We start from the raw sequence: 139,643 nt of genomic DNA, 5'->3' as shown, positions 1-139,643 counted from the left end.
ACAGCCAGATCCGCACTGCGCCCTGCCTGCCCGTCTCCCGTGGGTGAGTGGACACAGCCAGATCCGCACTGCCCCCTGCCTGCCCGTCTCCCGTGGGTGAGTGGACACAGCCAGATCCGCACTGCGCCTTGCCTGCCCGTCTCCCGTGGGTTAGTGGACACAGCCAGATCCGCACTGCGCCCTGCCTGATCGCCTGCCGTGGGTGAGTGGACACAGCCAGATCCTCACTGCGCCCTGCCTGACCGCCTGCCGTGGGTGAGTGGACACAGCCAGATCCGTACTGGGCCCTGCCTGTCCGTCTGCCGTGGGTCAGTGGACATAGCCAGATCCACACAGCACCGTCTCTGCCCGTCTCCCGTGGGTGAGTGTTCACAGCCAGATCCGCACTGCGCCTTGCCTGCCCGTCTCCCGTGGGTGAGTGGACACAACCAGATCCGAACTGCGCCCTGCCTGCCCGTCTGCCGTGGGTGAGTGGACACAGCCAGATCCGCACTGCGCTCTGACTGCCCGTCTCCCGTGGGTGAGTAGACACAGCCAGATCCACACTGCGCCCTGCCTGACCGCCTCCCGTGGGTGAGTGGACACAGCCAGATCCGTACTGCGCCCTGCCTGCCCGTCTGCCGTGGGTCAGTGGACATAGCCAGATCCACACAGCACCCTCTCTGCCCATCTCCCGTGGGTGAGTGGACACAGCCAGATCCGCACTGCGCCCTGCCTGCCCGTCTCCCGTGGGTGAGTGGACACAGCCAGATCCACACTGGCCCTGCCTGCCCGTCCTCCGTGGATGAGTGGACACAGCCAGATCCGCACTGTGCCCTGCCTGACCGTCTGCCGTGGGTCAGTGGACATAGCCATATCCACACAGCACCGTCTCTGCCCGTCTCCCGTGGGTGAGTGGACACAGCCAGATCCGCACTGTGCCTCGCCTGCCCGTCTGCCGTGGGTCAGTGGATAGCCAGTTCCACACAGCACCCTCTCTGCCCGTCTCCCGTGGGTGAGTGGACACAGCCAGATCCACACTGCGCCTTGCCTGCCCGTCTCCCCTGGGTGAGTGGACACAGCCAGATCCGCACTGCGCCCTGCCTGCCCGTCTCCCGTGGGTGAGTGGACACAGCCAGATCCGCACTGCGCCATGCCTGCCCGTCTCCCGTGGGTGAGTGGACACAGACAGATCCGCACTGCGCCCTGCATGATCGCCTGCCGTGGGTGAGTGGAAACAGCCAGATCCTCACTGCGCCCTGCATGACCGCCTGCCATGGGTGAGTGGACACAGCCAGATCCGTACTGCGCCCTGCCTGCCCGTCTGCCGTGGGTCAGTGGACATAGCCAGATCCACACAGCACCGTCTCTGCCCGTCTCCCGTGGGTGAGAGGACACAGCCAGATCCACACTGCGCCTTGCCTGCCCGTCTCCCCTGGGTGAGTGGACACAGCCAGATCCGCAGTGCGCCCTGCCTGCCCGTCTCCCATGGGTGTGTGGACACAGCCTGATCCGCACTGCACCCTGCCTGCCAGTCTCCCGTTGGTGAGTGGACACAGCCAGATTTGCACTGCGCCTTGCCTGCCCGTCTCCCGTGGGTGAGTAGACACAGCCAGATCCGCACCGCACCCTGCCTGCCCGTCTGCCGTGGGTGAGTGGACACAGCCAGATCCGCACTGCGCCCTGCCTCCCCGTCTGCCGTGGGTGAGTGGACACAGCCAGATCCGCAATGCGCCCTGCCTGCCCGTCTGCCGTTCTTGAATGGACACAGCCAGATCCGCACTGCGCCCTGCCTGCTCGTCTGCAGTGGGACAGTGGACATAGCCAGATCCACACATCACCCTCTCTGCCCATCTCCGTGGGTGAGTGGACACAGCCAGATCACACTGCGCCTTGCCTACGCTTCTCCCGTGGGTGAGTGGACACAGCCAGATCCGCACTGCGCCCTGCCTGCCCGTCTGCCGTGGGTCAGTGGATAGCTGATCCAAACAGCACCCTCTCTGCCCGTCTCCCGTGGGGGACAGGACACAGCCAGATCCACAATGCGCCCTGCCTGCCCGTCTCCCGTGGGTGATTGGACACAGCCAGATCCGCACTGCGCCCTGCCTGCCCGTCTCACGTGGGTAAGTGGACACAGCCAGATCCGCACTGCGCCCTGCCTGCCCGTCTGCCGTGAGTGAGTGGACACAGCCAGATCCGCACTGCGCCCTGCCTGCCCGTCTGCCGAGCGTCAGTGGACAATAGGCAGACCCACACAGCACCCTCTCTGCCAGTCTCCCGTGGGTTAGTGGACACAGCCTGATCCACACTGCGCCCTGCCTGCCCGTCTCCCGTGGGTGAGTGGACACAGCCAGATCCGCACTGCGCTCTGCCTGCCCGCCTCTCGTGGGTGAGTGGACACAGCCAGATCCGCACTGGGCCCTGCCTGCCCGTCTGCCGTGGGTCAGTGTACATAGCCAGATCCACACAGCACCGTCTCTGCCCGTCTCCCGTGAGTGAGTGGACACAGCCAGATCCGCACTGCGCCCGGCCTGCCCGTCTCCCGAGGGTGAGTGGACACAGCCAGATCCGCACTGCGCCCTGCCTGACCTCCTGCCGTGGGTGAGTGGACACAGCCAGATCCGTACTGCGCCCTGCTTCCCGTCTGCCGTGGGTCAGTGGATATAGCCAGATCCACACAGCACCGTCTCTGCGCGTCTCCCGTGGGTGAGTGGACACAGCCAGATCCACACAGCACCCTCTCTGCCCGTCCCCCGTGGGTGAGTGGACACAGCCGGATCCGCACTGCGCCCTGCCTGCCCGTCTGCTGTGGGTCAGTGGACATAGCCAGATCCACACAGCACCCTCTCTGCCCGTCTCCCGTGGGTGAGTGGACATAGCCAGATCCACACTGCGCCTTGCCTGCCCGTCTCCCCTGGGTGAGTGGACACAGCCAGATCCGCACTGCGCCCTGCCTGCCCGTCTCCCATGGGTGAGTGGACACAGCCAGATCCGCACTGCGCCCTGCCTGCCTGTCTCCCGTGGGTGAGTGGACACAGCCAGATCTGCACTGCGCTCTGCCTGATCGCCTGCCGTGGGTGAGTGGACACAGCCAGATCCTCACTGCGCCCTGCCTGATCGCCTGCCGTGGGTGAGTGGACACAGCCAGATCCGCACTGCGCCCTGCCTGATCGCCTGCCGTGGGTGAGTGGACACAGCCAGATCCTCACTGCGCCCTGCCTGACCGCCTGCCGTGGGTGAGTGGACACAGCCAGATCCGCACTGCGCCCTGCCTGCCCGTCTGCCGTGGGTGAGTGGACAAAGCCAGATCCGCACAGCGCCCTGCCTGCCCGTCTCCCGTGGGTGAGTGGACACAGCCAGATCCGCACTGCTCCTTGCCTGCCCGTCTCCCGTGGGTGAGTGGACACAGCCAGATCCGCACTTTGCCGTCTCTGCCCGTCTGCCGTGGGTCAGTGGACAATAACCAGATCCACACAGTACCCTCTCTGCCCGTCTCACGTGGGTGAGTGGACACAGCCAGATCCACACTGCGCCTTGCCTGCCCGTCTCCCCTGGGTGAGTGGACACAGCCAGATCCGCACTGCGCCCTGCCTGCCCGTCTCCCATTGGTGAGTGAACATAGCCAGATCCGCACTGCGACCTGCCTGCCCGTCTCCCGTGGGTGAGTGGACACAGCCAGATCCGCACTGCGCTCTGCCTTCCCGCCTCCCGTGGGTGAGTGGACACAGCCAGATCCGCACTGCGCCCTGCCTGCCCGTCTGCCATGGGTGAGAGGACACAGCCAGATCCGCACTGCGCCCTGCCTGCTCGTGTGCAATTCATGAATGGACACAGCCAGATCCGCACTGCGCCCTGCCTGCCCGTCTGCAGTGGGTCAGTGGACATAGCCAGATCCACACAGCACCCTCTCTGCCCATCTCCCATGGGTGAGTGGACACAGCCAGATCCACACTGCGCCTTGCCTACGCTTCTCCCGTGGGTGAGTGGACACAGCCAGATCCGCACTGCGCCCTGCCTGCCCGTCTGCAGTGGGTCAGTGGACATAGCCAGATCCACACAGCACCTTCTCTGCCAGTCTCCCATGGGTGAGTGGACACAGCCAGATCCACACTGCGCCTTGCCTACCCGTCTCCCGTGGGTGAGTGGTCACAGCCAGATCCACACTGCGCCTTCCCTGCCCGTCTCCACTGGGTGAGTGAACACAGCCAGATCCGCACTGCGCCCTGCCTGCCCGTCTCCCGTGGGTGAGTGGACACAGCCAGATCCGCACTGCGCCTTCCCTGCCCGTCTCCACTGGGTGAGTGAACACAGTCAGATCCGCACTGCGCCCTGCCTGCCCGTCTCCTGTGGGTGAGTGGACACAGCCAGATCCGCACTGTGCCCTGCCTGCCCGTCTCCCGTGGGTGAGTGGACACAGCCAGATCCGCACTGCGCCTTGCCTGCCCGTCACCCGTGGGTTAGTGGACACAGCCAGATCCGCACTGCGCCCTGCCTGATCACCTGCCGTGGGTGAGTGGACACTGCCAGATCCTCACTGCGCCCTGCCTGACCTCCTGCCGTGGGTGAGAGGACACAGCCAGATCCGTACTGCGCCCTGCCTGCCCGTCTGCGGTGGGTCAGTGGACATAGCCAGATCCACACAGCACCGTCTCTGCCCGTCTCCCGTGGGTGAGTGGACACAGCCAGATCCGCACTGCGCCTTGCCTGCCCGTCTCCCGTGGGTGAACGGACACAGCCAGATCCGCACTGCGCCCTGCCTGCCCGTCTGCCGTGGGTGAGTGGACACAGCCAGATCCGCACTGCGCCCTGCCTGCCCGTCTCCCGTGGGTGAGTGGACACAGCCAGATCCACACTGCGCCCTGCCTGCCCGCCTGCCGTGGGTGAGTGGACACAGCCAGATCCGTACTGCGCCCTGCCTGCCCGTCTGCCGTGGGTCAGTGGACATAGCCAGATCCACACAGCACCCTCTCTGCCCATCTCCCGTGGGTGAGTGGACACAGCCAGATCCGCACTGCGCCCTGCCTGCCCGGCTGCCGTGGGTGAGTGAACACAGCCAGATCCGCACTTCGCCCTGCCTGCCCGTCTACGTGGGTGAGTGGACACAGCCAGATCCGCACTGCGCCTTGCCTGCCCGTCTACCGTGTGTGAGTCGATACAGCCAGATCCGCACTGCGCCCTGCCTGCCCGTCTCCCGTGGGTGAGTGGACACAGCCAGATCCACACTGCGCCTTGCCTGCCCGTCTCCCGTGGGTCAGTGGACACAGCCAGATCCGCACTGTGCCCTGCCTGCCCGTCTCCCTTGGGTGAGTGGACACAGCCAGATCCGCACTGCGCCCTGCCTGCCCGTCTGCCGTGGGTCAGTGGATAGCCAGATCCACACAGCACCCTCTCTGCCCGTCTCCCGTGGGTGAGTGGACACAGCCAGAACCACACTGCGCCTTGCCTGCCCATCTCCCCTGGGTGAGTGGACACAGCCAGATCCGAACTGCTCCCTGCCTGCCCGTCTACCGTGTGTGAGTGGACACAGCCAGATCCGCACTGCGCCCTGCCTGCCCATCACCCGTGGGTGAGTGGACACAGCCAGATCCGCACTGTGCCTTGCCTGCCCGTCTCCCGTGGGTGAGTGGACACAGCCAGATCCGCACTGCGCCCTGCCTGCCCGTCTGCCGTGGGTGAGTGGACACAGCCAGATCCACACTGCGCCCTGCCTGCCCGTCTCACGTGGGTTAGTGGACTCAGCCAGATCCGCACTGTGCCTTGCCTGCCCGTCTCCCGTGGGTGAGTGGACACAGCCAGATCCGCACTGCGCCCTGCCTGCCCGCCTCCCGTGGGTGAGTGGACACAGCCAGATCCGCACTGCGCCCTGCCTGCCCGTCTGCCATGGGTGAGAGGACACAGCCAGATCCGCACTGCGCCCTGCCTGCTCGTCTGCCATTCGTGAATGGACACAGCCAGATCCGCACTGCGCCCTGCCTGCCCGTCTGCAGTGGGTCAGTGGACATAGCCAGATCCACACAGCACCCTCTCTGCCCGTCTCCCGTGGGTGAGTGGACACAGCCTGATCCACACTGCGCCTTGCCTACGCTTCTCCCTTGGGTGAGTGGACACAGCCAGATCCGCACTGCGCACTGCCTGCCCGTCTGTAGTGGGTCAGTGGACATAGCCAGATCCACACAGCACCTTCTCTGCCAGTCTCCCATGGGTGAGTGGACACAGCCAGATCCACACAGCGCCTTGCCTACCCGTCTCCCGTGGGTGAGTGGACACAGCCAGATCCACACTACGCCTTCCCTGCCCGTCTCCCCAGGGTGAGTCAACACAGCCAGATCCGCACTGCGCCCTGCCTGCCCGTCTCCCGTGGGTGAGTGGACACAGCCAGATCCGCACTGCCCCCTGCCTGCCCGTCTCCCGTGGGTGAGTGGACACAGCCAGATCCGCACTGCGCCTTGCCTGCCCGTCTCCCGTGGGTTAGTGGACACAGCCAGATCCGCACTGCGCCCTGCCTGATCGCCTGCCGTGGGTGAGTGGACACAGCCAGATCCTCACTGCGCCCTGCCAGACCTCCTGCCGTGGGTGAGTGGACACAGCCAGATCCGTACTGGGCCCTGCCTGCCCGTCTGCCGTCGGTGAGTGGACACAGCCAGATCCGCAATGCGCCATGCCTGCCCGTCTGCCGTTCTTGAATGGACACAGCCAGATCCGCACTGCGCCCTGCCTGCTCGTCTGCAGTGGGTCAGTGGACATAGCCAGATCCACACATCACCCTCTCTGCCCGTCTCCGTGGGTGAGTGGACACAGCCAGATCCACACTGCGCCTTGCCTACGCTTCTCCCGTGGGTGAGTGGACACAGCCAGATCCGCACTGCGCCCTGCCTGCCCGTCTGCCGTGGGTCAGTGGATAGCTGATCCAAACAGCACCCTCTCTGCCCGTCTCCCGTGGGGGACTGGACACAGCCAGATCCACAATGCGCCCTGCCTGCCCGTCTCCCGTGGGTGATTGGACACAGCCAGATCCGCACTGCGCCCTGCCTGCCCGTCTCCCGTGGGTAAGTGGACACAGCCAGATCCGCACTGCGCCCTGCCTGCCCGTCTGCCGTGAGTGAGTGGACACAGCCAGATCCGCACTGCGCCCTGCCTGCCCGTCTGACGAGCGTCAGTGGACAATAGGCAGACCCACACAGCACCCTCTCTGCCAGTCTCCCGTGGGTGAGTGGACACAGCCTGATCCACACTGCGCCCTGCCTTCCCGTCTCCCGTGGGTGAGTGGACACAGCCAGATCCGCACTGCGCTCTGCCTGCCCGCCTCTCGTGGGTGAGTGGACACAGCCAGATCCGCACTGGGCCCTGCCTGCCCGTCTGCCGTGGGTCAGTGTACATAGCCAGATCCACACAGCACCGTCTCTGCCCGTCTCCCGTGAGTGAGTGGACACAGCCAGATCCGCACTGCGCCCTGCCTGCCCGTCTCCCGAGGGTGAGTGGACACAGCCAGATCCGCACTGCGCCCTGCCTGACCTCCTGCCGTGGGTGAGTGGACACAGCCAGATCCGTACTGCGCCCTGCTTCCCGTCTGCCGTGGGTCAGTGGATATAGCCAGATCCACACAGCACCGTCTCTGCGCGTCTCCCGTGGGTGAGTGGACACAGCCAGATCCACACAGCACCCTCTCTGCCCGTCCCCCGTGGGTGAGTGGACACAGCCGGATCCGCACTGCGCCCTGCCTGCCCGTCTGCTGTGGGTCAGTGGACATAGCCAGATCCACACAGCACCCTCTCTGCCCGTCTCCCGTGGGTGAGTGGACATAGCCAGATCCACACTGCGCCTTGCCTGCCCGTCTCCCCTGGGTGAGTGGACACAGCCAGATCCGCACTGCGCCCTGCCTGCCCGTCTCCCATGGGTGAGTGGACACAGCCAGATCCGCACTGCGCCCTGCCTGCCTGTCTCCCGTGGGTGAGTGGACACAGCCAGATCTGCACTGCGCTCTGCCTGATCGCCTGCCGTGGGTGAATGGACACATCCAGATCCTCACTGCACCCTGCCTGATCGCCTGCCATGGGTGAGTGGACACAGCCAGATCCGCACTGCGCTCTGCCTGATCGCCTGCCGTGGGTGAGTGGACACAGCCAGATCCTCACTGCGCCCTGCCTGACCGCCTGCCGTGGGTGAGAGGACACAGCCAGATCCGCACTGCGCCCTGCCTGCCCGTCTGCCGTGGGTGAGTGGACACAGCCAGATCCGCACAGCGCCCTGCCTGCCCGTCTCCCGTGGGTGAGTGGACACAGCCAGATCTGCACTGCTCCTTGCCTGCCCGTCTCCCGTGGGTGAGTGGACACAGCCAGATCCGCACTGCGCCCTCTCTGCCCGTCTGCCGTGGGTCAGTGGACAATAGCCAGATCCACACAGTACCCTCTCTGCCCGTCTCACGTGGGTGAGTGGACACAGCCAGATCCACACTGCGCCTTGCCTGCCCGTCTCCCCTGGGTGAGTGGACACAGCCAGATCCGCACTGCGCCCTGCCTGCCCGTCTCCCATTGGTGAGTGGACATAGCCAGATCCGCACTGCGACCTGCCTGCCCGTCTCCCGTGGGTGAGTGGACACAGCCAGATCCGCACTGCGCTCTGCCTGCCCGCCTCCCGTGGGTGAGTGGACACAGCCAGATCCGCACTGCGCCCTGCCTGCCCGTCTGCCATGGGTGAGAGGACACAGCCAGATCCGCACTGCGCCCTGCCTGCTCGTCTGCAATTCATGAATGGACACAGCCAGATCCGCACTGCGCCCTGCCTGCCCGTCTGCAGTGGGTCAGTGGACATAGCCAGATCCACACAGCACCCTCTCTGCCCATCTCCCATGGGTGAGTGGACACAGCCAGATCCACACTGCGCCTTGCCTACGCTTCTCCCGTGGGTGAGTGGACACAGCCAGATCCGCACTGCGCCCTGCCTGCCCGTCTGCAGTGGGTCAGTGGACATAGCCAGATCCACACAGCACCTTCTCTGCCAGTCTCCCATGGGTGAGTGGACACAGCCAGATCCACACTGCGCCTTGCCTACCCTTCTCCCGTGGGTGAGTGGTCACAGCCAGATCCACACTGCGCCTTCCCTGCCCGTCTCCACTGGGTGAGTGAACACAGCCAGATCCGCACTGCGCCCTGCCTGCCCGTCTCCCGTGGGTGAGTGGACACAGCCAGATCCGCACTGTGCCCTGCCTGCCCGTCTCCCGTGGGTGAGTGGACACAGCCAGATCCGCACTGCGCCTTGCCTGCCCGTCACCCGTGGGTTAGTGGACACAGCCAGATCCGCACTGCGCCCTGCCTGATCGCCTGCCGTGGGTGAGTGGACACAGCCAGATCCTCACTGCGCCCTGCCTGACCTCCTGCCGTGGGTGAGAGGACACAGCCAGATCCGTACTGCGCCCTGCCTGCCCGTCTGCCGTGGGTCAGTGGACATAGCCAGATCCACACAGCACCGTCTCTGCCCGTCTCCCGTGGGTGAGTGGACACAGCCAGATCCGCACTGCGCCTTGCCTGCCCGTCTCCCGTGGGTGAACGGACACAGCCAGATCCGCACTGCGCCCTGCCTGCCCGTCTGCCGTGGGTGAGTGGACACAGCCAGATCCGCACTGCGCCCTGCCTGCCCGTCTCCCGTGGGTGAGTGGACACAGCCAGATCCACACTGCGCCCTGCCTGCCCGCCTGCCGTGGGTGAGTGGACACAGCCAGATCCGTACTGCGCCCTGCCTGCCCGTCTGCCGTGGGTCAGTGGACATAGCCAGATCCACACAGCACCCTCTCTGCCCATCTCCCGTGGGTGAGTGGACACAGCCAGATCCGCACTGCGCCCTGCCTGCCCGTCTGCCGTGGGTGAGTGAACACAGCCAGATCCGCACTTCGCCCTGCCTGCCCGTCTACGTGGGTGAGTGGACACAGCCAGATCCGCACTGCGCCTTGCCTGCCCGTCTACCGTGTGTGAGTCGATACAGCCAGATCCGCACTGCGCCCTGCCTGCCCGTCTCCCGTGGGTGAGTGGACACAGCCAGATCCACACTGCGCCTTGCCTGCCCGTCTCCCGTGGGTCAGTGGACACAGCCAGATCCGCACTGTGCCCTGCCTGCCCGTCTCCCTTGGGTGAGTGGACACAGCCAGATCCGCACTGCGCCCTGCCTGCCCGTCTGCCGTGGGTCAGTGGATAGCCAGATCCACACAGCACCCTCTCTGCCCGTCTCCCGTGGGTGAGTGGACACAGCCAGAACCACACTGCGCCTTGCCTGCCCATCTCCCCTGGGTGAGTGGACACAGCCAGATCCGAACTGCTCCCTGCCTGCCCGTCTACCGTGTGTGAGTGGACACAGCCAGATCCGCACTGCGCCCTGCCTGCCCATCACCCGTGGGTGAGTGGACACAGCCAGATCCGCACTGTGCCTTGCCTGCCCGTCTCCCGTGGGTGAGTGGACACAGCCAGATCCGCACTGCGCCCTGCTTGCTCGTCTGCCATTCGTGAATGGACACAGCCAGATCCGCACTGCGCCCTGCCTGCCCGTCTGCAGTGGGTCAGTGGACATAGCCAGATCCACACAGCACCCTCTCTGCCCGTCTCCCGTGGGTGAGTGGACACAGCCAGATCCACACTGCGCCTTGCCTACGCTTCTCCCGTGGGTGAGTGGACACAGCCAGATCCGCACTGCGCCCTGCCTGCCCGTCTGCAGTGGGTCAGTGGACATAGCCAGATCCACACAGCACCTTCTCTGCCAGTCTCCCATGGGTGAGTCGACACAGCCAGATCCACACAGCGCCTTGCCTACCCGTCTCCCGTGGGTGAGTGGACACAGCCAGATCCACACTACGCCTTCCCTGCCCGTCTCCCCTGGGTGAGTGAACACAGCCAGATCCGCACTGCGCCCTGCCTGCCCGTCTCCCGTGGGTGAGTGGACACAGCCAGATCCGCACTGCCCCCTGCCTGCCCGTCTCCCGTGGGTGAGTGGACACAGCCAGATCCGCACTGCGCCTTGCCTGCCCGTCTCCCGTGGGTTAGTGGACACAGCCAGATCCGCACTGCGCCCTGCCTGATCGCCTGCTGTGGGTGAGTGGACACAGCCAGATCCTCACTGCGCCCTGCCTGACCTCCTGCCGTGGGTGAGTGGACACAGCCAGATCCGTACTGGGCCCTGCCTGCCCGTCTGCCGTGGGTCAGTGGACATAGCCAGATCCACAAAGCACCGTCTCTGCCCGTCTCCCGTGGGTGAGTGTTCACAGCCAGATCCGCACTGCGCCATGCCTGCCCGTCTCCCGTGGGTGAGTGGACACAACCAGATCCGAACTGCGCCCTGCCTGCCCGTTTGCCGTGGGTGAGTGGACACAGCCAGATCCGCACTGCGCTCTGACTGCCCGTCTCCCGTGGGTGAGTGGACACAGCCAGATCCACACTGCGCCCTGCCTGACCGCCTGCCGTGGGTCAGTGGACATAGCCAGATCCACACAGCACCCTCTCTGCCCATCTCCCGTGGGTGAGTGGACACAGCCAGATCCGCACTGCGCCCTGCCTGCCCGTCTCCCGTGGGTGAGTGGACACAGCCAGATCCACACTGGCACTGCCTGCCCGTCCTCCATGGATGAGTGGACACAGCCAGATCCGCACTGTGCCCTGCCTGACCGTCTGCCGTGGGTCAGTGGACATAGCCATATCCACACAGCACCGTCTCTGCCCGTCTCCCGTGGGTGAGTGGACACAGCCAGATCCGCACTGCGCCTCGCCTGCCCGTCTGCCGTGGGTCAGTGGATAGCCAGTTCCACACAGCACCCTCTCTGCCCGTCTCCCGTGGGTGAGTGGACACAGCCAGATCCACACTGCGCCTTGCCTGCCCGTCTCCCCTGGGTGAGTGGACACAGCCAGATCCGCACTGCGCCCTGCCTGCCCGTCTCCCGTGGGTGAGTGGACACAGCCAGATCCGCACTGCGCCATGCCTGCCCGTCTCCCGTGGGTGAGTGGACACAGACAGATCCGCACTGCGCCCTGCATGATCCCCTGCCGTGGGTGAGTGGAAACAGCCAGATCCTCACTGCGCCCTGCATGACCGCCTGCCGTGGGTGAGTGGACACAGCCAGATCCGTACTGCGCCCTGCCTGCCCGTCTGCCGTGGGTCAGTGGACATAGCCAGATCCATACAGCACCGTCTCTGCCCGTCTCCCGTGGGTGAGTGTACACAGCCAGATCCACACTGCGCCTTGCCTGCCCGTCTCCCCTGGGTGAGTGGACACAGCCAGATCCGCAGTGCGCCCTGCCTGCCCGTCTCCAATGGGTGTGTGGACACAGCCTGATCCGCACTGCACCCTGCCTGCCAGTCTCCCGTTGGTGAGTGGACACAGCCAGATTTGCACTGCGCCCTGCCTGCCCGTCTCCCGTGGGTGAGTAGACACAGCCAGATCCGCACCGCGCCCTGCCTGCCCGTCTGCCGTGGGTGATTGGACACAGCCAGATCCGCACTGCGCCCTGCCTTCCCGTCTGCAGTGGGTCAGTGGACATAGCCAGATCCACACAGCACCTTCTCTGCCAGTCTCCCATGGGTGAGTGGACACAGCCAGATCCACACAGCGCCTTGCCTACCCGTCTCCCGTGGGTGAGTGGACACAGCCAGATCCACACTACGCCTTCCCTGCCCGTCTCCCCTGGGTGAGTGAACACAGCCAGATCCGCACTGCGCCCTGCCTGCCCGTCTCCCGTGGGTGAGTGGACACAGCCAGATCCGCACTGCCCCCTGCCTGCCCGTCTCCCGTGGGTGAGTGGACACAGCCAGATCCGCACTGCGCCTTGCCTGCCCGTCTCCCGTGGGTTAGTGGACACAGCCAGATCCGCACTGCGCCCTGCCTGATCGCCTGCCGTGGGTGAGTGGACACAGCCAGATCCTCAATGCGCCCTGCCTGACCTCCTGCCGTGGGTTAGTGGACACAGCCAGATCCGTACTGGGCCCTGCCTGCCCGTCTGCCGTGGGTCAGTGGACATAGCCAGATCCACACAGCACCGTCTCTGCCCGTCTCCCGTGGGTGAGTGTTCACAGCCAGATCCGCACTGCGCCATGCCTGCCCGTCTCCCGTGGGTGAGTGGACACAACCAGATCCGAACTGCGCCCTGCCTGCCCGTTTGCCGTGGGTGAGTGGACACAGCCAGATCCGCACTGCGCTCTGACTGCCCGTCTCCCGTGGGTGAGTGGACACAGCCAGATCCACACTGCGCCCTGCCTGACCGCCTGCCGTGGGTGAGTGGACACAGCCAGATCCGTACTGCGCACTGCCTGCCCGTCTGCCGTGGGTCAGTGGACATAGCCAGATCCACACAGCACCCTCTCTGCCCATCTCCCGTGGGTGAGTGGACACAGCCAGATCCGCACTGCGCCCTGCCTGCCCGACTCCCGTGGGTGAGTGGACACAGCCAGATCCGCACTGCGCCCTGCCTGCCCGTCTCCCGTGGGTAAGTGGACACAGCCAGATCCGCACTGCGCCCTGCCTGCCCGTCTGCCGTGGGTGAGTGGACACAGCCAGATCCGCACTGCGCCCTGCCTGCCCGTCTGCCGAGCGTCAGTGGACAATAGGCAGACCCACACAGCACCCTCTCTGCCCGTCTCCCGTGGGTGAGTGGACACAGCCTGATCCACACTGCGCCCTGCCTGCCCGTCTCCCGTGGGTGAGTGGACACAGCCAGATCCGCACTGCGCTCTGCCTGCCCGCCTCTCGTGGGTGAGTGTACACAGCCAGATCCGCACTGGGCCCTGCCTGCCCGTCTGCCGTGGGTCAGTGTACATAGCCAGATCCACACAGCACCGTCTCTGCCCGTCTCCCGTGAGTGAGTGGACACAGCCAGATCCGCACTGCGCCCGGCCTGCCCGTCTCCCGAGGGTGAGTGGACACAGCCAGATCCGCACTGCGCCCTGCCTGACCTCCTGCCGTGGGTGAGTGGACACAGCCAGATCCGTACTGCGCCCTGCCTTCCCGTCTGCCGTGGGTCAGTGGATATAGCCAGATCCACACTGCGCCTTGCCTGCCCGTCTCCCCTGGGTGAGTGGACACAGCCAGATCCGCACTGCGCCCTGCCTGCCCGTCTCCCGTGGGTGAGTGGACACAGCCAGATCCGCACAGCGCCCTGCCTGACAGTCTGCCGTGGGTGATTGGACACAGCCAGATCCGCACTGCGCCCTGCCTGCCCGTCTGCCGTCGGTAAGTGGACATAGCCATATACACACAGCACCCTCTCTGTCCGTCTCCCGTGGGTGAGTGGACACAGACAGATCCACACTGCTCCTTGCCTGCCCGTCTCCCGTGGGTGAGTGGACACAGCCAATTCTGCCTTGCGCCCTGCCTGCCCGTCTGCCGTGGGTCAGTGGACATGGTCAGATGCACACATCACCCTCTCTACCTGTCTCCCGTGGGTAGTGGACACAGCCAGATCCACACTGCCCCTTGCCTACGCGTCTCCCGTGGGTGAGTGGACACAGCCAGATACGCACTGCGCCCTGCCTGACCGTCTGCCGTGGGTGTGTGGACACAGCCAGATCCGTACTGCGCCCTGCCTCCCCGTCTGCCGTGGGTCAGTGGACATAGCCAGATCCAAACAGCACCCTCTCTGCCCATCTCCCGTGGGTGAGTGGACACAGCCAGATACACACTGCGCCCTGCCTGCCCGCCTCCCGTGTGTGAGTGGACACAGCCAGATCCGCACCGCGCCCTGCCTGCCCATCTCCCATGGGTGAGTGGACACAGCCAGATACGCACTACGCCCTGCATACCCCTCTCCCGTGGGTGAGTGGACATAGTCAGATCTGCACTGCGCAATGCCTGATCGTCTGCCGTGGGTGAGTGGACACAGCCAGATGGGCACTGCGCCCTGCCTGCCCGTCTCCCGTGGATGAGTGGACACAGCCAGATCCACACTGCGCCTTCCCTGCCCGTCTCCCCTGGGTGAGTGGACACAGCCAGATCCGCACTGCGCCCTGCCTGCCCGTCTCCCTTTGGTCAGTGGACATAGCCAGATCCACAGAGCACCGTCTCTGCCCGTCTCCCGTGGGTGAGTGGACACAGCCAGATCCGCACTGCGCCCTGCCTGCCCGTCTCCCTTGGGTGAGTGGACACAGCCAGATCCGCACTGAGCCCTGCCTGCCAGTCTGCCGTGGGTCAGTGGACATAACCAGATCCACAGAGCACCGTCTCTGCCCATCTCCCGTGGGTGAGTGGACACAGCCACATCCGCACTGCGCCCTGCCTGCCCGTCTCCCTTGGGTGAGTGGACACAGCCAGATCCGCACTGCGCCCTGCCTGCCCGTCTGCCGTGTGTCAGTGGATAGCCAGATCCACCCAGCACCCTCTCTGCCCGTCTCCCGTGGGTGAGTGGACACAGCCAGATCCGCACTGCGCCCTGCCTGCCCGTCTCCCGTGGGCGAGTGGACACAGCCAGATCCGCACTGCGCCTTGCCTGCCCGTCTCCTGTGGGTGAGTGGACACAGCCAGATCCGCACTACACCATGCCTGCCCATCTGCCATAGGTGTGTGGACACAGCCAGATCCGCACTGCGCCCTGCCTGCCCGTCTCCCTTGGGTGAGTGGAAACAGCCAGATCCACACTGCGCCCTTACTGCCCGTCTCCCCTGAGTGAGTGGACACAGCCAGATCCACACTGTGCCCTGCCTGCCCATCTCCTGTGGTTAGTGGACATAGCCAGATCCACACTGCGCACTCACTGCCCGTCTCCCGTGGGAGTGTGGACACAGCCAATTCCACACTGTGCCCTGCCTGCCTGTCACCCGTGGATGAGTGGACACAGCCAGATCCACACTGCGCACTCACTGCCCGTCTCCCGTGAATGAGTGGACACAGCCAGATCCACACTGAGCCCTCACTGCCCGTCTCCCGAGAAGGAGTGGACACAGCCTGATCCACACTGAGCTCTCACTGCTCATCTCCCGTGGGTGAGTGGACTCAGAGAGATCCACACTGCGCCCTCACTGATCATCTGCCGTGGGTGAGTGGACACAGCCAGATCCACACTGTGCCCTGCCTGCCCGTCTGCCGTGGGTCAGTGGGCATAGCCAGATCCAAACAGCACCCTCTCTGCCCGTCTCCCATGGGTGAGTGGACGCAGCCAGATCCACACTGCCCCTTGCCTGCCCGTCTCCCGTGGGTGAGTGGACACAGCCAGATCCACACTGCGCCTTGCCGGCCCCTCTCCCATTGGTGAGTGGACACAGCCAGTTTCGCACTGCGAACTGCCTGCCCGTCTGCCGTGGGTCAGTGGACATATCCAGATCCAACAGGACCCTCTCTGCCCGTCTCCCGTGTGTGAGTGGACACAGCCAGATTCACACTGTGCCTTTCCTGCCCGTCTCCCGTGGGTGAGTGGACATAGCCAGATCCGCACTGCGCCTTGCCTGCCCGTCTCCCTTGGGTGAGTGGACACAGCCAGATCCGTACTGCGCCCTGCCTGCCCGTCTGCAGTGGGTCAGTGGACATAGCCAGATCCACACAGCACCGTCTCTGCCCGTCTCCCGTGGGTGAGTGGACACAGCCAGATCCGCACTGCGCCTTGCCTGCCCGTCTCCCGTGGGTGAGTGGACACAGCCAGATCCGCACTGCGCCCTGCCTGCCCGTCTCCCTTGGGTGAGTGGACACAGCCAGATCCGCACTGCGCCTTGCCTGCCCGTCTGCCGTGGGTCAGTGGATAGCCAGATCCACACAGCACCCTCTCTGCCCGTCTCCCGTGGGTGAGTGGACACAGCCAGATCCACACTGCGCCTTGCCTGCCCGTCTCCCCTCGGTGAGTGAACACAGCCAGATCCGCACTGCGCCCTGCAAGAACGTCTGCCGTAAGTCAGTGGACACAGCAAGATCCGCACTGCGCCCTACCTGCCCGTCTGCCGTGGGTCAGTGGACATAGCCAGATCCACACAGCACCCTCTCTGCCCGTCTCCCGTGGGTGAGTGGACACAGCCAGATCCACACTGCGCCTTGCCTGCCCGTCTCCCGTGGGTGAGTGGACACAGCCAGATCTGCACTGTGCCCTGCAAGAACGTCTGCCGTAGGTCAATGGACACAGCAAGATCCGCACTGCGCCCTACCTGCCCGTCTGCCGTGGGTCAGTGGACATAGCCAGATCCACACAGCACCCTCTCTGCCCGTCTCCCGTGGGTGAGTGGACACAGCCAGATCCGCACTGCGCCCTGCCTGCCCGACTGCCGTGGGTCAGTGGACACAGCCAGATCCACACAGCACCGTCTCTGCCCGTCTCCCGTGGGTGAGTGGACACAGCCAGATCCACACTGCGCCTTGCCTGTCCGTCTCCCGTGGGTGAGTGGACACAGCCAGATCCTCACAGCGGCCTGTCTGCCCGTCTGCCGTGGGTGAGTGGACACAGCCAGATCCACACTGCGCCCTCACAGCCCGTCTACCGTGGGAGTGTGGACACAGCCATATCCACACTGTGCCCTGCCTGCCCGCCTCCCGTGGGTGAGTGGACATAGCCAGATCCACACAGCACCCTCGCTGCTCGTCTCCCGTGGGAGTGTGGACACAGCCAGATCCACACGGCGCCCTCACTGTCTGTCTCCCTTGGGTGAGTGGACACAGCCAGATACACACTGCGCCCTCACTGCCCGTCTCCCTTGGGTGAGTGGAAACAGCCAGATCCACACTGCGCCCTTACTGCCCGTCTCCCCTGAGTGAGTGGACACAGCCAGATCCACACTGTGCCCTGCCTGCCCATCTCCTGTGGTTAGTGGACATAGCCAGATCCACACTGCGCACTGACTGCCCGTCTCCCGTGGGAGTGTGGACACAGCCAATTCCACACTGTGCCCCGCCTGCCTGTCACCCGTGGATGAGTGGACACAGCCAGATCCACACTGCGCACTCACTGCCCGTCTCCCGTGAATGAGTGGACACAGCCAGATCCACACTGAGCCCTCACTGCCCGTCTCCCGAGAAGGAGTGGACACAGCCAGATCCACACTGAGCTCTCACTGCTCATCTCCCGTGGGTGAGTGGACTCAGAGAGATCCACACTGCGCCCTCACTGATCATCTGCCGTGGGTGAGTGGACACAGCCAGATCCACACTGTGCCCTGCCTGCCCGTCTGCCGTGGGTCAGTGGGCATAGCCAGATCCAAACAGCACCCTCTCTGCCCGTCTCCCATGGGTGAGTGGACGCAGCCAGATCCACACTGCCCCTTGCCTGCCCGTCTCCCGTGGGTGAGTGGACACAGCCAGATCCACACTGCGCCTTGCCGGCCCCTCTCCCATTGGTGAGTGGACACAGCCAGATCCGCAATGCACCCTGCCTCCCCGTCTGCCGTGGGTGAGTGGACACAGCCAGATTCGCACTGCGAACTGCCTGCCCGTCTGCCGTGGGTCAGTGGACATATCCAGATCCACACAGGACCCTCTCTGCCCGTCTCCCGTGTGTGAGTGGACACAGCCAGATTCACACTGTGCCTTTCCTGCCCGTGTCCCGTGGGTGAGTGGACATAGCCAGATCCGCACTGCGCCCTGCCTTCCCGTCTGCCGTGGGTGAGTGGACACAGCCTGATCCGCACTGCGCCCTGCCTGCCCATCTCCCGTGGGTGAGTGGACATACTCAGATCCACACAGCACCCTCTCGGGCCGTCTCCCGTGGGTGACTGGACTCAGCCAGATCCACACTGCGCCTTGCCTGCCTGTCTCCTGTGGGTGAGTGCACACAGCCAGTTCCGCACAGCACCCTGCCTGCCCGTCTGCCGTTGGTGAGTGGACGCAGCCAGATCCACAAAGCGCCTTGAATGCCCGACTCCCGTTGGTGAGTGGACACAGCCAGATCCACACTGAGCCCTCACTGCCCATCTCCCGTGAGTGAGTGGACACAGCCAGATCCACACTGAGCCCTCACTGCCCGTCTCCCGTGGGTGAGTGGACACAGAGAGATCCACACTGCGCCATGCCTTCCCGTCTCCCGTGGGTGAGTGGACACAGCCAGATCCACACTGCACCCTGCCTGCCCGTCTCTGGTGGTTGAGTGGACACAGCCAGATCCACACAGCACCCTCCCTGCCCATCTCCCGAGGGTGAGTTGTCACAGCATGATCCACACAGCACCCTCACTGCCCGTCTACCGTGGGTGAGTGGACACAGTCAGATCCACACTGCTCCCTGCCTGCACGTCTCCCATGGGTGAGTGGACATTCCCAGATCCACACAGCACCCTCTCTGCCCGTCTCCCGTTGGTGAGTGGACACAGCCCGATCCGCCCTGCGCCCTTCTTGCCCATCTGCCGTGGGTCAGTGGACATAGCCAGATCCACACAGCACCCTCTCTGCCCGTCTCCCGTGGGTGAGTGGACACAGCCAGATCCACACTGCGCCCTGCCTGACCGTCTGCCGTGGGTGAGTGGACACAGCCAGATCCGCACTGCGCCATGCCTGCCCGTCTGCAGTGGATCAGTGGACATAGCCAGATCCACACAACAGCCTCTCTGCCCGTCTCCCGTGGGTGAGTGGACACAGCCAGATCCGCACTGCGCATTGCCTGCCCGTCTCTCGTGGGTGAGTGGACACAGCCAGATCCGCACTGCGCCCTGCCTGACCGCCTGCGGTTGGTGAGTGGACACAGCCAGATCCTCACTGCGCCCTGCCTGCCCGTCTGCCGTGGGTCAGTGGACATAGCCAGATTCACACAGCACCCTCTCTGGCCGTCTCACGTGGGTGAGTGGACACAGCCAGATCCACACTGCGACTTGCCTGCCCGTCTCCCGTGCGTGTGTGGACACAGCCAGATCCGCACTGCATCTTGCCTGCCCGCCTGTCGAGGGTGAGGGGACACAGCCAGATCCGCACTGCGCCCTTCCTGCCCGTCTGCCATGGGTAGGTGGACATAGCCATATCCACACAGCACCCTCTCTGCCCGTCTCCCGTCGGTGAGTGGACACAGCCAGATCCACACTGCGCCTTGCCTACCCGTCTCCCGTGGGTGAGTGGACACAGCCTGATCCGCACTGCGCCCTGCCTGACGGTCTGCCGTGGGTGAGTGGACTCAGCCAGATCCACACTGCGCCCTGCCTGCCAGTCTGCCATGGATCAGTGGACATAGCCAGATCCACACAGCACCCTCTCTGCCCGTCTCCGTGGTGAGTGGACACAGCCAGATCCACACTGCGCCTTGCCTACCCGTCTCCCGTGGTTGAGTGGACACAGCCAGATACGCACTGCGCCTTGCCTGCCCGTGTCCCGTGGGTGTGTGGACACAGCCAGATCCGCACTGCGCCCTGCCTGCCCGTCTCCCGTTGGTGAGTGGACACAGCCAGATACGCACTGCGCCTTGCATGCCCGTCTCCCGTGGGTGAGTGGACACAGTCAGATCCGCACTGCGCAATGCCTGACCGTCTGCCGTGGGAGAGTGGACAGAGCCAGATCCGCACTGCGCCCTGCCTGCCCGTCTGACGTGGGTGAGTGGACACAGCCAGATCTGCACTGCGCCCTGCCTGCCCGTCTGCAGTGGGTCAGTGGACATAGCCAGATCCACAAGCACCGTCTCTGCCCGTCTCCCGTGGGTGAGTGGACACAGCCAGATCCGCACTGCGCCTTGCCTGCCCGTCTCCCGTGGGTGAGTGGACACAGCCAAATCCGCACTGCGCCCTGCCTGCCCGTCTCCCTTGGGTGAGTGGACACAGCCAGATCCGCACTGCGCCTTGCCTGCCCGTCTACCGTGGGTCAGTGGATAGCCAGATCCACACAGCACCCTCTCTGCCCGTCTCCCGTGGGTGAGTGGACACAGCCAGATCCACACTGCGCCTTGCCTGCCCGTCTCCCCTCGGTGAGTGAACACAGCCAGATCCACACTGCGCCCTGCCTGCCCGTCTCCCGTGGGTGAGTGGACACAGCCAGATCCGCACTGCGCCCTGCCTGCCCGTCTCCCATGGGTGAGTGGACACAGCCAGATCCGCACTGCGCCCTGCCTACCCGTCTGCCATGGGTCAGTGGACATAGCCAGATCCACACAGCACCCTCTCTGCCTGTCTCCCGTGGGTGAGTGAACACAGCCAAATCCACACTGCGCCCTGCCTGCCCGTCTCCCGTGGGTGAGTGGACACAGCGTGATCCGCACTGCGCCCTACCTGCCCGTCTCCCGTGGGTGAGTGGACACAGCCAGATCCGTACTGCGCCCTGCCTGCCCGTCTCCCGTGGGTGAGTGGACACAGCCAGATCCGCACAGCGCCCTGCCTGACAGTCTGCCGTGGGTGATTGGACACAGCCAGATCCGCACTGCGCCCTGCCTGCCCGTCTGCCGTGTGTAAGTGGACATAGCCATATCCACACAGCACCCTCTCTGTCCGTCTCCCGTGGGTGAGTGGACACAGACAGATCCACACTGCGCCTTCCTGCCCGTCTCCCGTGGGTGAGTGGACACAGCCAATTCCGCCTTGCGCCCTGCCTGCCCGTCTGCTGTGGGTCAGTGGACATGGCCAGATGCACACATCACCCCCTCTACCCGTCTCCCGTGGGTAGTGGACACAGCCAGATCCACACTGCGCCTTGCCTACCCGTCTCCCGTGGGTGAGTGGACACAGCCAGATACGCACTGCGCCCTGCCTGACCGTCTGCCGTGGGTGTGTGGACACAGCCAGATCCGCACTGCGCCCTGCCTCCCCATCTGCCGTGGGTCAGTGGACATAGCCAGATCCAAACAGCACCCTCTCTGCCCATCTTCCGTGGGTGAGTGGACACAGCCAGATACACACTGCGCCCTGCCTGCCCGCCTCCCGTGTGTGAGTGGACACAGCCAGATCCGCACCGCGCCCTGCCTGCCCATCTCCCATGGGTGAGTGGACACAGCCAGATACGCACTGCGCCCTGCATACCCGTCTCCCGTGGGTGAGTGGACATAGTCAGATCTGCACTGCGCAATGCCTGATCGTCTGCCGTGGGTGAGTGGACACAGCCAGATGCGCACTGCGCCCTGCCTGCCCGTCTCCCGTGGATGAGTGGACACAACCAGATCCACACTGCGCCTTCCCTGCCCGTCTCCCCTGGGTGAGTGGACACAGCCAGATCCGCACTGCGCCCTGCCTGCCCGTCTGCCGTGGGTCAGTGGACATAGCCAGATCCACAGAGCACCGTCTCTGCCCGTCTCCCGTGGGTGAGTGGACACAGCCAGATCCACACTGAGCCCTCACTGCCCATCTCCCGTGAGTGAGTGGACACAGCCAGATCCACACTGAGCCCTCACTGCCCGTCTCCCGTGGGTGAGTGGACACAGAGAGATCCACACTGCGCCATGCCTTCCCGTCTCCCGTGGGTGAGTGGACACAGCCAGATCCACACTGCACCCTGCCTGCCCGTCTCTGGTGGTTGAGTGGACACAGCCAGATCCACACAGCAGCCTCCCTGCCCATCTCCCGAGGGTGAGTTGTCACAGCATGATCCACACAGCACCCTCACTGCCCGTCTACCGTGGGTGAGTGGACACAGTCAGATCCACACTGCTCCCTGCCTGCACGTCTCCCATGGGTGAGTGGACATTCCCAGATCCACACAGCACCCTCTCTGCCCGTCTCCCGTTGGTGAGTGGACACAGCCCGATCCGCCCTGCGCCCTTCCTGCCCATCTGCCGTGGGTCAGTGGACATAGCCAGATCCACACAGCACCCTCTCTGCCCGTCTCCCGTGGGTGAGTGGACACAGCCAGATCCACACTGCGCCTTGCCTATGCATCTCCCGTGGGTGAGTGGACACAGCCAGATCCGCACTGCGCCCTGCCTGACCGTCTGCCGTGGGTGAGTGGACACAGCCAGATCCGCACTGTGCCATGCCTGCCCGTCTGCAGTGGATCAGTGGACATAGCCAGATCCACACAACAGCCTCTCTGCCCGTCTCCCGTGGGTGAGTGGACACAGCCAGATCCGCACTGCGCCTTGCCTGCCCGTCTCTCGTGGGTGAGTGGACACAGCCAGATCCGCACTGCGCCCTGCCTGACCGCCTGCCGTTGGTGAGTGGACACAGCCAGATCCTCACTGCGCCCTGCCTGCCCGTCTGCCGTGGGTCAGTGGACATAGCCAGATTCACACAGCACCCTCTCTGGCCGTCTCACGTGGGTGAGTGGACACAGCCAGATCCACAATGCGACTTGCCTGCCCGTCTCCCGTGCGTGTGTGGACACAGCCAGATCCGCACTGCATCTTGCCTGCCCGCCTGTCGAGGGTGAGGGGACACAGCCAGATCCGCACTGCGCCCTTCCTGCCCGTCTGCCATGGGTAGGTGGACATAGCCATATCCACACAGCACCCTCTCTGCCCGTGTCCCGTCGGTGAGTGGACACAGCCAGATCCAAACTGCGCCTTGCCTACCCGTCTCCCGTGGGTGAGTGGACACAGCCTGATCCGCACTGCGCCCTGCCTGACGGTCTGCCGTGGGTGAGTGGACTCAGCTTGATCCGCACTGGGCCCTGCCTGCCAGTCTGCCATGGGTCAGTGGACATAGCCAGATCCACACAGCACCCTCTCTGCCCGTCTCCGTGGGTGAGTGGACACAGCCAGATCCACACTGCGCCTTGCCTACCCGTCTCCCGTGGTTGAGTGGACACAGCCAGATACGCACTGCGCCTTGCCTGCCCGTGTCCCGTGGGTGTGTGGACACAGCCAGATCCGCACTGCGCCCTGCCTGCCCGTCTCCCGTTGGTGAGTGGACACAGCCAGATACGCACTGCGCCTTGCATGCCCGTCTCCTGTGGGTGAGTGGACACAGTCAGATCCGCACTGCGCAATGCCTGACCGTCTGCCGTGGGAGAGTGGACAGAGCCAGATCCGCACTGCGCCCTGCCTGCCCGTCTGACGTGGGTGAGTGGACACAGCCAGATCTGCACTGCGCCCTGCCTGCCCATCTGCAGTGGGTCAGTGGACATAGCCAGATCCACAAGCACCGTCTCTGCCCGTCTCCCGTGGGTGAGTGGACACAGCCAGATCCGCACTGCGCCTTGCCTGCCCGTCTCCCGTGGGTGAGTGGACACAGCCAAATCCGCACTGCGCCTTGCCTGCCCGTCTGCAGTGGGTCAGTGGACATAGCCAGATCCACACAGCACCGTCTCTGCCCGTCTCCCGTGGGTGAGTGGACACAGCCAGATCCGCACTGCGCCTTGCCTGCCCGTCTCCCGTGGGTGAGTGGACACAGCCAAATCCGCACTGCGCCCTGACTGCCCGTCTCCCTTGGGTGAGTGGACACAGCCAGATCCGCACTGCGCCTTGCCTGCCCGTCTGCCGTGGGTCAGTGGATAGCCAGATCCACACAGCACCCTCTCTGCCCGTCTCCCGTGGGTGAGTGGACACAGCCAGATCCACACTGCGCCTTGCCTGCCCGTCTCCCCTCGGTGAGTGAACACAGCCCAATCCACACTGCGCCCTGCCTGCCCGTCTCCCGTGGGTGAGTGGACACAGCGTGATCCGCACTGCGCCCTACCTGCCCGTCTCCCGTGGGTGAGTGGACACAGCCAGATCCGTACTGCGCCCTGCCTGCCCGTCTCCCGTGGGTGAGTGGACACAGCCAGATCCGCACAGCGCCCTGCCTGACAGTCTGCCGTGGGTGATTGGACACAGCCAGATCCGCACTGCGCCCTGCCTGCCCGTCTGCCGTGGGTAAGTGGACATAGCCATATCCACACAGCACCCTCTCTGTCCGTCTCCCGTGGGTGAGTGGACACAGACAGATCCACACTGCGCCTTGCCTGCCCGTCTCCCGTGGGTGAGTGGACACAGCCAATTCCGCCTTGCGCCCTGCCTGCCCGTCTGCTGTGGGTCAGTGGACATGGCCAGATGCACACATCACCCCCTCTACCCGTCTCCCGTGGGTAGTGGACACAGCCAGATCCACACTGCGCCTTGCCTACCCGTCTCCCGTGGGTGAGTGGACACAGCCAGATACGCACTGCGCCCTGCCTGACCGTCTGCCGTGGGTGTGTGGACACAGCCAGATCCGTACTGCGCCCTGCCTCCCCATCTGCCGTGGGTCAGTGGACATAGCCAGATCCAAACAGCACCCTCTCTGCCCATCTTCCGTGGGTGAGTGGACACAGCCAGATACACACTGCGCCCTGCCTGCCCGCCTCCCGTGTGTGAGTGGACACAGCCAGATCCGCACCGCGCCCTGCCTGCCCATCTCCCATGGGTGAGTGGACACAGCCAGATACGCACTGCGCCCTGCATACCCGTCTCCCGTGGGTGAGTGGACATAGTCAGATCTGCACTGCGCAATGCCTGATCGTCTGCCGTGGGTGAGTGGACACAGCCAGATGCGCACTGCGCCCTGCCTGCCCGTCTCCCGTGGATGAGTGGACACAACCAGATCCACACTGCGCCATCCCTGCCCGTCTCCCCTGGGTGAGTGGACACAGCCAGATCCGCACTACGCCGTGCCTGCCCGTCTGCCGTGGGTCAGTGGACATAGCCAGATCCACAGAGCACCGTCTCTGCCCGTCTCCCGTGGGTGAGTGGACACAGCCAGATCCGCACTGCACCCTGCCTGCCCGTCTCCCTTGGGTGAGTGGACACAGCCAGATCCGCACTGCGCCCTGCCTGCCCGTCTGCCGTGTGTCAGTGGATAGCCAGATCCACCCAGCACCCTCTCTGCCCGTCTCCCGTGGGTGAGTGGACACAGCCAGATCCACACTGCGCCTTGCCTATGCATCTCCCGTGGGTGAGTGGACACAGCCAGATCCGCACTGCGCCCTGCCTGACCGTCTGCCGTGGGTGAGTGGACACAGCCAGATCCGCACTGTGCCATGCCTGCCCGTCTGCAGTGGATCAGTGGACATAGCCAGATCCACACAACAGTCTCTCTGCCCGTCTCCCGTGGGTGAGTGGACACAGCCAGATCGCACTGCGCCTTGCCTGCCCGTCTCTCGTGGGTGAGTGGACACAGCCAGATCCGCACTGCGCCCTGCCTGACCGCCTGCCGTTGGTGAGTGGACACAGCCAGATCCTCACTGCGCCCTGCCTGCCCGTCCGCCGTGGGTCAGTGGACATAGCCAGATTCACACAGCACCCTCTCTGGCCGTCTCACGTGGGTGAGTGGACACAGCCAGATCCACACTGCGACTTGCCTGCCCGTCTCCCGTGCGTGTGTGGACACAGCCAGATCCGCACTGCATCTTGCCTGCCCGCCTGTCGAGGGTGAGGGGACACAGCCAGATCCGCACTGCGCCCTTCCTGCCCGTCTGCCATGGGTAGGTGGACATAGCCATATCCACACAGCACCCTCTCTGCCCGTCTCCCGTCGGTGAGTGGACACAGCCAGATCCAAACTGCGCCTTGCCTACCCGTCTCCCGTGGGTGAGTGGACACAGCCTGATCCGCACTGCGCCCTGCCTGACGGTCTGCCGTGGGTGAGTGGACTCAGCCAGATCCGCACTGCGCCCTGCCTGCCAGTCTGCCATGGGTCAGTGGACATAGCCAGATCCACACAGCACCCTCTCTGCCCGTCTCCGTGGGTGAGTGGACACAGCCAGATCCACACTGCGCCTTGCCTACCCGTCTCCCGTGGTTGAGTGGACACAGCCAGATACGCACTGCGCCTTGCCTGCCCGTGTCCCGTGGGTGTGTGGACACAGCCAGATCCGCACTGCGCCCTGCCTGCCCGTCTCCCGTTGGTGAGTGGACACAGCCAGATACGCACTGCGCCTTGCATGCCCGTCTCCCGTGGGTGAGTGGACACAGTCAGATCCGCACTGCGCAATGCCTGACCGTCTGCCGTGGGAGAGTGGACAGAGCCAGATCCGCACTGCGCCCTGCCTGCCCGTCTGACGTGGGTGAGTGGACACAGCCAGATCTGCACTGCGCCCTGCCTGCCCGTCTGCAGTGGGTCAGTGGACATAGCCAGATCCACAAGCACCGTCTCTGCCCGTCTCCCGTGGGTGAGTGGACACAGCCAGATCCGCACTGCGCCTTGCCTGCCCGTCTCCCGTGGGTGAGTGGACACAGCCAAATCCGCACTGCGCCTTGCCTGCCCGTCTGCAGTGGGTCAGTGGACATAGCCAGATCCACACAGCACCGTCTCTGCCCGTCTCCCGTGGGTGAGTGGACACAGCCAGATCCGCACTGCGCCTTGCCTGCCCGTCTCCCGTGGGTGAGTGGACACAGCCAAATCCGCACTGCGCCCTGCCTGCCCATCTCCCTTGGGTGAGTGGACACAGCCAGATCCGCACTGCGCCTTGCCTGCCCGTCTGCCGTGGGTCAGTGGATAGCCAGATCCACACAGCACCCTCTCTGCCCGTCTCCCGTGGGTGAGTGGACACAGCCAGATCCACACTGCGCCTTGCCTGCCCGTCTCCCCTCGGTGAGTGAACACAGCCAGATCCACACTGCGCCCTGCCTGCCCGTCTCCCGTGGGTGAGTGGACACAGCCAGATCCGCACTGCGCCCTGCCTGCCCGTCTCCCATGGGTGAGTGGACACAGCCAGATCCGCACTGCGCCCTGCCTACCCGTCTGCCGTGGGTCAGTGGACATAGCCAGATCCACACAGCACCCTCTCTGCCTGTCTCCCGTGGGTGAGTGAACACAGCCCAATCCACACTGCGCCCTGCCTGCCCGTCTCCCGTGGGTGAGTGGACACAGCGTGATCCGCACTGCGCCCTACCTGCCCGTCTCCCGTGGGTGAGTGGACACAGCCAGATCCGTACTGCGCCCTGCCTGCCCGTCTCCCGTGGGTGAGTGGACACAGCCAGATCCGCACAGCGCCCTGCCTGACAGTCTGCCGTGGGTGATTGGACACAGCCAGATCCGCACTGCGCCCTGCCTGCCCGTCTGCCGTGGGTAAGTGGACATAGCCATATCCACACAGCACCCTCTCTGTCCGTCTCCCGTGGGTGAGTGGACACAGACAGATCCACACTGCGCCTTGCCTGCCCGTCTCCCGTGGGTGAGTGGACACAGCCAATTCCGCCTTGCGCCCTGCCTGCCCGTCTGCTGTGGGTCAGTGGACATGGCCAGATGCACACATCACCCCCTCTACCCGTCTCCCGTGGGTAGTGGACACAGCCAGATCCACACTGCGCCTTGCCTACCCGTCTCCCGTGGGTGAGTGGACACAGCCAGATATGCACTGCGCCCTGCCTGACCGTCTGCCGTGGGTGTGTGGACACAGCCAGATCCGTACTGCGCCCTGCCTCCCCATCTGCCGTGGGTCAGTGGACATAGCCAGATCCAAACAGCACCCTCTCTGCCCATCTTCCGTGGGTGAGTGGACACAGCCAGATACACACTGCGCCCTGCCTGCCCGCCTCCCGTGTGTGAGTGGACACAGCCAGATCCGCACCGCGCCCTGCCTGCCCATCTCCCATGGGTGAGTGGACACAGCCAGATACGCACTGCGCCCTGCATACCCGTCTCCCGTGGGTGAGTGGACATAGTCAGATCTGCACTGCGCAATGCCTGATCGTCTGCCGTGGGTGAGTGGACACAGCCAGATGCGCACTGCGCCCTGCCTGCCCGTCTCCCGTGGATGAGTGGACACAACCAGATCCACACTGCGCCTTCCCTGTCCGTCTCCCCTGGGTGAGTGGACACAGCCAGATCCGCACTGCGCCCTGCCTGCCCGTCTGCCGTGGGTCAGTGGACATAGCCAGATCCACAGAGCACCGTCTCTGCCCGTCTCCCGTGGGTGAGTGGACACAGCCAGATCCGCACTGCGCCCTGCCTGCCCGTCTCCCTTGGGTGAGTGGACACAGCCAGATCCGCACTGCGCCCTGCCTGCCCGTCTGCCGTGTGTCAGTGGATAGCCAGATCCACCCAGCACCCTCTCTGCCCGTCTCCCGTGGGTGAGGGGACACAGCCAGATCCGCACTGCGCCCTGCCTGCCCGTCTCCCGTGGGTGAGAGGACACAGCCAGATCCGCACTGCGCCTTGCCTGCCCGTCTCCTGTGGGTGAGTGGACACAGCCAGATCCGCACTACGCCATGCCTGCCCATCTGCCATAGGTGTGTGGACACAGCCAGATCCGCACTGCGCCCTGCCTGCCCGTCTCCCGTGGGTGAGTGGACACAGCCCGATCCGCACTGTGCCTTGCCTGCCCGTCTCACGTGGGTGAGTAGACACAGAAAGATCCGCACTGCGCCTTGCCTGCCCGTCTCCCGTGGGTGAGTGGACACAGCCAGATCCGCACTGCGCCCTGCCTGCCCGTCTCCCATGGGTGAGTGGACACAGCCAGATCCGCACTGCGCCTTGCCTCCCCGTCTGCCGTGGGTGAGTGGACACAGCCAGATCCGCACTGTGCCCTGCCTGAACGACTGCCGTGGGTCAGTGGACACAGCAAGATCCGCACTGCGCCCTACCTGCCCGTCTGCCGTGGGTCAGTGGACATAGCCAGATCCACACAGCACCCTCTCTGCCCGTCTCCCGTGGGTGAGTGGACACAGCCAGATCCGCACTGCGCCCTGCCTGCCCGACTGCCGTGGGTCAGTGGACACAGCAAGATCCGCACTGCGCCCTACCTGCCCGTCTGCCGTGGGTCAGTGGACATAGCCAGATCCACACAGCACCCTCTCTGCCCGTCTCCCGTGGGTGAGTGGACACAGCCAGATCCGCACTGCGCCCTGCCTGCCCGACTGCCGTGGGTCAGTGGACACAGCCAGATCCACACAGCACCGTCTCTGCCCGTCTCCCGTGGGTGAGTGGACACAGCCAGATCCACACTGCGCCTTGCCTGCCCGTCTCCCGTGGGTGAGTGGACACAGCCAGATCCTCACAGCGGCCTGCCTGCCGTCTCCCGTGGGTGAGTGGACACAGCCAGATCCACACTGCGCCCTGCCTGCCCGTCTGCCGTGGGTTAGTGGACACAGCCAAATCCGCACTGCGCCCTGCCTGACCGTCTGCCGTGGGTCAGTCGACATAGCCATATCCACACAGCACTGTCTCTGCCCGTCTCCCGTGGGTGAGTGGACACAGCCAGATCCGCACTGCGCCTTGCCTGCCCGTCTCCCGTGGGTGAGTGGACACAGCCAGATCCGCACTGCGCCCTGCCTGCCCGTCTCCCATGGGTGAGTGGACACAGCCAGATCCGCACTGTACCCTGCAAGAACGTCTGCCGTAGGTCAGTGGACACAGCAAGATCCGCACTGCGCCCTACCTGCCCGTCTGCCGTGGGTCAGTGGACATAGCCAGATCCACACAGCACCCTCTCTGCCCGTCTCCCGTGGGTGAGTGGACACAGCCAGATCCGCACTGCGCCCTGCCTGCCCGACTGCCGTGGGTCAGTGGACACAGCCAGATCCACACAGCACCGTCTCTTCCTGTCTCCCGTGGGTGAGTGGACACAGCCAGATCCACACTGCGCCTTGCCTGTCCGTCTCCCGTGGGTGAGTGGACACAGCCAGATCCTCACAGCGGCCTGTCTGCCCGTCTGCCGTGGGTGAGTGGACACAGCCAGATCCACACTGCGCCCTCACAGCCCGTCTCCCGTGGGAGTGTGGACACAGCCATATCCACACTGTGCCCTGCCTGCCCGCCTCCCGTGGGTGAGTGGACATAGCCAGATCCACACAGCACCCTCGCTGCTCGTCTCCCGTGGGAGTGTGGACACAGCCAGATCCACACGGCGCCCTCACTGTCTGTCTCCCTTGGGTGAGTGGACACAGCCAGATACACACTGCGCCCTCACTGCCCGTCTCCCTTGGGTGAGTGGAAACAGCCAGATCCACACTGCGCCCTTACTGCCCGTCTCCCCTGAGTGAGTGGACACAGCCAGATCCACACTGTGCCCTGCCTGCCCATCTCCTGTGGTTAGTGGACATAGCCAGATCCACACTGCGCACTCACTGCCCGTCTCCCGTGGGAGTGTGGACACAGCCAATTCCACACTGTGCCCTGCCTGCCTGTCACCCGTGGATGAGTGGACACAGCCAGATCCACACTGCGCACTCACTGCCCGTCTCCCGTGAATGAGTGGACACAGCCAGATCCACACTGAGCCCTCACTGCCCGTCTCCCGAGAGGGAGTGGACACAGCCAGATCCACACTGAGCTCTCACTGCTCATCTCCCGTGGGTGAGTGGACTCAGACAGATCCACACTGCGCCCTCACTGATCATCTGCCGTGGGTGAGTGGACACAGTCAGATCCACACTGTGCCCTGCCTGCCCGTCTGCCGTGGGTCAGTGGGCATAGCCAGATCCAAACAGCACCCTCTCTGCCCGTCTCCCATGGGTGAGTGGACGCAGCCAGATCCACACTGCCCCTTGCCTGCCCGTCTCCCGTGGGTGAGTGGACACAGCCAGATCCACACTGCGCCTTGCCGGCCCCTCTCCCATTGGTGAGTGGACACAGCCAGATCCGCAATGCGCCCTGCCTCCCCGTCTGCCGTGGGTGAGTGGACACAGCCAGATTCGCACTGCGAACTGCCTGCCCGTCTGCCGTGGGTCAGTGGACATATCCAGATCCACACAGGACCCTCTCTGCCCGTCTCCCGTGTGTGAGTGGACACAGCCAGATTCACACTGTGCCTTTCCTGCCCGTGTCCCGTGGGTGAGTGGACATAGCCAGATCCGCACTGCGCCCTGCCTTCCCGTCTGCCGTGGGTGAGTGGACACAGCCTGATTCGCACTGCGCCCTGCCTGCCCATCTCCCGTGGGTGAGTGGACATACTCAGATCCACACAGCACCCTCTCGGGCCGTCTCCCGTGGGTGACTGGACTCAGCCAGATCCACACTGCGCCTTGCCTGCCTGTCTCCTGTGGGTGAGTGCACACAGCCAGTTCCGCACAGCACCCTGCCTGCCCGTCTGCCGTGGGTGAGTGGACGCAGCCAGATCCACACTGCGCCTTGACTGCCCGACTACCGTTGGTGAGTGGACACAGCCAGATCCACACTGAGCCCTCACTGCCCATCTCCCGTGAGTGAGTGGACACAGCCAGATCCACACTGAGCCCTCACTGCCCGTCTCCCGTGGGTGAGTGGACACAGAGAGATCCACACTGCGCCATGCCTTCCCGTCTCCCGTGGGTGAGTGGACACAGCCAGATCCACACTGCACCCTGCCTGCCCGTCTCTGGTGGTTGAGTGGACACAGCCAGATCCACACAGCACCCTCCCTGCCCATCTCCCGAGGGTGAGTTGTCACAGCATGATCCACACAGCACCCTCACTGCCCGTCTACCGTGGGTGAGTGGACACAGTCAGATCCACACTGCTCCCTGCCTGCACGTCTCCCATGGGTGAGTGGACATTCCCAGATCCACACAGCACCCTCTCTGCCCGTCTCCCGTTGGTGAGTGGACACAGCCCGATCCGCCCTGCGCCCTTCCTGCCCATCTGCCGTGGGTCAGTGGACATAGCCAGATCCACACAGCACCCTCTCTGCCCGTCTCCCCTGGGTGAGTGGACACAGCCAGATCCACACTGCGCCGTGCCTACGCATCTCCCGTGGGTGAGTGGACACAGCCAGATCCGCACTGCGCCCTGCCTGACCGTCTGCCGTGGGTGAGTGGACACAGCCAGATCCGCACTGCGCCATGCCTGCCCGTCTGCAGTGGATCAGGGGACATAGCCAGATCCACACAACAGCCTCTCTGCCCGTCTCCCGTGGGTGAGTGGACACAGCCAGATCCGCACTGCGCCATGCCTGCCCGTCTGCAGTGGATCAGTGGACATAGCCAGATCCACACAACAGCCTCTCTGCCCGTCTCCCGTGGGTGAGTGGACACAGCCAGATCCGCACTGCGCCTTGCCTGCCCGTCTCTCGTGGGTGAGTGGACACAGCCAGATCCGCACTGCGCCCTGCCTGACCGCCTGCCGTTGGTGAGTGGACACAGCCAGATCCTCACTGCGCCCTGCCTGCCCGTCTGCCGTGGGTCAGTGGACATAGCCAGATTCACACAGCACCCTCTCTGGCCGTCTCACGTGGGTGAGTGGACACAGCCAGATCCACAATGCGACTTGCCTGCCCGTCTCCCGTGCGTGTGTGGACACAGCCAGATCCGCACTGCATCTTGCCTGCCCGCCTGTCGAGGGTGAGGGGACACAGCCAGATCCGCACTGCGCCCTTCCTGCCCGTCTGCCATGGGTAGGTGGACATAGCCATATCCACACAGCACCCTCTCTGCCCGTCTCCCGTCGGTGAGTGGACACAGCCAGATCCAAACTGCGCCTTGCCTACCCGTCTCCCGTGGGTGAGTGGACACAGCCTGATCCGCACTGCGCCCTGCCTGACAGTCTGCCGTGGGTGAGTGGACTCAGCTTGATCCGCACTGGGCCCTGCCTGCCAGTCTGCCATGGGTCAGTGGACATAGCCAGATCCACACAGCACCCTCTCTGCCCGTCTCCGTGGGTGAGTGGACACAGCCAGATCCACACTGCGCCTTGCCTACCCGTCTCCCGTGGTTGAGTGGACACAGCCAGATACGCACTGCGCCTTGCCTGCCCGTGTCCCGTGGGTGTGTGGACACAGCCAGATCCGCACTGCGCCCTGCCTGCCCGTCTCCCGTTGGTGAGTGGACACAGCCAGATACGCACTGCGCCTTGCATGCCCGTCTCCTGTGGGTGAGTGGACACAGTCAGATCCGCACTGCGCAATGCCTGACCGTCTGCCGTGGGAGAGTGGACAGAGCCAGATCCGCACTGCGCCCTGCCTGCCCGTCTGACGTGGGTGAGTGGACACAGCCAGATCTGCACTGCGCCCTGCCTGCCCGTCTGCAGTGGGTCAGTGGACATAGCCAGATCCACAAGCACCGTCTCTGCCCGTCTCCCGTGGGTGAGTGGACACAGCCAGATCCGCACTGCGCCTTGCCTGCCCGTCTCCCGTGGGTGAGTGGACACAGCCAAATCCGCACTGCGCCCTGACTGCCCGTCTCCCTTGGGTGAGTGGACACAGCCAGATCCGCACTGCGCCTTGCCTGCCCGTCTGCCGTGGGTCAGTGGATAGCCAGATCCACACAGCACCCTCTCTGCCCGTCTCCCGTGGGTGAGTGGACACAGCCAGATCCACACTGCGCCTTGCCTGCCCGTCTCCCCTCGGTGAGTGAACACAGCCCAATCCACACTGCGCCCTGCCTGCCCGTCTCCCGTGGGTGAGTGGACACAGCGTGATCCGCACTGCGCCCTACCTGCCCGTCTCCCGTGGGTGAGTGGACACAGCCAGATCCGTACTGCGCCCTGCCTGCCCGTCTCCCGTGGGTGAGTGGACACAGCCAGATCCGCACAGCGCCCTGCCTGACAGTCTGCCGTGGGTGATTGGACACAGCCAGATCCGCACTGCGCCCTGCCTGCCCGTCTGCCGTGGGTAAGTGGACATAGCCATATCCACACAGCACCCTCTCTGTCCGTCTCCCGTGGGTGAGTGGACACAGACAGATCCACACTGCGCCTTGCCTGCCCGTCTCCCGTGGGTGAGTGGACACAGCCAATTCCGCCTTGCGCCCTGCCTGCCCGTCTGCTGTGGGTCAGTGGACATGGCCAGATGCACACATCACCCCCTCTACCCGTCTCCCGTGGGTAGTGGACACAGCCAGATCCACACTGCGCCTTGCCTACCCGTCTCCCGTGGGTGAGTGGACACAGCCAGATACGCACTGCGCCCTGCCTGACCGTCTGCCGTGGGTGTGTGGACACAGCCAGATCCGTACTGCGCCCTGCCTCCCCATCTGCCGTGGGTCAGTGGACATAGCCAGATCCAAACAGCACCCTCTCTGCCCATCTTCCGTGGGTGAGTGGACACAGCCAGATACACACTGCGCCCTGCCTGCCCGCCTCCCGTGTGTGAGTGGACACAGCCAGATCCGCACCGCGCCCTGCCTGCCCATCTCCCATGGGTGAGTGGACACAGCCAGATACGCACTGCGCCCTGCATACCCGTCTCCCGTGGGTGAGTGGACATAGTCAGATCTGCACTGCGCAATGCCTGATCGTCTGCCGTGGGTGAGTGGACACAGCCAGATGCGCACTGCGCCCTGCCTGCCCGTCTCCCGTGGATGAGTGGACACAACCAGATCCACACTGCGCCTTCCCTGCCCGTCTCCCCTGGGTGAGTGGACACAGCCAGATCCGCACTACGCCGTGCCTGCCCGTCTGCCGTGGGTCAGTGGACATAGCCAGATCCACAGAGCACCGTCTCTGCCCGTCTCCCGTGGGTGAGTGGACACAGCCAGATCCGCACTGCGCCCTGCCTGCCCGTCTCCCTTGGGTGAGTGGACACAGCCAGATCCGCACTGCGCCCTGCCTGCCCGTCTGCCGTGTGTCAGTGGATAGCCAGATCCACCCAGCACCCTCTCTGCCCGTCTCCCGTGGGTGAGTGGACACAGCCAGATCCACACTGCGCCTTGCCTATGCATCTCCCGTGGGTGAGTGGACACAGCCAGATCCGCACTGCGCCCTGCCTGACCGTCTGCCGTGGGTGAGTGGACACAGCCAGATCCGCACTGTGCCATGCCTGCCCGTCTGCAGTGGATCAGTGGACATAGCCAGATCCACACAACAGTCTCTCTGCCCGTCTCCCGTGGGTGAGTGGACACAGCCAGATCGCACTGCGCCTTGCCTGCCCGTCTCTCGTGGGTGAGTGGACACAGCCAGATCCGCACTGCGCCCTGCCTGACCGCCTGCCGTTGGTGAGTGGACACAGCCAGATCCTCACTGCGCCCTGCCTGCCCGTCCGCCGTGGGTCAGTGGACATAGCCAGATTCACACAGCACCCTCTCTGGCCGTCTCACGTGGGTGAGTGGACACAGCCAGATCCACACTGCGACTTGCCTGCCCGTCTCCCGTGCGTGTGTGGACACAGCCAGATCCGCACTGCATCTTGCCTGCCCGCCTGTCGAGGGTGAGGGGACACAGCCAGATCCGCACTGCGCCCTTCCTGCCCGTCTGCCATGGGTAGGTGGACATAGCCATATCCACACAGCACCCTCTCTGCCCGTCTCCCGTCGGTGAGTGGACACAGCCAGATCCAAACTGCGCCTTGCCTACCCGTCTCCCGTGGGTGAGTGGACACAGCCTGATCCGCACTGCGCCCTGCCTGACGGTCTGCCGTGGGTGAGTGGACTCAGCCAGATCCGCACTGCGCCCTGCCTGCCAGTCTGCCATGGGTCAGTGGACATAGCCAGATCCACACAGCACCCTCTCTGCCCGTCTCCGTGGGTGAGTGGACACAGCCAGATCCACACTGCGCCTTGCCTACCCGTCTCCCGTGGTTGAGTGGACACAGCCAGATACGCACTGCGCCTTGCCTGCCCGTGTCCCGTGGGTGTGTGGACACAGCCAGATCCGCACTGCGCCCTGCCTGCCCGTCTCCCGTTGGTGAGTGGACACAGCCAGATACGCACTGCGCCTTGCATGCCCGTCTCCCGTGGGTGAGTGGACACAGTCAGATCCGCACTGCGCAATGCCTGACCGTCTGCCGTGGGAGAGTGGACAGAGCCAGATCCGCACTGCGCCCTGCCTGCCCGTCTGACGTGGGTGAGTGGACACAGCCAGATCTGCACTGCGCCCTGCCTGCCCGTCTGCAGTGGGTCAGTGGACATAGCCAGATCCACAAGCACCGTCTCTGCCCGTCTCCCGTGGGTGAGTGGACACAGCCAGATCCGCACTGCGCCTTGCCTGCCCGTCTCCCGTGGGTGAGTGGACACAGCCAAATCCGCACTGCGCCTTGCCTGCCCGTCTGCAGTGGGTCAGTGGACATAGCCAGATCCACACAGCACCGTCTCTGCCCGTCTCCCGTGGGTGAGTGGACACAGCCAGATCCGCACTGCGCCTTGCCTGCCCGTCTCCCGTGGGTGAGTGGACACAGCCAAATCCGCACTGCGCCCTGCCTGCCCATCTCCCTTGGGTGAGTGGACACAGCCAGATCCGCACTGCGCCTTGCCTGCCCGTCTGCCGTGGGTCAGTGGATAGCCAGATCCACACAGCACCCTCTCTGCCCGTCTCCCGTGGGTGAGTGGACACAGCCAGATCCACACTGCGCCTTGCCTGCCCGTCTCCCCTCGGTGAGTGAACACAGCCAGATCCACACTGCGCCCTGCCTGCCCGTCTCCCGTGGGTGAGTGGACACAGCCAGATCCGCACTGCGCCCTGCCTGCCCGTCTCCCATGGGTGAGTGGACACAGCCAGATCCGCACTGCGCCCTGCCTACCCGTCTGCCGTGGGTCAGTGGACATAGCCAGATCCACACAGCACCCTCTCTGCCTGTCTCCCGTGGGTGAGTGAACACAGCCCAATCCACACTGCGCCCTGCCTGCCCGTCTCCCGTGGGTGAGTGGACACAGCGTGATCCGCACTGCGCCCTACCTGCCCGTCTCCCGTGGGTGAGTGGACACAGCCAGATCCGTACTGCGCCCTGCCTGCCCGTCTCCCGTGGGTGAGTGGACACAGCCAGATCCGCACAGCGCCCTGCCTGACAGTCTGCCGTGGGTGATTGGACACAGCCAGATCCGCACTGCGCCCTGCCTGCCCGTCTGCCGTGGGTAAGTGGACATAGCCATATCCACACAGCACCCTCTCTGTCCGTCTCCCGTGGGTGAGTGGACACAGACAGATCCACACTGCGCCTTGCCTGCCCGTCTCCCGTGGGTGAGTGGACACAGCCAATTCCGCCTTGCGCCCTGCCTGCCCGTCTGCTGTGGGTCAGTGGACATGGCCAGATGCACACATCACCCCCTCTACCCGTCTCCCGTGGGTAGTGGACACAGCCAGATCCACACTGCGCCTTGCCTACCCGTCTCCCGTGGGTGAGTGGACACAGCCAGATATGCACTGCGCCCTGCCTGACCGTCTGCCGTGGGTGTGTGGACACAGCCAGATCCGTACTGCGCCCTGCCTCCCCATCTGCCGTGGGTCAGTGGACATAGCCAGATCCAAACAGCACCCTCTCTGCCCATCTTCCGTGGGTGAGTGGTCACAGCCAGATACACACTGCGCCCTGCCTGCCCGCCTCCCGTGTGTGAGTGGACACAGCCAGATCCGCACCGCGCCCTGCCTGCCCATCTCCCATGGGTGAGTGGACACAGCCAGATACGCACTGCGCCCTGCATACCCGTCTCCCGTGGGTGAGTGGACATAGTCAGATCTGCACTGCGCAATGCCTGATCGTCTGCCGTGGGTGAGTGGACACAGCCAGATGCGCACTGCGCCCTGCCTGCCCGTCTCCCGTGGATGAGTGGACACAACCAGATCCACACTGCGCCTTCCCTGTCCGTCTCCCCTGGGTGAGTGGACACAGCCAGATCCGCACTGCGCCCTGCCTGCCCGTCTGCCGTGGGTCAGTGGACATAGCCAGATCCACAGAGCACCGTCTCTGCCCGTCTCCCGTGGGTGAGTGGACACAGCCAGATCCGCACTGCGCCCTGCCTGCCCGTCTCCCTTGGGTGAGTGGACACAGCCAGATCCGCACTGCGCCCTGCCTGCCCGTCTGCCGTGTGTCAGTGGATAGCCAGATCCACCCAGCACCCTCTCTGCCCGTCTCCCGTGGGTGAGGGGACACAGCCAGATCCGCACTGCGCCCTGCCTGCCCGTCTCCCGTGGGTGAGAGGACACAGCCAGATCCGCACTGCGCCTTGCCTGCCCGTCTCCTGTGGGTGAGTGGACACAGCCAGATCCGCACTACGCCATGCCTGCCCATCTGCCATAGGTGTGTGGACACAGCCAGATCCGCACTGCGCCCTGCCTGCCCGTCTCCCGTGGGTGAGTGGACACAGCCCGATCCGCACTGTGCCTTGCCTGCCCGTCTCACGTGGGTGAGTGGACACAGAAAGATCCGCACTGCGCCTTGCCTGCCCGTCTCCCGTGGGTGAGTGGACACAGCCAGATCCGCACTGCGCCCTGCCTGCCCGTCTCCCATGGGTGAGTGGACACAGCCAGATCCGCACTGCGCCTTGCCTCCCCGTCTGCCGTGGGTGAGTGGACACAGCCAGATCCGCACTGTGCCCTGCCTGAACGACTGCCGTGGGTCAGTGGACATAGCCAGATCCACACAGCACCCTCTCTGCCCGTCTCCCGTGGGTGAGTGGACACAGCCAGATCCGCACTGCGCCCTGCCTGCCCGACTGCCGTGGGTCAGTGGACACAGCCAGATCCACACAGCACCGTCTCTGCCCGTCTCCCGTGGGTGAGTGGACACAGCCAGATCCACACTGCGCCTTGCCTGCCCGTCTCCCGTGGGTGAGTGGACACAGCCAGATCCTCACAGCGGCCTGCCTGCCGTCTCCCGTGGGTGAGTGGACACAGCCAGATCCACACTGCGCCCTGCCTGCCCGTCTGCCGTGGGTTAGTGGACACAGCCAAATCCGCACTGCGCCCTGCCTGACCGTCTGCCGTGGGTCAGTCGACATAGCCATATCCACACAGCACTGTCTCTGCCCGTCTCCCGTGGGTGAGTGGACACAGCCAGATCCGCACTGCGCCTTGCCTGCCCGTCTCCCGTGGGTGAGTGGACACAGCCAGATCCGCACTGCGCCCTGCCTGCCCGTCTCCCATGGGTGAGTGGACACAGCCAGATCCGCACTGTACCCTGCAAGAACGTCTGCCGTAGGTCAGTGGACACAGCAAGATCCGCACTGCGCCCTACCTGCCCGTCTGCCGTGGGTCAGTGGACATAGCCAGATCCACACAGCACCCTCTCTGCCCGTCTCCCGTGGGTGAGTGGACACAGCCATATCCGCACTGCGCCCTGCCTGCCCGACTGCCGTGGGTCAGTGGACACAGCCAGATCCACACAGCACCGTCTCTTCCTGTCTCCCGTGGGTGAGTGGACACAGCCAGATCCACACTGCGCCTTGCCTGTCCGTCTCCCGTGGGTGAGTGGACACAGCCAGATCCTCACAGCGGCCTGTCTGCCCGTCTGCCGTGGGTGAGTGGACACAGCCAGATCCACACTGCGCCCTCACAGCCCGTCTCCCGTGGGAGTGTGGACACAGCCATATCCACACTGTGCCCTGCCTGCCCGCCTCCCGTGGGTGAGTGGACATAGCCAGATCCACACAGCACCCTCGCTGCTCGTCTCCCGTGGGAGTGTGGACACAGCCAGATCCACACGGCGCCCTCACTGTCTGTCTCCCTTGGGTGAGTGGACACAGCCAGATACACACTGCGCCCTCACTGCCCGTCTCCCTTGGGTGAGTGGAAACAGCCAGATCCACACTGCGCCCTTACTGCCCGTCTCCCCTGAGTGAGTGGACACAGCCAGATCCACACTGTGCCCTGCCTGCCCATCTCCTGTGGTTAGTGGACATAGCCAGATCCACACTGCGCACTCACTGCCCGTCTCCCGTGGGAGTGTGGACACAGCCAATTCCACACTGTGCCCTGCCTGCCTGTCACCCGTGGATGAGTGGACACAGCCAGATCCACACTGCGCACTCACTGCCCGTCTCCCGTGAATGAGTGGACACAGCCAGATCCACACTGAGCCCTCACTGCCCGTCTCCCGAGAGGGAGTGGACACAGCCAGATCCACACTGAGCTCTCACTGCTCATCTCCCGTGGGTGAGTGGACTCAGACAGATCCACACTGCGCCCTCACTGATCATCTGCCGTGGGTGAGTGGACACAGTCAGATCCACACTGTGCCCTGCCTGCCCGTCTGCCGTGGGTCAGTGGGCATAGCCAGATCCAAACAGCACCCTCTCTGCCCGTCTCCCATGGGTGAGTGGACGCAGCCAGATCCACACTGCCCCTTGCCTGCCCGTCTCCCGTGGGTGAGTGGACACAGCCAGATCCACACTGCGCCTTGCCGGCCCCTCTCCCATTGGTGAGTGGACACAGCCAGATCCGCAATGCGCCCTGCCTCCCCGTCTGCCGTGGGTGAGTGGACACAGCCAGATTCGCACTGCGAACTGCCTGCCCGTCTGCCGTGGGTCAGTGGACATATCCAGATCCACACAGGACCCTCTCTGCCCGTCTCCCGTGTGTGAGTGGACACAGCCAGATTCACACTGTGCCTTTCCTGCCCGTGTCCCGTGGGTGAGTGGACATAGCCAGATCCGCACTGCGCCCTGCCTTCCCGTCTGCCGTGGGTGAGTGGACACAGCCTGATTCGCACTGCGCCCTGCCTGCCCATCTCCCGTGGGTGAGTGGACATACTCAGATCCACACAGCACCCTCTCGGGCCGTCTCCCGTGGGTGACTGGACTCAGCCAGATCCACACTGCGCCTTGCCTGCCTGTCTCCTGTGGGTGAGTGCACACAGCCAGTTCCGCACAGCACCCTGCCTGCCCGTCTGCCGTGGGTGAGTGGACGCAGCCAGATCCACACTGCGCCTTGACTGCCCGACTACCGTTGGTGAGTGGACACAGCCAGATCCACACTGAGCCCTCACTGCCCATCTCCCGTGAGTGAGTGGACACAGCCAGATCCACACTGAGCCCTCACTGCCCGTCTCCCGTGGGTGAGTGGACACAGAGAGATCCACACTGCGCCATGCCTTCCCGTCTCCCGTGGGTGAGTGGACACAGCCAGATCCACACTGCACCCTGCCTGCCCGTCTCTGGTGGTTGAGTGGACACAGCCAGATCCACACAGCACCCTCCCTGCCCATCTCCCGAGGGTGAGTTGTCACAGCATGATCCACACAGCACCCTCACTGCCCGTCTACCGTGGGTGAGTGGACACAGTCAGATCCACACTGCTCCCTGCCTGCATGTCTCCCATGGGTGAGTGGACATTCCCAGATCCACACAGCACCCTCTCTGCCCGTCTCCCGTTGGTGAGTGGACACAGCCCGATCCGCCCTGCGCCCTTCCTGCCCATCTGCCGTGGGTCAGTGGACATAGCCAGATCCACACAGCACCCTCTCTGCCCGTCTCCCCTGGGTGAGTGGACACAGCCAGATCCACACTGCGCCGTGCCTACGCATCTCCCGTGGGTGAGTGGACACAGCCAGATCCGCACTGCGCCCTGCCTGACCGTCTGCCGTGGGTGAGTGGACACAGCCAGATCCGCACTGCGCCATGCCTGCCCGTCTGCAGTGGATCAGGGGACATAGCCAGATCCACACAACAGCCTCTCTGCCCGTCTCCCGTGGGTGAGTGGACACAGCCAGATCCGCACTGCGCCATGCCTGCCCGTCTGCAGTGGATCAGTGGACATAGCCAGATCCACACAACAGCCTCTCTGCCCGTCTCCCGTGGGTGAGTGGACACAGCCAGATCCGCACTGCGCCTTGCCTGCCCGTCTCTCGTGGGTGAGTGGACACAGCCAGATCCGCACTGCGCCCTGCCTGACCGCCTGCCGTTGGTGAGTGGACACAGCCAGATCCTCACTGCGCCCTGCCTGCCCGTCTGCCGTGGGTCAGTGGACATAGCCAGATTCACACAGCACCCTCTCTGGCCGTCTCACGTGGGTGAGTGGACACAGCCAGATCCACACTGCGACTTGCCTGCCCGTCTCCCGTGCGTGTGTGGACACAGCCAGATCCGCACTGCATCTTGCCTGCCCGCCTGTCGAGGGTGAGGGGACACAGCCAGATCCGCACTGCGCCCTTCCTGCCCGTCTGCCATGGGTAGGTGGACATAGCCATATCCACACAGCACCCTCTCTGCCCATCTCCCGTGGGTGAGAGGACACAGCCAGATCCGCACTGCACCCTGCCTGCCCGTCTGCCGTGGGTGAGTGGACACAGCAAGATCCGTACTGCGCCCTGCCTGCCCTTGTGCCGAGGGTCAGTGGACATAGCCAGATCCACATAGCACCCCTCTGCCCGTCTCCCGTTGGTGAGTGGACACAGCCAGATCCACACTGCGCCTTGCCTACCCGTCTCCCGTGGGTGAGTGGACACAGCCTGATCCGCACTGCGCCCTGCCTGACGGTCTGCCGTGGGTGAGTGGACTCAGCCAGATCCGCACTGCGCCCTGCCTGCCAGTCTGCCGTGGGTCAGTGGACATAGCCAGATCCACACAGCACACTCTCTGCCCGTCTCCATTGGTGAGTGGACACAGCCAGATCCACACTGCGCCTTGCCTACCCGTCTCCCGTGGTTGAGTGGACACAGCCAGATCCGCACTGCGCCCTGCCTGCCCGTCTCCCGTGGGTGAGTGGACACAGCCAGATCCGCACTGCGCCCTGCCTGCCCGTCTGCTGTGGGTCCGTGGACATAGCAAGATCCACACAGCACCCTCTCTGCCCGTCTACCGTTGGTGAGTGGACACAGCCAGATCCAAACTGCACCTTGCCTGCCCGTCTCCCGTGGGTTAGTGGACACAGCCAGATCCGCACTGCGCCCTGCTTGACCGCCTGCCGTGGGTGAGTGGACACAGCCAGATCCTCACTGCGCCCTGCCTGACCGCCTGCCGTGGGTGAGTGGACACAGCCAGATCCGTACTGCACCCTGCCTGCCGGACTGCCGTGGGTCAGTGGACATAGCCAGATCCACACAGCACCGTCTCTGCCCGTCTATCGTGGTTGAGTGGACACAGCCAGATCCGCACTGCGCCTTGCCTGCCCATCTCCCGTGGGTGAGTGGACACAGCCAGATCCGCACTGTGCCCTGCCTGCCCGTCTCCCTTGGGTGAGTGAACACAGCCAGATCCACACTGCGGCTTGCCTGCCCGTCTGCCGTGGGTCAGTGGATAGCCAGATCCACACAGCACCCTCTCTGCCCGTCTCCCGTAGGTGAGTGGACACAGCCAGATCCACACTGCGCCTTGCCTGCCCGTCTCCCCTGGGTGAGTGGACACAGCCAGATCCGCCCTGCGCCCTGCCTGCCCGTCTCCCGAGGGTGATTGGACACAGCCAGATCCGCACTGCGCCCTGCCTGCCCGTCTCCCGTGGGTGAGTGGACACAGCCAGATCCGCACTGCGCCCTGTGTGCCCGTCTGCCGTGGGTGAGTGGACACAGCCAGCTCCGCACTGCGCCCTGCCTGCCCCTCTGCCGTGGGTCAGTGGACATAGCCAGATCCACACAGCACCCTCTCTGCCCGTCTCCCGTGGGTGAGAGGACACAGCCAGATCCACACTGCGCCTTGCCTGCCCGTCTCCCGTGGGTGAGTGGACACAGCCACATCCGAACTGCGCCCTGCCTGCCCGTCTCCCGTGGGTGAGTGGACACAGCCAGATCCGCACTGCGCCCTGTCTGCCCGTCTACCGTGGGTGAGTGGACACAGCCAGCTCTGCACTGCGCCATGCCTGCCCGTCTGCCGTGGGTCAGTGGACATAGCCAGATCCACACAGCACCCTCTCTGCCCGTCTCCCGTGGGTGAGTGGACACAGCCAGTTCCACACTGCGCCTTGCCTACCCGTCTCCCGTGGGTGAGAGGACACAGCCAGATCCGCACTGAGCCCTGCCTGACGGTCTGCCGTGGGTGAGTGGACTCAGCCAGATCCGCACTGCGCCCTGCCTGCCAGTCTGCCGTGGGTCAGTGAACATACCCAGATCCACAAAGCACCCTCTCTGCCCGTCTCCGTGGGTGAGTGGACACAGCCAGATCCACACTGTGCCTTGCCTACCTGTCTCCCGTGGTTGAGTGTACACAGCCAGATACGCACTGCGCCCTGCCTGACCGTCTGCCGTGGGTGAGTGGACACAGCCAGATCCGCACTGCGCCTTGCCTGCCCGTCTCCCATGGTTGTGTGGACACAGCCAGATCCGCACTGCGCCCTGCCTGCCCGTCTCCCGTTGGTGAGTGGACACAGCCAGATACGCACTGCGCCCTGCATGCCCGTCTCCCGTGGGTGAGTGGACACAGTCAGATCTGCACTGCGTAATGCCTGACTGTCTGCCGTGGGTGAGTGGACACAGCCAGATCCGCACTGCGCCCTGCCTGCCCGTCTCCCGTGGGTGAGTGGACACAGCAATATCCGCACTGCGCCCTGCCTGCCCATCTGCCGTGGGTCCGTGGACATAGCCAGATCCACACAGCACTCTCTCTGCCCGTCTCCCGTGGGTGAGTGGACACAGCCAGATCCACACTGCGCCTTGCCTGACCGCCTCCCGTGGGTGAGTGGACACAGCCAGATCCACACTGCGCCCTGCCTGCCCGTCTCCCGTGGGTGAGTGGACACAGCGAGATCCGCACTGCGCCCTGCCTGCCGGTCTGCCGTGGGTGAGTGGACACAGCCAGATCCGCACTGCGCCCTGCATGCCGGTCTGCCGTGGGTGAGTGGACACAGCCAGCTCTGCACTGCGCCATGCCTGCCCGTCTGCCGTGGGTCAGTGGACATAGCCAGATCCACACAGCACCCTCTCTGCCCGTCTCCCGTGGGTGAGTGGACACAGCCAGTTCCACACTGCGCCTTGCCTACCCGTCTCCCGTGGGTGAGAGGACACAGCCAGATCCGCACTGAGCCCTGCCTGACGGTCTGCCGTGGGTGAGTGGACTCAGCCAGATCCGCACTGCGCCCTGCCTGCCAGTCTGCCGTGGGTCAGTGAACATACCCAGATCCACAAAGCACCCTCTCTGCCCGTCTCCGTGGGTGAGTGGACACAGCCAGATCCACACTGTGCCTTGCCTACCCGTCTCCCGTGGTTGAGTGTACACAGCCAGATACGCACTGCGCCCTGCCTGACCATCTGCCGTGGGTGAGTGGACACAGCCAGATCCGCACTGCGCCTTGCCTGCCCGTCTCCCATGGTTGTGTGGACACAGCCAGATCCGCACTGCGCCCTGCCTGCCCGTCTCCCGTTGGTGAGTGGACACAGCCAGATACGCACTGCGCCCTGCATGCCCGTCTCCCGTGGGTGAGTGGACACAGTCAGATCTGCACTGCGTAATGCCTGACTGTCTGCCGTGGGTGAGTGGACACAGCCAGATCCGCACTGCGCCCTGCCTGCCCGTCTCCCGTGGGTGAGTGGACACAGCAATATCCGCACTGCGCCCTGCCTGCCCATCTGCCGTGGGTCCGTGGACATAGCCAGATCCACACAGCACTCTCTCTGCCCGTCTCCCGTGGGTGAGTGGACACAGCCAGATCCACACTGCGCCTTGCCTGACCGCCTCCCGTGGGTGAGTGGACACAGCCAGATCCACACTGCGCCCTGCCTGCCCGTCTCCCGTGGGTGAGTGGACACAGCGAGATCCGCACTGCGCCCTGCCTGCCGGTCTGCCGTGGGTGAGTGGACACAGCCAGATCCGCACTGCGCCCTGCATGCCGGTCTGCCGTGGGTGAGTGGACACAGCCAGATCCACACTGCGCCCTGCCTGCCCGTCTCCCGTGGGTGAGTGGACACAGCCAGATCCACACTGCGCCCTCACTACTTGTCTCCCTTGGGAGTGTGGACACAGCCAGATCCACACTGTGCCCTGCCTGCCTGTCTCCCGTGGGTGAGTGGACATAGCCAGATCCACACAGCATCCTCTGCCCGTCTCCCGTGGGTGAGTGTACACAGCCAGATCCGCACTGCGCCCTGCCTGCCCATCTGCCGTGGGTCAGTGGACACAGCCAGATCCACACTGCGCCTTGCCTGCCCGTCTCCCGTGGGTGCGTGGACACAGCCAGATCCGCACGGCGCCCTGCCTGCCCGTCTGCCGTGGGTGAGTGGACACAGCCAAATCCGCACTGCGCCCTGCCTTCCCGTGTGCCGTGGGTCAGTGGACATAGCCAGATCCACACAGCACCCTCTCTGCCCGTCTCCCGTAGGTGAGTGGACACAGCCAGATCCACACTGCGCCTTGCCTGCCCGTCTCCCGTGGGTTAGTGGACACAGCCAGATCCGCACAGCGCCCTGCCTGCCCGTCTGCCGTGGGTGAGTGGACACATCTAGATCCACACTGCGCCCTCACTGCCCATCTCCTGTGGGAGTGTGGACACAGCCAGGTCCACAATATGCCCTGCCTGCCCGTCTCCCGTGGGTGAGTGGACACAGCAAAACCACACAGCACCCTGCCTGCTCGTCTCCCGTGGTTGTGTGGACACAGCCATATCCACACAGCGCCCTGCCTGACAATCTCCCGTGGGTGAGTGGACACAGCCAAAACCACACAGCACCCTGCCTGCCCGTCACCCGTGGTCAGTGGACACAGCCAGTTCCACACAGGGCCCTACTTGCCCATCAGCCATAGGTGAGTGGACACTGCCAGTTCCACACAGCGCCCTACCTGCCTGTCACTCGTGGGTCAGGGGACACAGACAGTTCCACACAGCGCCCAACCTGCCTCTCTACCATGGGTGAGTGGACAGCGCCAGTTCCACTCCGTGCCCTGCCTGCCCGTATCCCGTGGGTGAGTGGACACTGCCAGTTCCACACAGCGCCCTACCTGCCCGTCAACCATCGGTGAGTGGACACTGCCAGTTCCACACAGCACCCTACCTGCCTGTCACCCGTGGGTCAGAGGACACAGCCTGTTCCACACAGCGCCCAACCTGCCTCTCTACCATGGGTGAGTGGACAGTTCCAGTTCCACACCGTGCCCTGCCTGCCCGTCTCCCGTGTGTGAGTGGACACTGCCAGTTCCACACAGCGCCCTACCTGCCCATCACCCGTGGGTCTGTGGACACAGCCATTTCCCCACAGTGCCCTACCTGCCCGTCAACCGTCTTTGAGTGGACATTGCCAGTTCCACACTGCGCCATGACAGCCCGTGTCCCGTGTGTGAGTGGACTCAGCCAGTTCAACACAGTGACCTGCCTGCCTGTCTCCCGTGGGTGAGTGGACACTGCCAGTTCCACACAGCGCCCTACTAGCCTGTCACTCATGGGTCAGTGGACAGAGCCAATTCCACACAGCGCCCTACCTGCCATCAGCCATGGGTGAGTGGACACTGCCAGTTCAACACAGCGCCCTGCCTGCCCATCCAACATGGGTGAGTGGACAAAGCCAGTTCCACACAGTGCCTTACCTACCCATCACCCGTGGGCCACTGGACACAGCCCGTCCCACAGAGCGCCCTACCTGCCTCTCTACCATGGGTGAGTGGACAGCGCCAGTTCCACACCGCACCCTGCCTGCCCGTCTCCCGTGGGTCAGTGGACACAGCGAGTTCCACACCGCGCCCTACCTGTGCGTCAACCGTGGGTGAGTGGACACTGCCAGTTCCAAACAGCGCCCTACCTGCCTGTCAACTGTGGGTGAGTGGACACTGCCAGTTCCACACAGTGCCCTACCTGCCTGTCACCCATGGGTCAGTGGACAGAACCAATTCCACACAGCGCCCTACCTGCCATCATCCGTGGGTGAGTGGACACTGCCAGTTCAACACAGCCCCCTGCCTGCCCGTCCCGCGTGGGTGAGTGGACAAAGCCAGTTCCACACAGTGCCTTACCTACCCATCACCCGTGGGTCAGTGGACACAGCCCTTCCCACAGAGCGCCCTACCTGCCTCTCTACAATGGGTGAGTGGACAGCACCAGTTTCACACTGCACCCTGCCTGCCCGTCTCCCGTGGGTGAGTGGACACTGCCAGTTCCAGACAGCGCCCTACCTGCCCGTAACCGGTGTGTCAGTGGACACAGCGAGTTCCACACAGCGCCCTACCTGCCAGTCTCCCGTGGGTAAGTGGATACTGCCAGTTCCACACAGCGCCCTACTTGCCTGTAACCCATGGGTCAGTGGACACAGCCAGTTCCACGCAGCGCCCTACCTGCCCGTCAGCCGTGGGTGAGTGGACACTGCCAGTTCCACACCGCACCCTGCCTGCCCGTGTCCCGTGGGTGAGTGGACACTGCCAGTACAAAACAGCGCCCTGCCTGCCCATCTCCCGTTGGTGAGTGGACACAGCCAGTTCCACACAGTGCCTTACCTACCTGTCACCCGTGGGTCAATGGACACAGCCCGGCCCACAGCGAGCCCTACCTGCCTCTCTACCACGGTGAGTGGACAGCGCCTCTTCCACATAGTGCCCTGCTTGTCCGTTTCCCGTCGTTGATTGGACACTGCCAGTACAAAACAGCGCCCTGCCTGCCCGTCTCCCGTGGGTGAGTGGACACTGCCAGTTCCACACAGCGCCCTACCTGCCCGTCACCCGTGGGTCAGTGGACACAGCCAGTTCCACACAGCGCCCTACCTGCCCGTCAACCGTGGGTGAGTGGACACTGCCAGGTCCACACAGCGCCCCACCTGCCCGTCACACGTGGGAGTGTGGACACTGCCAGATCCACACCACGCCCTGCCTGCCCGTGTCTCGTGGGTGAGTGGACACTGCCAGAACAAAACAGCGCCCTGCCTGCCCGTCCCCCGTGGGTGAGTGGACAAAGCCAGTTCCACACAGTGCTTTACCTACCCGTCACCCGTGGGTCCGTGGACACAGCCCGTCCCACAGAGCGCCCTACCTGCCACTCTATCATGGGTGAGTGGACAGCGCCAGTTCCACACCGAGCCCTGCCTGCCCGTCTCCCGTGGGTGATTGGACACTGCCAGTTGAACACAGCACCCTGCCTGCCCGTCTCCCGTGTGTGAGTGGACACTGCTACTTCCACAGAGCGCCCTACCTGCCTGTCACCCGTGGGTCAGTGGACACAGCCAGTTCCACACAGCGCCCTACCTGCCCGTCAGCCGTGGGTGAGTGGACACTGCCAGTTCCACACCGCGCCCTGCCTGCCCGTGTCCCGTTGGTGAGTGGACACTGCCAGTACAAAACAGCGCCCTGCCTGCCCGTCTCCCGTGTGTGAGTAGACACAGCCAGTTCAACACAGCGATCTGCCTGCCCGTCTCCCATGGGTGAGTGGACACTGCCAGTTCCACACCGCGCCCTACCTGCCTGTTACCCGTGGGTCAGTGGACAGAGCCAGTTCCACACAGCGCCCTACCTGCCCGTCACCCGTGGGTCAGTGGACTCAGCCCGTCCCACAGAGCGCCCCACCTGCCTCTCTACCATGTGTGAGTGGACAGCGCCTGTTCCATATTGCGCCCTGCCTGCCCGTCTCCCATCGGTGAGTGGACACAGCCAGTTCCACACAGCGCCCTATCTACCCGTCTCCCGTGGGTCATTGGACACAGCCAGGTCAACACAGTGACTTGCCTGCCCGTCTCCCTTGGGTGAGTGGACACTGCCAGTTCAACACAGCGCCCTGCCTGCTCGTCTCCCGTGTGTGAGTGGACACAGCCAGTTCAACACAGCGACCTGCCTGCCTGTCTCCCATGGGTCAGTGGACACAGCCCGTCCCACAGGGCGCACTACCTGCCTCTCTACCATGGGTGAGTGGACAGCGCCACTTCCACACCGCGCCCTGCCTGCCCGTTTCCTGTGGGTGAGTGGACACTGCCAGTTCCACACAGCGCCCTACCTGCCCGTCACCCGTGGGTCAGTGGACACAGCCAGTTCCACACAGCGCCCTACCTGCCCAGCAACTGTGTGTGAGTGGACACTGCCATTTACACACAGCGCCCTACCTGCCTGTCACCCGTGGGTCAGTGGACACAGCCCGTCCCACAGAGCGCCCCACCTGCCTCTCTACCATGTGTGAGTGGACAGCGCCTGTTCCATATTGCGCCCTGCCTGCCCGTCTCCCATCAGTGAGTGGACACAGCCAGTTCCACACAGCGCCCTATCTACCCGTCTCCCGTGGGTCATTGGACACAGCCAGGTCAACACAGTGACTTGCCTGCCCGTCTCCCTTGGGTGAGTGGACACTGCCAGTTCCACACCGTGCCCTGCCTGCCCATCTCCCGCGGGTGAATGGACACTGCCAGTTCCACACAGCACCCTACCTGCCCGTCAACCATCGGTGAGTGGACACTGCCAGTTCAACACAGCGCCCTACCTGCCTGTCACCCGTGGGTCAGGGGACACAGCCAGTTCCACACAGCACCCAACCTGCCTCTCTACCATGGGTGAGTGGACAGTTCCAGTTCCACACCGTGCCCTGCCTGCCCGTCTCCCGTGGGTGAGTGGACACTGCCAGTTCCACACAGCGCCCTACCTGCCCGTCACCCGTGGGTCTGTGGACACAGCCAGTTTCCCACAGTGCCCTACCTGCCCGTCAACTGTCTTTGAGTGGACATTGCCAGTTCCACACCGCGCCCTGACTGCCTGTGTCCCGTGTGTGAGTGGACACAGCCAGGTGAACACAGTGACCTGCCTGCCCGTCTCCCGTGGGTGAGTGGACTCTGCCAGTTCAACACAGCGCCCTGCCTGCCCGTCTCCCATGTGTGAGCGGACACAGCCAGTTCAACACAGCGACCTGCCTGCCCGTCTCCCGTCGGTGAGTGGACAAAGCCAGTTCCACACAGTGTCTTACCTACCCGTCACCTGTGGGTCAGTGGACACAGCCCATCCCACAGGGCGCACTACCTGCCTCTCTACCATGGGTGAGTGGATAGCGCCAGTTCCACACTGCGCCCTGCCTGCCCCTCTCCCGTGGGTGAGTGGACACTGCCAGTTCCACACAGCACCCTGCCTGCACGTCTCCCATGGGTGAGTGGACACAGCCAGTTCCACACAGCGCCCGACCTGCCCGACTCCCGTGGGTGAGTGGACACAGCCAGGTCAACACAGTGACCTGCATGCCCGTCTCCCGTGGGTGACAGGACATTGCCAGTTCAACACAGCACCCTGCCTGCTTGTCTCCCGTGGGTGAGTGGACACTGTCAGTTCCACACAGCGCCCTACCTGCCCGTCACCCGTGGGTGAGTGGACACAGCCAGTTCCACACAGCGCCCTACCTGCCCGTCACCCGTGGGTGAGTGGACACTGCCACTTCCACACATCGCCCTACCTGCCCGTCAGCCGTGGGTGAGTGGACACTGCCAGTTCCACACCACGTCCTGTCTGCCCGTGTCCTGTGGCTGAGTGGACACTGCCAGTACAAAACAGCGCCCTGCCTGCCCATCCCCCATGGGTGAGTGGACAAAGCCAGTTCCACACAGTGCCTTACCTACCCGTCACCCGTGGGTCAGTGGACACATCCCGTCCCACAGAGCACCCTACCTGCCTCTCTACGATGGGTGAGTGGACAACGCCAGTTCCACACCGCGCCCTGCCTGCCTGTCTCCCGTGGGTGAGTGGACAGAGCCTGTTCCAGACAGCGCCCTACCTGCCCGTCACCCGTGGGTCAGTGGACACAGCCAGTTCCACACAGCGCCTTACCTGCCCATCAACCGTGGGTGAGTGGACACTGCCAGTTACACACAGAGCCCTACCTGCCAGTCACACGTGGGTCAGTGGACACAGCCAGTTCCACATAGTTCCCTACCTGCCCATCAGCCTTCGGTGAGTGGACACTGCCAGTTCAACACCGCGCACTGCCTGCCCTTCTCCCGTGGGTGAGAGGACACTGCCAGTTCCACACAGCGCCCTACATACCCATCACCTGTGGGTCAGTGTACACAGACAGTCCACACAGCGCCCTACTTGCCCGTCAGCCGTGGGTGAGTGGACACTGCCAGTTCCACACCACGCCCTGCCTGCTCATGTCCCGTGGGTGAGTGGACACTGCCAGTGCAAAACTGCGCCCTGCCTGCTTGTCCCTCGTGGGTGAGTGGACAAAGCCAGTTTCACACAGTGCCTTACCTACCGTCACCCGTGGGTCAGTGGACACAGCCCGTCCCACAGAGCGCCCTACCTGCCTCTCTACCATGGGTGAGTGGACAGCGCCAGTTCCACACCGGGCCCTGCCTGCCCGTCTCCCGTGGGTGAGTGGACACAGCCAGTTGCACACAGTTCCCTACCTGCCCGTCAGCCGTGGGTGAGTGGAAACTGCCAGTTCCACACAGCGCCCTACCTGCCTGTCAACCGTGGGACAGTGGACATAGCCAGTTCCACACAGTGCCCTACCTGCCCGTCAGCCTTGGGTGAGTGGACACTGCCAGTTCCACACCATGCCCTGCCTGCCCGTGTCCCGTGGGTGAGTGGACAATGCCAGTACAAAACAGCGACCTGCCTGCCCATCCCCCGTGGGTGAGTGGACAAAGCAAGTTCCACACAGTGCCTTACCTACCCGTCACCGGTTTGTCAGTGGACACAGCCCGTCCCACAGAGCGCCCTACCTGCCTCTCTACCATGGGTGAGTGGACAGCGCCAGTTCCACACCGTGCCCTGCCTGCCCGTCTCCCGTGGGTGAGTGGACACTGCCAGTTCCACACAGTGCCCTACCTGCCCGTCACCCGTGCGACTCTGGACACAGCCAGTTCCACACAGCGCACTACCTACCCGTCAACCGTCGGTGAGTGGACACTGCCAGTTCCACACCGTGCCCTGACTGCCCGTGTCCCGTGCGTGAGTGGACACGGCCAGGTCTACACAGTGACCTGCCTGCCCGTCTCCCGTGGGTGAGTGGACACTGCCAGTTCAACACAGCGCCCTGCCTGCCCGTCTCCCATGGGTGAGTGGACACTGCCAGTTCCACACAGTGCCTTACCAACCTGTCTCGCGTGGGGCAGTGGACACAGCCGGTCCCACAGAGCGCCCTACCTGCCTCTCTACCATGGGTGAGTGTACATCGCCTGTTTCATATTGCGCCCTCCCTGTCTGTTTCCCATCGGGGATTGGACACTGCCAGTTCAACACAGCACCCTGCCTGCACGTCTCCCATGGGTGAGTGGACAGAGCCAGTTCCACACAGCGCCCGACCTGCCCGACTCTCGTGGGTGAGTGGACACAGCCAGGTCAACACAGTGACCTGCATGCCCGTCTCCCGTGGGTGACTGGACATTGCCAGTTCAACACATCGCCCTGCCTGCCCGTCTCCCGTGTGTGAGTGGACACAGCCAGTTCAACACAGCGACTTGCCTGCCCTTCTCCCATGGGTGAGTGGACACTGCCAGTTCCACACAGCTCTCTACCTGCCTGTCACCCGTGGGTCAGTGGACAGAGCCAGTTCCAAACAGCCCCCTACCTGCCCGTCAACCGTGGGTCAGTGGACACAGCCTGTCCCACAGAGCGCCCTACCTGCCTCTCTACAATGGGTGAGTGGGCAGCGCCTGTTCCACATTGCGCCCTGCCTGCCCATCTCCCGTGGGTGAGTGGACACACCCAGATCAACACAGCGCCCTATCTGCCCGTCTCCCGAGGGTGTGTGGACACAGCCAGTTCCACACTGCGCCCTGCCTGCCCGTCACCCATGGGTGAATGGACACAGCCAGATCCACAATGCTCCCTGCTTGCCCATCTCCCTTTGGTGTGTGCACACAGCCTGTTTCACACTGCGCCCTACCTGCCGGTCTCCCGTGGGTGAGTGGACACAGCCACATCCACACTGCACCCGGCCTGCCCGTCTCACTTGGGTCATTGGACACAGCCAGTTCCACACTGCGCCCTGCCTTCCGGTCTACCGGGGTGAGTGGACACAGTCACATCCACACTGTGCCCTACCTGCCCGTCTCCCTTGGGTGTGTGGACTCAGCCCGATCCACTAGGCGCCCAGCCTGCCCGTCTCCCGTGGGTGTGTGGACAAGCCACATCCACACAGCATTCTGCCTGACCGTCTCCCATGGGTGTGTGGATACAGCCACATCCACACTGCGCCCTGCCTGCCCATCTCCCATGGGTGAGTGGACACAGCCATTTCCACTCTGCGCCCTGCCTGCCCTTCACCCATGGGTGAGTGGACACAGCCAGATCCACACGGCACCCTGCCTGCCCGTCTCCGAAGGATGTGTGGACACAGCCATTTCCACTCTGCGCCCTGCCTGCCCTTCACCCATGGGTGAGTGGACACGGCCACATCCACACTGCGCCCTGCCTGCTCATCTCCCGTGGGTGTGTGGACACGGCCTGATCTACACAGTGCCCTGCCTGCCCGTCTCCCGTGAGTGAGTGGACACAGCCAGATCCACTCAGCGCCCTGCCTACCCGTCTCCTGGGGGTGTGCGGACACAGCCAGTTCCACACAGAGCCCTGCCTGCTCGTCTCCCGTGGGTGAGTGGACACAGCCACATCCACACTGCGCCCTGCCTGCCTGTCTCCCGTGGATGTGTGGACATGGCCATATACACACAGTGCCTGCCTACCCATCTCCTGTGGGTGTGTGGATACGGGCAGATCTACACAGCGCCCTGCCTGCCCGTCTCCCATGGGTGTGTGGACACAGCCAGATCCAACACTGCCCTGCCTGACCGTCTCCCATGGGTGTGTGGACAGAGCCAGATCTACACAGCGCCCTGACTGCCCATCTCCCGTGGCTGTGTGAACACGGCAAGATCCACACAGCGCCCTGCCTGCCCGTCTCCCGTGGGTTAGTGGACACAGCCAGACCCACACTGCGCCCTGCCTGCTTGTCTCTGGTGAGTGTGTGGACACAGCAAGTTCCACACAGCGCCCTGCCTGCCCGACTCCCGTGGGTGTGTGGACACAGCCAGATCCACACACCGCCCTGCCTGACCGTCTCCCATGGGCTGTGTAGACAGCCAGTTCCACACAGAGCCCTGCTTGCCCGTCTCCCGTGGGTGAGTGGACACAGCCAGTTCCACACTGCGCCCTGCCTGCCCATCTCACGTGGGTGAGTGGACATGCCAGATCCACAGAGCACCCTGTCTGCCCATCTACCGTGAGTGAATGGACACAGCCAGATCCACACAGTGCCCTGCCTGACCGTATCCCTTGGGGGTGTGGAGACAGCCAGATCCACACAGCGCCTGCCTGCTCGTCTCCCGTGGGTGAGTGGACTCAGGCAGATCCACACTGCGCCCTGCCTGCTTGTCTCTGGTGAGTGTGTGAACACAGCAAGTTCCACACAGCGCCCTTCCTGCCCGACTCCCGTGGGTGTGTGGACACAGCCAGATCCACACACCGCCCTGCCTGCCCATCTCCCATGGGTGTGTGGACATGGCAAGATCCACACTGCGCCCTGCCTGCCCGTCTCCCGTGGGTGTGTGGACACACCCAGATCAACACAGCACACGGCCTGCCCGTCTCCCATGGGTGTGTGGACACAGCCAGTTCCACACTGCGCCCTGCCTGCCCGTCACCCATGGGTGAGTGGACACAGCCAGATCCACACTGCTCCCTGCTTGCCCATCTCCCTTTGGTGTGTGCACACAGCCTGTTTCACACTGTGCCCTGACTGCCCGTATCTCGTTGGTGAGTGGACACAGCCAGTTCCACACTGCGCCCTACCTGCCGGTCTCCCGTGGGTGAGTGGACATGGCCACATCCACACTGCGCCCTTCCTGCCCATCTCCCGTGGGTGTGTGGATACGGGCAGATCTACACAGCGCCCTGCCTGCCCATCTCCCGTGGGTGTGTGGACACAGCCAGATCCAACACTGCCCTGCCTGACCGTCTCCCATGGGTGTGTGGACAGAGCCAGATCTACACAGCTCCCTGCCTGCCTGTCACCCATGGGTAATTGGACACAGGCAGACCCACACAGCGCCCTGCCTGCCCATCTCCCGTGGCTGTGTGAACACAGCAAGATCCACACAGCGCCCTGCCTGCCCGTCTCCCGTGGGTTAGTGGACACAGCCAGATCCACACTGCGCCCTGCCTGCTTGTCTCTGGTGAGTGTGTGGACACAGAAAGTTCCACACAGCGACCTGCCTTCCCGACTCCCGTGGGTGTGTGGACACAGCCAGATCCACACACCGCCCTGCCTGACCGTCTCCCGTGGGCTGTGTAGACAGCCAGTTCCACACAGAGCCCTGCTTGCCCGTCTCCCGTGGGTGATTGGACACAGCCAGATCCACACAGCGCCCTGCCTGCCCGTCTCCCAAGGGTGTGTGGACACGGCAAGATCCACACTGAGCCCTGCCTGCCCGTCTGCCATGGGTGTGTGGACACAGCCAGATCCACACGGCGCCCAGCCAGCCCGTCTCCCGTGGGTGAGTGGACACAGGCACATCCACACAGCCCCCTGCCTGACTGTCTCCCATGCGTGAGTGGACACACCCAGATCCACACAGCGCCCTACCTTCCCTTCTCCGGTGGGTGTGTGGACACAGCCAGATTTACACAGAGCTCTGCCTGCTCATCACCCATGGGTGAGTGGACACAGTCATATCCACACTGCGCCCTGCCTTCCCGTCTCCCGTGGGTGAGTGGACACAATCCGTTCTACACTGCGCCCTGTGTGCCCGTCACCCATGGGTGAGTGGACACAGCCAGTTCCACACTGTGCCTTGCCTACCCATCTCCCGTGGGTGTGTGGACATGGCAAGATCCACACTGCACCCTACCTGCCTGTATCCCATGTGTGAGTGGACACAGCCGGTTCTACACTGCGCCCTTCCTGCCCATCTCTTGTGGGTAGTGGACACAGCCACATCCACAACGTGCCCTGCCTGTCCGTCTCCCGGGGGTGTGTGGACACAGCCAGATCCACACGGCGCCCAGCCTGCCCGTCTCCCGTGGGTGTGTGGACACAGCCACATCCACACAGCACCCTGCCTGACCGTATCCCATGGATGTGTGGAAACATCTAGATCCACACAGCCCCCTACCTGCCCGTCTCCCGAGGGTGTGTAGACACAGCCAGTTCCACACTGCTCCCTGCCTGCCCGTCTCCTGTGGGTGTGTGGACACAGCCAGATCCACACAGCGCCCTGCCTGCCCGTCCCCCATGGGTTATTGGACACAGCCAGACCTACACAGAGCCCTGCCTGCCCATCTCCTGTGGCTGTGTGGACACGGCAAGATCCACACAGTGCCCTGCCTGCCCATCTCCCGTGGGTTAGTGGACACAGCCAGATCCACACTGCGCCCTGCCTGCTTGTCTCTGGTGAGTGTGTGGACACAGCAAGTTCCACACAGCGCCCTGCCTGCCCGACTCCCGTGGGTGACTGGACACAGCCAGTTCCACACTGCGCCCTGCCTGCCCGTCTCCCGTGGGTGTGTGGACACACCCAGATCAACACAGCGCATGGCCTGCCAGTCTCCCATGGGTGTGTGGACACACCCAGATCAACACAGCGCACGGCCTGCCCGTCTCCCATGGGTGTGTGGTCACAGCCAGTTCAACACTGCGCCCTGCCTGCCCGTCACCCATGGGTGAGTGGACACAGCCAGATCCACACTGCGCCCTGAATACAAGTATTCAGGTGACATGTGTTGCCCGTGCCCCCCTTTCCCCTGTGTTCTTATTCATTTACCTCGGATGTTGTTCCAGCGTATTGTGGGGGTACCAATGTTAAGGTCGGTAACATTGCCCTCTCCCAACCTCCCCCCTCGGGGCAGAGCTTCAAGTGTGCCCAACCCCCAGTCGGTGCGCACCCACTCCATTCCTAATGGAGGTGTCTGCCCATGCCCTCCCTCCACCCGCCCGACACCCACCCGATGAAGGTGATTCCTCTCTGTCCACTTAGGTGTCCATCCGATCGTACCAATTTGCTGGTGAGCGCGCTCACGTGGTGCTCATGTGTCCATTCTTGGGATACTTGGCTTACTGGAACGGGTTCCAGCTCTGGCCAGGAGAACCACGAGAGTTGCCCCCTCACCGCTGCTCCTCATAGCCGAATAGCACTCTGTGGTGTCCACGCCCCACATTTTATTAATACACTCCTGGATGGATGGGCACTCGGGTCGCTTCCACATCTTTGCGATTGTGAATTGTGCCCTAACTGTAACCATAACCCTTACCTAGCCCGTCTCCTCTGCCCCTGCCTGACGCACTCCTCCCCGGCGAGGCCCGTCACTGTCCTGGGCCCCCGCCTGACCTGCTCCTTCCCGCCCGGCCTGTCACCATCCTCTGCCCCTGCCTGACTCCCTCCTCCCCACCAGGCCCGTCACCCTCCTCGGCCCCTGCCTGACCGACACATTCCCGCCCGGCCTGTCACCGTCCTCTGCCCCTGTCTGACATACTCCTTGCCGCCTGGCCTGTCACCGTCCTCGGCCCCTGCCTGATCGGCTCCTCCGTCTCCTGGGCCTTCCAAGGGCTTGGTGGGGACGCTGCTTCCAGGAAGCCCTCCAGAAACCAGGCAGCAGGGTGGCCGCAGCAGTCTCCAGCAGCCGTCCCTAAGTCGCGTGCGGGGGACGTGCCCCCACTGTGCCTCGGGGGCTCAGACTGGTGTCTTCCCAGAGGCCCTACGGCTGCCGGCTGCCGCTCCCCGCAAGGGGAGAGCCTCAGAGGTGGGGACCGCCTCCTCATGGGGACCTACACCCAGCTCTCCACGTCGGATTCCGGGGCTCTCTGTCCTGCCAGAAGGCCCAGCTGGCCTGCGGGTCCTTAGAGTGGCAAAAACATCCGAAAACTGAGATTGAGGGTCCGGTGGTTGTCTGCACTTTTGTGCTGGGCACCCCAGGGAGGCCCGGGGGCTGGCTGGACAACGCGGTCTGCTGGGCAGGGGGGGGGTTTGGAGGAGCAACTGATGCCCTTTGCACTTTGGGTAGCAAGTGTCTGAGGTGTCTCTGAGCCCTGCGCCATGTCGGGGGTGGGGGGTGGGAGGTCGGGGGGGTGGAGGAGCAGGAGGAGGAGGAGGAGGAGGTGGGAAGGGCCGTGGCCTGCAGTCGTGTTCCCGGGGTGGCTTCTTCCACAGGCTGCTTGGCCTGGGCTCCCTGCACCTGGGCCTTTGGAGGACTGGCCCTGTGCTTGCCAACGCTTCCCCTGCAGGGACCCAGAGCTGGGAGGTTGCATCTCTCAGCCCTGGGTCGGGCAGAGCCCCAGCGGGCCATGCCCACAACCTCTCTCAGCACGGGTCCCCCAGAAGGCTCCTTTGGGACCAGGATTCTCTTGCGGGTGACTCTTTAAGGTCTGGCCCCTGGATGGAGGGGCACCAGGAGTAGAGGAGCAGGAAGGGGAAGGGGGTGGCCATGCGAGGGGACACTTTGAGGCCAAGTCCCAGCTTCAGCCTGATCCTCCTGGGAACCCCGGGGTGTACGTCACACCTCCTGGTTGTCCCGCTCTGAGACAAGGAGCCGGGCTTCGCATTCCCCCAGCAGCCAGTCGTGGGCTGAGGACACCTGGGGCGTTGGGAACTCCCTGGCTTCTCCTTGGCTTAACATCTGGAGCTGCTTGTGAATCGTGCCGCCACACACACCCGAGTGCAGGTGTCTTCTGCACAGACTGCGGGCCTCGCTCTTCTGAATGCCGCTAGCTCGCCACCCACCCACGGGTGAACCTGGTCAGGGTACTTTCTCTCGGGGGCAGACTCTGATCCTGGCGGGCTACCGGTGTTTCTGTTTGCTCCTTTCTTTCTTCCATTTCGGGAAAGGCTTCCTTACTGGGTGTGGAAATCTCCTATGCCTTTCCTCGCCTATTCTGTCAGCTTTAAAATTCTCTTTCAGTTGCCACCCTCACAGATGGATTAGGAAACTCTTTCCGGTGCACTCATTAGTGAAATGACCTCAATGAAGCTGGAATCCAATATCTAATCGCCGATTTTTAGCGAGTCCACACGCCAGGGTGGTCGGGGTCCAATGCAGCCCCGGCCAGGCCCAGGCCCCTTGGACCGGGCCACAGGAGGACACAGAGGAGGGTCCCGGCCCCCACGGTCGCGTTGCCGGCAGTTCTCCAAGGGCTTGGGCGTTTTCCAGAGGTAGGAGATGGAGGGGACTGATTTCTTCAGCGCCCCACTAACCACGCCACCCCAAGCATGGGACACATCCCTAGAGAGAGAGAGAGACCCCCCATACACTCGCTCCCCTCCCCCATGCGCTGTGCCCCAGCCCGGGCCCCGGGGAATAGGCGGCAGCCCACCCACAGGGTGGGGGGCGCAGCTGAAAGGGGTTGTCGGGGAGGGCGGCCCCTGCCTGGGGTCAAAGGGCGGGCAACCCGCGCGTGCGCAATCGGCGGCGGCGGCAGCGGCGGCAGCAGCGGCGGCAGGGGCGGCCACGAGCTGGGGGTGGGCCAGGCGAGGAGAGGAAGGGGGCTGGAAGGTCTCCACCTTGGCGAGTCCAGCCGTGGAGGCGCATCTTGTGTGAGTGTGAGTGAGTGAGTGTGAGTGTGAGTGTGTGTGTGTGTGTGTGTGTGTGTGTATAGAGAGACAGCCCCCCACCCCGGCCCGCCGCTCCCTGCCCGCCCCGCCCCGCCTGTCAACCCCGTCCCTCGGAGCCCCCCGGACCCGGCCGGTGAACTCAACAGGCCCGGCCCGGTGCGGGTCAGCGCTGGCGCGGGGCCTGGGGCGGGAGGAGGCGGCGGGGAAGCGCAGAGAGGCTCGGCTTCTTGAGCGGGGCAGGGGCGCCCTCCGCCGTCTAGGGCCACACCACCCTGAACGCGCCCGATCTCGTCTGGTCTCGGAAGCTAAGCAGGGTCGGGCCTGGTTAGTACTTGGATGGGAGACCGCCTGGGAATACCGGGTGCCGTAGGCTTCTTCTTTTTTTTTTTTTTGTTTTGCCTCTTGTTCTGTCCCCTCTCTGGGAGCGAGGCGGCGGCCCGGGGCGGGGGTCACCCCCACCCTCAGCGCCCGCCGCGGTGCCTGGCGCCCCAGCCCGCACCGTGGGGCCTCCTCTTGTCCCAAGCCGCGACACCGCCGTCACGCGGCAGCATGCGTGGCTTCTGGACTGTCAGGTCTCAGACCAAAGGTCTGCTCTGTGGGAACCGACACGCTGGAGGAAACCTTGAGAGTCTGAGAGGGGAGGGAGTTCCAGAAGAAGGCCAGGATGTCATTTTGAGGGAGTATGTGACCAGAACTCGTCCCGTTGCTTTTGGGGTTCTATGGGCTACACGTAGGAATCTTTGGTGGTGGCACCTGATGTTGGGGGATCCGGAGTCACACCCAGACCTGCTCCACAGGCCTCCTTTTACTTTTCTCTTCGGATTCATTATGTTTAAAAAGTGTCTCTTATCTCTAGGATTGCATTTTCTTTTCTCTCTCTTTTCAAGCAGATGATGGGAGTCCAAGTATTCAGGTGACATGTGTTGCCCGTGCCCCCCTCCCCCCTGTGTTCTTATTCATTTACCTCTGATGTTGTTCCAGCGTATTGTGGGGGTACCAATGTTAAGGTCGGGTACGTTGCCCTCTCCCAGCCTCCCCCCTCGGGTCAGAGCCTCAAGCGCGCCCATCCCCCAGTCGGTGCGCACCCACCCCATTCCTAATGGAGGTGTATGCCCATCCCCTCCCCCCACCCGCCCGACACCCACCCGATGAAGGTGATTCCTCTGTGTCCACTTAGGTGTCCATCGGTTCGTACCCATTTGCTGGTGAGCGCGAGCACGTGGTGCTCGTGTGTCCATTCTTGGGCTACCTGGCTTACTGGAACGGGTTCCAGCTCTGGCCAGGAGAACCACGAGAGGTGCCCTCTCACCGCTGCTCCTCCTAGCCGAATAGCACTCCGTGGTGTCCACGCGCCACATTTCATTTACGCACTCGTGGGTCGATGGGCACTCGGGTCGCTTCCAGGTCTTTGCGATTGTGACTTGTGCCCTGACTCTAACCCTAACCCTTACCCAGCCCGTCTCCTCCTCGGCCCCTGCCTGACTGACTCCTTCCCGCCCGGCCTGTCACCTGTCACCGTCCTCTGCCCCTGCCTGACACGCTCCTCCCCGCCCGGGCCGTCACCGTCCTCGGCCCCTGCCTGACGGGGCTCCTCCGTCGCCTGGGCCTTCCAAGGGCTTGGTGTGGACGCTGGTTCCAGGACGCCCTCCCAGGAACCCGGTAGCAGGGCGGCCGCAGCGTCTCGCGCCACCCAACCGTCCGCCGGCCGGCGGCCGTCGCTAAGTGGCCTGCGGGGGACGTGCCCCCACTGTGGGGCGGGCGCCCAGCCTGGTGTCTTCTCTGAGGCCCCGTGGCTGCTTTTCCCCCCCGCAAGGGGAGAGCCGCGGAGGTGGGGACCGCCTCCTCGTGGGGACGTACACCCAGCTCTCCACGTCGGATTCCGGGGCTCTCTGTCCTGCCAGAAGGCCCAGCTGGCCTGCGGGTCCTTAGAGTGGCAAAAACATCCGAAAACTGAGATTGAGGGTCCGGTGGTTGTCTGCACTTTTGTGCTGGGCACCCCAGGGAGGCCCGGGGGCTGGCTGGACAACGCGGTCTGCTGGGCAGGGGGGGGGTTTGGAGGAGCAACTGATGCCCTTTGCACTTTGGGTAGCAAGTGTCTGAGGTGTCTCTGAGCCCTGCGCCATGTCGGGGGGGGGTGGGAGGTCGGGGGGGTGGAGGAGCAGGAGGAGGAGGAGGAGGAGGTGGGAAGGGCCGTGGCCTGCAGTCGTGTTCCCGGGGTGGCTTCTTCCACAGGCTGCTTGGCCTGGGCTCCCTGCACCTGGGCCTTTGGAGGACTGGCCCTGTGCTTGCCAACGCTTCCCCTGCAGGGACCCAGAGCTGGGAGGTTGCATCTCTCAGCCCTGGGTCGGGCAGAGCCCCAGCGGGCCATGCCCACAACCTCTCTCAGCACGGGTCTCCCAGAAGGCTCCTTTGGGACCAGGATTCTCTTGCGGGTGACTCTTTAAGGTCTGGCCCCTGGATGGAGGGGCACCAGGAGTAGAGGAGCAGGAAGGGGAAGGGGGTGGCCATGCGAGGGGACACTTTCAGGCCAAGTCCCAGCTTCAGCCTGATCCTCCTGGGAACCCCGGGGTGTACGTCACACCTCCTGGTTGTCCCGCTCTGAGACAAGGAGCCGGGCTTCGCATTCCCCCAGCAGCCAGTCGTGGGCTGAGGACACCTGGGGCGTTGGGAACTCCCTGGCTTCTCCTTGGCTTAACATCTGGAGCTGCTTGTGAATCGTGCCGCCACACACACCCGAGTGCAGGTGTCTTCTGCACAGACTGCGGGCCTCGCTCTTCTGAATGCCGCTAGCTCGCCACCCACCCACGGGTGAACCTGGTCAGGGTACTTTCTCTCGGGGGCAGACTCTGATCCTGGCGGGCTACCGGTGTTTCTGTTTGCTCCTTTCTTTCTTCCATTTCGGGAAAGGCTTCCTTACTGGGTGTGGAAATCTCCTATGCCTTTCCTCGCCTATTCTGTCAGCTTTAAAATTCTCTTTCAGTTGCCACCCTCACAGATGGATTAGGAAACTCTTTCCGGTGCACTCATTAGTGAAATGACCTCAATGAAGCTGGAATCCAATATCTAATCGCCGATTTTTAGCGAGTCCACACGCCAGGGTGGTCGGGGTCCAATGCAGCCCCGGCCAGGCCCAGGCCCCTTGGACCGGGCCACAGGAGGACACAGAGGAGGGTCCCGGCCCCCACGGTCGCGTTGCCGGCAGTTCTCCAAGGGCTTGGGCGTTTTCCAGAGGTAGGAGATGGAGGGGACTGATTTCTTCAGCGCCCCACAAACCACGCCACCCCACCCATGGGACACATCCCTAGAGAGAGAGAGAGAGACGCCCCATACACTCGCTCCCCTCCCCCATGCGCTGTGCCCCAGCCCGGGCCCGGGGGAATAGGCGGCAGCCCACCCACAGGGTGGGGGGCGCAGCTGAAAGGGGTTGTCGGGGAGGGCGGCCCCTGCCTGGGGTCAAAGGGCGGGCGACCCGCGCGTGCGCAATCGGCGGCGGCGGCGGCGGCGGCCGCGGCCACGAGCTGGGGGTGGGCCAGGCGAGGAGAGGAGGGGGGCTGGAAGGTCTCCACCTTGGCGAGTCCAGCTGTGGAGGCGCATCTTGTGTGAGTGTGAGTGAGTGAGTGTGAGTGTGAGTGTGTGTGTGTGTGTGTGTGTGTGTGTGTGTATAGAGAGACAGCCCCCCACCCCGGCCCGCCGCTCCCTGCCCGCCCCGCCCCGCCTGTCAACCCCGTCCCTCGGAGCCCCCCGGACCCGGCCGGTGAACTCAACAGGCCCGGCCCGGTGCGGGTCAGCGCTGGCGCGGGGCCTGGGGCGGGAGGAGGCGGCGGGGAAGCGCAGAGAGGCTCGGCTTCTTGAGCGGGGCAGGGGCGCCCTCCGCCGTCTAGGGCCACACCACCCTGAACGCGCCCGATCTCGTCTGGTCTCGGAAGCTAAGCAGGGTCGGGCCTGGTTAGTACTTGGATGGGAGACCGCCTGGGAATACCGGGTGCCGTAGGCTTCTTCTTTTTTTTTTTTTTGTTTTGCCTCTTGTTCTGTCCCCTCTCTGGGAGCGAGGCGGCGGCCCGGGGCGGGGGTCACCCCCACCCTCAGCGCCCGCCGCGGTGCCTGGCGCCCCAGCCCGCACCGTGGGGCCTCCTCTTGTCCCAAGCCGCGACACCGCCGTCACGCGGCAGCATGCGTGGCTTCTGGACTGTCAGGTCTCAGACCAAAGGTCTGCTCTGTGGGAACCGACACGCTGGAGGAAACCTTGAGAGTCTGAGAGGGGAGGGAGTTCCAGAAGAAGGCCAGGATGTCATTTTGAGGGAGTATGTGACCAGAACTCGTCCCGTTGCTTTTGGGGTTCTATGGGCTACACGTAGGAATCTTTGGTGGTGGCACCTGATGTTGGGGGATCCGGAGTCACACCCAGACCTGCTCCACAGGCCTCCTTTTACTTTTCTCTTCGGATTCATTATGTTTAAAAAGTGTCTCTTATCTCTAGGATTGCATTTTCTTTTCTCTCTCTTTTCAAGCAGATGATGGGAGTCCAAGTATTCAGGTGACATGTGTTGCCCGTGCCCCCCTCCCCCCTGTGTTCTTATTCATTTACCTCTGATGTTGTTCCAGCGTATTGTGGGGGTACCAATGTTAAGGTCGGGTACGTTGCCCTCTCCCAGCCTCCCCCCTCGGGTCAGAGCCTCAAGCGCGCCCATCCCCCAGTCGGTGCGCACCCACCCCATTCCTAATGGAGGTGTATGCCCATCCCCTCCCCCCACCCGCCCGACACCCACCCGATGAAGGTGATTCCTCTGTGTCCACTTAGGTGTCCATCGGTTCGTACCCATTTGCTGGTGAGCGCGAGCACGTGGTGCTCGTGTGTCCATTCTTGGGCTACCTGGCTTACTGGAACGGGTTCCAGCTCTGGCCAGGAGAACCACGAGAGGTGCCCTCTCACCGCTGCTCCTCCTAGCCGAATAGCACTCCGTGGTGTCCACGCGCCACATTTCATTTACGCACTCGTGGGTCGATGGGCACTCGGGTCGCTTCCAGGTCTTTGCGATTGTGACTTGTGCCCTGACTCTAACCCTAACCCTTACCCAGCCCGTCTCCTCCTCGGCCCCTGCCTGACTGACTCCTTCCCGCCCGGCCTGTCACCTGTCACCGTCCTCTGCCCCTGCCTGACACGCTCCTCCCCGCCCGGGCCGTCACCGTCCTCGGCCCCTGCCTGACGGGGCTCCTCCGTCGCCTGGGCCTTCCAAGGGCTTGGTGTGGACGCTGGTTCCAGGACGCCCTCCCAGGAACCCGGTAGCAGGGCGGCCGCAGCGTCTCGCGCCACCCAACCGTCCGCCGGCCGGCGGCCGTCGCTAAGTGGCCTGCGGGGGACGTGCCCCCACTGTGGGGCGGGCGCCCAGCCTGGTGTCTTCTCTGAGGCCCCGTGGCTGCTTTTCCCCCCCGCAAGGGGAGAGCCGCGGAGGTGGGGACCGCCTCCTCGTGGGGACGTACACCCAGCTCTCCACGTCGGATTCCGGGGCTCTCTGTCCTGCCAGAAGGCCCAGCTGGCCTGCGGGTCCTTAGAGTGGCAAAAACATCCGAAAACTGAGATTGAGGGTCCGGTGGTTGTCTGCACTTTTGTGCTGGGCACCCCAGGGAGGCCCGGGGGCTGGCTGGACAACGCGGTCTGCTGGGCAGGGGGGGGGTTTGGAGGAGCAACTGATGCCCTTTGCACTTTGGGTAGCAAGTGTCTGAGGTGTCTCTGAGCCCTGCGCCATGTCGGGGGGGGGTGGGAGGTCGGGGGGGTGGAGGAGCAGGAGGAGGAGGAGGAGGAGGTGGGAAGGGCCGTGGCCTGCAGTCGTGTTCCCGGGGTGGCTTCTTCCACAGGCTGCTTGGCCTGGGCTCCCTGCACCTGGGCCTTTGGAGGACTGGCCCTGTGCTTGCCAACGCTTCCCCTGCAGGGACCCAGAGCTGGGAGGTTGCATCTCTCAGCCCTGGGTCGGGCAGAGCCCCAGCGGGCCATGCCCACAACCTCTCTCAGCACGGGTCTCCCAGAAGGCTCCTTTGGGACCAGGATTCTCTTGCGGGTGACTCTTTAAGGTCTGGCCCCTGGATGGAGGGGCACCAGGAGTAGAGGAGCAGGAAGGGGAAGGGGGTGGCCATGCGAGGGGACACTTTCAGGCCAAGTCCCAGCTTCAGCCTGATCCTCCTGGGAACCCCGGGGTGTACGTCACACCTCCTGGTTGTCCCGCTCTGAGACAAGGAGCCGGGCTTCGCATTCCCCCAGCAGCCAGTCGTGGGCTGAGGACACCTGGGGCGTTGGGAACTCCCTGGCTTCTCCTTGGCTTAACATCTGGAGCTGCTTGTGAATCGTGCCGCCACACACACCCGAGTGCAGGTGTCTTCTGCACAGACTGCGGGCCTCGCTCTTCTGAATGCCGCTAGCTCGCCACCCACCCACGGGTGAACCTGGTCAGGGTACTTTCTCTCGGGGGCAGACTCTGATCCTGGCGGGCTACCGGTGTTTCTGTTTGCTCCTTTCTTTCTTCCATTTCGGGAAAGGCTTCCTTACTGGGTGTGGAAATCTCCTATGCCTTTCCTCGCCTATTCTGTCAGCTTTAAAATTCTTTCAGTTGCCACCCTCACAGATGGATTAGGAAACTCTTTCCGGTGCACTCATTAGTGAAATGACCTCAATGAAGCTGGAATCCAATATCTAATCGCCGATTTTTAGCGAGTCCACACGCCAGGGTGGTCGGGGTCCAATGCAGCCCCGGCCAGGCCCAGGCCCCTTGGACCGGGCCACAGGAGGACACAGAGGAGGGTCCCGGCCCCCACGGTCGCGTTGCCGGCAGTTCTCCAAGGGCTTGGGCGTTTTCCAGAGGTAGGAGATGGAGGGGACTGATTTCTTCAGCGCCCCACAAACCACGCCACCCCACCCATGGGACACATCCCTAGAGAGAGAGAGAGAGACGCCCCATACACTCGCTCCCCTCCCCCATGCGCTGTGCCCCAGCCCGGGCCCGGGGGAATAGGCGGCAGCCCACCCACAGGGTGGGGGGCGCAGCTGAAAGGGGTTGTCGGGGAGGGCGGCCCCTGCCTGGGGTCAAAGGGCGGGCGACCCGCGCGTGCGCAATCGGCGGCGGCGGCGGCGTCGGCGGCGGCCACGAGCTGGGGGTGGGCCAGGCGAGGAGAGGAGGGGGGCTGGAAGGTCTCCACCTTGGCGAGTCCAGCTGTGGAGGCGCATCTTGTGTGAGTGTGAGTGAGTGAGTGTGAGTGTGAGTGTGTGTGTGTGTGTGTGTGTGTGTGTGTGTATAGAGAGACAGCCCCCCACCCCGGCCCGCCGCTCCCTGCCCGCCCCGCCCCGCCTGTCAACCCCGTCCCTCGGTGCCCCCCGGACCCGGCCGGTGAACTCAACAGGCCCGGCCCGGTGCGGGTCAGCGCTGGCGCGGGGCCTGGGGCGGGAGGAGGCGGCGGGGAAGCGCAGAGAGGCTCGGCTTCTTGAGCGGGGCAGGGGCGCCCTCCGCCGTCTAGGGCCACACCACCCTGAACGCGCCCGATCTCGTCTGGTCTCGGAAGCTAAGCAGGGTCGGGCCTGGTTAGTACTTGGATGGGAGACCGCCTGGGAATACCGGGTGCCGTAGGCTTCTTCTTTTTTTTTTTTTTGTTTTGCCTCTTGTTCTGTCCCCTCTCTGGGAGCGAGGCGGCGGCCCGGGGCGGGGGTCACCCCCACCCTCAGCGCCCGCCGCGGTGCCTGGCGCCCCAGCCCGCACCGTGGGGCCTCCTCTTGTCCCAAGCCGCGACACCGCCGTCACGCGGCAGCATGCGTGGCTTCTGGACTGTCAGGTCTCAGACCAAAGGTCTGCTCTGTGGGAACCGACACGCTGGAGGAAACCTTGAGAGTCTGAGAGGGGAGGGAGTTCCAGAAGAAGGCCAGGATGTCATTTTGAGGGAGTATGTGACCAGAACTCGTCCCGTTGCTTTTGGGGTTCTATGGGCTACACGTAGGAATCTTTGGTGGTGGCACCTGATGTTGGGGGATCCGGAGTCACACCCAGACCTGCTCCACAGGCCTCCTTTTACTTTTCTCTTCGGATTCATTATGTTTAAAAAGTGTCTCTTATCTCTAGGATTGCATTTTCTTTTCTCTCTCTTTTCAAGCAGATGATGGGAGTCCAAGTATTCAGGTGACATGTGTTGCCCGTGCCCCCCTCCCCCCTGTGTTCTTATTCATTTACCTCTGATGTTGTTCCAGCGTATTGTGGGGGTACCAATGTTAAGGTCGGGTACGTTGCCCTCTCCCAGCCTCCCCCCTCGGGTCAGAGCCTCAAGCGCGCCCATCCCCCAGTCGGTGCGCACCCACCCCATTCCTAATGGAGGTGTATGCCCATCCCCTCCCCCCACCCGCCCGACACCCACCCGATGAAGGTGATTCCTCTGTGTCCACTTAGGTGTCCATCGGTTCGTACCCATTTGCTGGTGAGCGCGAGCACGTGGTGCTCGTGTGTCCATTCTTGGGCTACCTGGCTTACTGGAACGGGTTCCAGCTCTGGCCAGGAGAACCACGAGAGGTGCCCTCTCACCGCTGCTCCTCCTAGCCGAATAGCACTCCGTGGTGTCCACGCGCCACATTTCATTTACGCACTCGTGGGTCGATGGGCACTCGGGTCGCTTCCAGGTCTTTGCGATTGTGACTTGTGCCCTGACTCTAACCCTAACCCTTACCCAGCCCGTCTCCTCCTCGGCCCCTGCCTGACTGACTCCTTCCCGCCCGGCCTGTCACCTGTCACCGTCCTCTGCCCCTGCCTGACACGCTCCTCCCCGCCCGGGCCGTCACCGTCCTCGGCCCCTGCCTGACGGGGCTCCTCCGTCGCCTGGGCCTTCCAAGGGCTTGGTGTGGACGCTGGTTCCAGGACGCCCTCCCAGGAACCCGGTAGCAGGGCGGCCGCAGCGTCTCGCGCCACCCAACCGTCCGCCGGCCGGCGGCCGTCGCTAAGTGGCCTGCGGGGGACGTGCCCCCACTGTGGGGCGGGCGCCCAGCCTGGTGTCTTCTCTGAGGCCCCGTGGCTGCTTTTCCCCCCCGCAAGGGGAGAGCCGCGGAGGTGGGGACCGCCTCCTCGTGGGGACGTACACCCAGCTCTCCACGTCGGATTCCGGGGCTCTCTGTCCTGCCAGAAGGCCCAGCTGGCCTGCGGGTCCTTAGAGTGGCAAAAACATCCGAAAACTGAGATTGAGGGTCCGGTGGTTGTCTGCACTTTTGTGCTGGGCACCCCAGGGAGGCCCGGGGGCTGGCTGGACAACGCGGTCTGCTGGGCAGGGGGGGGGTTTGGAGGAGCAACTGATGCCCTTTGCACTTTGGGTAGCAAGTGTCTGAGGTGTCTCTGAGCCCTGCGCCATGTCGGGGGGGGGTGGGAGGTCGGGGGGGTGGAGGAGCAGGAGGAGGAGGAGGAGGAGGTGGGAAGGGCCGTGGCCTGCAGTCGTGTTCCCGGGGTGGCTTCTTCCACAGGCTGCTTGGCCTGGGCTCCCTGCACCTGGGCCTTTGGAGGACTGGCCCTGTGCTTGCCAACGCTTCCCCTGCAGGGACCCAGAGCTGGGAGGTTGCATCTCTCAGCCCTGGGTCGGGCAGAGCCCCAGCGGGCCATGCCCACAACCTCTCTCAGCACGGGTCCCCCAGAAGGCTCCTTTGGGACCAGGATTCTCTTGCGGGTGACTCTTTAAGGTCTGGCCCCTGGATGGAGGGGCACCAGGAGTAGAGGAGCAGGAAGGGGAAGGGGGTGGCCATGCGAGGGGACACTTTCAGGCCAAGTCCCAGCTTCAGCCTGATCCTCCTGGGAACCCCGGGGTGTACGTCACACCTCCTGGTTGTCCCGCTCTGAGACAAGGAGCCGGGCTTCGCATTCCCCCAGCAGCCAGTCGTGGGCTGAGGACACCTGGGGCGTTGGGAACTCCCTGGCTTCTCCTTGGCTTAACATCTGGAGCTGCTTGTGAATCGTGCCGCCACACACACCCGAGTGCAGGTGTCTTCTGCACAGACTGCGGGCCTCGCTCTTCTGAATGCCGCTAGCTCGCCACCCACCCACGGGTGAACCTGGTCAGGGTACTTTCTCTCGGGGGCAGACTCTGATCCTGGCGGGCTACCGGTGTTTCTGTTTGCTCCTTTCTTTCTTCCATTTCGGGAAAGGCTTCCTTACTGGGTGTGGAAATCTCCTATGCCTTTCCTCGCCTATTCTGTCAGCTTTAAAATTCTCTTTCAGTTGCCACCCTCACAGATGGATTAGGAAACTCTTTCCGGTGCACTCATTAGTGAAATGACCTCAATGAAGCTGGAATCCAATATCTAATCGCCGATTTTTAGCGAGTCCACACGCCAGGGTGGTCGGGGTCCAATGCAGCCCCGGCCAGGCCCAGGCCCCTTGGACCGGGCCACAGGAGGACACAGAGGAGGGTCCCGGCCCCCACGGTCGCGTTGCCGGCAGTTCTCCAAGGGCTTGGGCGTTTTCCAGAGGTAGGAGATGGAGGGGACTGATTTCTTCAGCGCCCCACAAACCACGCCACCCCACCCATGGGACACATCCCTAGAGAGAGAGAGAGAGACGCCCCATACACTCGCTCCCCTCCCCCATGCGCTGTGCCCCAGCCCGGGCCCGGGGGAATAGGCGGCAGCCCACCCACAGGGTGGGGGGCGCAGCTGAAAGGGGTTGTCGGGGAGGGCGGCCCCTGCCTGGGGTCAAAGGGCGGGCGACCCGCGCGTGCGCAATCGGCGGCGGCGGCGGCGTCGGCGGCGGCCACGAGCTGGGGGTGGGCCAGGCGAGGAGAGGAGGGGGGCTGGAAGGTCTCCACCTTGGCGAGTCCAGCTGTGGAGGCGCATCTTGTGTGAGTGTGAGTGAGTGAGTGTGAGTGTGAGTGTGTGTGTGTGTGTGTGTGTGTGTGTGTGTATAGAGAGACAGCCCCCCACCCCGGCCCGCCGCTCCCTGCCCGCCCCGCCCCGCCTGTCAACCCCGTCCCTCGGAGCCCCCCGGACCCGACCCGGCCGGTGAACTCAACAGGCCCGGCCCGGTGCGGGTCAGCGCTGGCGCGGGGCCTGGGGCGGGAGGAGGCGGCGGGGAAGCGCAGAGAGGCTCGGCTTCTTGAGCGGGGCAGGGGCGCCCTCCGCCGTCTAGGGCCACACCACCCTGAACGCGCCCGATCTCGTCTGGTCTCGGAAGCTAAGCAGGGTCGGGCCTGGTTAGTACTTGGATGGGAGACCGCCTGGGAATACCGGGTGCCGTAGGCTTCTTCTTTTTTTTTTTTTTGTTTTGCCTCTTGTTCTGTCCCCTCTCTGGGAGCGAGGCGGCGGCCCGGGGCGGGGGTCACCCCCACCCTCAGCGCCCGCCGCGGTGCCTGGCGCCCCAGCCCGCACCGTGGGGCCTCCTCTTGTCCCAAGCCGCGACACCGCCGTCACGCGGCAGCATGCGTGGCTTCTGGACTGTCAGGTCTCAGACCAAAGGTCTGCTCTGTGGGAACCGACACGCTGGAGGAAACCTTGAGAGTCTGAGAGGGGAGGGAGTTCCAGAAGAAGGCCAGGATGTCATTTTGAGGGAGTATGTGACCAGAACTCGTCCCGTTGCTTTTGGGGTTCTATGGGCTACACGTAGGAATCTTTGGTGGTGGCACCTGATGTTGGGGGATCCGGAGTCACACCCAGACCTGCTCCACAGGCCTCCTTTTACTTTTCTCTTCGGATTCATTATGTTTAAAAAGTGTCTCTTATCTCTAGGATTGCATTTTCTTTTCTCTCTCTTTTCAAGCAGATGATGGGAGTCCAAGTATTCAGGTGACATGTGTTGCCCGTGCCCCCCTCCCCCCTGTGTTCTTATTCATTTACCTCTGATGTTGTTCCAGCGTATTGTGGGGGTACCAATGTTAAGGTCGGGTACGTTGCCCTCTCCCAGCCTCCCCCCTCGGGTCAGAGCCTCAAGCGCGCCCATCCCCCAGTCGGTGCGCACCCACCCCATTCCTAATGGAGGTGTATGCCCATCCCCTCCCCCCACCCGCCCGACACCCACCCGATGAAGGTGATTCCTCTGTGTCCACTTAGGTGTCCATCGGTTCGTACCCATTTGCTGGTGAGCGCGAGCACGTGGTGCTCGTGTGTCCATTCTTGGGCTACCTGGCTTACTGGAACGGGTTCCAGCTCTGGCCAGGAGAACCACGAGAGGTGCCCTCTCACCGCTGCTCCTCCTAGCCGAATAGCACTCCGTGGTGTCCACGCGCCACATTTCATTTACGCACTCGTGGGTCGATGGGCACTCGGGTCGCTTCCAGGTCTTTGCGATTGTGACTTGTGCCCTGACTCTAACCCTAACCCTTACCCAGCCCGTCTCCTCCTCGGCCCCTGCCTGACTGACTCCTTCCCGCCCGGCCTGTCACCTGTCACCGTCCTCTGCCCCTGCCTGACACGCTCCTCCCCGCCCGGGCCGTCACCGTCCTCGGCCCCTGCCTGACGGGGCTCCTCCGTCGCCTGGGCCTTCCAAGGGCTTGGTGTGGACGCTGGTTCCAGGACGCCCTCCCAGGAACCCGGTAGCAGGGCGGCCGCAGCGTCTCGCGCCACCCAACCGTCCGCCGGCCGGCGGCCGTCGCTAAGTGGCCTGCGGGGGACGTGCCCCCACTGTGGGGCGGGCGCCCAGCCTGGTGTCTTCTCTGAGGCCCCGTGGCTGCTTTTCCCCCCCGCAAGGGGAGAGCCGCGGAGGTGGGGACCGCCTCCTCGTGGGGACGTACACCCAGCTCTCCACGTCGGATTCCGGGGCTCTCTGTCCTGCCAGAAGGCCCAGCTGGCCTGCGGGTCCTTAGAGTGGCAAAAACATCCGAAAACTGAGATTGAGGGTCCGGTGGTTGTCTGCACTTTTGTGCTGGGCACCCCAGGGAGGCCCGGGGGCTGGCTGGACAACGCGGTCTGCTGGGCAGGGGGGGGGTTTGGAGGAGCAACTGATGCCCTTTGCACTTTGGGTAGCAAGTGTCTGAGGTGTCTCTGAGCCCTGCGCCATGTCGGGGGGGGGTGGGAGGTCGGGGGGGTGGAGGAGCAGGAGGAGGAGGAGGAGGAGGTGGGAAGGGCCGTGGCCTGCAGTCGTGTTCCCGGGGTGGCTTCTTCCACAGGCTGCTTGGCCTGGGCTCCCTGCACCTGGGCCTTTGGAGGACTGGCCCTGTGCTTGCCAACGCTTCCCCTGCAGGGACCCAGAGCTGGGAGGTTGCATCTCTCAGCCCTGGGTCGGGCAGAGCCCCAGCGGGCCATGCCCACAACCTCTCTCAGCACGGGTCCCCCAGAAGGCTCCTTTGGGACCAGGATTCTCTTGCGGGTGACTCTTTAAGGTCTGGCCCCTGGATGGAGGGGCACCAGGAGTAGAGGAGCAGGAAGGGGAAGGGGGTGGCCATGCGAGGGGACACTTTCAGGCCAAGTCCCAGCTTCAGCCTGATCCTCCTGGGAACCCCGGGGTGTACGTCACACCTCCTGGTTGTCCCGCTCTGAGACAAGGAGCCGGGCTTCGCATTCCCCCAGCAGCCAGTCGTGGGCTGAGGACACCTGGGGCGTTGGGAACTCCCTGGCTTCTCCTTGGCTTAACATCTGGAGCTGCTTGTGAATCGTGCCGCCACACACACCCGAGTGCAGGTGTCTTCTGCACAGACTGCGGGCCTCGCTCTTCTGAATGCCGCTAGCTCGCCACCCACCCACGGGTGAACCTGGTCAGGGTACTTTCTCTCGGGGGCAGACTCTGATCCTGGCGGGCTACCGGTGTTTCTGTTTGCTCCTTTCTTTCTTCCATTTCGGGAAAGGCTTCCTTACTGGGTGTGGAAATCTCCTATGCCTTTCCTCGCCTATTCTGTCAGCTTTAAAATTCTCTTTGAGTTGCCACCCTCACAGATGGATTAGGAAACTCTTTCCGGTGCACTCATTAGTGAAATGACCTCAATGAAGCTGGAATCCAATATCTAATCGCCGATTTTTAGCGAGTCCACACGCCAGGGTGGTCGGGGTCCAATGCAGCCCCGGCCAGGCCCAGGCCCCTTGGACCGGGCCACAGGAGGACACAGAGGAGGGTCCCGGCCCCCACGGTCGCGTTGCCGGCAGTTCTCCAAGGGCTTGGGCGTTTTCCAGAGGTAGGAGATGGAGGGGACTGATTTCTTCAGCGCCCCACAAACCACGCCACCCCACCCATGGGACACATCCCTAGAGAGAGAGAGAGAGACGCCCCATACACTCGCTCCCCTCCCCCATGCGCTGTGCCCCAGCCCGGGCCCGGGGGAATAGGCGGCAGCCCACCCACAGGGTGGGGGGCGCAGCTGAAAGGGGTTGTCGGGGAGGGCGGCCCCTGCCTGGGGTCAAAGGGCGGGCGACCCGCGCGTGCGCAATCGGCGGCGGCGGCGGCGTCGGCGGCGGCCACGAGCTGGGGGTGGGCCAGGCGAGGAGAGGAGGGGGGCTGGAAGGTCTCCACCTTGGCGAGTCCAGCTGTGGAGGCGCATCTTGTGTGAGTGTGAGTGAGTGAGTGTGAGTGTGAGTGTGTGTGTGTGTGTGTGTGTGTGTGTGTGTATAGAGAGACAGCCCCCCACCCCGGCCCGCCGCTCCCTGCCCGCCCCGCCCCGCCTGTCAACCCCGTCCCTCGGAGCCCCCCGGACCCGACCCGGCCGGTGAACTCAACAGGCCCGGCCCGGTGCGGGTCAGCGCTGGCGCGGGGCCTGGGGCGGGAGGAGGCGGCGGGGAAGCGCAGAGAGGCTCGGCTTCTTGAGCGGGGCAGGGGCGCCCTCCGCCGTCTAGGGCCACACCACCCTGAACGCGCCCGATCTCGTCTGGTCTCGGAAGCTAAGCAGGGTCGGGCCTGGTTAGTACTTGGATGGGAGACCGCCTGGGAATACCGGGTGCCGTAGGCTTCTTCTTTTTTTTTTTTTTGTTTTGCCTCTTGTTCTGTCCCCTCTCTGGGAGCGAGGCGGCGGCCCGGGGCGGGGGTCACCCCCACCCTCAGCGCCCGCCGCGGTGCCTGGCGCCCCAGCCCGCACCGTGGGGCCTCCTCTTGTCCCAAGCCGCGACACCGCCGTCACGCGGCAGCATGCGTGGCTTCTGGACTGTCAGGTCTCAGACCAAAGGTCTGCTCTGTGGGAACCGACACGCTGGAGGAAACCTTGAGAGTCTGAGAGGGGAGGGAGTTCCAGAAGAAGGCCAGGATGTCATTTTGAGGGAGTATGTGACCAGAACTCGTCCCGTTGCTTTTGGGGTTCTATGGGCTACACGTAGGAATCTTTGGTGGTGGCACCTGATGTTGGGGGATCCGGAGTCACACCCAGACCTGCTCCACAGGCCTCCTTTTACTTTTCTCTTCGGATTCATTATGTTTAAAAAGTGTCTCTTATCTCTAGGATTGCATTTTCTTTTCTCTCTCTTTTCAAGCAGATGATGGGAGTCCAAGTATTCAGGTGACATGTGTTGCCCGTGCCCCCCTCCCCCCTGTGTTCTTATTCATTTACCTCTGATGTTGTTCCAGCGTATTGTGGGGGTACCAATGTTAAGGTCGGGTACGTTGCCCTCTCCCAGCCTCCCCCCTCGGGTCAGAGCCTCAAGCGCGCCCATCCCCCAGTCGGTGCGCACCCACCCCATTCCTAATGGAGGTGTATGCCCATCCCCTCCCCCCACCCGCCCGACACCCACCCGATGAAGGTGATTCCTCTGTGTCCACTTAGGTGTCCATCGGTTCGTACCCATTTGCTGGTGAGCGCGAGCACGTGGTGCTCGTGTGTCCATTCTTGGGCTACCTGGCTTACTGGAACGGGTTCCAGCTCTGGCCAGGAGAACCACGAGAGGTGCCCTCTCACCGCTGCTCCTCCTAGCCGAATAGCACTCCGTGGTGTCCACGCGCCACATTTCATTTACGCACTCGTGGGTCGATGGGCACTCGGGTCGCTTCCAGGTCTTTGCGATTGTGACTTGTGCCCTGACTCTAACCCTAACCCTTACCCAGCCCGTCTCCTCCTCGGCCCCTGCCTGACTGACTCCTTCCCGCCCGGCCTGTCACCTGTCACCGTCCTCTGCCCCTGCCTGACACGCTCCTCCCCGCCCGGGCCGTCACCGTCCTCGGCCCCTGCCTGACGGGGCTCCTCCGTCGCCTGGGCCTTCCAAGGGCTTGGTGTGGACGCTGGTTCCAGGACGCCCTCCCAGGAACCCGGTAGCAGGGCGGCCGCAGCGTCTCGCGCCACCCAACCGTCCGCCGGCCGGCGGCCGTCGCTAAGTGGCCTGCGGGGGACGTGCCCCCACTGTGGGGCGGGCGCCCAGCCTGGTGTCTTCTCTGAGGCCCCGTGGCTGCTTTTCCCCCCCGCAAGGGGAGAGCCGCGGAGGTGGGGACCGCCTCCTCGTGGGGACGTACACCCAGCTCTCCACGTCGGATTCCGGGGCTCTCTGTCCTGCCAGAAGGCCCAGCTGGCCTGCGGGTCCTTAGAGTGGCAAAAACATCCGAAAACTGAGATTGAGGGTCCGGTGGTTGTCTGCACTTTTGTGCTGGGCACCCCAGGGAGGCCCGGGGGCTGGCTGGACAACGCGGTCTGCTGGGCAGGGGGGGGGTTTGGAGGAGCAACTGATGCCCTTTGCACTTTGGGTAGCAAGTGTCTGAGGTGTCTCTGAGCCCTGCGCCATGTCGGGGGGGGGGTGGGAGGTCGGGGGGGTGGAGGAGCAGGAGGAGGAGGAGGAGGAGGTGGGAAGGGCCGTGGCCTGCAGTCGTGTTCCCGGGGTGGCTTCTTCCACAGGCTGCTTGGCCTGGGCTCCCTGCACCTGGGCCTTTGGAGGACTGGCCCTGTGCTTGCCAACGCTTCCCCTGCAGGGACCCAGAGCTGGGAGGTTGCATCTCTCAGCCCTGGGTCGGGCAGAGCCCCAGCGGGCCATGCCCACAACCTCTCTCAGCACGGGTCTCCCAGAAGGCTCCTTTGGGACCAGGATTCTCTTGCGGGTGACTCTTTAAGGTCTGGCCCCTGGATGGAGGGGCACCAGGAGTAGAGGAGCAGGAAGGGGAAGGGGGTGGCCATGCGAGGGGACACTTTCAGGCCAAGTCCCAGCTTCAGCCTGATCCTCCTGGGAACCCCGGGGTGTACGTCACACCTCCTGGTTGTCCCGCTCTGAGACAAGGAGCCGGGCTTCGCATTCCCCCAGCAGCCAGTCGTGGGCTGAGGACACCTGGGGCGTTGGGAACTCCCTGGCTTCTCCTTGGCTTAACATCTGGAGCTGCTTGTGAATCGTGCCGCCACACACACCCGAGTGCAGGTGTCTTCTGCACAGACTGCGGGCCTCGCTCTTCTGAATGCCGCTAGCTCGCCACCCACCCACGGGTGAACCTGGTCAGGGTACTTTCTCTCGGGGGCAGACTCTGATCCTGGCGGGCTACCGGTGTTTCTGTTTGCTCCTTTCTTTCTTCCATTTCGGGAAAGGCTTCCTTACTGGGTGTGGAAATCTCCTATGCCTTTCCTCGCCTATTCTGTCAGCTTTAAAATTCTCTTTCAGTTGCCACCCTCACAGATGGATTAGGAAACTCTTTCCGGTGCACTCATTAGTGAAATGACCTCAATGAAGCTGGAATCCAATATCTAATCGCCGATTTTTAGCGAGTCCACACGCCAGGGTGGTCGGGGTCCAATGCAGCCCCGGCCAGGCCCAGGCCCCTTGGACCGGGCCACAGGAGGACACAGAGGAGGGTCCCGGCCCCCACGGTCGCGTTGCCGGCAGTTCTCCAAGGGCTTGGGCGTTTTCCAGAGGTAGGAGATGGAGGGGACTGATTTCTTCAGCGCCCCACAAACCACGCCACCCCACCCATGGGACACATCCCTAGAGAGAGAGAGAGAGACGCCCCATACACTCGCTCCCCTCCCCCATGCGCTGTGCCCCAGCCCGGGCCCGGGGGAATAGGCGGCAGCCCACCCACAGGGTGGGGGGCGCAGCTGAAAGGGGTTGTCGGGGAGGGCGGCCCCTGCCTGGGGTCAAAGGGCGGGCGACCCGCGCGTGCGCAATCGGCGGCGGCGGCGGCGTCGGCGGCGGCCACGAGCTGGGGGTGGGCCAGGCGAGGAGAGGAGGGGGGCTGGAAGGTCTCCACCTTGGCGAGTCCAGCTGTGGAGGCGCATCTTGTGTGAGTGTGAGTGAGTGAGTGTGAGTGTGAGTGTGTGTGTGTGTGTGTGTGTGTGTGTGTGTATAGAGAGACAGCCCCCCACCCCGGCCCGCCGCTCCCTGCCCGCCCCGCCCCGCCTGTCAACCCCGTCCCTCGGAGCCCCCCGGACCCGGCCGGTGAACTCAACAGGCCCGGCCCGGTGCGGGTCAGCGCTGGCGCGGGGCCTGGGGCGGGAGGAGGCGGCGGGGAAGCGCAGAGAGGCTCGGCTTCTTGAGCGGGGCAGGGGCGCCCTCCGCCGTCTAGGGCCACACCACCCTGAACGCGCCCGATCTCGTCTGGTCTCGGAAGCTAAGCAGGGTCGGGCCTGGTTAGTACTTGGATGGGAGACCGCCTGGGAATACCGGGTGCCGTAGGCTTCTTCTTTTTTTTTTTTTTGTTTTGCCTCTTGTTCTGTCCCCTCTCTGGGAGCGAGGCGGCGGCCCGGGGCGGGGGTCACCCCCACCCTCAGCGCCCGCCGCGGTGCCTGGCGCCCCAGCCCGCACCGTGGGGCCTCCTCTTGTCCCAAGCCGCGACACCGCCGTCACGCGGCAGCATGCGTGGCTTCTGGACTGTCAGGTCTCAGACCAAAGGTCTGCTCTGTGGGAACCGACACGCTGGAGGAAACCTTGAGAGTCTGAGAGGGGAGGGAGTTCCAGAAGAAGGCCAGGATGTCATTTTGAGGGAGTATGTGACCAGAACTCGTCCCGTTGCTTTTGGGGTTCTATGGGCTACACGTAGGAATCTTTGGTGGTGGCACCTGATGTTGGGGGATCCGGAGTCACACCCAGACCTGCTCCACAGGCCTCCTTTTACTTTTCTCTTCGGATTCATTATGTTTAAAAAGTGTCTCTTATCTCTAGGATTGCATTTTCTTTTCTCTCTCTTTTCAAGCAGATGATGGGAGTCCAAGTATTCAGGTGACATGTGTTGCCCGTGCCCCCCTCCCCCCTGTGTTCTTATTCATTTACCTCTGATGTTGTTCCAGCGTATTGTGGGGGTACCAATGTTAAGGTCGGGTACGTTGCCCTCTCCCAGCCTCCCCCCTCGGGTCAGAGCCTCAAGCGCGCCCATCCCCCAGTCGGTGCGCACCCACCCCATTCCTAATGGAGGTGTATGCCCATCCCCTCCCCCCACCCGCCCGACACCCACCCGATGAAGGTGATTCCTCTGTGTCCACTTAGGTGTCCATCGGTTCGTACCCATTTGCTGGTGAGCGCGAGCACGTGGTGCTCGTGTGTCCATTCTTGGGCTACCTGGCTTACTGGAACGGGTTCCAGCTCTGGCCAGGAGAACCACGAGAGGTGCCCTCTCACCGCTGCTCCTCCTAGCCGAATAGCACTCCGTGGTGTCCACGCGCCACATTTCATTTACGCACTCGTGGGTCGATGGGCACTCGGGTCGCTTCCAGGTCTTTGCGATTGTGACTTGTGCCCTGACTCTAACCCTAACCCTTACCCAGCCCGTCTCCTCCTCGGCCCCTGCCTGACTGACTCCTTCCCGCCCGGCCTGTCACCTGTCACCGTCCTCTGCCCCTGCCTGACACGCTCCTCCCCGCCCGGGCCGTCACCGTCCTCGGCCCCTGCCTGACGGGGCTCCTCCGTCGCCTGGGCCTTCCAAGGGCTTGGTGTGGACGCTGGTTCCAGGACGCCCTCCCAGGAACCCGGTAGCAGGGCGGCCGCAGCGTCTCGCGCCACCCAACCGTCCGCCGGCCGGCGGCCGTCGCTAAGTGGCCTGCGGGGGACGTGCCCCCACTGTGGGGCGGGCGCCCAGCCTGGTGTCTTCTCTGAGGCCCCGTGGCTGCTTTTCCCCCCCGCAAGGGGAGAGCCGCGGAGGTGGGGACCGCCTCCTCGTGGGGACGTACACCCAGCTCTCCACGTCGGATTCCGGGGCTCTCTGTCCTGCCAGAAGGCCCAGCTGGCCTGCGGGTCCTTAGAGTGGCAAAAACATCCGAAAACTGAGATTGAGGGTCCGGTGGTTGTCTGCACTTTTGTGCTGGGCACCCCAGGGAGGCCCGGGGGCTGGCTGGACAACGCGGTCTGCTGGGCAGGGGGGGGGTTTGGAGGAGCAACTGATGCCCTTTGCACTTTGGGTAGCAAGTGTCTGAGGTGTCTCTGAGCCCTGCGCCATGTCGGGGGGGGGTGGGAGGTCGGGGGGGTGGAGGAGCAGGAGGAGGAGGAGGAGGAGGTGGGAAGGGCCGTGGCCTGCAGTCGTGTTCCCGGGGTGGCTTCTTCCACAGGCTGCTTGGCCTGGGCTCCCTGCACCTGGGCCTTTGGAGGACTGGCCCTGTGCTTGCCAACGCTTCCCCTGCAGGGACCCAGAGCTGGGAGGTTGCATCTCTCAGCCCTGGGTCGGGCAGAGCCCCAGCGGGCCATGCCCACAACCTCTCTCAGCACGGGTCTCCCAGAAGGCTCCTTTGGGACCAGGATTCTCTTGCGGGTGACTCTTTAAGGTCTGGCCCCTGGATGGAGGGGCACCAGGAGTAGAGGAGCAGGAAGGGGAAGGGGGTGGCCATGCGAGGGGACACTTTCAGGCCAAGTCCCAGCTTCAGCCTGATCCTCCTGGGAACCCCGGGGTGTACGTCACACCTCCTGGTTGTCCCGCTCTGAGACAAGGAGCCGGGCTTCGCATTCCCCCAGCAGCCAGTCGTGGGCTGAGGACACCTGGGGCGTTGGGAACTCCCTGGCTTCTCCTTGGCTTAACATCTGGAGCTGCTTGTGAATCGTGCCGCCACACACACCCGAGTGCAGGTGTCTTCTGCACAGACTGCGGGCCTCGCTCTTCTGAATGCCGCTAGCTCGCCACCCACCCACGGGTGAACCTGGTCAGGGTACTTTCTCTCGGGGGCAGACTCTGATCCTGGCGGGCTACCGGTGTTTCTGTTTGCTCCTTTCTTTCTTCCATTTCGGGAAAGGCTTCCTTACTGGGTGTGGAAATCTCCTATGCCTTTCCTCGCCTATTCTGTCAGCTTTAAAATTCTTTCAGTTGCCACCCTCACAGATGGATTAGGAAACTCTTTCCGGTGCACTCATTAGTGAAATGACCTCAATGAAGCTGGAATCCAATATCTAATCGCCGATTTTTAGCGAGTCCACACGCCAGGGTGGTCGGGGTCCAATGCAGCCCCGGCCAGGCCCAGGCCCCTTGGACCGGGCCACAGGAGGACACAGAGGAGGGTCCCGGCCCCCACGGTCGCGTTGCCGGCAGTTCTCCAAGGGCTTGGGCGTTTTCCAGAGGTAGGAGATGGAGGGGACTGATTTCTTCAGCGCCCCACAAACCACGCCACCCCACCCATGGGACACATCCCTAGAGAGAGAGAGAGAGACGCCCCATACACTCGCTCCCCTCCCCCATGCGCTGTGCCCCAGCCCGGGCCCGGGGGAATAGGCGGCAGCCCACCCACAGGGTGGGGGGCGCAGCTGAAAGGGGTTGTCGGGGAGGGCGGCCCCTGCCTGGGGTCAAAGGGCGGGCGACCCGCGCGTGCGCAATCGGCGGCGGCGGCGGCGTCGGCGGCGGCCACGAGCTGGGGGTGGGCCAGGCGAGGAGAGGAGGGGGGCTGGAAGGTCTCCACCTTGGCGAGTCCAGCTGTGGAGGCGCATCTTGTGTGAGTGTGAGTGAGTGAGTGTGAGTGTGAGTGTGTGTGTGTGTGTGTGTGTGTGTGTGTGTATAGAGAGACAGCCCCCCACCCCGGCCCGCCGCTCCCTGCCCGCCCCGCCCCGCCTGTCAACCCCGTCCCTCGGTGCCCCCCGGACCCGGCCGGTGAACTCAACAGGCCCGGCCCGGTGCGGGTCAGCGCTGGCGCGGGGCCTGGGGCGGGAGGAGGCGGCGGGGAAGCGCAGAGAGGCTCGGCTTCTTGAGCGGGGCAGGGGCGCCCTCCGCCGTCTAGGGCCACACCACCCTGAACGCGCCCGATCTCGTCTGGTCTCGGAAGCTAAGCAGGGTCGGGCCTGGTTAGTACTTGGATGGGAGACCGCCTGGGAATACCGGGTGCCGTAGGCTTCTTCTTTTTTTTTTTTTTGTTTTGCCTCTTGTTCTGTCCCCTCTCTGGGAGCGAGGCGGCGGCCCGGGGCGGGGGTCACCCCCACCCTCAGCGCCCGCCGCGGTGCCTGGCGCCCCAGCCCGCACCGTGGGGCCTCCTCTTGTCCCAAGCCGCGACACCGCCGTCACGCGGCAGCATGCGTGGCTTCTGGACTGTCAGGTCTCAGACCAAAGGTCTGCTCTGTGGGAACCGACACGCTGGAGGAAACCTTGAGAGTCTGAGAGGGGAGGGAGTTCCAGAAGAAGGCCAAGATGTCATTTTGAGGGAGTATGTGACCAGAACTCGTCCCGTTGCTTTTGGGGTTCTATGGGCTACACGTAGGAATCTTTGGTGGTGGCACCTGATGTTGGGGGATCCGGAGTCACACCCAGACCTGCTCCACAGGCCTCCTTTTACTTTTCTCTTCGGATTCATTATGTTTAAAAAGTGTCTCTTATCTCTAGGATTGCATTTTCTTTTCTCTCTCTTTTCAAGCAGATGATGGGAGTCCAAGTATTCAGGTGACATGTGTTGCCCGTGCCCCCCTCCCCCCTGTGTTCTTATTCATTTACCTCTGATGTTGTTCCAGCGTATTGTGGGGGTACCAATGTTAAGGTCGGGTACGTTGCCCTCTCCCAGCCTCCCCCCTCGGGTCAGAGCCTCAAGCGCGCCCATCCCCCAGTCGGTGCGCACCCACCCCATTCCTAATGGAGGTGTATGCCCATCCCCTCCCCCCACCCGCCCGACACCCACCCGATGAAGGTGATTCCTCTGTGTCCACTTAGGTGTCCATCGGTTCGTACCCATTTGCTGGTGAGCGCGAGCACGTGGTGCTCGTGTGTCCATTCTTGGGCTACCTGGCTTACTGGAACGGGTTCCAGCTCTGGCCAGGAGAACCACGAGAGGTGCCCTCTCACCGCTGCTCCTCCTAGCCGAATAGCACTCCGTGGTGTCCACGCGCCACATTTCATTTACGCACTCGTGGGTCGATGGGCACTCGGGTCGCTTCCAGGTCTTTGCGATTGTGACTTGTGCCCTGACTCTAACCCTAACCCTTACCCAGCCCGTCTCCTCCTCGGCCCCTGCCTGACTGACTCCTTCCCGCCCGGCCTGTCACCTGTCACCGTCCTCTGCCCCTGCCTGACACGCTCCTCCCCGCCCGGGCCGTCACCGTCCTCGGCCCCTGCCTGACGGGGCTCCTCCGTCGCCTGGGCCTTCCAAGGGCTTGGTGTGGACGCTGGTTCCAGGACGCCCTCCCAGGAACCCGGTAGCAGGGCGGCCGCAGCGTCTCGCGCCACCCAACCGTCCGCCGGCCGGCGGCCGTCGCTAAGTGGCCTGCGGGGGACGTGCCCCCACTGTGGGGCGGGCGCCCAGCCTGGTGTCTTCTCTGAGGCCCCGTGGCTGCTTTTCCCCCCCGCAAGGGGAGAGCCGCGGAGGTGGGGACCGCCTCCTCGTGGGGACGTACACCCAGCTCTCCACGTCGGATTCCGGGGCTCTCTGTCCTGCCAGAAGGCCCAGCTGGCCTGCGGGTCCTTAGAGTGGCAAAAACATCCGAAAACTGAGATTGAGGGTCCGGTGGTTGTCTGCACTTTTGTGCTGGGCACCCCAGGGAGGCCCGGGGGCTGGCTGGACAACGCGGTCTGCTGGGCAGGGGGGGGGTTTGGAGGAGCAACTGATGCCCTTTGCACTTTGGGTAGCAAGTGTCTGAGGTGTCTCTGAGCCCTGCGCCATGTCGGGGGGGGGTGGGAGGTCGGGGGGGTGGAGGAGCAGGAGGAGGAGGAGGAGGAGGTGGGAAGGGCCGTGGCCTGCAGTCGTGTTCCCGGGGTGGCTTCTTCCACAGGCTGCTTGGCCTGGGCTCCCTGCACCTGGGCCTTTGGAGGACTGGCCCTGTGCTTGCCAACGCTTCCCCTGCAGGGACCCAGAGCTGGGAGGTTGCATCTCTCAGCCCTGGGTCGGGCAGAGCCCCAGCGGGCCATGCCCACAACCTCTCTCAGCACGGGTCCCCCAGAAGGCTCCTTTGGGACCAGGATTCTCTTGCGGGTGACTCTTTAAGGTCTGGCCCCTGGATGGAGGGGCACCAGGAGTAGAGGAGCAGGAAGGGGAAGGGGGTGGCCATGCGAGGGGACACTTTCAGGCCAAGTCCCAGCTTCAGCCTGATCCTCCTGGGAACCCCGGGGTGTACGTCACACCTCCTGGTTGTCCCGCTCTGAGACAAGGAGCCGGGCTTCGCATTCCCCCAGCAGCCAGTCGTGGGCTGAGGACACCTGGGGCGTTGGGAACTCCCTGGCTTCTCCTTGGCTTAACATCTGGAGCTGCTTGTGAATCGTGCCGCCACACACACCCGAGTGCAGGTGTCTTCTGCACAGACTGCGGGCCTCGCTCTTCTGAATGCCGCTAGCTCGCCACCCACCCACGGGTGAACCTGGTCAGGGTACTTTCTCTCGGGGGCAGACTCTGATCCTGGCGGGCTACCGGTGTTTCTGTTTGCTCCTTTCTTTCTTCCATTTCGGGAAAGGCTTCCTTACTGGGTGTGGAAATCTCCTATGCCTTTCCTCGCCTATTCTGTCAGCTTTAAAATTCTCTTTCAGTTGCCACCCTCACAGATGGATTAGGAAACTCTTTCCGGTGCACTCATTAGTGAAATGACCTCAATGAAGCTGGAATCCAATATCTAATCGCCGATTTTTAGCGAGTCCACACGCCAGGGTGGTCGGGGTCCAATGCAGCCCCGGCCAGGCCCAGGCCCCTTGGACCGGGCCACAGGAGGACACAGAGGAGGGTCCCGGCCCCCACGGTCGCGTTGCCGGCAGTTCTCCAAGGGCTTGGGCGTTTTCCAGAGGTAGGAGATGGAGGGGACTGATTTCTTCAGCGCCCCACAAACCACGCCACCCCACCCATGGGACACATCCCTAGAGAGAGAGAGAGAGACGCCCCATACACTCGCTCCCCTCCCCCATGCGCTGTGCCCCAGCCCGGGCCCGGGGGAATAGGCGGCAGCCCACCCACAGGGTGGGGGGCGCAGCTGAAAGGGGTTGTCGGGGAGGGCGGCCCCTGCCTGGGGTCAAAGGGCGGGCGACCCGCGCGTGCGCAATCGGCGGCGGCGGCGGCGTCGGCGGCGGCCACGAGCTGGGGGTGGGCCAGGCGAGGAGAGGAGGGGGGCTGGAAGGTCTCCACCTTGGCGAGTCCAGCTGTGGAGGCGCATCTTGTGTGAGTGTGAGTGAGTGAGTGTGAGTGTGAGTGTGTGTGTGTGTGTGTGTGTGTGTGTGTGTATAGAGAGACAGCCCCCCACCCCGGCCCGCCGCTCCCTGCCCGCCCCGCCCCGCCTGTCAACCCCGTCCCTCGGAGCCCCCCGGACCCGGCCGGTGAACTCAACAGGCCCGGCCCGGTGCGGGTCAGCGCTGGCGCGGGGCCTGGGGCGGGAGGAGGCGGCGGGGAAGCGCAGAGAGGCTCGGCTTCTTGAGCGGGGCAGGGGCGCCCTCCGCCGTCTAGGGCCACACCACCCTGAACGCGCCCGATCTCGTCTGGTCTCGGAAGCTAAGCAGGGTCGGGCCTGGTTAGTACTTGGATGGGAGACCGCCTGGGAATACCGGGTGCCGTAGGCTTCTTCTTTTTTTTTTTTTTGTTTTGCCTCTTGTTCTGTCCCCTCTCTGGGAGCGAGGCGGCGGCCCGGGGCGGGGGTCACCCCCACCCTCAGCGCCCGCCGCGGTGCCTGGCGCCCCAGCCCGCACCGTGGGGCCTCCTCTTGTCCCAAGCCGCGACACCGCCGTCACGCGGCAGCATGCGTGGCTTCTGGACTGTCAGGTCTCAGACCAAAGGTCTGCTCTGTGGGAACCGACACGCTGGAGGAAACCTTGAGAGTCTGAGAGGGGAGGGAGTTCCAGAAGAAGGCCAGGATGTCATTTTGAGGGAGTATGTGACCAGAACTCGTCCCGTTGCTTTTGGGGTTCTATGGGCTACACGTAGGAATCTTTGGTGGTGGCACCTGATGTTGGGGGATCCGGAGTCACACCCAGACCTGCTCCACAGGCCTCCTTTTACTTTTCTCTTCGGATTCATTATGTTTAAAAAGTGTCTCTTATCTCTAGGATTGCATTTTCTTTTCTCTCTCTTTTCAAGCAGATGATGGGAGTCCAAGTATTAAGGTGACATGTGTTGCCCGTGCCCCCCTCCCCCCTGTGTTCTTATTCATTTACCTCTGATGTTGTTCCAGCGTATTGTGGGGGTACCAATGTTAAGGTCGGGTACGTTGCCCTCTCCCAGCCTCCCCCCTCGGGTCAGAGCCTCAAGCGCGCCCATCCCCCAGTCGGTGCGCACCCACCCCATTCCTAATGGAGGTGTATGCCCATCCCCTCCCCCCACCCGCCCGACACCCACCCGATGAAGGTGATTCCTCTGTGTCCACTTAGGTGTCCATCGGTTCGTACCCATTTGCTGGTGAGCGCGAGCACGTGGTGCTCGTGTGTCCATTCTTGGGCTACCTGGCTTACTGGAACGGGTTCCAGCTCTGGCCAGGAGAACCACGAGAGGTGCCCTCTCACCGCTGCTCCTCCTAGCCGAATAGCACTCCGTGGTGTCCACGCGCCACATTTCATTTACGCACTCGTGGGTCGATGGGCACTCGGGTCGCTTCCAGGTCTTTGCGATTGTGACTTGTGCCCTGACTCTAACCCTAACCCTTACCCAGCCCGTCTCCTCCTCGGCCCCTGCCTGACTGACTCCTTCCCGCCCGGCCTGTCACCTGTCACCGTCCTCTGCCCCTGCCTGACACGCTCCTCCCCGCCCGGGCCGTCACCGTCCTCGGCCCCTGCCTGACGGGGCTCCTCCGTCGCCTGGGCCTTCCAAGGGCTTGGTGTGGACGCTGGTTCCAGGACGCCCTCCCAGGAACCCGGTAGCAGGGCGGCCGCAGCGTCTCGCGCCACCCAACCGTCCGCCGGCCGGCGGCCGTCGCTAAGTGGCCTGCGGGGGACGTGCCCCCACTGTGGGGCGGGCGCCCAGCCTGGTGTCTTCTCTGAGGCCCCGTGGCTGCTTTTCCCCCCCGCAAGGGGAGAGCCGCGGAGGTGGGGACCGCCTCCTCGTGGGGACGTACACCCAGCTCTCCACGTCGGATTCCGGGGCTCTCTGTCCTGCCAGAAGGCCCAGCTGGCCTGCGGGTCCTTAGAGTGGCAAAAACATCCGAAAACTGAGATTGAGGGTCCGGTGGTTGTCTGCACTTTTGTGCTGGGCACCCCAGGGAGGCCCGGGGGCTGGCTGGACAACGCGGTCTGCTGGGCAGGGGGGGGGTTTGGAGGAGCAACTGATGCCCTTTGCACTTTGGGTAGCAAGTGTCTGAGGTGTCTCTGAGCCCTGCGCCATGTCGGGGGGGGGTGGGAGGTCGGGGGGGTGGAGGAGCAGGAGGAGGAGGAGGAGGAGGTGGGAAGGGCCGTGGCCTGCAGTCGTGTTCCCGGGGTGGCTTCTTCCACAGGCTGCTTGGCCTGGGCTCCCTGCACCTGGGCCTTTGGAGGACTGGCCCTGTGCTTGCCAACGCTTCCCCTGCAGGGACCCAGAGCTGGGAGGTTGCATCTCTCAGCCCTGGGTCGGGCAGAGCCCCAGCGGGCCATGCCCACAACCTCTCTCAGCACGGGTCCCCCAGAAGGCTCCTTTGGGACCAGGATTCTCTTGCGGGTGACTCTTTAAGGTCTGGCCCCTGGATGGAGGGGCACCAGGAGTAGAGGAGCAGGAAGGGGAAGGGGGTGGCCATGCGAGGGGACACTTTCAGGCCAAGTCCCAGCTTCAGCCTGATCCTCCTGGGAACCCCGGGGTGTACGTCACACCTCCTGGTTGTCCCGCTCTGAGACAAGGAGCCGGGCTTCGCATTCCCCCAGCAGCCAGTCGTGGGCTGAGGACACCTGGGGCGTTGGGAACTCCCTGGCTTCTCCTTGGCTTAACATCTGGAGCTGCTTGTGAATCGTGCCGCCACACACACCCGAGTGCAGGTGTCTTCTGCACAGACTGCGGGCCTCGCTCTTCTGAATGCCGCTAGCTCGCCACCCACCCACGGGTGAACCTGGTCAGGGTACTTTCTCTCGGGGGCAGACTCTGATCCTGGCGGGCTACCGGTGTTTCTGTTTGCTCCTTTCTTTCTTCCATTTCGGGAAAGGCTTCCTTACTGGGTGTGGAAATCTCCTATGCCTTTCCTCGCCTATTCTGTCAGCTTTAAAATTCTCTTTCAGTTGCCACCCTCACAGATGGATTAGGAAACTCTTTCCGGTGCACTCATTAGTGAAATGACCTCAATGAAGCTGGAATCCAATATCTAATCGCCGATTTTTAGCGAGTCCACACGCCAGGGTGGTCGGGGTCCAATGCAGCCCCGGCCAGGCCCAGGCCCCTTGGACCGGGCCACAGGAGGACACAGAGGAGGGTCCCGGCCCCCACGGTCGCGTTGCCGGCAGTTCTCCAAGGGCTTGGGCGTTTTCCAGAGGTAGGAGATGGAGGGGACTGATTTCTTCAGCGCCCCACAAACCACGCCACCCCACCCATGGGACACATCCCTAGAGAGAGAGAGAGAGACGCCCCATACACTCGCTCCCCTCCCCCATGCGCTGTGCCCCAGCCCGGGCCCGGGGGAATAGGCGGCAGCCCACCCACAGGGTGGGGGGCGCAGCTGAAAGGGGTTGTCGGGGAGGGCGGCCCCTGCCTGGGGTCAAAGGGCGGGCGACCCGCGCGTGCGCAATCGGCGGCGGCGGCGGCGTCGGCGGCGGCCACGAGCTGGGGGTGGGCCAGGCGAGGAGAGGAGGGGGGCTGGAAGGTCTCCACCTTGGCGAGTCCAGCTGTGGAGGCGCATCTTGTGTGAGTGTGAGTGAGTGAGTGTGAGTGTGAGTGTGTGTGTGTGTGTGTGTGTGTGTGTGTGTATAGAGAGACAGCCCCCCACCCCGGCCCGCCGCTCCCTGCCCGCCCCGCCCCGCCTGTCAACCCCGTCCCTCGGAGCCCCCCGGACCCGGCCGGTGAACTCAACAGGCCCGGCCCGGTGCGGGTCAGCGCTGGCGCGGGGCCTGGGGCGGGAGGAGGCGGCGGGGAAGCGCAGAGAGGCTCGGCTTCTTGAGCGGGGCAGGGGCGCCCTCCGCCGTCTAGGGCCACACCACCCTGAACGCGCCCGATCTCGTCTGGTCTCGGAAGCTAAGCAGGGTCGGGCCTGGTTAGTACTTGGATGGGAGACCGCCTGGGAATACCGGGTGCCGTAGGCTTCTTCTTTTTTTTTTTTTTGTTTTGCCTCTTGTTCTGTCCCCTCTCTGGGAGCGAGGCGGCGGCCCGGGGCGGGGGTCACCCCCACCCTCAGCGCCCGCCGCGGTGCCTGGCGCCCCAGCCCGCACCGTGGGGCCTCCTCTTGTCCCAAGCCGCGACACCGCCGTCACGCGGCAGCATGCGTGGCTTCTGGACTGTCAGGTCTCAGACCAAAGGTCTGCTCTGTGGGAACCGACACGCTGGAGGAAACCTTGAGAGTCTGAGAGGGGAGGGAGTTCCAGAAGAAGGCCAGGATGTCATTTTGAGGGAGTATGTGACCAGAACTCGTCCCGTTGCTTTTGGGGTTCTATGGGCTACACGTAGGAATCTTTGGTGGTGGCACCTGATGTTGGGGGATCCGGAGTCACACCCAGACCTGCTCCACAGGCCTCCTTTTACTTTTCTCTTCGGATTCATTATGTTTAAAAAGTGTCTCTTATCTCTAGGATTGCATTTTCTTTTCTCTCTCTTTTCAAGCAGATGATGGGAGTCCAAGTATTCAGGTGACATGTGTTGCCCGTGCCCCCCTCCCCCCTGTGTTCTTATTCATTTACCTCTGATGTTGTTCCAGCGTATTGTGGGGGTACCAATGTTAAGGTCGGGTACGTTGCCCTCTCCCAGCCTCCCCCCTCGGGTCAGAGCCTCAAGCGCGCCCATCCCCCAGTCGGTGCGCACCCACCCCATTCCTAATGGAGGTGTATGCCCATCCCCTCCCCCCACCCGCCCGACACCCACCCGATGAAGGTGATTCCTCTGTGTCCACTTAGGTGTCCATCGGTTCGTACCCATTTGCTGGTGAGCGCGAGCACGTGGTGCTCGTGTGTCCATTCTTGGGCTACCTGGCTTACTGGAACGGGTTCCAGCTCTGGCCAGGAGAACCACGAGAGGTGCCCTCTCACCGCTGCTCCTCCTAGCCGAATAGCACTCCGTGGTGTCCACGCGCCACATTTCATTTACGCACTCGTGGGTCGATGGGCACTCGGGTCGCTTCCAGGTCTTTGCGATTGTGACTTGTGCCCTGACTCTAACCCTAACCCTTACCCAGCCCGTCTCCTCCTCGGCCCCTGCCTGACTGACTCCTTCCCGCCCGGCCTGTCACCTGTCACCGTCCTCTGCCCCTGCCTGACACGCTCCTCCCCGCCCGGGCCGTCACCGTCCTCGGCCCCTGCCTGACGGGGCTCCTCCGTCGCCTGGGCCTTCCAAGGGCTTGGTGTGGACGCTGGTTCCAGGACGCCCTCCCAGGAACCCGGTAGCAGGGCGGCCGCAGCGTCTCGCGCCACCCAACCGTCCGCCGGCCGGCGGCCGTCGCTAAGTGGCCTGCGGGGGACGTGCCCCCACTGTGGGGCGGGCGCCCAGCCTGGTGTCTTCTCTGAGGCCCCGTGGCTGCTTTTCCCCCCCGCAAGGGGAGAGCCGCGGAGGTGGGGACCGCCTCCTCGTGGGGACGTACACCCAGCTCTCCACGTCGGATTCCGGGGCTCTCTGTCCTGCCAGAAGGCCCAGCTGGCCTGCGGGTCCTTAGAGTGGCAAAAACATCCGAAAACTGAGATTGAGGGTCCGGTGGTTGTCTGCACTTTTGTGCTGGGCACCCCAGGGAGGCCCGGGGGCTGGCTGGACAACGTGGTCTGCTGGGCAGGGGGGGGGTTTGGAGGAGCAACTGATGCCCTTTGCACTTTGGGTAGCAAGTGTCTGAGGTGTCTCTGAGCCCTGCGCCATGTCGGGGGGGGGTGGGAGGTCGGGGGGGTGGAGGAGCAGGAGGAGGAGGAGGAGGAGGTGGGAAGGGCCGTGGCCTGCAGTCGTGTTCCCGGGGTGGCTTCTTCCACAGGCTGCTTGGCCTGGGCTCCCTGCACCTGGGCCTTTGGAGGACTGGCCCTGTGCTTGCCAACGCTTCCCCTGCAGGGACCCAGAGCTGGGAGGTTGCATCTCTCAGCCCTGGGTCGGGCAGAGCCCCAGCGGGCCATGCCCACAACCTCTCTCAGCACGGGTCCCCCAGAAGGCTCCTTTGGGACCAGGATTCTCTTGCGGGTGACTCTTTAAGGTCTGGCCCCTGGATGGAGGGGCACCAGGAGTAGAGGAGCAGGAAGGGGAAGGGGGTGGCCATGCGAGGGGACACTTTCAGGCCAAGTCCCAGCTTCAGCCTGATCCTCCTGGGAACCCCGGGGTGTACGTCACACCTCCTGGTTGTCCCGCTCTGAGACAAGGAGCCGGGCTTCGCATTCCCCCAGCAGCCAGTCGTGGGCTGAGGACACCTGGGGCGTTGGGAACTCCCTGGCTTCTCCTTGGCTTAACATCTGGAGCTGCTTGTGAATCGTGCCGCCACACACACCCGAGTGCAGGTGTCTTCTGCACAGACTGCGGGCCTCGCTCTTCTGAATGCCGCTAGCTCGCCACCCACCCACGGGTGAACCTGGTCAGGGTACTTTCTCTCGGGGGCAGACTCTGATCCTGGCGGGCTACCGGTGTTTCTGTTTGCTCCTTTCTTTCTTCCATTTCGGGAAAGGCTTCCTTACTGGGTGTGGAAATCTCCTATGCCTTTCCTCGCCTATTCTGTCAGCTTTAAAATTCTCTTTCAGTTGCCACCCTCACAGATGGATTAGGAAACTCTTTCCGGTGCACTCATTAGTGAAATGACCTCAATGAAGCTGGAATCCAATATCTAATCGCCGATTTTTAGCGAGTCCACACGCCAGGGTGGTCGGGGTCCAATGCAGCCCCGGCCAGGCCCAGGCCCCTTGGACCGGGCCACAGGAGGACACAGAGGAGGGTCCCGGCCCCCACGGTCGCGTTGCCGGCAGTTCTCCAAGGGCTTGGGCGTTTTCCAGAGGTAGGAGATGGAGGGGACTGATTTCTTCAGCGCCCCACAAACCACGCCACCCCACCCATGGGACACATCCCTAGAGAGAGAGAGAGAGACGCCCCATACACTCGCTCCCCTCCCCCATGCGCTGTGCCCCAGCCCGGGCCCGGGGGAATAGGCGGCAGCCCACCCACAGGGTGGGGGGCGCAGCTGAAAGGGGTTGTCGGGGAGGGCGGCCCCTGCCTGGGGTCAAAGGGCGGGCGACCCGCGCGTGCGCAATCGGCGGCGGCGGCGGCGTCGGCGGCGGCCACGAGCTGGGGGTGGGCCAGGCGAGGAGAGGAGGGGGGCTGGAAGGTCTCCACCTTGGCGAGTCCAGCTGTGGAGGCGCATCTTGTGTGAGTGTGAGTGAGTGAGTGTGAGTGTGAGTGTGTGTGTGTGTGTGTGTGTGTGTGTGTGTATAGAGAGACAGCCCCCCACCCCGGCCCGCCGCTCCCTGCCCGCCCCGCCCCGCCTGTCAACCCCGTCCCTCGGAGCCCCCCGGACCCGACCCGGCCGGTGAACTCAACAGGCCCGGCCCGGTGCGGGTCAGCGCTGGCGCGGGGCCTGGGGCGGGAGGAGGCGGCGGGGAAGCGCAGAGAGGCTCGGCTTCTTGAGCGGGGCAGGGGCGCCCTCCGCCGTCTAGGGCCACACCACCCTGAACGCGCCCGATCTCGTCTGGTCTCGGAAGCTAAGCAGGGTCGGGCCTGGTTAGTACTTGGATGGGAGACCGCCTGGGAATACCGGGTGCCGTAGGCTTCTTCTTTTTTTTTTTTTTGTTTTGCCTCTTGTTCTGTCCCCTCTCTGGGAGCGAGGCGGCGGCCCGGGGCGGGGGTCACCCCCACCCTCAGCGCCCGCCGCGGTGCCTGGCGCCCCAGCCCGCACCGTGGGGCCTCCTCTTGTCCCAAGCCGCGACACCGCCGTCACGCGGCAGCATGCGTGGCTTCTGGACTGTCAGGTCTCAGACCAAAGGTCTGCTCTGTGGGAACCGACACGCTGGAGGAAACCTTGAGAGTCTGAGAGGGGAGGGAGTTCCAGAAGAAGGCCAGGATGTCATTTTGAGGGAGTATGTGACCAGAACTCGTCCCGTTGCTTTTGGGGTTCTATGGGCTACACGTAGGAATCTTTGGTGGTGGCACCTGATGTTGGGGGATCCGGAGTCACACCCAGACCTGCTCCACAGGCCTCCTTTTACTTTTCTCTTCGGATTCATTATGTTTAAAAAGTGTCTCTTATCTCTAGGATTGCATTTTCTTTTCTCTCTCTTTTCAAGCAGATGATGGGAGTCCAAGTATTAAGGTGACATGTGTTGCCCGTGCCCCCCTCCCCCCTGTGTTCTTATTCATTTACCTCTGATGTTGTTCCAGCGTATTGTGGGGGTACCAATGTTAAGGTCGGGTACGTTGCCCTCTCCCAGCCTCCCCCCTCGGGTCAGAGCCTCAAGCGCGCCCATCCCCCAGTCGGTGCGCACCCACCCCATTCCTAATGGAGGTGTATGCCCATCCCCTCCCCCCACCCGCCCGACACCCACCCGATGAAGGTGATTCCTCTGTGTCCACTTAGGTGTCCATCGGTTCGTACCCATTTGCTGGTGAGCGCGAGCACGTGGTGCTCGTGTGTCCATTCTTGGGCTACCTGGCTTACTGGAACGGGTTCCAGCTCTGGCCAGGAGAACCACGAGAGGTGCCCTCTCACCGCTGCTCCTCCTAGCCGAATAGCACTCCGTGGTGTCCACGCGCCACATTTCATTTACGCACTCGTGGGTCGATGGGCACTCGGGTCGCTTCCAGGTCTTTGCGATTGTGACTTGTGCCCTGACTCTAACCCTAACCCTTACCCAGCCCGTCTCCTCCTCGGCCCCTGCCTGACTGACTCCTTCCCGCCCGGCCTGTCACCTGTCACCGTCCTCTGCCCCTGCCTGACACGCTCCTCCCCGCCCGGGCCGTCACCGTCCTCGGCCCCTGCCTGACGGGGCTCCTCCGTCGCCTGGGCCTTCCAAGGGCTTGGTGTGGACGCTGGTTCCAGGACGCCCTCCCAGGAACCCGGTAGCAGGGCGGCCGCAGCGTCTCGCGCCACCCAACCGTCCGCCGGCCATCGGCCGTCGCTAAGTGGCCTGCGGGGGACGTGCCCCCACTGTGGGGCGGGCGCCCAGCCTGGTGTCTTCTCTGAGGCCCCGTGGCTGCTTTTCCCCCCCGCAAGGGGAGAGCCGCGGAGGTGGGGACCGCCTCCTCGTGGGGACGTACACCCAGCTCTCCACGTCGGATTCCGGGGCTCTCTGTCCTGCCAGAAGGCCCAGCTGGCCTGCGGGTCCTTAGAGTGGCAAAAACATCCGAAAACTGAGATTGAGGGTCCGGTGGTTGTCTGCACTTTTGTGCTGGGCACCCCAGGGAGGCCCGGGGGCTGGCTGGACAACGCGGTCTGCTGGGCAGGGGGGGGGTTTGGAGGAGCAACTGATGCCCTTTGCACTTTGGGTAGCAAGTGTCTGAGGTGTCTCTGAGCCCTGCGCCATGTCGGGGGGGGTGGGAGGTCGGGGGGGTGGAGGAGCAGGAGGAGGAGGAGGAGGAGGTGGGAAGGGCCGTGGCCTGCAGTCGTGTTCCCGGGGTGGCTTCTTCCACAGGCTGCTTGGCCTGGGCTCCCTGCACCTGGGCCTTTGGAGGACTGGCCCTGTGCTTGCCAACGCTTCCCCTGCAGGGACCCAGAGCTGGGAGGTTGCATCTCTCAGCCCTGGGTCGGGCAGAGCCCCAGCGGGCCATGCCCACAACCTCTCTCAGCACGGGTCTCCCAGAAGGCTCCTTTGGGACCAGGATTCTCTTGCGGGTGACTCTTTAAGGTCTGGCCCCTGGATGGAGGGGCACCAGGAGTAGAGGAGCAGGAAGGGGAAGGGGGTGGCCATGCGAGGGGACACTTTCAGGCCAAGTCCCAGCTTCAGCCTGATCCTCCTGGGAACCCCGGGGTGTACGTCACACCTCCTGGTTGTCCCGCTCTGAGACAAGGAGCCGGGCTTCGCATTCCCCCAGCAGCCAGTCGTGGGCTGAGGACACCTGGGGCGTTGGGAACTCCCTGGCTTCTCCTTGGCTTAACATCTGGAGCTGCTTGTGAATCGTGCCGCCACACACACCCGAGTGCAGGTGTCTTCTGCACAGACTGCGGGCCTCGCTCTTCTGAATGCCGCTAGCTCGCCACCCACCCACGGGTGAACCTGGTCAGGGTACTTTCTCTCGGGGGCAGACTCTGATCCTGGCGGGCTACCGGTGTTTCTGTTTGCTCCTTTCTTTCTTCCATTTCGGGAAAGGCTTCCTTACTGGGTGTGGAAATCTCCTATGCCTTTCCTCGCCTATTCTGTCAGCTTTAAAATTCTCTTTGAGTTGCCACCCTCACAGATGGATTAGGAAACTCTTTCCGGTGCACTCATTAGTGAAATGACCTCAATGAAGCTGGAATCCAATATCTAATCGCCGATTTTTAGCGAGTCCACACGCCAGGGTGGTCGGGGTCCAATGCAGCCCCGGCCAGGCCCAGGCCCCTTGGACCGGGCCACAGGAGGACACAGAGGAGGGTCCCGGCCCCCACGGTCGCGTTGCCGGCAGTTCTCCAAGGGCTTGGGCGTTTTCCAGAGGTAGGAGATGGAGGGGACTGATTTCTTCAGCGCCCCACAAACCACGCCACCCCACCCATGGGACACATCCCTAGAGAGAGAGAGAGAGACGCCCCATACACTCGCTCCCCTCCCCCATGCGCTGTGCCCCAGCCCGGGCCCGGGGGAATAGGCGGCAGCCCACCCACAGGGTGGGGGGCGCAGCTGAAAGGGGTTGTCGGGGAGGGCGGCCCCTGCCTGGGGTCAAAGGGCGGGCGACCCGCGCGTGTGCAATTGGCGGCGGCGGCGGCGTCGGCGGCGGCCACGAGCTGGGGGTGGGCCAGGCGAGGAGAGGAGGGGGGCTGGAAGGTCTCCACCTTGGCGAGTCCAGCTGTGGAGGCGCATCTTGTGTGAGTGTGAGTGAGTGAGTGTGAGTGTGAGTGTGTGTGTGTGTGTGTGTGTGTGTGTGTGTATAGAGAGACAGCCCCCCACCCCGGCCCGCCGCTCCCTGCCCGCCCCGCCCCGCCTGTCAACCCCGTCCCTCGGAGCCCCCCGGACCCGACCCGGCCGGTGAACTCAACAGGCCCGGCCCGGTGCGGGTCAGCGCTGGCGCGGGGCCTGGGGCGGGAGGAGGCGGCGGGGAAGCGCAGAGAGGCTCGGCTTCTTGAGCGGGGCAGGGGCGCCCTCCGCCGTCTAGGGCCACACCACCCTGAACGCGCCCGATCTCGTCTGGTCTCGGAAGCTAAGCAGGGTCGGGCCTGGTTAGTACTTGGATGGGAGACCGCCTGGGAATACCGGGTGCCGTAGGCTTCTTCTTTTTTTTTTTTTTGTTTTGCCTCTTGTTCTGTCCCCTCTCTGGGAGCGAGGCGGCGGCCCGGGGCGGGGGTCACCCCCACCCTCAGCGCCCGCCGCGGTGCCTGGCGCCCCAGCCCGCACCGTGGGGCCTCCTCTTGTCCCAAGCCGCGACACCGCCGTCACGCGGCAGCATGCGTGGCTTCTGGACTGTCAGGTCTCAGACCAAAGGTCTGCTCTGTGGGAACCGACACGCTGGAGGAAACCTTGAGAGTCTGAGAGGGGAGGGAGTTCCAGAAGAAGGCCAGGATGTCATTTTGAGGGAGTATGTGACCAGAACTCGTCCCGTTGCTTTTGGGGTTCTATGGGCTACACGTAGGAATCTTTGGTGGTGGCACCTGATGTTGGGGGATCCGGAGTCACACCCAGACCTGCTCCACAGGCCTCCTTTTACTTTTCTCTTCGGATTCATTATGTTTAAAAAGTGTCTCTTATCTCTAGGATTGCATTTTCTTTTCTCTCTCTTTTCAAGCAGATGATGGGAGTCCAAGTATTCAGGTGACATGTGTTGCCCGTGCCCCCCTCCCCCCTGTGTTCTTATTCATTTACCTCTGATGTTGTTCCAGCGTATTGTGGGGGTACCAATGTTAAGGTCGGGTACGTTGCCCTCTCCCAGCCTCCCCCCTCGGGTCAGAGCCTCAAGCGCGCCCATCCCCCAGTCGGTGCGCACCCACCCCATTCCTAATGGAGGTGTATGCCCATCCCCTCCCCCCACCCGCCCGACACCCACCCGATGAAGGTGATTCCTCTGTGTCCACTTAGGTGTCCATCGGTTCGTACCCATTTGCTGGTGAGCGCGAGCACGTGGTGCTCGTGTGTCCATTCTTGGGCTACCTGGCTTACTGGAACGGGTTCCAGCTCTGGCCAGGAGAACCACGAGAGGTGCCCTCTCACCGCTGCTCCTCCTAGCCGAATAGCACTCCGTGGTGTCCACGCGCCACATTTCATTTACGCACTCGTGGGTCGATGGGCACTCGGGTCGCTTCCAGGTCTTTGCGATTGTGACTTGTGCCCTGACTCTAACCCTAACCCTTACCCAGCCCGTCTCCTCCTCGGCCCCTGCCTGACTGACTCCTTCCCGCCCGGCCTGTCACCTGTCACCGTCCTCTGCCCCTGCCTGACACGCTCCTCCCCGCCCGGGCCGTCACCGTCCTCGGCCCCTGCCTGACGGGGCTCCTCCGTCGCCTGGGCCTTCCAAGGGCTTGGTGTGGACGCTGGTTCCAGGACGCCCTCCCAGGAACCCGGTAGCAGGGCGGCCGCAGCGTCTCGCGCCACCCAACCGTCCGCCGGCCGGCGGCCGTCGCTAAGTGGCCTGCGGGGGACGTGCCCCCACTGTGGGGCGGGCGCCCAGCCTGGTGTCTTCTCTGAGGCCCCGTGGCTGCTTTTCCCCCCCGCAAGGGGAGAGCCGCGGAGGTGGGGACCGCCTCCTCGTGGGGACGTACACCCAGCTCTCCACGTCGGATTCCGGGGCTCTCTGTCCTGCCAGAAGGCCCAGCTGGCCTGCGGGTCCTTAGAGTGGCAAAAACATCCGAAAACTGAGATTGAGGGTCCGGTGGTTGTCTGCACTTTTGTGCTGGGCACCCCAGGGAGGCCCGGGGGCTGGCTGGACAACGCGGTCTGCTGGGCAGGGGGGGGGTTTGGAGGAGCAACTGATGCCCTTTGCACTTTGGGTAGCAAGTGTCTGAGGTGTCTCTGAGCCCTGCGCCATGTCGGGGGGGGGTGGGAGGTCGGGGGGGTGGAGGAGCAGGAGGAGGAGGAGGAGGAGGTGGGAAGGGCCGTGGCCTGCAGTCGTGTTCCCGGGGTGGCTTCTTCCACAGGCTGCTTGGCCTGGGCTCCCTGCACCTGGGCCTTTGGAGGACTGGCCCTGTGCTTGCCAACGCTTCCCCTGCAGGGACCCAGAGCTGGGAGGTTGCATCTCTCAGCCCTGGGTCGGGCAGAGCCCCAGCGGGCCATGCCCACAACCTCTCTCAGCACGGGTCCCCCAGAAGGCTCCTTTGGGACCAGGATTCTCTTGCGGGTGACTCTTTAAGGTCTGGCCCCTGGATGGAGGGGCACCAGGAGTAGAGGAGCAGGAAGGGGAAGGGGGTGGCCATGCGAGGGGACACTTTCAGGCCAAGTCCCAGCTTCAGCCTGATCCTCCTGGGAACCCCGGGGTGTACGTCACACCTCCTGGTTGTCCCGCTCTGAGACAAGGAGCCGGGCTTCGCATTCCCCCAGCAGCCAGTCGTGGGCTGAGGACACCTGGGGCGTTGGGAACTCCCTGGCTTCTCCTTGGCTTAACATCTGGAGCTGCTTGTGAATCGTGCCGCCACACACACCCGAGTGCAGGTGTCTTCTGCACAGACTGCGGGCCTCGCTCTTCTGAATGCCGCTAGCTCGCCACCCACCCACGGGTGAACCTGGTCAGGGTACTTTCTCTCGGGGGCAGACTCTGATCCTGGCGGGCTACCGGTGTTTCTGTTTGCTCCTTTCTTTCTTCCATTTCGGGAAAGGCTTCCTTACTGGGTGTGGAAATCTCCTATGCCTTTCCTCGCCTATTCTGTCAGCTTTAAAATTCTCTTTCAGTTGCCACCCTCACAGATGGATTAGGAAACTCTTTCCGGTGCACTCATTAGTGAAATGACCTCAATGAAGCTGGAATCCAATATCTAATCGCCGATTTTTAGCGAGTCCACACGCCAGGGTGGTCGGGGTCCAATGCAGCCCCGGCCAGGCCCAGGCCCCTTGGACCGGGCCACAGGAGGACACAGAGGAGGGTCCCGGCCCCCACGGTCGCGTTGCCGGCAGTTCTCCAAGGGCTTGGGCGTTTTCCAGAGGTAGGAGATGGAGGGGACTGATTTCTTCAGCGCCCCACAAACCACGCCACCCCACCCATGGGACACATCCCTAGAGAGAGAGAGAGAGACGCCCCATACACTCGCTCCCCTCCCCCATGCGCTGTGCCCCAGCCCGGGCCCGGGGGAATAGGCGGCAGCCCACCCACAGGGTGGGGGGCGCAGCTGAAAGGGGTTGTCGGGGAGGGCGGCCCCTGCCTGGGGTCAAAGGGCGGGCGACCCGCGCGTGCGCAATCGGCGGCGGCGGCGGCGTCGGCGGCGGCCACGAGCTGGGGGTGGGCCAGGCGAGGAGAGGAGGGGGGCTGGAAGGTCTCCACCTTGGCGAGTCCAGCTGTGGAGGCGCATCTTGTGTGAGTGTGAGTGAGTGAGTGTGAGTGTGAGTGTGTGTGTGTGTGTGTGTGTGTGTGTGTGTATAGAGAGACAGCCCCCCACCCCGGCCCGCCGCTCCCTGCCCGCCCCGCCCCGCCTGTCAACCCCGTCCCTCGGAGCCCCCCGGACCCGGCCGGTGAACTCAACAGGCCCGGCCCGGTGCGGGTCAGCGCTGGCGCGGGGCCTGGGGCGGGAGGAGGCGGCGGGGAAGCGCAGAGAGGCTCGGCTTCTTGAGCGGGGCAGGGGCGCCCTCCGCCGTCTAGGGCCACACCACCCTGAACGCGCCCGATCTCGTCTGGTCTCGGAAGCTAAGCAGGGTCGGGCCTGGTTAGTACTTGGATGGGAGACCGCCTGGGAATACCGGGTGCCGTAGGCTTCTTCTTTTTTTTTTTTTTGTTTTGCCTCTTGTTCTGTCCCCTCTCTGGGAGCGAGGCGGCGGCCCGGGGCGGGGGTCACCCCCACCCTCAGCGCCCGCCGCGGTGCCTGGCGCCCCAGCCCGCACCGTGGGGCCTCCTCTTGTCCCAAGCCGCGACACCGCCGTCACGCGGCAGCATGCGTGGCTTCTGGACTGTCAGGTCTCAGACCAAAGGTCTGCTCTGTGGGAACCGACACGCTGGAGGAAACCTTGAGAGTCTGAGAGGGGAGGGAGTTCCAGAAGAAGGCCAGGATGTCATTTTGAGGGAGTATGTGACCAGAACTCGTCCCGTTGCTTTTGGGGTTCTATGGGCTACACGTAGGAATCTTTGGTGGTGGCACCTGATGTTGGGGGATCCGGAGTCACACCCAGACCTGCTCCACAGGCCTCCTTTTACTTTTCTCTTCGGATTCATTATGTTTAAAAAGTGTCTCTTATCTCTAGGATTGCATTTTCTTTTCTCTCTCTTTTCAAGCAGATGATGGGAGTCCAAGTATTAAGGTGACATGTGTTGCCCGTGCCCCCCTCCCCCCTGTGTTCTTATTCATTTACCTCTGATGTTGTTCCAGCGTATTGTGGGGGTACCAATGTTAAGGTCGGGTACGTTGCCCTCTCCCAGCCTCCCCCCTCGGGTCAGAGCCTCAAGCGCGCCCATCCCCCAGTCGGTGCGCACCCACCCCATTCCTAATGGAGGTGTATGCCCATCCCCTCCCCCCACCCGCCCGACACCCACCCGATGAAGGTGATTCCTCTGTGTCCACTTAGGTGTCCATCGGTTCGTACCCATTTGCTGGTGAGCGCGAGCACGTGGTGCTCGTGTGTCCATTCTTGGGCTACCTGGCTTACTGGAACGGGTTCCAGCTCTGGCCAGGAGAACCACGAGAGGTGCCCTCTCACCGCTGCTCCTCCTAGCCGAATAGCACTCCGTGGTGTCCACGCGCCACATTTCATTTACGCACTCGTGGGTCGATGGGCACTCGGGTCGCTTCCAGGTCTTTGCGATTGTGACTTGTGCCCTGACTCTAACCCTAACCCTTACCCAGCCCGTCTCCTCCTCGGCCCCTGCCTGACTGACTCCTTCCCGCCCGGCCTGTCACCTGTCACCGTCCTCTGCCCCTGCCTGACACGCTCCTCCCCGCCCGGGCCGTCACCGTCCTCGGCCCCTGCCTGACGGGGCTCCTCCGTCGCCTGGGCCTTCCAAGGGCTTGGTGTGGACGCTGGTTCCAGGACGCCCTCCCAGGAACCCGGTAGCAGGGCGGCCGCAGCGTCTCGCGCCACCCAACCGTCCGCCGGCCATCGGCCGTCGCTAAGTGGCCTGCGGGGGACGTGCCCCCACTGTGGGGCGGGCGCCCAGCCTGGTGTCTTCTCTGAGGCCCCGTGGCTGCTTTTCCCCCCCGCAAGGGGAGAGCCGCGGAGGTGGGGACCGCCTCCTCGTGGGGACGTACACCCAGCTCTCCACGTCGGATTCCGGGGCTCTCTGTCCTGCCAGAAGGCCCAGCTGGCCTGCGGGTCCTTAGAGTGGCAAAAACATCCGAAAACTGAGATTGAGGGTCCGGTGGTTGTCTGCACTTTTGTGCTGGGCACCCCAGGGAGGCCCGGGGGCTGGCTGGACAACGCGGTCTGCTGGGCAGGGGGGGGGTTTGGAGGAGCAACTGATGCCCTTTGCACTTTGGGTAGCAAGTGTCTGAGGTGTCTCTGAGCCCTGCGCCATGTCGGGGGGGGTGGGAGGTCGGGGGGGTGGAGGAGCAGGAGGAGGAGGAGGAGGAGGTGGGAAGGGCCGTGGCCTGCAGTCGTGTTCCCGGGGTGGCTTCTTCCACAGGCTGCTTGGCCTGGGCTCCCTGCACCTGGGCCTTTGGAGGACTGGCCCTGTGCTTGCCAACGCTTCCCCTGCAGGGACCCAGAGCTGGGAGGTTGCATCTCTCAGCCCTGGGTCGGGCAGAGCCCCAGCGGGCCATGCCCACAACCTCTCTCAGCACGGGTCTCCCAGAAGGCTCCTTTGGGACCAGGATTCTCTTGCGGGTGACTCTTTAAGGTCTGGCCCCTGGATGGAGGGGCACCAGGAGTAGAGGAGCAGGAAGGGGAAGGGGGTGGCCATGCGAGGGGACACTTTCAGGCCAAGTCCCAGCTTCAGCCTGATCCTCCTGGGAACCCCGGGGTGTACGTCACACCTCCTGGTTGTCCCGCTCTGAGACAAGGAGCCGGGCTTCGCATTCCCCCAGCAGCCAGTCGTGGGCTGAGGACACCTGGGGCGTTGGGAACTCCCTGGCTTCTCCTTGGCTTAACATCTGGAGCTGCTTGTGAATCGTGCCGCCACACACACCCGAGTGCAGGTGTCTTCTGCACAGACTGCGGGCCTCGCTCTTCTGAATGCCGCTAGCTCGCCACCCACCCACGGGTGAACCTGGTCAGGGTACTTTCTCTCGGGGGCAGACTCTGATCCTGGCGGGCTACCGGTGTTTCTGTTTGCTCCTTTCTTTCTTCCATTTCGGGAAAGGCTTCCTTACTGGGTGTGGAAATCTCCTATGCCTTTCCTCGCCTATTCTGTCAGCTTTAAAATTCTCTTTGAGTTGCCACCCTCACAGATGGATTAGGAAACTCTTTCCGGTGCACTCATTAGTGAAATGACCTCAATGAAGCTGGAATCCAATATCTAATCGCCGATTTTTAGCGAGTCCACACGCCAGGGTGGTCGGGGTCCAATGCAGCCCCGGCCAGGCCCAGGCCCCTTGGACCGGGCCACAGGAGGACACAGAGGAGGGTCCCGGCCCCCACGGTCGCGTTGCCGGCAGTTCTCCAAGGGCTTGGGCGTTTTCCAGAGGTAGGAGATGGAGGGGACTGATTTCTTCAGCGCCCCACAAACCACGCCACCCCACCCATGGGACACATCCCTAGAGAGAGAGAGAGAGACGCCCCATACACTCGCTCCCCTCCCCCATGCGCTGTGCCCCAGCCCGGGCCCGGGGGAATAGGCGGCAGCCCACCCACAGGGTGGGGGGCGCAGCTGAAAGGGGTTGTCGGGGAGGGCGGCCCCTGCCTGGGGTCAAAGGGCGGGCGACCCGCGCGTGTGCAATTGGCGGCGGCGGCGGCGTCGGCGGCGGCCACGAGCTGGGGGTGGGCCAGGCGAGGAGAGGAGGGGGGCTGGAAGGTCTCCACCTTGGCGAGTCCAGCTGTGGAGGCGCATCTTGTGTGAGTGTGAGTGAGTGAGTGTGAGTGTGAGTGTGTGTGTGTGTGTGTGTGTGTGTGTGTGTATAGAGAGACAGCCCCCCACCCCGGCCCGCCGCTCCCTGCCCGCCCCGCCCCGCCTGTCAACCCCGTCCCTCGGAGCCCCCCGGACCCGACCCGGCCGGTGAACTCAACAGGCCCGGCCCGGTGCGGGTCAGCGCTGGCGCGGGGCCTGGGGCGGGAGGAGGCGGCGGGGAAGCGCAGAGAGGCTCGGCTTCTTGAGCGGGGCAGGGGCGCCCTCCGCCGTCTAGGGCCACACCACCCTGAACGCGCCCGATCTCGTCTGGTCTCGGAAGCTAAGCAGGGTCGGGCCTGGTTAGTACTTGGATGGGAGACCGCCTGGGAATACCGGGTGCCGTAGGCTTCTTCTTTTTTTTTTTTTTGTTTTGCCTCTTGTTCTGTCCCCTCTCTGGGAGCGAGGCGGCGGCCCGGGGCGGGGGTCACCCCCACCCTCAGCGCCCGCCGCGGTGCCTGGCGCCCCAGCCCGCACCGTGGGGCCTCCTCTTGTCCCAAGCCGCGACACCGCCGTCACGCGGCAGCATGCGTGGCTTCTGGACTGTCAGGTCTCAGACCAAAGGTCTGCTCTGTGGGAACCGACACGCTGGAGGAAACCTTGAGAGTCTGAGAGGGGAGGGAGTTCCAGAAGAAGGCCAGGATGTCATTTTGAGGGAGTATGTGACCAGAACTCGTCCCGTTGCTTTTGGGGTTCTATGGGCTACACGTAGGAATCTTTGGTGGTGGCACCTGATGTTGGGGGATCCGGAGTCACACCCAGACCTGCTCCACAGGCCTCCTTTTACTTTTCTCTTCGGATTCATTATGTTTAAAAAGTGTCTCTTATCTCTAGGATTGCATTTTCTTTTCTCTCTCTTTTCAAGCAGATGATGGGAGTCCAAGTATTCAGGTGACATGTGTTGCCCGTGCCCCCCTCCCCCCTGTGTTCTTATTCATTTACCTCTGATGTTGTTCCAGCGTATTGTGGGGGTACCAATGTTAAGGTCGGGTACGTTGCCCTCTCCCAGCCTCCCCCCTCGGGTCAGAGCCTCAAGCGCGCCCATCCCCCAGTCGGTGCGCACCCACCCCATTCCTAATGGAGGTGTATGCCCATCCCCTCCCCCCACCCGCCCGACACCCACCCGATGAAGGTGATTCCTCTGTGTCCACTTAGGTGTCCATCGGTTCGTACCCATTTGCTGGTGAGCGCGAGCACGTGGTGCTCGTGTGTCCATTCTTGGGCTACCTGGCTTACTGGAACGGGTTCCAGCTCTGGCCAGGAGAACCACGAGAGGTGCCCTCTCACCGCTGCTCCTCCTAGCCGAATAGCACTCCGTGGTGTCCACGCGCCACATTTCATTTACGCACTCGTGGGTCGATGGGCACTCGGGTCGCTTCCAGGTCTTTGCGATTGTGACTTGTGCCCTGACTCTAACCCTAACCCTTACCCAGCCCGTCTCCTCCTCGGCCCCTGCCTGACTGACTCCTTCCCGCCCGGCCTGTCACCTGTCACCGTCCTCTGCCCCTGCCTGACACGCTCCTCCCCGCCCGGGCCGTCACCGTCCTCGGCCCCTGCCTGACGGGGCTCCTCCGTCGCCTGGGCCTTCCAAGGGCTTGGTGTGGACGCTGGTTCCAGGACGCCCTCCCAGGAACCCGGTAGCAGGGCGGCCGCAGCGTCTCGCGCCACCCAACCGTCCGCCGGCCGGCGGCCGTCGCTAAGTGGCCTGCGGGGGACGTGCCCCCACTGTGGGGCGGGCGCCCAGCCTGGTGTCTTCTCTGAGGCCCCGTGGCTGCTTTTCCCCCCCGCAAGGGGAGAGCCGCGGAGGTGGGGACCGCCTCCTCGTGGGGACGTACACCCAGCTCTCCACGTCGGATTCCGGGGCTCTCTGTCCTGCCAGAAGGCCCAGCTGGCCTGCGGGTCCTTAGAGTGGCAAAAACATCCGAAAACTGAGATTGAGGGTCCGGTGGTTGTCTGCACTTTTGTGCTGGGCACCCCAGGGAGGCCCGGGGGCTGGCTGGACAACGCGGTCTGCTGGGCAGGGGGGGGGTTTGGAGGAGCAACTGATGCCCTTTGCACTTTGGGTAGCAAGTGTCTGAGGTGTCTCTGAGCCCTGCGCCATGTCGGGGGGGGGGTGGGAGGTCGGGGGGGTGGAGGAGCAGGAGGAGGAGGAGGAGGAGGTGGGAAGGGCCGTGGCCTGCAGTCGTGTTCCCGGGGTGGCTTCTTCCACAGGCTGCTTGGCCTGGGCTCCCTGCACCTGGGCCTTTGGAGGACTGGCCCTGTGCTTGCCAACGCTTCCCCTGCAGGGACCCAGAGCTGGGAGGTTGCATCTCTCAGCCCTGGGTCGGGCAGAGCCCCAGCGGGCCATGCCCACAACCTCTCTCAGCACGGGTCTCCCAGAAGGCTCCTTTGGGACCAGGATTCTCTTGCGGGTGACTCTTTAAGGTCTGGCCCCTGGATGGAGGGGCACCAGGAGTAGAGGAGCAGGAAGGGGAAGGGGGTGGCCATGCGAGGGGACACTTTCAGGCCAAGTCCCAGCTTCAGCCTGATCCTCCTGGGAACCCCGGGGTGTACGTCACACCTCCTGGTTGTCCCGCTCTGAGACAAGGAGCCGGGCTTCGCATTCCCCCAGCAGCCAGTCGTGGGCTGAGGACACCTGGGGCGTTGGGAACTCCCTGGCTTCTCCTTGGCTTAACATCTGGAGCTGCTTGTGAATCGTGCCGCCACACACACCCGAGTGCAGGTGTCTTCTGCACAGACTGCGGGCCTCGCTCTTCTGAATGCCGCTAGCTCGCCACCCACCCACGGGTGAACCTGGTCAGGGTACTTTCTCTCGGGGGCAGACTCTGATCCTGGCGGGCTACCGGTGTTTCTGTTTGCTCCTTTCTTTCTTCCATTTCGGGAAAGGCTTCCTTACTGGGTGTGGAAATCTCCTATGCCTTTCCTCGCCTATTCTGTCAGCTTTAAAATTCTCTTTCAGTTGCCACCCTCACAGATGGATTAGGAAACTCTTTCCGGTGCACTCATTAGTGAAATGACCTCAATGAAGCTGGAATCCAATATCTAATCGCCGATTTTTAGCGAGTCCACACGCCAGGGTGGTCGGGGTCCAATGCAGCCCCGGCCAGGCCCAGGCCCCTTGGACCGGGCCACAGGAGGACACAGAGGAGGGTCCCGGCCCCCACGGTCGCGTTGCCGGCAGTTCTCCAAGGGCTTGGGCGTTTTCCAGAGGTAGGAGATGGAGGGGACTGATTTCTTCAGCGCCCCACAAACCACGCCACCCCACCCATGGGACACATCCCTAGAGAGAGAGAGAGAGACGCCCCATACACTCGCTCCCCTCCCCCATGCGCTGTGCCCCAGCCCGGGCCCGGGGGAATAGGCGGCAGCCCACCCACAGGGTGGGGGGCGCAGCTGAAAGGGGTTGTCGGGGAGGGCGGCCCCTGCCTGGGGTCAAAGGGCGGGCGACCCGCGCGTGCGCAATCGGCGGCGGCGGCGGCGTCGGCGGCGGCCACGAGCTGGGGGTGGGCCAGGCGAGGAGAGGAGGGGGGCTGGAAGGTCTCCACCTTGGCGAGTCCAGCTGTGGAGGCGCATCTTGTGTGAGTGTGAGTGAGTGAGTGTGAGTGTGAGTGTGTGTGTGTGTGTGTGTGTGTGTGTGTGTATAGAGAGACAGCCCCCCACCCCGGCCCGCCGCTCCCTGCCCGCCCCGCCCCGCCTGTCAACCCCGTCCCTCGGAGCCCCCCGGACCCGGCCGGTGAACTCAACAGGCCCGGCCCGGTGCGGGTCAGCGCTGGCGCGGGGCCTGGGGCGGGAGGAGGCGGCGGGGAAGCGCAGAGAGGCTCGGCTTCTTGAGCGGGGCAGGGGCGCCCTCCGCCGTCTAGGGCCACACCACCCTGAACGCGCCCGATCTCGTCTGGTCTCGGAAGCTAAGCAGGGTCGGGCCTGGTTAGTACTTGGATGGGAGACCGCCTGGGAATACCGGGTGCCGTAGGCTTCTTCTTTTTTTTTTTTTTGTTTTGCCTCTTGTTCTGTCCCCTCTCTGGGAGCGAGGCGGCGGCCCGGGGCGGGGGTCACCCCCACCCTCAGCGCCCGCCGCGGTGCCTGGCGCCCCAGCCCGCACCGTGGGGCCTCCTCTTGTCCCAAGCCGCGACACCGCCGTCACGCGGCAGCATGCGTGGCTTCTGGACTGTCAGGTCTCAGACCAAAGGTCTGCTCTGTGGGAACCGACACGCTGGAGGAAACCTTGAGAGTCTGAGAGGGGAGGGAGTTCCAGAAGAAGGCCAGGATGTCATTTTGAGGGAGTATGTGACCAGAACTCGTCCCGTTGCTTTTGGGGTTCTATGGGCTACACGTAGGAATCTTTGGTGGTGGCACCTGATGTTGGGGGATCCGGAGTCACACCCAGACCTGCTCCACAGGCCTCCTTTTACTTTTCTCTTCGGATTCATTATGTTTAAAAAGTGTCTCTTATCTCTAGGATTGCATTTTCTTTTCTCTCTCTTTTCAAGCAGATGATGGGAGTCCAAGTATTCAGGTGACATGTGTTGCCCGTGCCCCCCTCCCCCCTGTGTTCTTATTCATTTACCTCTGATGTTGTTCCAGCGTATTGTGGGGGTACCAATGTTAAGGTCGGGTACGTTGCCCTCTCCCAGCCTCCCCCCTCGGGTCAGAGCCTCAAGCGCGCCCATCCCCCAGTCGGTGCGCACCCACCCCATTCCTAATGGAGGTGTATGCCCATCCCCTCCCCCCACCCGCCCGACACCCACCCGATGAAGGTGATTCCTCTGTGTCCACTTAGGTGTCCATCGGTTCGTACCCATTTGCTGGTGAGCGCGAGCACGTGGTGCTCGTGTGTCCATTCTTGGGCTACCTGGCTTACTGGAACGGGTTCCAGCTCTGGCCAGGAGAACCACGAGAGGTGCCCTCTCACCGCTGCTCCTCCTAGCCGAATAGCACTCCGTGGTGTCCACGCGCCACATTTCATTTACGCACTCGTGGGTCGATGGGCACTCGGGTCGCTTCCAGGTCTTTGCGATTGTGACTTGTGCCCTGACTCTAACCCTAACCCTTACCCAGCCCGTCTCCTCCTCGGCCCCTGCCTGACTGACTCCTTCCCGCCCGGCCTGTCACCTGTCACCGTCCTCTGCCCCTGCCTGACACGCTCCTCCCCGCCCGGGCCGTCACCGTCCTCGGCCCCTGCCTGACGGGGCTCCTCCGTCGCCTGGGCCTTCCAAGGGCTTGGTGTGGACGCTGGTTCCAGGACGCCCTCCCAGGAACCCGGTAGCAGGGCGGCCGCAGCGTCTCGCGCCACCCAACCGTCCGCCGGCCGGCGGCCGTCGCTAAGTGGCCTGCGGGGGACGTGCCCCCACTGTGGGGCGGGCGCCCAGCCTGGTGTCTTCTCTGAGGCCCCGTGGCTGCTTTTCCCCCCCGCAAGGGGAGAGCCGCGGAGGTGGGGACCGCCTCCTCGTGGGGACGTACACCCAGCTCTCCACGTCGGATTCCGGGGCTCTCTGTCCTGCCAGAAGGCCCAGCTGGCCTGCGGGTCCTTAGAGTGGCAAAAACATCCGAAAACTGAGATTGAGGGTCCGGTGGTTGTCTGCACTTTTGTGCTGGGCACCCCAGGGAGGCCCGGGGGCTGGCTGGACAACGCGGTCTGCTGGGCAGGGGGGGGGTTTGGAGGAGCAACTGATGCCCTTTGCACTTTGGGTAGCAAGTGTCTGAGGTGTCTCTGAGCCCTGCGCCATGTCGGGGGGGGGTGGGAGGTCGGGGGGGTGGAGGAGCAGGAGGAGGAGGAGGAGGAGGTGGGAAGGGCCGTGGCCTGCAGTCGTGTTCCCGGGGTGGCTTCTTCCACAGGCTGCTTGGCCTGGGCTCCCTGCACCTGGGCCTTTGGAGGACTGGCCCTGTGCTTGCCAACGCTTCCCCTGCAGGGACCCAGAGCTGGGAGGTTGCATCTCTCAGCCCTGGGTCGGGCAGAGCCCCAGCGGGCCATGCCCACAACCTCTCTCAGCACGGGTCCCCCAGAAGGCTCCTTTGGGACCAGGATTCTCTTGCGGGTGACTCTTTAAGGTCTGGCCCCTGGATGGAGGGGCACCAGGAGTAGAGGAGCAGGAAGGGGAAGGGGGTGGCCATGCGAGGGGACACTTTCAGGCCAAGTCCCAGCTTCAGCCTGATCCTCCTGGGAACCCCGGGGTGTACGTCACACCTCCTGGTTGTCCCGCTCTGAGACAAGGAGCCGGGCTTCGCATTCCCCCAGCAGCCAGTCGTGGGCTGAGGACACCTGGGGCGTTGGGAACTCCCTGGCTTCTCCTTGGCTTAACATCTGGAGCTGCTTGTGAATCGTGCCGCCACACACACCCGAGTGCAGGTGTCTTCTGCACAGACTGCGGGCCTCGCTCTTCTGAATGCCGCTAGCTCGCCACCCACCCACGGGTGAACCTGGTCAGGGTACTTTCTCTCGGGGGCAGACTCTGATCCTGGCGGGCTACCGGTGTTTCTGTTTGCTCCTTTCTTTCTTCCATTTCGGGAAAGGCTTCCTTACTGGGTGTGGAAATCTCCTATGCCTTTCCTCGCCTATTCTGTCAGCTTTAAAATTCTCTTTCAGTTGCCACCCTCACAGATGGATTAGGAAACTCTTTCCGGTGCACTCATTAGTGAAATGACCTCAATGAAGCTGGAATCCAATATCTAATCGCCGATTTTTAGCGAGTCCACACGCCAGGGTGGTCGGGGTCCAATGCAGCCCCGGCCAGGCCCAGGCCCCTTGGACCGGGCCACAGGAGGACACAGAGGAGGGTCCCGGCCCCCACGGTCGCGTTGCCGGCAGTTCTCCAAGGGCTTGGGCGTTTTCCAGAGGTAGGAGATGGAGGGGACTGATTTCTTCAGCGCCCCACAAACCACGCCACCCCACCCATGGGACACATCCCTAGAGAGAGAGAGAGACGCCCCATACACTCGCTCCCCTCCCCCATGCGCTGTGCCCCAGCCCGGGCCCGGGGGAATAGGCGGCAGCCCACCCACAGGGTGGGGGGCGCAGCTGAAAGGGGTTGTCGGGGAGGGCGGCCCCTGCCTGGGGTCAAAGGGCGGGCGACCCGCGCGTGCGCAATCGGCGGCGGCGGCGGCGGCGGCGTCGGCGGCGGCCACGAGCTGGGGGTGGGCCAGGCGAGGAGAGGAGGGGGGCTGGAAGGTCTCCACCTTGGCGAGTCCAGCCGTGGAGGCGCATCTTGTGTGAGTGTGAGTGAGTGAGTGTGAGTGTGAGTGTGTGTGTGTGTGTGTGTGTGTGTGTGTATAGAGAGACAGCCCCCCACCCCGGCCCGCCGCTCCCTGCCCGCCCCGCCCCGCCTGTCAACCCCGTCCCTCGGAGCCCCCCGGACCCGGCCGGTGAACTCAACAGGCCCGGCCCGGTGCGGGTCAGCGCTGGCGCGGGGCCTGGGGCGGGAGGAGGCGGCGGGGAAGCGCAGAGAGGCTCGGCTTCTTGAGCGGGGCAGGGGCGCCCTCCGCCGTCTAGGGCCACACCACCCTGAACGCGCCCGATCTCGTCTGGTCTCGGAAGCTAAGCAGGGTCGGGCCTGGTTAGTACTTGGATGGGAGACCGCCTGGGAATACCGGGTGCCGTAGGCTTCTTCTTTTTTTTTTTTTTGTTTTGCCTCTTGTTCTGTCCCCTCTCTGGGAGCGAGGCGGCGGCCCGGGGCGGGGGTCACCCCCACCCTCAGCGCCCGCCGCGGTGCCTGGCGCCCCAGCCCGCACCGTGGGGCCTCCTCTTGTCCCAAGCCGCGACACCGCCGTCACGCGGCAGCATGCGTGGCTTCTGGACTGTCAGGTCTCAGACCAAAAGTCTGGCACCCTGTCTGACCGTCCCCCATGGGTGTGTGGACACACGCAGATCGACACAGCGCACGGCCTGCCCATCTCCCATGGGTGTGTGGAAACAGCTAGATCCACACAGAGCCCTGCCTTCCTGTCACTCATGGGTGAGTGGACACAGCCTGATCCACACTGCGCCCTGCCTGCCTGTGTCCCTTTGGTGTGTGGACACAGCCAGTTCCACAGTGCGCCCTGATGCCCGTCTCCCGTGGGTGAGTTTACAGTCTCATCCACACTGTGCCCTGTCTGCCTGTCTCTGCTGGGTGTGTGGACACAACAAGTTCCACACAGCGCCCTCCCACCCGTCTCGCGTGGGTAAGGGGACACAATAAATCCACACGGCGCCCAGCCTACATGTCTCCCGTGCGTGAGTGGACACAGCCACGTCCACACAGCGTCCTGCCTACCCGTCTGTTTGATGTGTGGACACAGCAAGTTCCACACTGCTCCCTGTCTGCCCGTGTCCCGTGGGTGTGTGGACAATGACAGTTCCACACATAGCCCAGCCTGCATGTCACCCATGGGTGAGTGGATACAGCAAGTTCCACACTGCGCTCTGTCTGCCCGTTTGCCATATGTCTGTGGACACAGAAAGTTCCACACAGAGCCCTGCCTGCCCGCCTCCCGTTGGTTTGTGGACACAGCCAGTTCCACACTGCGCCCTGACTGCCTGTCTCTGGTGGGTGAGTGGACACAGCCACATCCACACAGCACCCTGCCTGCCCATCACCCGAGGGTGAGTGGACACAGCCACATGCACACTGTGACCTGCCAGCCCGTCTCTCGTGGGAGAGTGCACACTGCCAGTTCCACACTGCGCCCTACCTGACCGTCTCCCGTGGGTGTGTGGACACAGCCACATCCACACAGCACCCTGGCTGACCGCCTCCCATGGGTGTGTGGACACAGCCAGTTCCACACTGCGCCCTGCCTGCCCATCTCCCGTGGGTGAGTGGACACAGACAGATCCCCACATCGCCCAGCCTGCCCGTCTCCCATCGGTGAGTGGACACAGCCAAATCGTCACGGTGCCCAGCCTGCCCATCTCCGGTGGGTGAGTAGACACAGCCACATCCACATAGCACCCTGCCTGACAGTCTTCCATGGGTGTGTGGCACGGCAAGATCCAAACTGCGCCCTGCCTGCCCGTCTGCCGTGGGTCAGTGGACACAGCCAGATCCACACAGCACACTCTCTGCCCGTCTCCCGTGGGTGAGTGGACACAGCCACATCCACACTGCGCCCTGCCTGCCCGTCTCCCATGGGTGTGTGGACACGGCAAGATCCAAACTGCGCCCTGCCTGCCCGTCTCCCATGGGTGTGTGGACACAGCCAGTTCCACACAGAGTCCTACCTGCACGTCTCCGGTGCGTGTGTTGACACAGCCAGTTCCACACTGTGCCCTGCCTGTTCATCACCCATGGGTGAGTGGACACAGCCAGATCCACACTGCGCCCTGCCTGCCCGTCTCCCGTGGGTGAGTGGACACAGCCAGATCCACACGGCGAACAGCCTGCCCGTCTCCCATGGTTGAGTGGACACAGCCACATCCACACTGCGCCTGCCTGACCGTCTCCCTTGGGTTTTTGGACACAGCCACATCCACACGACGCCCTGCCTGCCCGTCTCCCGTGAGTAAGTGGACACAGCCAGTTCCACACAGAGCCCTGCCTGCCCATCTCCCTTTGGTGAGTGGACACCTCCACATCCGTACTGCGCCCTGCATGCCCGTCTCCCATGGGTGAGTGGACACAGCCAGTTCCACACTGCGCCTAGCCTGCCCGTCACCCATGGGTGAGTGGACACAGCTAGATCCACACTGCGCCCGGCCTGCTCGTCTCCCGTGCTTGTGTGGACACAGTCAGTTCCATACTGCGCCCGGCCTGCTCGTCTCCCGTGCTTGTGTGGACACAGTCAGTTCCACACAGAGCACTGCCTGACCGTCTCCCGTAGGTGTGTGGACATAGCCAATTCCACACTGCGCTCTGCCTTCTCGTCACCCATGCGTGAGTGGACACAGCCAGATGCACACTGCGCCCTGCATGCCCGTCTCCCGTTTGTGTGTGGACACAGCCAGATCCACACGGCTCCCAGCCTGCCCGTCTCCCGTGGGTGTGTTGACACAGCCACATCCACACAGCACCCTGCCTGACCGTCTCCCGTGGTGAGTAGACACAGCCAGTTCCACACTGCGCCCTGCCTGCCCGTCTCCCGTGGGTGAGTAGAGACAGCCACATCCACACATGCCCTGCCTGCCCGTCTCTGGTGGGTGTGTGGACACAGCCATTTCCACACTGCGTCCTGCTTTCCCGTCACCCATGGGTGAGTGATCACAGCCAGATCCACAATGCACCCTGCCTGCCCGTCTACCGTGGGTGAGTGGACACAGCCAGTTCCACACTGCGCCCTGCCTGCCCGTCACCCATTGGAGATTGGACAAGCCAGATCCACACTGCACCCTGCCTGTCCGTCTCCCGTGGTTGAGTGGACACAGCCAGTTCCACACTGCACCCTGCCTGCCAGTCTCCTGTGGGTGAGTGGAGATAGCCGCATCCACACAGCGCCCTGCCTGCCCGTCTCTTGTGGGTGTGTGTACACAGCCATTTCCACACTGCGCCCTGCTTGCCCGTCAACCATGTGTGAGTGGACACAGCCAGATCCACACAGCACCCTGCCTGCCCGTCTCCGGTGGGTGTGTGGACACAGCCATATCCACACAGCGCCCTGCCTGCCCGTCTCCCATGGGTGAGTGGACACAGACAGATCCACACAGCGCCCTGCATGCCCGTCTCCGGTGGGTGTGTGGACACAGCCAGATCCACACAGTGCCCTGCCTGCCCGTCTCCCATGGGTGAGTGGACACAGCCAGATCCACACAGCGCCCTGCCTGCCCGTCTCTGGTGGGTGTGTGGACACAGCCAGATCCACACAGCGCCCTGCCTGCCCATCTCCCATGAGTGTGTCGACACAACCAGATCCACATGGCGCCCAGCCTGCCCGAATCCCGTGGGTGAGTGGACACAGCCACATCCGCACAGCACCCTGGCTGACCGTCTCACATGGGTGTGTGGACACAGCCAGTTCCACACAGCGCCCTCCCTGCCCGGCTCCCGTGGCTGAGTGGACACAGCCACATCCACACAGCACCCTTTCTGACCATCTCCCATGGATGTGTGAACACAGCATGTTCCACACAGCGCCCTGCCTGCCCGTCTGCCGTGGGTGAGTGGACAGAGCCAGATCCACATAGAGCCCTCCCTGCCCGTCTCCGTGAGTGTGTGTACACGGCAACATCCACACGGCGCCCAGCCTGCCCGTCTCCCGTGCGTGAGTGGACACAGCCACATCCACACAGCCCCCTGCCTGCCCGTCTACCGTGGGTCAGTGGAAACAGCCAGATCTACACTGCGCCCTGCCTTCCCATCTCCCGTGGGTGAGTGGACACAGCCACACCCACACTGCACCCTGCCATCCCGTCTCCCGTGGGTGTGTGGACACAGCAAGATCCACACTGCGCCCTGCCTCCCCGTATCCCGTGGGTGTGTGGACATGGCAAGATCGACACTGCGCCCTGCCTCCCTGTCTCCTGTGGGTGAGTGGACACAGCCAGTTCCACACAGCGCCCTGCCTGACCGTATCCCATGGGTAAGTGGACACACCCAGATCCAAACAGCGCCCTGGCTTCCCGTCTCCGGTGGGTGTGTGGACAAAGCCAGATCCACACAGAGCTCTGCCTGCCCATCACCCATGGGTGAGTGGACACAGTCAGATCGACACAGCGCCCTGCCTGCCCGTCTCCCGTGGGTGAGTGGAAACAGCAGGATCCACACTGCGCGCTGCCTGCCCATCTCCCGTGGGTGAGTGGACAGAGCCAGATACACACGGCGCCCAGCCTGCCTGTCTCCCATTGGTGAGTGGACACAGCCACATCCACAAAGCACCTTGCCTAACCATCTCCCATGGGTGTGTGGACACAGCCAGTTCCACACAGCGCCCTACCTGCCCGTCTCCGGTGGGTGTGTGGACACAGCAAGTTCCACACTGTGCTCTGCCTGCCCGTCTCCCGTGGGTGAGTGGACACAGCCACATCCACACTGCGCCCTGCCTCCCGTTTACCGTGGATGTGTGGACACACCAGTTCCACACTGCGCCCTGTCTGCCCGATACCCCTGGGTGAGTGGAACCAGCCAGTTCAACACTGGGCCCTGCCTGCCCATCTCCCACGAGTGTGTGGACATGGCAAGATCCACACTGTGCCCTACCTGCCCGTCTCCTGTGGTTGAGTGGACACAGCCAGTTCCACACTGCGCCCTGCCTGCCCATCCCCCGTGGGTGAGTAGACACAGGCAGATCCATACAGCGCCCTGCCTGCCCGTCTCCCGTGGGTGAGTAGACACAGCCAGATCCACACAGTGCTGCGACCTGCCTGCCCGTCTCCCGTGGGTTAGTGGACATAGCCAGATCCACACAGTGCCCTGCCTGCCCGTCACTCATGAGTGTGTCGACACAACCAGATCCACACGGCGCCCAGCCTGCACGTCTCCCATGGGTGTGTGGACACAGCCAGATACACACAGCGCCCTGCCTGCCCGTCTCCCGTGGGTGAGTGGACACAGCCAGATCCACACTGCACCCTGCCTGCCCGTCTCCCATGGGTGAGTGGACACAGCCAGATACACACAGCGCCCTGCCTGCCCGTCTCCCATTGGTATGTGGACACGGCCAGAACCACACTGCACTCTGCATGCCCGTCTCCCGTGGGTGTGTGGACACAGCGAGTTCCACACAGAACCCTGCCTGGCAGTCTCCCATGGGTGTGTGCACACAGCCGGATCCACACGACGCCCAGCCTGCCCGTCTCCCATGGGTGTGTGGACACAGTCAGATGCACACGGCACCCAGCCTGCCTGTCTCCAGTGAGTGAGTGGACACAGCCAGATCTACACTGCTCCCTGCCTGCCCATCTACTGTGGGTGTGTGGTCACAGCCAGTTGCACACAGAGCCCTGCCTGCCCGTCTCCGGTGCGTGTGTGGACACAGCCAGTTCCACACTGCGCCCTGCCTGACCGTATCCCATGGGTGTGTGGAAACAGCCAGATCCACTCAGCGCCCTGCCTGCCCATCTCCCGTGGGTGAGTAGACACTGCCATTTCCACACTGCGCCCTGCCTGCCCATCTTCCGTGGCTGAGTGGAGACAGGCACATCCACACAGAGTCCTGCCTGCCCGTCTCTGGTGGTGGTTGTGGACACTGCCAGTTCCAAACTGCGCCCTGCCTGCCCGTCACAGATGTGTGAATGGACACAGCCACATCCACACTGCGCCCTGCCTGCCAGTCTCCCGTGGGTGTATGGATACGGCAAGATCCACACTGTGCCCTTCTGCCCGTCTCCCGTGTGTGAGTGGGCACAGCCACATCTATACTCCGCCCTGCCTGCCCGTCTCCGGTGGGTGTGTGGACACAGCACGTTCCATACTGCGCCCTGTCTGCCCGTCACCCATGGGTGAGTGGACATAGCCAGTTCCACACTGCGCCCTGCCTGTCTGTCTCGTGGGTGAGTGGACACAGCCAGTTCCACACAGCGCCCTACCTGACGTCTCAGGTGGTTGTGTGGACACAGCAAGTTCCACACTGCACCCTGCCTGCCCGTCTCCCGTGGGTGAGTGGACACAGCCACATTCACACTGCGCCCTGTCTGCCAGTCTCCCGTGGGTGAGTGGACACAGCCACTTCTACACTCTGCCCTGCCTGCCCGTCTCCTGTAGGTGAGTGGACACAGCCACATCCACATGCGACCTTCCTGTACGTCTCCCGTGGATGAGAGGACACAGACAGTTCCACACTGCGACCTGCTTGCCCGTCTGACTTGGGTGTGTGAACACGGCAAGATCCACACTGCGCCCTGCCTGCCTGTCTCCCGTGGGTGAGTGGACACAGCCTGTTACACACTGTGCCCTACCTGCCCGTGTCCCGTGGGTGAGTGGACACTGACAGTACAAAACAGCGCCCTGCCTGCCCGTCTCCCGTGGGTGAGTGGACACAGCAAGTTCCACACAGTGCCTTACCTACCTATCACCCTTGGGTCAGTGGACACAGCCCGTCCCACAGAGCGCCCTACCTGCCTCTCTACCATGGGTGAGTGGACAGCGCCTGTTCCACAAAGTGCCCTGCCTGTCCGTTTCTCATCATTGAGTGGACACTGCCAGTTCATCACAGCGACCTGCTTGCACGTCGCTCGTGGGTGAGTGGACACTGCCAGTTCCACACAGCGCCCTACCTGCCCGTCACCCGTGGTTCAGTGGACACAGCCAGTTCCACACAGCGCCCTACCTGCCCGTCAACTGTGGGTGAGTGTACACTGCCAGTTCCACACTGCGCTCTGCCTGCCCGTTTCCCGTGGGTGAGTGGACACAGCTAGGTCTACACAGCGCCCTGCCTGCCCGTCTCCGGTGTGTGAGTGGACACAGCCAGTTCAGCACAGCGACCTGCGTGCCTGTCTCCCATGTGTGAGTGGACACTGCCAGTTCCACACAGCGCCCTACCTGCCTGTCACCCGTGGATGAATGGACACTGCCACTTCCACACAGCGCCCTACCTGCCTGTCACCCGTGGGTCAGTGGACACAGCCAGTTCCACACAGCGCCCTACCTGCCCGTCAGCCGTGGGTGAGTGGAGACTGCTAGTTCCACAACACGCCCTGCCTGCCCGTGTCCCGTTGGTGAGTGGACACTGCCAGTACAAAACAGCGCCCTGCCTTTCCCTCTCCCGTGTGTGAGTGGACACAGCCAGTTCAACACAGCGATCTGCCTGCCCGTCTCCCATGGGTGAGTGGACACTGCCAGTTCCACACCGCGCCCTACCGGCCTGTCACCCGTGGGTCAGTGGACACAGCCAGTTCCACAAAGCGCCCTACCTGCCCATCAGCCGTGGGTGAGTGGACACTGCCAGTTCCACACCGCGCCCTGCCTGCCCATCTCCCGTGGGTTAATGGACATTGCCAGTTTCACACAGCACCCTACTTGCCTGTCACCCGTGGGTCAGTGGACAGAGCCAGTTCCACAGAGCGCCCTACCTGCCCATCAGCCGTGGGTGAGTGGACACTGCCAGTTCCACACCGCGCCCTGCCTGCCCGTGTCCCGTGGGTGAGTGGACACTGAAAGTACAAAACAGCGCCCTGGCTTCCCGTCTCCCGTGGATGTGTGGACACAGCAAGTTCCACACAGTGCCTTACCTACCTGTCACCCGTGGGTCAGTGGACACAGCCCGTCACACACAGCGCCCTACCTGCCTCACTACCATGGGTGAGTGGACAGCGCCTGTTCCACATACTGCCCTGCCTGTCCGTTTCCCGTCGTTGAGTGGACACTGCCAGTTCATCACAGTGACCTGCCTGCCGGTCTCCCGTGGGTGAGTGGACACTGCCAGTTCCACACAGCGCCCTACCTGCCCGGCACCCGTGGGTCAGTGGAAACAGCCAGTTCCACACAACGATCTGCCTTCCCGTGTCCCGTGGGTGAGTGGACACAGCCAGGTCAACACAGTGACCTGCCTGCCCGTATCCTGTGGGTGAGTGGACACAGCCAGTTCAACACAGCACACTGCCTGCCCGTCTCCCGTGTGTGAGTGGACTCAGCCAGTTCAACACAGCGACCTGCCTGCCTGTCTCCTTTGGGTGAGTGGAAACGGCCAGTTCCACACTGCGCCCTACCTGCCTGTCACCCGTGGGTCAATGGACAAAGCCAATCCCAGACAGCGCCCTGCCTGCCATCAGCCGTGGGTGAGTGGACACTGCCAGTTCCACACCACGCGCTGCCTGCCCGTGTCCCGTGGGTGAGTGGACACTGCCAGTACAAAACAGCGCCCTGCCTGCCCCTCCCCTGTGGGTGAGTGGACACTGCCAGTTCCACACACTGCCTTACCTACCCGTCACCCGTGGGTCAGTGGACACAGCCCATCCCACAGAGCGCCCTACCTGCCTCTCTACCATGGGTTAGTGGACAGCGCCAGTTCCACACCGCGCCCTGCCTGCCCGTCTCCCGTGGGTGAGTGGACACAGCCAGTTCTAGACAGCGCCCTACCAGCCCGTCAACCATGGGTGAGTGGACACTGCCAGTTCCACAAAGCACACTGCCTGCCCGTGTCCTGTGGGTGAGTGGACACAGCCAGGTCAACACAGTGACCTGCCTGCCCGTTTCCCGTGGGTGAGTGGACACTGCCAGTTCAACACAGCGCCCTTCCTGCCCGTCTCCCGTGTGTGAGTGGACACAGCCAGTTCAACACAGCGACCTGCCTGCCCGTCTCCCATGGGTGAGTGGACACTGCCAGTTCCACACAGCGCCCTACCTGCCTGTCACCCGTGGGTCAGTGGACAGAGCCAGTTCCAAACAGCGCCCTACCTGCCCGTCACCCGTGGGTGAGTGGACACTGCCAGTACAAAACAGCGCCCTGCGTGCCCGTCCCCTGTGGGTGAGTGGACACTGCCCGTTCCACACAGCGCCCTACCTGCCTGTCACCCGTGGGTCAGTGGACAGAGCCAGTTCCACACTGCGCCCTACCTGCCCATCAGCCGTGGGTGAGTGGACACAGCCAGTTCAACACAGCGACCTGCCTGCCTGTCACCCGTGGGTCAGTGGACACAGCCCGTCCCACAGAGCGCCCTACCTGCCTCTCTACCATGGGTGAGTGGACAGCGCCTGTTCCACATAGTGCCCTGCCTGTCTGTTTCCGTCGGTGAGTGGACACTGCCAGTTCAACACAGCAACCTGCCTGACCGTCTCCCGTGGATGAGTGGACTCTGCCAGTTCCACACCCCGCCCTGCCTGCCCGTGTCTCGTGGGTGAGTGGACACAGCAGTGTCAACACAGTGACCTGCCTGCCCATCTCCCGTGGGTCAGTGGACACTGCCAATTCAACACAGCGCCCTGCCTGCCCATCTCCCGTGTTTGAGTGGACACAGCCAGGTCAACACAGCGACTTGCCTGCCTGTCTCCCGTGGGTGATTGGACACTGCCGGTTCCACACAGTGCACTACCTGCCTGTCATCCGTGGATCAGTGGACACAGCCAGTTCCACACAGCGCCCTACCTGCCCATCACCGTGGGTGAATGGACACTGCCAGTTCCACACCACGCCCTGCCTGCCCGTGTCCCGTGTATAGTGGACACTACCAGTACAATACAGCGCCCTGCCTGCCCGTCCCCCGTGGGAGTGTGGACAAAGCCAGTTCCACACAGCGCACTATCTGCCCATCTCCCGTGGGTCAGTGGACAAAGCCAGTTCCACACAGTGCCTTACCTACCCGTCACCCGTGGGTCAGTGGACACAGCCCGTCCCACAGAGCGTCCTACCTTCCTCTCTACCATGGGTGATTGGACAGCGCCAGATCCACACTGCGCCAGGCCTGCCCATCTCCCGTGGGTGAGTGGACACTACCAGTTCCACACAGCGCCCTACCTGCCCATCACCCGTGGGTCAGTGGACACAGCCAGTTCCGCACAGCGCCCTACCTGCCTGTCAACCGTGGGTGAGTGGACACTGCCAGTTCCACACAGCGCCCTACCTGCCAGTCACCCGTGGGTCAGTGGACACAGCCAGTTCCACACAGCGCCCTACCTGCCCGTGAGCCGTGGGTCAGTGGACACAGCCAGTTCCACACAGCGCCCTGCCTGCCCATCTCCCATGTGAGTGGACACAGCCAGTTCAACACAGCGACCTGCCTGCCCGATTCCATGGGTGAGTGGACATTGCCAGTTCCACACAGCGCCCTACCTGCCTGTCATCCGTGGGTCAGTGGACACAGCCAGTTCCACACAGCACCCTACCTGCCCATCACCCGTGGGTCAGTGGACACAGCCCATCCCACAGAGCGCCCTACCTGCCTCTGTACCATGGGTGAGTGGACAGCGTCTGTTCCACATTGCGCCCTGCCTGCCCGTCTCCCGTCGGTGAGTGGACACAGCCAGTTCCACACAGCGCCTTATCTGCCCATCTCCCGTGGGTCTGTGGACACAGCCAGTTCAACACAGCGCCCTGCCTGCCCGTCAGCCGTGGGTCAGTGGACAAGCCAGTTCCACACAGCGCCCTGACTGCCCATCTCCCGTGTGAGTGGACACAGCCAGTTCAACACAGCCACCTGCCTGCCCGTCTTCCATGGGTGAGTGGACATTGCCAGTTCCACACAGTGCCCTACCTGCCTGTCATCCGTGGGTGAGTGGACACAGCCAGTTCCACACAGCGCCCTACCTGCCCGTCACCCGTGGGACAGTGGACACAGCCCGTCCCACAGAGCACCCTACCTGCCTCTGTACCATGGGTGAGTGGACAGCGTCTGTTCCACATTGCGCCCTGCCTGCCCATCTCCCGTCGGTGAGTGGACACAGCCAGTTCCACACAGCGCCTTATCTGCCCATGACCCGTGGGTCTGTGGACACAGCCAGGTCAACACAGCGCCCTGCCTGCCCGTGTCCCGTGTGTGAGTTGACACAACCAGTTCACCACAGCGACCTGCCTGCCCATCTCCCATGGGTGAGTGGACACTGCCAGTTCCACACAGCGCCCTACTTGACTGTCACCCATGGGTCAGTGGATACAGCCAGATCCACACAACGCCCTACCTGCCTGTCAGCCGTGGGTGAGTGGACACTGCCAGTTCCACACCGCACCCTGCTATCCCGTGTCCCATGGGTGAGTGGACACTGGTAGTACAAAACAGCGCCCTGCCTGCCTGTCTCCCGTGGTTGAGTGGATACTGCCAGGACAACACAGTGACCTGCCTGCCTGTCTCCCAATGGTGAGTGCACACTGCCAGTGACACACAGTGGCCTACCTGACCGTTACCCGTGTGTCAGTGGACACAGCCAGTTCCACACAGAGCCCTTCCTGCCCGTCAACTGTGGGTGAGTGGACACTGCCAGTTCCACACCGTGCCCTGCCTTTCCCGTGTCCTGTGGGTCAGTGGACACAGCCAGGTCAACACAGTGACCTGCCTGCCCGTCTCCCGTGGGTGAGTGGACACAGCCAGATCCACACTGCGCCCTGCTTACCCGTCTGCCGAGGGTCAGTGGACACAGCTATATCCACACAGCACCCTCTCTGCCCGTCTCCCGTGGGTGAGTGGACATAGCCAGATCCACACTGCGCACTCACTGCCCGTCTCCCGTGGGAGTGTGAACACAGCCAATTCCACACTGTGCCCTGCCTGCCCGTCACCCGTGGATGAGTGGACACAGCCAGATCCACACTGTGCACTCACTGTCCGTCTCCCGTGAGTGAGTGGACACAGCCAGATCCACACTGAGCCGTCACTGCCCGTCTCCCGTGAGTGAGTGGACACAGCCAGATCCACACTGAGCCCTCACTGCCCGTCTCCCGTGGGTGAGTGGACACAGACAGATCCGCACAGCGCCCTGCCTGCCCGTATGCCGTGGGTGAGTGGACACAGCCAGGTCCGCACTGCGCCCTGCCTGCCCGTCTGCCGTGGGTCAGTGGACATAGCCAGATACACAAAGCACCCTCTCTACCTGTCTCTCATGGGTGAGTGGACACAGCCAGATCCACACTGAGCCCTCACTGCCCGTCTCCCGTGGGTGAGTGGACACAGCCAGATCAGCACTGCGCCCTGCCTGCCCGTCTGCTGTGTGTGAGTGGACACAGCCAGATCCGCACTGCGCCCTGCCTGCCCGTCTGCCGTGGGTCAGTGGACATAGCCAGATCCACACAGCACTCTCTCTGCCCGTCTCCCGTGGGTGACTGGACACAGCCAGATCCGCACTGCGCCCTGCATGCCCGTCTCCGACGGGTGAGTGGACACAGCCAGATCCGCACTGCGCTCTGCCTGCCCATCTGCCGTGGGTGAGTGGACACAGCCGGATCCTCAATGCGCCCTGCCTGCCTGTCTGCTGTGGGTGAGTGGACACAGCCAGATCCACACTGAGCTCTCACTGCTCGTCTCCCGTGAGTGAGTGGACACAACCAGATCCACACTGAGCCCACACTGCCCGTCTCCCGTGGGTGAGTGGACACAGACAGATCCGCACTGCGCCCTGCCTGCCCGTATGCCGTGGGTGAGTGGACACAGCCATATCCGCACTGCGCCCTGCCTGACCGTCTGCCGTGGGTGAGTGGACACAGCCAGATCCGCACTGCGCCCTGCTGCCCGTCTGCCGTGGGTCAGTGGACATAGCCAGATCCACACAGCACCCTCTCTGCCCGTCTCCCGTGGGTGAGTGGACACAGCCAGATCCGCAATGCGCCCTGCCTGCCCGTCTGCCTTGGTTGAGTGGACAAAGCCAGATCTGCACTTCGCCCTGCCTACCCGTCTGCCGTGGGTCAGTGGACATAGCCAGATCCACACTGCGCACTCACTGCCCGTCTCCCGTGGGAGTGTGAACACAGCCAATTCCACACTGTGCCCTGCCTGCCCGTCAACCGAGGATGAGTGGACACAGCCAGATCCACACTGTGCACTCACTGTTCGTCTCCCGTGAGTAAGTGGACACAGACAGATCCACACTGAGCCCTCACTGCCCATCTCCCGTGAGTGAGTGGACACAGCAAGATCCACACTGAGCCCTCACTGCTCGTCTCCCGTGAGTGAGTGGACACAACCAGATCCACACTGAGCCCTCACTGCCCGTCTCCCGTGGGTGAGTGGACACAGACAGATCCGCACTGCGCCCTGCCTGCCCGTATGCCGTGGGTGAGTGGACACAGCCAGATCCGCACTGCGCCCTGCCTGCCCGTCTGCCGTGGGTGAGTGGACACAGCCAGATCCGCAATGCGCCCTGCCTGCCCGTCTGCTGTGGGTGAGTGGACACAGCCAGATCCGCACTGCGCCCTGCCTGCCCGCATGCCATGGGTCTGTGGACATAGCCAAATACACACAGCACCCTCTCTGCCCGTATCCCAGGGTGAGTGGACACAGCCAGATCCACACTGCGCCTTGCCTGCCCGTCTCCCGTGGGTGAGTGGACACAGCCAGATCCGCACTGCGCCCTGCCTGCCCGTCTGCTGTGGGTGAGTGGAAATAGCCAGATCCACACAGCACATTCTCTGCCCGTCTGCCGTGGGTGAGTGGACACAGCCAGATCCGCAATGCGCCCTGCCTGCCCGTCTGCCTTGGTTGAGTGGACAAAGCCAGATCTGCACTTCGCCCTGCCTGCCCGTCTGCCGTGGGTCAGTGGACATAGCCAGATCCACACAGCACCCTCTCTGCCCGTCTCCCGTGGGTGAGGGGACACAGCCAGAACCACACTGCGCCTTGCCTGCTGGTCTGCTGTGGGTGAGTGGACACAGCAAGATCCGCACTGCGCCAAGCCTGTCCGTCTGCCGTGGGCCAGTGGACAGAGCCAGATCCACACAGCACCCTCTCTGCCCGTCTCTTGTGGGTGAGTGGACACAACCAGATCAGCACTGCGCATTGCCTGCCCGTCTCCCGTTGGTGAGTGGACAGAGCGAGATCCGACATGCCCCCTGCCTTCCCGTCTGCCGTGGGTGAGCGGACACAGCCAGATCCACACTGAGCTCTCACTGCTCGTCTCCCGTGAGTGAATGGATACAGCCAGATCCACACTGAGCCCTGACTACCCGTCTCCCGTGGGTGAGTGGACACAGACAGATCCGCACTGCGCCCTGCCTGCCCGTCTCCCATGGGTGAGTGGACACAGCCAGATCCGCACTGCGCCCTGCCTGCCCATCTGCCGTGGGACACTGGACACAGCCAGATCCACACAGCACCCTCTCTGTCCGTCTCCCGTGGGTGAGTGGACACAGCCCGATCCACACTGTGCCCTTCCTGCCCGTCTTCCCTGGGTCAGTGGAAATAGCCAGATCCACACAGCACCCTCTCTGCCCGTCTCCTGTGGGTGAATGGACACAGCCAAATCCACACTGCGCCTTGCCTGCCCGTCTCCCGTGGGTGACTGCACACAGCCAGATCCGCACTGCGCCCTGCCTGCCCGTCTGCCGGGGGTGAGTGGACACAGCCAGATCCGCACTGCGCCCTGCCTACCCGTCTGCCTTGGGTCAGTGGACATGACCAGATCCACACAGCACCCTCTCTGCCCGTCTCCCGTGGTTGAGTGGTCACAGCCAGATCCACACTGCGCCATGCCTGCCCGTCTCCCGTGGGTGAGTGGACACAGCCAGATCAGCACTGCGCCCTGCCTGCCCATCTGCCGTGGGTGTGTGGACACAGAGAGATCCGCACTGCGCCCTGCCTGCCCGTCTGCCGTGGGTCAGTGGACATAGCCAGATCCACACAGCACCCTCTCTGCCCGTCTCCCGTGGGTGAGGGGACACAGCCAGAACCACACTGCGCCTTGCCTGCTGGTCTGCTGTGGGTGAGTGGACACAGCAAGATCCGCACTGCGCCAAGCCTGTCCGTCTGCCGTGGGCCAGTGGACATAGCCAGATCCACACAGCACCCTCTCTGCCCGTCTCTTGTGGGTGAGTGGACACAACCAGATCAGCACTGCGCATTGCCTGCCCGTCTCCCGTTGGTGAGTGGACAGAGCGAGATCCGACATGCCCCCTGCCTTCCCGTCTGCCGTGGGTGAGCGGACACAGCCAGATCCACACTGAGCTCTCACTGCTCGTCTCCCGTCAGTGAATGGATACAGCCAGATCCACACTGAGCCCTGACTACCCGTCTCCCAAGGGTGAGTGGACACAGACAGATCCGCACTGCGCCCTGCCTGCCCGTCTCCCATGGGTGAGTGGACACAGCCAGATCCACACTGCGCCCTGCCTGCCCATCTGCCGTGGGACAGTGGACACAGCCAGATCCACACAGCACCCTCTCTGTCCGTCTCCCGTGGGTGAGTGGACACAGCCAGATCCACACTGTGCCCTTCCTGCCCATCTTCCCTGGGTCAGTGGAAATAGCCAGATCCACACAGCACCCTCTCTGCCCGTCTCCTGTGGGTGAATGGACACAGCCAAATCCACACTGCGCCTTGCCTGCCCGTATCCCGTGGGTGACTGCACACAGCCAGATCCGCACTGCGCCCTGCCTGCCCGTCTGCCGGGGGTGAGTGGACACAGCCAGATCCGCACTGCGCCCTGCCTGCCCTTCTGCCGTGGGTCAGTGGACATAGCCAGATATACACAGCACCCTCTCTGTCCGTCTCCCGTGGGTGAGTGGACACAGCCAGATCCACACTGCGCCTTGCCTGCCCGTCTCCCGTGGGTGAGTGGACACAGCCAGATCCGCACTGCGCCCTGCTTGCCCGTCTGCGGTGGGTCAGTGGACACAGCCAGATCCACACAGCGCCCTCTCTGCCCGTATCCCTTGGGTGAGTGGACACAGCCAGATCCACACTGCGCCCTGCCTGCCTGTCTCCCGTGGGTGAGTGGACACAGCCACATCTGCACTGCGCCCTCACTGCACGTCTCCCGTTGGTGAGTGTACACAGCCAGATCCGCAATGGGCCCTGACTGCCCGTCTGCCGTGGGTGAGTGTACACAGCCAGATCCGCACTGCGCCCTGCCTGCCCGTCTCCCGTGGGTGAGTGGACACAGCCAGATCCGCACTGCGCCCTGCCTGCCCGACTGCCGTGGGTCAGTGGACATAACCAGATCCACACAGCACCCTCTCTGCCCGTCTCTCGTGGGTGAGTGGACAAGCCAGATCCACACTGCGCCTTGCCTGCCCGTCTCCCGTGGGTGAGTGGACACAGCCAGGTGTGCACTGTGCCCTGTCTGCCCATCGTCCGTGGGTGAGTGGACACAGCCAAATCCGCACTGCGCCCTGCATGCCCATCTGCCGTGGGTCAGTGGACATAGCCAGATCCACACAGCACCCTCTCTCCCCGTCTCCCGTGGGTGAGTGGACACAGCCAAATCGACACTGCGCCCTGCCTTCCCGTCTCCCGTGGGTGAGTGGACACACCCAGATCCGGACTGCGCCATGCCTGCCTGTCTCCCGTGGGTGAGTGGACACAGTCAGATCCGCAGTGCGCCCTGCCTGACCGTCTGCCGTGGGTGAGTGGACACAGCCATATCCGTACTGTACCCTTCCTGCCCGTCTGCCGTGGGTCAGTGGACATAGCCAGATTCACACAGCACCCTCTCTGCCCGACTCCCGTGGGTGAGTGGACACAGCCAGATCCACACTGCGCCCTTCCTGTCCGTCTCCCGTGGGTGAGTGGACACAGCCAGATCCGCACTGTGCTCTGTCTGCCTGTCTCCTGTGGGTCTGTGGACACAGCCAGATCCGCACTGTGCCCTGCCTGCCGTCTCCCGTGGGTGAGTGGACACAGCCAGATCAGCACTGCGCCCTGCCTGCCCGTCTGCCGTGGGTCAGTGGACATAGCCAGATCCACCCAGCACACTATCTGCACTTCTCCCGTGGGTGAGTGGACACAGCAAGATCCACACTGCGCCTTGCCTGCCCGTCTCCCTTGGGTGAGTGGACACAGCCAGATCTGCACTGCGCCCTGCCTGCCCGTCTGCCGAGGGTGAGTGGACACAGCCAGATCCACACTGCGCCATGGCTGCCCGTCTGCCGTGGGTCAGTGGACATAGCCAGATCCACACAGCACCCTCTCTGCCCGTTTCCCGTGGATGAGTGGACACAGCCAGATCCGCACTGCGCCCTGCCTGCCCGTCTCCCGTGGGTGAGGGGACACAGCCAGATCTGCACTGCGCCCTGCCTGACCGTCTGCCGTGGGTCAGTGGACACAGCCAGATCCGCACTGCGCCCTACCTGCCCGTCTGCCGTGGGTGATTGGACACAGCCAGATCCGCAGTGCGCCCTGCCTGCCCGTCTGCCGTGGGTCAGTGGACACAGCCAGATCCACACAGCACCCTCTCTGCCCGTCTCCCGTGGGTGAGTGGACACAGCCAGATCCACACTGCGCCTTGCCTGCCCGCCTCCCGTGGGTGAGTGGACACAGCCAGATCCCCACTGCGCCCTTCCTGCCCGTCTCCCGTGGGTGAGTGGACACAGCCAGATCCGCACTGCGCTCTGCCTGCCGGTCTCCCGCAGGTGAGTGGACACAGCCAGATCCGCACCGCACCCTGCCTGCCCGTCGCCCGTAGAAGGGTGGACACAGCCAGATCCACACTGCGCCCTGCCTGCCCGTCTCCCGTGGGTGAGTGGACACAGCCAGATCCGCACTGCGTCCTGCCGTCCCGTCTGCCCTGGGTCAGTGGACATAGCCAGATCCACACAGCACCCTCTCTGCCCGTCTCCCGTGGGTGAGTGGACACATCCAGATCCACACTGCGCCTTGCCTGCCCGTCTCTCGTGGGTGAGTGGACACTGCCAGATCCGCACTGTGCCCTGCCTGCCCGTCTCCTGTGGTTGAGTGGACACAGCCCGATCCGCAATGCGCCCTGCCTGACCGTCTGCCGTGTGTGAGTGGACACAGCCAGAACCGCACTGCTCCCTGCCTGCGCATCTGCCGTGGGTCAGTGGACATAGCCAGATCCACACAGCACCCTCTCTGCCCGTCTCCCGTGGGTGAGTGGACACAGCCAGATCCACACTGCGCCTTGCCTGCCCGTCTCTCGTCAGTGAATGGACACAGCCATATCCGCACTGCGCCCTGCCTGTCCGTCTGCCGTGCGTGAGTGGACACAGCCAGATCCGCACTGCGCCCTGCCTGCCCGTCTGCCGTGGGTGATTGGACACAGGCAGATCCGCACTGCGCACTGCCTGCCCGTCTCCCGTGGGTTAGTGGACACAGCCAGATCCGCACTGCGCCCTGCCTGCCCGTCTGCCGTGGGTGAGTGGACACAGCCAGATCCGCACTGCGCCTTGCCTGCCCGTCTGCCGAGGGTGAGTGGACACAGCCAGATCCGAACTGCGCCCTGCCTGCCCGTATGCCGTGGGTCAGTGGACATAGCCAGATCCACACAGCACCCTCTCTGCCCATCTCCCGTGGGTGAGTGGACACAGCCAGGTCCACACTGCGGCTTGCCTGCCCGTCTCCCGTGGGTGAGTTGACACAGCCAAATCCGCACTACGCCCTGCCTGCCCGTCTGCCGTGGGTGAGTGGACACAGCCAGATCCGCACTGCGCCCAGCCTGCCCGTCTGCCGTGGGTGAGTGCACACAGCCAGATCCGCACTGCGCCCTGCTTGCCCGTCTGCGGTGGGTCAGTGGACACAGCCAGATCCACACAGCGCCCTCTCTGCCCGTATCCCTTGGGTGAGTGGACACAGCCAGATCCACACTGCGCCCTGCCTGCCCGTCTCCCGTGGGTGAGTGGACACAGCCACATCCGCACTGCACCCTCACTGCACGTCTCCCGTTGGTGAGTGGACACAGCCAGATCCGCAATGCACCCTGACTGCCCGTCTGCCGTGGGTGAGTGTACACAGCCAGATCCGCACTGCGCCCTCCTTGCCCGTCTGCGGTGGGTCAGTGGACACAGCCAGATCCACACAGCGCCCTCTCTGCTCGTATCCCGTGGGTGAGTGGACACAGCCAGATCCACACTGCGCCTTGCCTGCCCGTCTCCCGTGGGTGAGTGGACACAGCCAGATCCACACTGCGCCATGCCGGCCCGTCTGCCGTGGGTCAGTGGACATAGCCATATCCACACAGCACCCTCTCTGCCCGTCTCCCGTGGGTGAGTGGACACAGCCAGATCCACACTGCGTCCTCACTGCCCGTTTCCCATGTGTCAGTGGACACAACCAGATCCACACTGCGCCCTCACTGCCCGTCTCCCGTGGGTGAGTGGACACAGCCAGATCCACAGTGCGCCCTCACTGCCCGTCTCCCATGGGTGAGTGGACACAGCCAGATCCACACGGCGCCCTCACTGCCCGTCTTTCTTTGGTGAGTGGACACAGCCAGATCCACAATGCGCCCTCACTGCCCGTCTCCCGTGGGTGAGTGGACACAGACAGATCCACACTGTGCCCTGCCTGCCCGTCTCCCGTGGGTGAGTGGACATAGCCAGATCCACACAGAACACTCTCTGCCCGTCTCCCGTTGAAGAGTGGACACAGCCAGATCCCCACTGCGCCCTCACTGCCCGTCTCGCGTGGGAGTGTGGACACAGACAGATCCGCACTGCGCCCTGCCTGCACGTCTGCCGTGGGTGAGTTGATACAGCCTGATCCGCACTGCACCCTGTCTGCCCGTCTGCCGTGTGTGAGTGGACACAGCCAGATCCACACTGCGCCTTGCCTGCCCGTCTCCCATGGGTGAGTGGACACAGCCAGATCCGCACTGCGCCCTGTCTGCCCGTCTGCCGTGGGTGAGTGGACACAGCCAGATCCGCACTGCGCCCTGCCTGCCCGTCTGCCGTGGGTCAGTGGACATTGCCAGATCCACACAGCACCCTCTCTGCCCGTCTCCCGTGGGTGAGTGGACACAGCCAGATCCGCACTGCGCCTTGCCTGCCTGTCTCCCGTGGGTGAGTGGACACAGCCAGATCCGCACTGCGCCCTGCCTGCCCGTCTGCCGTGGGTCAGTGTACATAGCCAGATCCACACAGCGCCCTCACTGCACGTCTCCCGTTGGTGAGTGGACACAGCCAGATCCGCAATGCACCCTGACTGCCCGTCTGCCGTGGGTGAGTGTACACAGCCAGATCCGCACTGCGCCCTCCTTGCCCGTCTGCGGTGGGTCAGTGGACACAGCCACATCCACACAGCGCCCTCTCTGCTCGTATTCCGTGGGTGAGTGGACACAGCCAGATCAACACTGCGCCTTGCCTGCCCGTCTCCCGTGGGTGAGTGGACACAGCCAGATCCACACTGCGCCATGCCGGCCCGTCTGCCGTGGGTCAGTGGACATAGCCATATCCACACAGCACCCTCTCTGCCCGTCTCCCGTGGGTGAGTGGACACAGCCAGATCCACACTGCGTCCTCACTGCCCGTTTCCCATGTGTCAGTGGACACAACCAGATCCACACTGCGCCCTCACTGCCCGTCTCCCGTGGGTGAGTGGACACAGCCAGATCCACAGTGCGCCCTCACTGCCCGTCTCCCATGGGTGAGTGGACACAGCCAGATCCACACGGCGCCCTCACTGCCCGTCTTTCTTTGGTGAGTGGACACAGCCAGATCCACAATGCGCCCTCACTGCCCGTCTCCCGTGGGTGAGTGGACACAGACATATCCACACTGTGCCCTGCCTGCCCGTCTCCCGTGGGTGAGTGGACATAGCCAGATCCACACAGAACACTCTCTGCCCGTCTCCCGTTGAAGAGTGGACACAGCCAGATCCCCACTGCGCCCTCACTGCCCGTCTCGCGTGGGAGTGTGGACACAGACAGATCCGCACTGCGCCCTGCCTGCACGTCTGCCGTGGGTGAGTTGATACAGCCTGATCCGCACTGCACCCTGTCTGCCCGTCTCTCCTGTGTGAGTGGACACAGCCAGATCCACACTGCGCCTTGCCTGCCCGTCTCCCATGGGTGAGTGGACACAGCCAGATCCGCACTGCGCCCTGTCTGCCCGTCTGCCGTGGGTGAGTGGACACAGCCAGATCCGCACTGCGCCCTGCCTGCCCGTCTGCCGTGGGTCAGTGGACATTGCCAGATCCACACAGCACCCTCTCTGCCCGTCTCCCGTGGGTGAGTGGACACAGCCAGATCCGCACTGCGCCTTGCCTGCCTGTCTCCCGTGGGTGAGTGGACACAGCCAGATCCGCACTGCGCCCTGCATGCCTGTCTGCCGTGGGTGAGTGGACACACCCAGATCCGCACTGCGCCCTGCCTGCCCGTCTGCCGTGGGTCAGTGTACATAGCCAGATCCACACAGCGCCCTCTCTGCCCGTCTCCCGTGGGTGAGTGGACACAGCCAGATCCACACTGTGCCTTGCCTGCCCGTCTCCCCTGGGTGAGTGGACACAGCCAGATACACGCTGCGCCCTGCCTGCCCGTCCTCGGTGGGTGAGTGGACACAGCCAGATCCGCACTGCGCACTGCTTGCCCGTCTGCGGTGGGTCAGTGGACACAGCCAGATCCACACAGCGCCCTCTCTGCCCGTATCCCTTGGGTGAGTGGACACAGCCAGATCCACACTGCGCCCTGCCTGCCCGTCTCCCGTGGGAGAGTGGACACAGCCACATCCGCACTGCGCCCTCACTGCACGTCTCCCGTTGGTGAGTGGACACAGCCAGATCCGCATTGCACCCTGACTGCCCGTCTGCCGTGGGTGAGTGTCCACAACCAGATCCGCACTGCGCCCTCCTTGCCCGTCTGCGGTGGGTCAGTGGACACAGCCAGATCCACACAGCGCCCTGCCTGCCCGACTGCCGTGGGTCAGTGGACATAACCAGATCCACACAGCACCCTCTCTGCCCGTCTCTCGTGGGTGAGTGGACACAGCCAGATCCACACTGCGCCTTGCCTTCCCGTCTCCCCTGGATGAGTGGACACAGCCAGATCCGCACTGCACCCTGCCTGCCCGTCTCCCGTGGGTGAGGGGACACAGCCAGATCTGCACTGCGCCCCGCCTGACCGTCTGCCGTGGGTCAGTGGACACAGCCAGATCCGCACTGCGCCCTACCTGCCCGTCTGCCGTGGGTGATTGGACACAGCCAGATCCGCAGTGCGCCCTGCCTGCCCGTCTGCCGTGGGTCAGTGGACATAGCCAGATCCACACCGCACCCTCTCTGCCCGTCTCCCGTGGGTGAGTGGACACATCCAGATCCACACTGCGCCTTGCCTGCCCGCCTCCCGTGGGTGAGTGGACACAGCCAGATCCCCACTGCGCCCTGCCTGCCCGTCTCCCGTGGGTGAGTGGACACAGCCAGATCCGCACTGCGCTCTGCCTGCCGGTCTCCCGCAGGTGAGTGGACACAGCCAGATCCGCACTGCGCCCTGCCTGCCAGTCTCCCGTGGGTGAGTGGACACAGCCAGATCCGCACTGCGCCCTGCCTGCCCGTCTCCCGTGGGTGAGTGGACACAGCCAGATCCGCACTGCGCCCTGCCTGCCCGTCTGCCCTGGGTCAGTGGACATAGCCAGATCCACACAGCACCCTCTCTGCCCGTCTCCCGTGTGTGAGGGGACACATCCAGATCCACACTGCACCTTGCCTGCCGTCTCTCGTGGGTGAGTGGACACTGCCAGATCCGCACTGTGCCCTGCCTCCCCGTCTCCTGTGGGTGAGTGGACACAGCCTGATCCGCAATGCGCCCTGCCTGACCGTCTGCCGTGGCTGAGTGGACACAGCCAGATCCGCACTGCGCTCTGCCTGACCGTCTGCCGTGTGTGAGTGGACACAGCCTGAACCGCACTGCTCCCTGCCTGCGCGTCTGCCGTGGGTCAGTGGACATAGCCAGATCCACACAGCACCCTCTCTGCCCGTCTCCCGTGGGTGAGTGGACACAGCCAGATCCACACTGCGCCTTGCCTGCCCGTCTCTCGTCAGTGAATGGACACAGCCATATCCGCACTGCGCCCTGCCTGCCCGTCTGCCGTGGGTGAGTGGACACAGCCAGATCCGCACTGCGCCCTGCCTGCCCGTCTGCTGTGGGTGAGTGGACACAGCCAGATCCGCACTGCGCCCAGCCTGCCCGTCTGCCGTGGGTGAGTGTACACAGCCAGATCCGCACTGCGCCCTGCTTGCCCGTCTGCGGTGGGTCAGTGGACACAGCCAGATCCACAAAGCGCCCTCTCTGCCCGTATCCCTTGGGTGAGTGGACACAGCCAGATTCACACTGCGCCCTGCCTGCCCGGCTCCCGTGGGTGAGTGGACACAGCCACATCCGCACTGCGCCCTCACTGCACGTCTCCCGTTGGTGAGTGTACACAGCCAGATCCGCTATGGGCCCTGACTGCCCGTCTGCCGTGGGTGAGTGTACACAGCCAGATCCGCACTGCGCCCTGCCTGCCCGTCTCCCGTGGGTGAGTGGACACAGCCAGATCCGCACTGCGCCCTGCCTACCCGTCTCCCGTGGGTGAGCGGACACAGCCAGATCCGCACTGCGCCCTGCCTGCCCGACTGCCGTGGGTCAGTGGACATAACCAGATCCACACAGCACCCTCTCTGCCCGTCTCTCGTGGATGAGTGGACACAGCCAGATCCACACTGCGCCTTGCCTGCCCGTCTCCCGTGGGTGAGTGGACACAGCCAGGTGTGCACTGCGCCCTGTCTGCCCGTCGTCCGTGGGTGAGTGGACACAGCCAAATCCGCACTGCGCCCTGCATGCCCATCTGCCGTGGGTCAGTGGACATAGCCAGATCCACACAGCACCCTCTCTCCCCGTCTCCCGTGGGTGAGTGGACACAGCCAAATCGACACTGCGCCCTGCCTTCCCGTCTCCCGTGGGTGAGTGGACACACCCAGATCCGCACTGCGCCCTGCCTGCCCGTCTCCCGTGGGTGAGTGGACACAGTCAGATCCGCAGTGCGCCCTGCCTGACAGTCTGCCGTGGGTGAGTGGACACAGCCATATCCGTACTGTACCCTTCCTGCCAGTCTGCCGTGGGTCAGTGGACATAGCCAGATTCACACAGCACCCTCTCTGCCCGACTCCCGTGGGTGAGTGGACACAGCCAGATCCACACTGCGCCCTTCCTGTCCGTCTCCCGTGGGTGAGTGGACACAGCCAGATCCGCACTGTGCTCTGTCTGCCCGTCTCCCGTGGGTCTGTGGACACAGCCAGATCCGCACTGTGCCCTGCCTGCCGTCTCCCGTGGGTGAGTGGACACAGCCAGATCCGCATTGCGCCCTGCCTGCCCGTCTGCCGTGGGTCAGTGGACATAGCCAGATCCACACAGCACACTCTCTGCACTTCTCCCGTGGGTGAGTGGACACAGCCAGATCCACACTGCGCCTTGCCTGCCCGTCTCCCTTGGGTGAGTGGACACAGCCAGATCTGCACTGCGCCCTGCCTGCCCGTCTGCCGAGGGTGAGTGGACACAGCCAGATCCACACTGCGCCATGGCTGCCCGTCTGCCGTGGGTCAGTGGACATAGCCAGATCCACACAGCACTCTCTCTGCCCGTTTCCCGTGGATGAGTGGACACAGCCAGATCCGCACTGCGCCCTGCCTGCCCGTCTCCCGTGGGTGAGGGGACACAGCCAGATCTGCACTGCGCCCTGCCTGACCGTCTGCCGTGGGTCAGTGGACACAGCCAGATCCGCACTGCGCCCTGCCTGCCCGTATCCCAAGGGTCAGTGGACACAGCCAGATCCGCACTGCGCCCTGCCTGCCCGTCTCCGGTGGGTGAGTGGACACAGCCAGATCCGCACTGCGCCCTGCCTGACCGTTTGCCGTGGGTGCGTGGACACAGCCAGATCCGCACTGCGCCCTTCCTGCCCGTCTGCCGTGGGTCAGTGGACATAGCCAGATCCACATGGCACCCTCTCTGCCCGTCTCCCGTGGGTGAGTGGACAGAGCCAGATCCGTACTATGCCCTGCCTGACCGTCTGCCGTGGGTGAGTGGACAGAGCCAGATCCGCACTACGCCCTGCCTGCCCGTCTCCCGTGGGTGAGTGGACACAGCCAGATCCACACTGTGCCCTGCCTGCCCGTCTGCCGTGGGTGAGTGGACACAGCCAGATCCGCACTGCGCCCTGCCTGCCCGTCTGCCGTGGGTGAGTGGACACAGCCAGATCCGCACTGCGCCCAGCCTGCCCGTCTGCCGTGGGTGAGTGTACACAGCCAGATCCGCACTGCGCCATGCTTGCCCGTCTGCGGTGGGTCAGTGGACACAGCCAGATCCACACAGCGTCCTCTCTGCCCGTATCCCTTGGGTGAGTGGACACAGCCACATCCACACTGCGCCCTGCCTGCCCGTCTCCCGTGGGTGAGTGGACACAGCCACATCCGCACTGCGCCCTCACTGCACGTCTCCCGTTGGTGAGTGTACACAGCCAGATCCGCAATGGGCCCTGACTGTCCGTCTGCCGTGGGTGAGTGTACACAGCCAGATCCGCACTGCGCCCTGCCTGCCCGTCTCCCGTGGGTGAGTGGACACAGCCAGATCCGCACTGCGCCCTGCCTGCCCGTCTCCCGTGGGTGAGTGGACACAGCCAGATCCGCACTGCGCCCTGCCTGCCCAACTGCCGTGGGTCAGTGGACATAACCAGATCCACACAGCACCCTCTCTGCCCGTCTCTCGTGGGTGAGTGGACACAGCCAGATCCACACTGCGCCTTGCCTGCCCGTCTCCCGTGGGTGAGTGGACACAGCCAGGTGTGCACTGTGCCCTGTCTGCCCGTCGTCCGTGGGTGAGTGGACACAGCCAAATCCGCACTGCGCCCTGCATGCCCATCTGCCGTGGGTCAGTGGACATAGGCAGATCCACACAGCACCCTCTCTCCCCGTCTCCCGTGGGTGAGTGGACACAGCCAAATCGACACTGCGCCCTGCCTTCCCGTCTCCCGTGGGTGAGTGGACACACCCAGATCCGGACTGCCCCATGCCTGCCTGTCTCCCGTGGGTGAGTGGACACAGTCAGATCCGCAGTGCGCCCTGCCTGACCGTCTGCCGTGGGTGAGTGGACACAGCCATATCCGTACTGTACCCTTCCTGCCCGTCTGCCGTGGGTCAGTGGACATAGCCAGATTCACACAGCACCCTCTCTGCCCGACACCCGTGGGTGAGTGGACACAGCCAGATCCACACTGCGCCCTTCCTGTCCGTCTCCCGTGGGTGAGTGTACACAGCCAGATCCGCACTGCGCCCTCCTTGCCCGTCTGCGGTGGGTCAGTGGACACAGCCAGATCCACACAGCGCCCTCTCTGCTCGTATCCCGTGGGTGAGTGGACACAGCCAGATCCACACTGCACCTTGCCTGCCCGTCTCCCGTGGGTGAGTGGACACAGCCAGATCCACACTGCGCCATGCCGGCCCGTCTGCCGTGGGTCAGTGGACATAGCCATATCCACACAGCACCCTCTCTGCCCGTCTCCTGTGGGTGACGGTACACAGCCAGATCCACACTGCGCCTTGCCTACCCGTCTCCAGTGGGTGAGTGGACACAGCCAATTCCACACTGTGCCCTGTCTGCCCGTCTGCCGTGGGTGAGTGGACACAGCCAGATCCGCACTGCGCCCTGCCTGCCCGTCTGCCGTGGTTCAGTGGACATAGCCAGATCCACACAGCACCCTCTCTGCCCGTCTCCCGTGGGTGAGTGGACACAGCCAGTTCCACACAGCACACTACCTGCCCGTCAACCGTCGGTGAGTAGACACTGCCAGTTCCACACCGCGCCCTGACTGCCCGTGTCCCGTGCGTGAGTGGACACAGCCAGGTCTACACAGTGACCTGCCTGCCCGTCTCCCGTGGGTGAGTGGACACTGCCAGTTCAACACAGCGCCCTGCCTGCCCGTCTCCCATGGGAGAGTGGACACTGCCAGTTCCACACAGTGCCTTACCAACCTGTCTCGCGTGGGGCAGTGGGCACATCCGGTCCCACAGAGCGCCCTACCTGCCTCTCTACCATGGGTGAGTGTACATCGCCTGTTCCATATTGCGCCCTCCCTGTCTGTTTCCCGTCGGGGATTGGACACTGCCAGTTCAACACAGCACCCTGCCTGCACGTCTCCCATGGGTGAGTGGACAGAGCCAGTTCCACACAGCGCCCGACCTGCCCGACTCCCGTGGGTGAGTGGACACAGCCAGGTCAACACTGTGACCTGCATGCCCGTCTCCCGTGGGTGACTGGACATTGCCAGTTCAACACAGCGCCCTGCCTGCCCGTCTCCCGTGTGTGAGTGGACACAGCCAGTTCAACACAGCGCCCTGCCTGCCCGTCTCCCATGGGTGAGTGGACACAGCCAGTTCCACACTGCGCCCTGCCTGCCCGTCACCCATGGGTGAGTGGACACAGCCAGATCCACACGGCACCCTGCCTGCCCGTCTCCGAAGGATGTGTGGACACAGCCAGTTCCACTCTGCGCCCTGCCTGCCCTTCACCCATGGGTGAGTGGACACGGCCACATCCACACTGCGCCCTGCCTGCTCATCTCCCGTGGGTGTGTGGACACGGCCAGATCTACACAGCGCCCTGCCTGCCCGTCTCCCGTGAGTGAGTGGACACAGCCAGATCCACTCAGCGCCCTGCCTACCCGTCTCCTGTGGGTGTGCGGACACAGCCAGTTCCACACAGAGCCCTGCCTGCTCGTCTCCCGTGGGTGAGTGGACACAGCCAGATCCACACAGCGCCCGGCCTGCCTGTCTCTCGTGGGTGTGTGGACACGGCCACATCCACACTGCGCCCTGCCTGCCTGTCTCCCGTGGATGTGTGGACATGGCAATATACACACAGTGCCTGCCTACCCATCTCCTGTGGGTGTGTGGATACGGGCAGATGTACACAGCGCCCTGCCTGCCCGTCTCCCGTGGGTGTGTGGACACAGCCAGATCCAACACTGCCCTGCCTAACCGTCTCCCATGGGTGTGTGGACAGAGCTAGTTCTACACAGCGCCCTGCCTGCCCATCTTCCGTGGCTGTGTGAACACGGCAAGATCCACACAGCGCCCTGCCTGCCCGTCTCCCGTGGGTTAGTGGACACAGCCAGATCCACACTGCGCCCTGCCTGCTTGTCTCTGGTGAGTGTGTGGACACAGCAAGTTCCACACAGCGCCCTGCCTGCCCGACTCCCGTGGGTGTGTGGACACAGCCAGATCCACAAACTGCCCTGCCTGACCGTCTCCCATGGGCAGTTTAGACAGCCAGTTCCACACAGAGCTCTGCTTGCCCGTCTCCCGTGGGTGAGTGGACACAGCCAGTTCCACACTGCGCCCTGCCTGCCCGTCTCACGTGGGTGAGTGGACATGCCAGAT

General features: G+C 63.8%; 15 non-coding genes across 15 annotated transcripts; all 15 read left to right on the top strand.

Annotated features, from left to right (window-relative positions):
• The first annotated feature begins 60,857 nt into the window (after nt 1-60,857).
• Nucleotides 60,858-60,976, top strand: LOC142864476 (5S ribosomal RNA). Its single transcript, XR_012915002.1, has one exon. It is a non-coding gene; the product is annotated as a 5S ribosomal RNA (ribosomal RNA).
• Nucleotides 60,977-64,478: 3,502 nt separating this feature from the next.
• On the top strand, nt 64,479-64,597 carry LOC142864465 (5S ribosomal RNA). Its single transcript, XR_012915001.1, has one exon. It is a non-coding gene; the product is annotated as a 5S ribosomal RNA (ribosomal RNA).
• Nucleotides 64,598-68,097: 3,500 nt separating this feature from the next.
• On the top strand, nt 68,098-68,216 carry LOC142864454 (5S ribosomal RNA). The gene has a single exon (XR_012915000.1). It is a non-coding gene; the product is annotated as a 5S ribosomal RNA (ribosomal RNA).
• A 3,507-nt stretch (nt 68,217-71,723) lies between these two features.
• On the top strand, nt 71,724-71,842 carry LOC142864443 (5S ribosomal RNA). Its single transcript, XR_012914999.1, has one exon. It is a non-coding gene; the product is annotated as a 5S ribosomal RNA (ribosomal RNA).
• Nucleotides 71,843-75,349: 3,507 nt separating this feature from the next.
• On the top strand, nt 75,350-75,468 carry LOC142864432 (5S ribosomal RNA). The gene has a single exon (XR_012914990.1). It is a non-coding gene; the product is annotated as a 5S ribosomal RNA (ribosomal RNA).
• A 3,503-nt stretch (nt 75,469-78,971) lies between these two features.
• Nucleotides 78,972-79,090, top strand: LOC142864421 (5S ribosomal RNA). The gene has a single exon (XR_012914979.1). It is a non-coding gene; the product is annotated as a 5S ribosomal RNA (ribosomal RNA).
• A 3,500-nt stretch (nt 79,091-82,590) lies between these two features.
• LOC142864410 (5S ribosomal RNA) lies at nt 82,591-82,709 on the top strand. The gene has a single exon (XR_012914968.1). It is a non-coding gene; the product is annotated as a 5S ribosomal RNA (ribosomal RNA).
• A 3,502-nt stretch (nt 82,710-86,211) lies between these two features.
• LOC142864399 (5S ribosomal RNA) lies at nt 86,212-86,330 on the top strand. Its single transcript, XR_012914957.1, has one exon. It is a non-coding gene; the product is annotated as a 5S ribosomal RNA (ribosomal RNA).
• A 3,502-nt stretch (nt 86,331-89,832) lies between these two features.
• On the top strand, nt 89,833-89,951 carry LOC142864388 (5S ribosomal RNA). Its single transcript, XR_012914946.1, has one exon. It is a non-coding gene; the product is annotated as a 5S ribosomal RNA (ribosomal RNA).
• Nucleotides 89,952-93,458: 3,507 nt separating this feature from the next.
• LOC142864377 (5S ribosomal RNA) lies at nt 93,459-93,577 on the top strand. The gene has a single exon (XR_012914935.1). It is a non-coding gene; the product is annotated as a 5S ribosomal RNA (ribosomal RNA).
• A 3,506-nt stretch (nt 93,578-97,083) lies between these two features.
• On the top strand, nt 97,084-97,202 carry LOC142864708 (5S ribosomal RNA). The gene has a single exon (XR_012915056.1). It is a non-coding gene; the product is annotated as a 5S ribosomal RNA (ribosomal RNA).
• A 3,502-nt stretch (nt 97,203-100,704) lies between these two features.
• LOC142864677 (5S ribosomal RNA) lies at nt 100,705-100,823 on the top strand. Its single transcript, XR_012915028.1, has one exon. It is a non-coding gene; the product is annotated as a 5S ribosomal RNA (ribosomal RNA).
• Nucleotides 100,824-104,329: 3,506 nt separating this feature from the next.
• On the top strand, nt 104,330-104,448 carry LOC142864593 (5S ribosomal RNA). Its single transcript, XR_012915014.1, has one exon. It is a non-coding gene; the product is annotated as a 5S ribosomal RNA (ribosomal RNA).
• A 3,503-nt stretch (nt 104,449-107,951) lies between these two features.
• On the top strand, nt 107,952-108,070 carry LOC142864482 (5S ribosomal RNA). The gene has a single exon (XR_012915003.1). It is a non-coding gene; the product is annotated as a 5S ribosomal RNA (ribosomal RNA).
• Nucleotides 108,071-111,574: 3,504 nt separating this feature from the next.
• Nucleotides 111,575-111,693, top strand: LOC142864371 (5S ribosomal RNA). The gene has a single exon (XR_012914929.1). It is a non-coding gene; the product is annotated as a 5S ribosomal RNA (ribosomal RNA).
• The last annotated feature ends 27,950 nt before the right edge of the window (nt 111,694-139,643 follow it).

Source organism: Microcebus murinus, chromosome 25 (assembly GCF_040939455.1).
Source record: "Microcebus murinus isolate Inina chromosome 25, M.murinus_Inina_mat1.0, whole genome shotgun sequence".
NCBI classification, from domain to species: domain Eukaryota; kingdom Metazoa; phylum Chordata; class Mammalia; order Primates; family Cheirogaleidae; genus Microcebus; species Microcebus murinus.
The sequence above is the reverse complement of the archived record's forward strand: the minus strand, read 5'-3'. Positions and strand labels throughout refer to the sequence as shown.